This window comes from Brachycentrus maculatus, unplaced genomic scaffold (assembly GCF_059751285.1).
Source record: "Brachycentrus maculatus isolate JH-2025_06_01 unplaced genomic scaffold, ASM5975128v1 h1tg000010l, whole genome shotgun sequence".
Classification (NCBI taxonomy): Eukaryota; Metazoa; Arthropoda; class Insecta; order Trichoptera; family Brachycentridae; genus Brachycentrus; species Brachycentrus maculatus.
In genome coordinates, this window is record NW_028280764.1 from 821,252 (window position 1) to 932,955 (window position 111,704).

The 111,704-nt window shown below is 31.0% G+C and overlaps 8 protein-coding genes and 3 long non-coding RNA genes across 12 annotated transcripts in view; 5 read left to right on the plus strand and 6 right to left on the minus strand.

Annotated features, from left to right (window-relative positions):
• LOC148313523 (uncharacterized) overlaps window positions 1–9,044 on the minus strand; it is a 29,779-nt gene extending 20,735 nt beyond the window's left edge. Inside the window, exon 1 of one of the 2 annotated variants that reach the window (XM_088261886.1) lies at window positions 9,001–9,044. Coding sequence is in view for 1 of the 2 variants with exons in the window: in XM_088261878.1 (XP_088118004.1) it covers window positions 266–355 (90 nt within the window). In the remaining variant the exon portion in view is untranslated. Of the gene's footprint in view, window positions 1–265; window positions 399–9,000 lie in introns of those variants that run through there. The other variant, XM_088261878.1, reaches the window with a different exon arrangement.
• Window positions 9,045–38,691: 29,647 nt separating this feature from the next.
• On the minus strand, window positions 38,692–51,518 carry LOC148313524 (uncharacterized). The gene is made up of 9 exons (XM_088261003.1): window positions 47,656–51,518; window positions 44,841–44,857; window positions 43,410–43,695; window positions 42,809–42,968; window positions 41,755–41,932; window positions 41,096–41,262; window positions 40,714–41,009; window positions 40,321–40,621; window positions 38,692–38,908 (listed from the first exon to the last, which is right to left on the minus strand). The coding sequence occupies exons 1-9, from the start codon at window positions 51,197–51,199 to the stop codon at window positions 38,692–38,694; spliced, it is 5,166 nt and encodes a 1,721-aa protein (XP_088117129.1). The 5' UTR covers window positions 51,200–51,518.
• A 1,680-nt stretch (window positions 51,519–53,198) lies between these two features.
• Window positions 53,199–54,778, plus strand: LOC148313525 (uncharacterized). Its single transcript, XR_015837660.1, has 4 exons — window positions 53,199–53,286; window positions 53,384–53,455; window positions 53,854–53,895; window positions 54,645–54,778. It is a non-coding gene; the product is annotated as an uncharacterized LOC148313525 (long non-coding RNA).
• Window positions 54,779–57,412: 2,634 nt separating this feature from the next.
• Window positions 57,413–59,122, plus strand: LOC148313526 (uncharacterized). The gene is made up of 3 exons (XM_088261494.1): window positions 57,413–57,612; window positions 58,503–58,696; window positions 58,855–59,122. Exons 1-3 carry the CDS (start codon window positions 57,502–57,504, stop codon window positions 58,901–58,903), a joined length of 354 nt encoding a protein of 117 aa, XP_088117620.1. The 5' UTR covers window positions 57,413–57,501; the 3' UTR covers window positions 58,904–59,122.
• Window positions 59,123–64,372: 5,250 nt separating this feature from the next.
• On the minus strand, window positions 64,373–70,055 carry Tpr2 (Tetratricopeptide repeat protein 2). The gene is made up of 8 exons (XM_088261483.1): window positions 69,893–70,055; window positions 69,488–69,738; window positions 68,376–68,574; window positions 68,018–68,156; window positions 67,812–67,929; window positions 66,713–67,130; window positions 65,395–65,564; window positions 64,373–65,172 (listed from the first exon to the last, which is right to left on the minus strand). The coding sequence occupies exons 1-8, from the start codon at window positions 69,964–69,966 to the stop codon at window positions 65,063–65,065; spliced, it is 1,479 nt and encodes a 492-aa protein (XP_088117609.1). The 5' UTR covers window positions 69,967–70,055; the 3' UTR covers window positions 64,373–65,062.
• Window positions 70,056–71,726: 1,671 nt separating this feature from the next.
• ncm (pre-mRNA-splicing factor nucampholin) lies at window positions 71,727–76,170 on the plus strand. The gene is made up of 5 exons (XM_088261899.1): window positions 71,727–73,097; window positions 73,177–73,840; window positions 74,075–74,213; window positions 74,703–74,841; window positions 75,785–76,170. Exons 1-5 carry the CDS (start codon window positions 71,903–71,905, stop codon window positions 76,066–76,068), a joined length of 2,421 nt encoding a protein of 806 aa, XP_088118025.1. The 5' UTR covers window positions 71,727–71,902; the 3' UTR covers window positions 76,069–76,170.
• Window positions 76,171–81,284: 5,114 nt separating this feature from the next.
• On the minus strand, window positions 81,285–83,232 carry CycY (cyclin Y). Its single transcript, XM_088261503.1, has 2 exons — window positions 83,193–83,232; window positions 81,285–82,993 (listed from the first exon to the last, which is right to left on the minus strand). Exon 2 carries the CDS (start codon window positions 82,848–82,850, stop codon window positions 81,840–81,842), a length of 1,011 nt encoding a protein of 336 aa, XP_088117629.1. The 5' UTR covers window positions 82,851–82,993; window positions 83,193–83,232; the 3' UTR covers window positions 81,285–81,839.
• Window positions 83,233–83,608: 376 nt separating this feature from the next.
• LOC148313530 (uncharacterized) lies at window positions 83,609–86,618 on the minus strand. The gene is made up of 4 exons (XR_015837663.1): window positions 86,435–86,618; window positions 85,610–85,699; window positions 85,422–85,510; window positions 83,609–85,277 (listed from the first exon to the last, which is right to left on the minus strand). It is a non-coding gene; the product is annotated as an uncharacterized LOC148313530 (long non-coding RNA).
• LOC148313531 (uncharacterized) lies at window positions 86,614–87,418 on the minus strand. Its single transcript, XR_015837664.1, has 3 exons — window positions 87,140–87,418; window positions 86,981–87,061; window positions 86,614–86,706 (listed from the first exon to the last, which is right to left on the minus strand). It is a non-coding gene; the product is annotated as an uncharacterized LOC148313531 (long non-coding RNA).
• Window positions 87,419–87,733: 315 nt separating this feature from the next.
• RsfS312 (ribosomal silencing factor RsfS-like protein, 312) lies at window positions 87,734–89,499 on the plus strand. The gene is made up of 3 exons (XM_088261584.1): window positions 87,734–88,276; window positions 88,816–89,076; window positions 89,259–89,499. Exons 1-3 carry the CDS (start codon window positions 87,940–87,942, stop codon window positions 89,432–89,434), a joined length of 774 nt encoding a protein of 257 aa, XP_088117710.1. The 5' UTR covers window positions 87,734–87,939; the 3' UTR covers window positions 89,435–89,499.
• A 2,321-nt stretch (window positions 89,500–91,820) lies between these two features.
• Window positions 91,821–96,339, plus strand: LOC148313533 (uncharacterized). The gene is made up of 4 exons (XM_088261912.1): window positions 91,821–92,197; window positions 92,645–92,818; window positions 93,498–93,706; window positions 94,935–96,339. The coding sequence occupies exons 1-4, from the start codon at window positions 92,022–92,024 to the stop codon at window positions 96,215–96,217; spliced, it is 1,842 nt and encodes a 613-aa protein (XP_088118038.1). The 5' UTR covers window positions 91,821–92,021; the 3' UTR covers window positions 96,218–96,339.
• Window positions 96,340–111,704: the final 15,365 nt, after the last annotated feature.

A 111,704-nucleotide genomic window follows, 5' to 3' on the forward strand; every position in this document is an offset into this window, starting at 1 on the left:
GAGAATATCATTAATATTTATTTCCACCCCCCTGGGAATCGAACCCGGGACCTCCACCACGCTGACCATACCACAGAAGCGTAATTTCAGGAATAAGAAATATTAATAATAATACTATGTAAAATAATAGGTACATAAGTATGAAAAAAACCAAATGATGTTATTACCTATGCTATTTAGATTTTATTCCTCAAAGTCAAAGATTTTCACAAATTTTCTTTATTAATTTTTATTTACTAAGTATTTCCTTATAAGTCAAACTTACCTCGTTATAAAACACACCCTGACAATGATTATTGTATTTAAGTGTCGGATTATTATGTACAAATTTCGATAAGATTATAATAAAACACATCTAAAACTTTCACTTGTATTATTGTTAAAATACAATAATATTTCATTTAAGTTTACCTACTAAATAATAAAAAGCGCATTAAAGGCATTAGTATGATTTCTCTTTATAAACTTATTCGATCGAATGAATTAATTGACAGAATCGAAATACATCATTGGAAACATTAATTATCGAAAAAAAGTGTAGCAATTTAAAAAATAATATACATTCAATTTAAAACCGTCCGAGTATGAAGAATGTTAAATTAGTATCAGTGACGTTGTGATAGGCGACTGGCGACAGTTGATCATGTTATTCATAATAAAATTAAAATTATCATAATTTATTGCTTACATTTCTCGATGAAAGTAACTTCAAGAGCCAGAATCAATTGAAATATATTTTAATGAGCAATTAAAGATAATTTATTCGTTATGATTTTTTTTTACATGTACGATAGCTATAAAATATCCGATTGGATTTGAATTATATAGATCGAGTGACATTGACCATTGACACTCGCGGAAATCTGTATGGTATGTTGTATTCAAACGGCATTTAAAGCTTTAGTCTCCGTATCTATTGTGTAAAATCTGAATGTGTGTATACCTCCGAGTACCTGACTATGGATGTGACGTGTGCAATAGGTACTACACGATGGTAATGTACGCGTAGAATGTGCGGAGAAGAGTCGTACCTCCATATCCCATGTTCGCTTATTATTTGCGTTCTAATGGGTGTGGTGATATCACAAGAGGAGTGTCACTACAATAAACTATTCAAATTAGGTACTTTAAAAACTTCCGAGAGAAGCAGTTACATGTCAAATTTATGAATATATTTACCTAAATATAAAAATTATCGGGTTAGGACATCCGCCATTAAATGTCAGAACAAAATTATTCAGTTATTTGGCTCCGTAAATTAATGCATGTTTATTTAAATCATTCGCTGGTGAAAATTTTGCATTCAAATATCAGTGAAAAGAAAGTATAAATATGATATTTTCCCAGTAGTTATTTATAATAAAGAAATCGCCCGAATGGATTTCTAAAAAAATATAATGAAACGCGATACAAAAACTTTTTTCTGACAATTGCATCGGAGTCACAAAAAAAAAGTCAATAGCTCCTCATTTAAATATCGCTGACAATCGAAATTTGAGTAGCAAATTTATTTTTTAGAAAGTTGAGTGAGTGGAGGTAAAGATAATAATGACATATTATTTATTGATTTTGTTCGTTAGTACTAGATCTGGGCCCAGTCACCAGCCATTACTCTCACCCACACTCCTCACGAAGTGTCCCTCGGGCCACACAAGAGGACCCCACTAAGACGGTCACTTCTTTCATCTTTACTAGCAAACTTGACATCGCGTTATATGTAAGAGAGAAAGCAGGAATGCACTGACAAAATAATTACCATCATCTCAGATAATATTGGGGAGGGGAAAACGTCTACATAGTTATGTTTTGTTTAAATCTTGGAGATAGCTACGTGAAAATGATATTTCACTGTTATTTTAGCAGAAAGAGAGGTGAAACAAAATGACGTCAACCTTTTCGTGAGAATTTTCTTAGCGGGTTTGACTTTTGACCCCATGGGTTACCGTGTACCATGGGATAATATAATCGCATTATTTGTATGCTATCCAGAGGTATCTGTCATCTTCCGAATAAGGTATTGTTGTTGGTAGGTACACGCGTATACTTAAAGGCCTGTATTGTCAAACATCAAATGCATTTTATTTCCTGATAGATATTTTGTGTTTGATTTAATTCCAGAACCAGGTTCATCCAGAGTTGTTCTAGGAAAGTAAAAAAAATATTCAGTCAGAGCTGAATCTCGGATAATCTTAGAAGAAGACTTACAAAAATGGGTGCTGGTGACGGTAAAAAAAAATCTACTACGGAAAGAAATGCTTAAATATGGGATATATGTTAGTGTAAAATGGAATTTTTATAAAATAATTGAGTAAACATTCCAAAAATAACATACACATTCACAGATATACTTTTAAATAATAAAAACAAGGTATTTGCATTTTGTTTTAAAAAGTGTCGGGATAAAAAAATTTAAGTACATATATTTATGAGTATATAAATATAGATATCAACATATTTTAATTTACATTTCAACATTTTTTAATAAATAAGTTTTTTTAAGGAAGTCTAGGTACTGGGCTTGCAACCTGTCATTGGCCAGTTTAAGTGATCGCCTTAACACTTTTACATTCACAATGTTTCTTCAATATCATTAATGACTTTGATAACAACCGCTTGTAGCAGTAAATGTTATTTCTATTCGTGCGTAAAGATTTGATAAAAAACTGAAAATATTTTTAAATACTATTATTTTTCAAATTAATGTTACTTTGTATAACAATATTTTATATATTTAATGTTTGTACTCGTACCTCCTTAAAAATATAATTTATCAAAGCGGCTTAGTATTTATAAACCTCTAAATGTCGAATTTAAAATTAATATTGTTTTTACTGTTAATCTTTAAAGTCGATTAAAATATTAGGAATTTCACAAAAACGCTAGAAAGGTCAATGTTGATATTAATTGGTATGTAATTTATCACAATATAATATAATGAGTATTAAAAAGAAACAGTACGGTATTGGCATTACTGGCAATAAAAGGAGAGCAGTGCCAGTGACTGTATCCGCCAGTGGTAATACAAACCTCAATAGATCCGTTACATTTATGACAATGTGCGATGTTCGAGCCAATTATTACCATGAACTAACTGGTTATCCAACGCCTGCCAATCACCAGTAAGTTACCACCTGATCCCAATCCTGAGATTAACCGAATTAAAAATACAAAAAAGTAACCGAGTAGATTGTGATCGATCTAGATTGACTTCACGCAATCGCTCTTACCCAATATGCGATGAATAATCAGCGAACAGTTAAATATTTCTTATAACATAATTACTCTTTATGCTATTTTATAACATTTTTTATTTACAAGAAACAACTAAGTACCTACCATTATTATGAACACCCCTAAGAGTTTCCTGATATGAATATATGTTTCCTAATATGAATTATGTAAAACGATGCGATTTATTTTACTAGTCTACGACTACAAACTTATTTTATTTTTAAGCTTTTATATTTTTTCATCAACATATTGACTGCTCGATTGATGTCATTATCCAATCGATATTTCTACATATCGCTCACTCCTTTCAAGAACGTCATAAATCAAAAAACTTGATCTTTCAGGAGAACGTTTTTAAAGTTTAAAAATATAATACAATGTATTAAAAATAAATATCAAGCCACTTATTGAACTTTTTAATGTGCAACAGATCTTTTCAGGTAAAACCTGAAGGTTTTTGTCCATTTGAAAAATATTTAGCATATTTAAAAAAAATAATTAAATAATACCTTTTATTCAAAATGAATCATCAACACTTTCTGCCCTGTAGCTGGTAAATATTAAGTTTAAAATATGCCTCTTTTCCTGGATATAGTACATTTTTTGGGCAATCCGAAAACATGTGCAACTGAAAATTGACGATTTTGGATTTATGACGTTCTTGAAAGGAGTGAGCGATATGTGGTCTTGAAAATCAAACAGAATATAACAAACGCTAACAAGACGTGCATATTGTATGTAAGATTATTATGTATTATGGAGTTTTCAATTATAATCAAAGATTATATTATTTATCCACGTTAATATAGACATTTTACAGTATTATCTCTCGCCAATTTGCGGAACGCTTGACTAAAAGTATAAACACATCATTAAATAATTTGCGATTAATCTAGGGAATATCAACTCTTGGGTAGCAAAAATATAAATATTTTTTTTTTAAAGGAAACGAATCAGAATTTACGAAATTATGAATATTAAAATACGTAGCATCAAATTTTATACAAGTATTTATGGAAGTAAATTTTATAGAAGAAAATTTTATAAAATGGCATTCAATTAAACACGTTTTATCATGTAACATGGAATTTGTTGTTTTTTTTTTTAAATATATTCTTGAGTTCTTTACAACTAAAGCCACATTACTCATTTGATTATTACTTTTATATAAAACAAATAAGTGCAATTTAAAAATAAAAATGAAGAGTTACCTAGAATGAGTTTATTTAAAAATATATCAATTTAAAACAATTAAAAATTTTGAAAAAAAAAAACATTTGTGAGATCGTACAATGCTATCGTTAATTGTGTTGTGAGAATCACTTAATAACCCTTTCAAATCTTAGAATAACTATCGGAAAATTAATAAAAGCTATAATTATCTAATTATTATTAATTATATTTACATTGCAATCTTAGTTCCCACATTAACAAAGAAAGCATTATTTCTGTTTTGAATAAAATTCGTAACGAAATCGATTGAACTTTGAACTTTAAAATAAGCCGAATAATGGAAAGTGAAAACTTCTCTAAAACCTGGAAACCTGTCGGTACCAAAATTTTCTCTTTGAGTGATATAATTAATAGCCAATTTTCGTTTTTACTGGAGAAACCAGCCCAGAACAAGGAAAGTACAATAGATATCCATATGTAGTACAATAAAATATTTTCAATAAAAATCTTGATTCCTTGCCTATTTTTATTATTTTGTTGCACTGCACATTTTTTTCTTTATAATTTTGCATTATCATTTTAAATAAAAATATCGATGTTACTTTATTCAAAATAATAAATCTTCTAAAGTTATTTATCTACTAATTTGAAATTTTGAAATAACGTTGCTTGCAACAGGTAAAAACAAGTTTTTTTAAACAGTTTAATAATCGTAATGGCAGCGCCATCTGTTGAACGTAACAACAACATACGGAAAACTTAAACATTGCTTATGTATGGCAAACGGCGTGTTTGTTGACAGGTGTTAAAATATTCTGTACCCAGAAGCATTGTGAAATTAAACTTATTAGAAATGTGTTCTATCTCTTTTATTTATTTTCTATCTAACCAGACTGAGCCACAGCAACGCGTGGCTGGGTGTAGCATGTTAAAAATATATTTACTTTGTGTACAATGCGTGCCTAATAAAGTTTTAGCGCTTTGATCGTTTTCAAATTCAAGCATAAAAATCATTATTTCTCAATAAAGTTTTTTAACCAAACTCGGCCTCGCTTTGATCCGGGTTAATTCGCCGATTAAATAAATCTTTTCTTCTCTTCTCAATCAAGTCATACAGGATGCGATCTTACGTATACAAAAACATAAGTAATTGTTGCATGTATTTTAAGAGCGACTTTGAATTTGAACTCTCATTGCAAAAATACTCACTATACTAACTTAAACAATTTTACAATTGTCCGCCTCCGTAGTGTAATGGTCAGCATGCTCGCCTACCATTCTGGAGGTCCCGGGTTCGATTCCCAGGGGGGTTTAATAAATATTAGTGATTTTTTCACTCTAATATTTATTCAATATTACACTGGACTGGTACCTGAAGTGGAGGGCTGATCACCTTTCCTTCATGTGTAATCGATCGAGATAACAGTGCGTTTATATGAAGCAGTGCCCTAGCACCATTGGGGTGCGGTAAGGGATTTATTATTATTATTATCATTAAAATAATATTAATTTATGGTACTTCTTATACGGTTTCAAAATAAAACTGTTATTAATCCCTTGCACGTTATTACTATTTAAAAGACCGCCAGATAATACAATGGGTGCGTATTTACATGCCTATAGTGTAAAAATACCACAAAAAAACTATAATTTATTAGGTATTAAAAAGAAAATAAAATACCATAAACAGTAACAAATGTTCTTTTTTTTCAGATCTTAATCAGTTACGAGTTAGTTTAACGAGAAAACATATTCACTATTTTTTAAATTTATTATAGTACATTTTTTACTCGTATTCAAAGTATCCACGATATGAAAAGAGAGTCCGGTATATTTATATATGATTTTTAGATTATAAAATCAAAAGACATAATTTAATTAGATTGATTTACATTATAACGAACTTCTACCTAGTAATTTCACTAACTCATTTGAATATTTTAGTCAAACATGAATACTGGTTTTTAAAATTATGTTGATGATGTCCGGTAAGATGTTAATTTATTTTTTACAATAAATTAACTATACATAACGATTGTAGCAAATTTAAAGACTCAATAAAGCGTCTGTTTTTTTCACGTGAAATTAACATTTCTATATATATATCTATATATATATATATATATATATATATATATATATATATATATATATATATATATATATATATATATATATATATATATATATATATATATATATATATATATATATATATATATATATATATATTTCTATATATCGCGCATTTGAACCTGTTGAAAATGAAGTTATGTTTCTTGGCGACAGTAGTCGATTTTCTTGTCATTAAAAAATGCATAGATGTTTTTAAATCTCTGATTGTCGTTCCTTTTATTCAATGAGTTTTTAAATAAAGACAAAATATAAAACACGGTGATTTTATAATAACATGATTTTATTAAAGTCTTTGGCTTGTGCCTAGAAAATTGGAAATGACTATGGGCTAAATAGATAAGAATTTAGTAAGTAGCTTTATTACAAAAACTGACGAGTTTTTGATATTTTATTATAAAAAATCTTCGTGCATAATTCAATTGAGTATGATATAATATTGGATATATATTATTTGTATGTACAATTTCTAAACAGAAAGAATTGTACAAATAACTTCGTTTTTTTTAAATATGAATTTTAAATCGTTTGACTAATTTGGTTTGTCTATTTTTAAGAAGGAATATCTAATGTGAACATCATGTGATTTATTTTATCCACGCATCATTCAATTATGACAGTTTGTAAATAAAGAATAATTTTGTTAATGTTATAGCATTTTTTAATAAATCCAATAGACTTATTAATAAATAATGAGTCACTAAATATGCTTTTAAGTATGGATACTATCATTTTTTCTACCTACCTTACAGTATGTAAAAAGTTTTCAGAATTAAATAAATTATTAAAGTACATGGATTACGAAAAAAACGAAGATTTAAAAGTTAATTAAATTACGTATAACCATAGTAGAGAGCGAGTAGCATGTTTGGTTCGACACCAGAAGCTTTAAAAAGAAAATGTTGCGCCTACGGGAAAAACTGAATCAGACGCCCCGATGGCAATAGTGAATTATCTCATAAGGGCCATAAGTTCTACTTGGAAGCTAGAGGACATCATAAAATCAGATTTCGCGGCATCGCAATTTCCTGGGAACTATCATTTCTGGGTGACACAAAATTATAAAATGCGAATTTCCCTCAAACGAGTGAGAACATTAAAATATTATTACGGCCCGATAGAATTTGTGAAGAAAAAATCTGTCCCCCTGCCGTGGTAACCTTTTTTGCTCGTCATCCTCAATACGAGTTTCGACTCTTTTTTAAAGTTTTCAGAAATTTATGAAATAATGCTAGTAAGGTTTCATGATGTCAAAATTTCCTGGCGACATTTTTTTGATCGACAATACTGATTCAACGGTAATTTTGAGTTTTTCGGTGGAAGCCTGAACTTATTTAATGAATCGAAAAGCTTGTTCACTCGTTCTAGGACCTCACTACATATAAATTTGACCCTGCCCGGTAGTAATTGTATAAAGACGATTTTAACGCCTTGGATAAATGCCCTTTCCATCTCGTATTTGTAGGACATTGGCTACCATGTATGCATGTCCTGGGTTCGATTCCCGGGACTTTCATACGGGTATATAGTAAATATCCTCCGTACCACTTTCAAGGATTTAGAGAATAACATTTTTCAGAGCAACTTTAAATAGTATTACAAAATTTAATAAAATAATATACATGAAAAGTCGTTGCAACGTTTGTCTCTTCAAGTTTTCAGATCAAATATAGATAATACATATCCCAGCTCTATTCAAACTGGTTAGATATAAGTATAAGCTAATTTTGAAGTGTAGGTAGCGTATCATTCTTCAACATACCTCAATGGTTAAAATATTATTTCACAGTAATTTTTTACTTAACCTAAGGATCCCTTTACAAGAATAAACTTTAATGATCGATGTCACGTATTGTATTGAATGATGATATTTAGAAATATTGTTAACTCTTGAAATAAAAAATAATGAAAAGTATCAAACAATTCAAATATATAAGTTTTCCAGAAATAAATCAAATGGAGCATAATGTTAACATCGTACTGAAATGTTCTTATTTCTTAAATTTGAATGCTGTACGTATATAATAATAAGCTTTTTAGCAAAATGAGTAATTACAATATCTAAAAACTACTGAATTAAATCCAAACAATTAAAAATTGGGATCCTAGAAATAAGCTTAATATTCTATTATTTATTCGTCGTTTATGAGTAGATAAATTGAATTGATTACAACAAAGCACCGGCGTACTATGCGTGGTCCGATAACACCCAAAGAAGTTTTCCTCGGAAATAGCAAAACACTTCACGACACTTTCCACTTATCTACTCGTAAGGTGTCACGCACATATCGCTGGTGCTCTGTGCTAAATATTCAAACTGCGGACTCATTGTGGCCACACAAATCTCGAGGGACAGATGCAAATCGGTACGAGAACAAAAGCTCGCGCGATCCGCGGACGCAGGGCGGACGAGGAATTTGGGAGCCACCACCAATTATAAAGTAGGTGCGGATGTTGACGTACCTCGAGTAGTGATTGCGGTAGCGGTAACAGAGGAAGAGTGAACTGTTGTCGACAGTCCGCCGCGGTGTATATAGGCGCGGGGCCGGACCGTAACCTACTTTCGGCCCCTCCTCCGCCGGCCGTCTTCACTCCGAGCCGGTCTTCCACCGACCGGAGCCACCGTGGAGAAAGGTTCCCGGAACCTCTGCTCCTGCATCATCTCCTCCACCATCTCTACCCCCCTTTCTACCTCGCGCCGCGCTAGCATCCCGCCGATCAGCGTGGGTAAACAGTCCGATGCATCTCCGAACAGATCCACCATCTACCACTGGCACTGCAAGCACTCTCCGCGGTAGATAGTCTGATGATGACACTAGGAGCCGGTTCTCAATGTGGGAATAAACTATCGATTTTCGTTACCAAACACACGGAAGATAAATATTTGCACACTGTAGTAGGTACGTAATTACTTGTATATGCATATACCTATACGAATAAGATAAATTATCGAGAATACGAAACACACATTTCATTTTGAAAGATTCGGTCAGATTGCCTGCAAATCGGAATGTCGATTGATCATTGGTATCGAAAATATTGTCATAGTAAATCTCGATTTAACAAAATCAATATTCTTTGCGATTTTTCATTCAATATTTTTAATAAAATTTATGAAAATATAAAGTGTCAAAGCATAAAATCATAATGCCGACCGGTTTGAAAGCAAACAGCCTCTTGCTCAAGACTAATTAATAAAATTATTTTATCCCCAAATGCTACTCGACACAAAAAGAATAGTCACATGATATTCCAACTAATTCCAAACGCGTTAAACTACGTAGATAAATTTGATTTTGTTTCTACTCCGTAAAAAAAAACAAATACACAAAATTTTAGTTTCGGTAAAGTTAACTTCCTGATTATACGGATTGTCAACTGGTTTCAAAATCCCAAAGTTGTTAGAGATAAACGCCGTGAAGTTGGTATAAAATTACATAGTTAATCGTTTTTAATACCATCTCATTTGTAAAACGCTTACAGTGGAGAGATAACGCATTAACTACGTAGTGAAGATAATATTAACTTTTATAGGTATTTTCTTCAAAACCCGTCAATATTATAATTATAATATTGGTTGATGCAAAAGTTTTGACCGTTTTTTACATATATTTTTTATTTTATTTATTTTTTTGTATATTATTTATTTTATAAATTATATAATTTCCATCAGTTCTTATAACCTTCTCCCATCTTTCTATCAACTTTTTAACACCAGTAGTATAAAATTCCGTGGATTTTGATGCGAAAAATGAAGTAAGGGATGTTTTTACCTGCTCTATTGAATAATTTTTTTCATCATTTAAATTTTTTTGCAGTGATCGGAATAAATAAAAATCAGAAAGAGAAAGATCTGAAAAATACAGTGGATGGTTGATAACATCCCAATTTAACTCACTTAGCTTGTGTTGGTTCATCATAGCCACATGTAGTCGCGCGTTGTCGTGATGAAACACTGCCCCTTTTCTGTTTACCAATTCTGGTCTATCCTTTTGAAGGACCATGTTCAATTTGGATAATTGCTGACAATATCATTCTGTTGTACTTGTCTTATCGTGTTCCAAGAGTTCAAAATACACGATACCCTTATTATTCCACCAAACACAAAGTATAACTTTTTTTATGGATTTCGGCCTTCGAAGTTGTTAATCGGGCTTGTCCAGGTGTAGTCCAATGTCTTTTTCATGTCACGTTGTTGTACACGACCCATTTCACCAAACGATGCAAAAAAAGTTCATGTTTTTGTCTCGCACTCAAAGCAACGCGCGTTGAAACACGATCCAATAAATTGGCAGCCGACAATTGATGAGGTATCCAAACGTCGCACCGCGAAACCATTTCCACACGCTTCAAATGTCTTAATACGGTTGTTTGGTTGACTCCCATCATTGACACAATCTCCCTAATGGTTAGACGTGGATTGTTGTTAATTATGACTTTTAACTTGTCGTCATCAGACTTCAATGGCCGCCCTGTACGTGGTTTATCAATGAGTGAAAAATCTCAAGATCGGAATTTTGTAAACCATCTTCGTACTTGTCGAACTTTGATGACATCTGCTCCATACACTTCACAAATGTTTTTGGTTGCCACACTCGCGGTATTGTCTTTATGGAATTCATAAAGTAAACAATGACGTAAATGCACTTTATCGAACGACATTTTGAAAATATACAAGGGGTATTACTGTACTCCGGCTAGGCCAAAACTGAATAGTAAGTAGAGGGAAAGCATCCTCAATACAATGGAATCATAAAAAAAAGATACTATTCATAATTTATGAAAAAAAAATTTTTTTACCTAGGATCATAAAAAACGGTCATTACTTTTGCATCAACCCAATAGTTACAATAAAATATCCATTTAGTTATTTTAAGCAAAGCTATTTTATAAATTATAATTTATTTTCTCAGGTATTTAAAAATAAATTTAACCGTAATAAACAATCTACGAATCTAAAAACAATACCTGGGCATTATAGTAAATGACTCTGGAAAAGCTTATTTACAGTGTCCTAGTAGGTAGCTTAATATTATCATTAATTGATTCGGCAGTCACTTTGCGGTTAAATCTATCCTATAAAGTTTTACTTGGTAAATACCACTATTTCTTAAAATCTACTGTGACACGTGTTTCGATGCATTCCGCATAATACGGTGTTAGAAAATGACGCGGAATGTATCGAAATACGTGTCACAGTAGATTTTAAGAAATAGTAGTATTTACTAAGTAATACTTTAATTAAAATTTGATAGATTAATAGTAATTCGAAATAAAACCATTTATGTAAGTATTTTGCGAATTGAAAAAAAATTTTTTTTAGAGAAATATTTACATATATTTTTATATTATTTACAAAAATACTTCAAATTCATACTATTTCCGTGAGCCTAAGCGGCTAATTATAAGAAATAGGTATCAAATTGTGGTAGAGTGGGTTTTAATCGAGAAACTCGAGAGTCCCCAACACTAACCACGGGACCACAGCCCGACATGTACCTTCTACTGGTTTTTAAAGTACATTAAATATTCATTAACATAAAAAGCATTCTAATACCTGACATCAGAATCACTAATCTAGCATTTTCGTACGCGTAAAATATGAATAAAATATAACAAAAACCTGCATTGAACACTAAGCGAGAAGGCAGATTCTTAAAACACTATAAATGAAGCGGTTGGCTGATATGAACAATGGATAATGACGGTATTCAGACAAAAAGCATTAATTATGTGGAATAGGATATAGAAGATGAGCTTCTTGGCAGATATTATACTAGTAAAAAAAATCCGAACCGGATATTAACACACTAGTAGGTATCATGGATAGGTTGGATGATCAAATATTTTTTATACGAGGTTAAAGAAACGTTTTCCATAGTAACACAAGATCAACACCGTTGTGGTAGGAACATAATTACAAGTGTAAAATAAGACCACGATTTCGTGGTCGTGTGTTTCACGGATGAGATAAAGTACGTACATTATAGTTAAGTTTATTTTCTAGATCATCGGGACTGATTTCACGTGGTTGAATTACGACCATGAACTCACAAATGATTAATTTCATGAATCACTGTATTTTTTCTAAGAGCTCCGGTTTAATACAATTTATGGAGGCACTTATTCCATGTATGAGGTTAGATGATCGTAGATATGGTATCTAAACGCACAATCCTATATTTTTTTATACATAAAAGGTACATATACGTACATTGAATAATAAATTTAATTACAGGTCAGATGATGTACTATTATAATTTTTTTTTTTAATTAACGATTTTGTTACTCGCTACCTTAGGTTTTAATTATTTTATCTGAAATTAAAATTAAATTAAAATTTGATATTAGTAATGTTAGTAAATAACCACTCACCGACTACTTCTGTCTACCGGTTTCGAGACGTACCCGTCTCTTCGTCAGGACATACACTACAATTTAACAATCATGCGAACAACACTACACCACACCCACTTAGTACTATTCACATACACTATCACTACACATGCAAAACATGCAGAGCGAGTTGTTAGTCCCACCATGCTTTTGGGAAACTTCCATTGCATGTTTCCCAAAAGCATGGTGGGACTAACAACTCGCTCTGCATGTTTTGCATGTGTAGTGATAGTGTATGTGAATAGTACTAAGTGGGTGTGGTGTAGTGTTGTTCGCATGATTGTTAAATTGTATATGTCCTGACGAAGAGACGGGTATGTCTCGAAACCGGTAGACAGAAGTAGTCGGTGAGTGGTTATTTACTAACATTACTAATATCAATTAAAATGTTTGACCACAAAGTAAATGCTTTGAATATAAATAATATTAATTAAAAACATAAAAACTAGGGTAAAGGGCGTATTATTAATTAACGCCTTCCCTTCCAGTTGACACAACTGATTTTACATATAAATATTGTCTGATATTAGACGTATTGAAATTGTAACATCCCATTTTTATACCACGAAAATACTGCCGCTATTTTCAATGAAGATTAAGTCTGAATACTTCTATTAGACGAGTTAACATATGACAATATAAAAAAAAAAGTTTAAGATCAATTCACTTGAAGGGAATTGAGTCAAAATCGTCAATATTTTTGGACAATAAGTCGATACCCCATGGCCAACTAAATAAAAGCCTTTTTAAAGAAATACTGAGCATTAACAGGTTGTAAAAAATCTAAGTACAAAAACACTCAGAAAACAGGAAAATTTGGGATTAAGGAAATCGGAAGAAATGCATCACAAACACCAAGATCAAAAACAAATTATTTTAACATCATTTTGTAAATGGTGGGAATCGAACTCGCGGTATCAGTTTTGTAGTCGGTCCTGTTAATATTGCTAGTGTTCTTCAAAGTGAAAACTTAATTTGTATTGTCGCTTTATACAACTTTTAATTGAAATTAATGAAGTGGGTATTATTGACATCGGCTTTCTCCGCGATTAGAAGTAGGAAATTAATTATTTTTTCTCACCACCAGAATTGCACAAGCACGTTGTTATAATGGCTAGAAATAAAAACATTTCTTTACCCGTCACACCAGTGTACTCGAAGGAAAAAAATATAATAGAATGTGGCTTACAACTACACATGAGTTTGTGTTGAACCATAAATTGGTTTGGCATTATAAAGTAAAGATTAATCTCTATAGCAGTGACGATATCGTGATCAATCATTTAATCGCATCATTCCTACTAGAGTAAAATATAACAACGGATTTTATGATTTCATTTTGACGCATTTATTACTTTTCTTACATACAATAAATTGGCCATATAAAAATGCGATTGAAATTCACAAGAAAACAGTATTTTCCGAAGATGAATGAGTTGTATGAACCCCTTTTTTACAGCTATCTTTGTTATACATATTTTCTGTATTACTATTCTCAAATCATAAATTTTACGCTTTTTTTTCTTTCATTTAACTAATTTTTTTGGTTCAAATTTTTACATTTATTACTGATAACGTTTTGCCCCCTGACATTGTACATGATTTTTTTTCTTATTAAATTTAAAATATTTATTTTATACTATTCTTAACTGTTTTTTTTTCTCTTTTTAGTGTGTTAAATTTCTTGTTACTTTTTTCCCGGTCTTATCTTCTTTATTCTGACGGTATTTTGTATAAATTCAACTCTTTTTTCTGTTTTCTATTTTGTATATTGGTTTTATTTCTTACTTCAGTTTCTCTGTACTTTATGTTGTTCGTCGTGTTTTTAGTTTGTGAGTTTGTGCATAAGTATCTAAGTAGGTATATGTCTGATAAAACCTTTTCAAAATAAGTCATTTTATACAAGTCATTGGGAAACATAATATGAATACAATATATTTGTTTTATTTTTTAAGGAACGGAGAAACACACGAAGCTTTAAGTAAAGGAAAACGAAACTAATGAAAGAAAATCATAAAAAATGCAATATAGAAATTCAAAAACCCTGTTTATTGAAACTGCTTTTAATAATTTGATTAAATAAAATAAAGTTAGTTATGTTTAAATATTTTTACCCAGTGAATATTATAAATGTTTATATTCTATTTTAATATTAATAAATTTTGTGTTAATAAAATATATTTCTCAAAATAAATATTAATATTATTTATATTCCTAGACGCATATACCTTATACATACACCTTATATGTGAGAATTCTTTTTCGACATATAAAGTGTGCTTATATGATATGTTGTCCTCTAGTGGACATGCACGATATTTAGTGGGTATGATAATAAAAAGATTTAAAGTAAACTTTTATAGTTCATGATGCAAGAAGACCTTTACTGATGATAATCATATAAATGGTCATAAAAAATTCAATGTTACTCTATTTTATACTCAAGTCGTGGACATAATTGATTTTTGACATTTAAGATAAATTTTCTGAGCTTCTCGAACTTAATAAATAATCGATAATGTGTTAAGAGTTGTAAGTACAGAATAGCTGTAAGTGAATTGGATAATATTATAAACGTCAAATTGATATTATCGACATTTTTTAGGTACTTTTAAATTCTGTCATGTCAATCTCATCAATATATATATATATATATATATATATATATATATATATATATATATATATATATATATTTATATATTTATATATATATATATATATATATATATATATATATATATATATATATATATATATATATATATATATATATATATATAAATATATATATATATATATATATATATATATATATATATATATATATATATATACATATATATATATATATATATATATATATATATATATATATATATATATATATATATATATATATATATATATATATATATATATATATATATATTTATATATATATATATATATATATATACACCCCAGGACAAAAAAATTTACGAGTCCTCAAAAAAACTAAAATTGACACATAATGAATTATTCTTGATATTTAATTAGTTTTTTTTGTATTGTTTAACATATGTGATGACTACTCGTTACTTCAAGATTAAAATGAAAGATCTTACTCATGAATTGTACTTAGAAATTGCCATTATATACCAGGTATCAGATTATCCGAACCTTAGAGACCCATAACGGTTCATTTATGGTCGAGTGTTTGTGATGGAGTAATAAAAGACATGTAATTTTTTAATTCATATTTAAGAAGAAGGTTCTAATCGCTTTATTTTAAATTAAGGTATTTTACATTTAAACATATTTATAACATTTAAAAATATTTAATATTTAGTGAATTCACCATTATTGTTTATAACATGTAAAATTCTATTCTTTAACGAAGCGTAAAGCGAATCTTAAATTTCTGATGTTATTTCTTCTTCCTAAACTTGAATCAAGTTTTTTTTAATTCCTCAATGTTTTTTTATTTTTTTTTCCTAACTTTTTTTTTCATAATCGCCCATAAATTTTCTATCGGGTTCAAATCAGGACTATTCCCGGGCCACGTCAACGATTTTAAGCCAATTTTATCCTTGTATTCAATGATCTGTAAGAAAAACAATAAATTATTTATCAAGTGGTCTACAAAGTGCATTAAAAAATAAATATTTGTACTCACAGTGCGGGCTCTATGGCACGGTGCCAAATCGTCCTGAAAAATCGGGTCCGCGGTATACTGCGTAATGTCCTCGATTGTTGGAATAAGATGGTTTTTCAACACTTTTTTGTACTGGATGGCATTCATCGTACCCTGTATAAAATTTAGAGGTCCCAAACCGTACGCTGTCATGCACCCCCAAATCATGACGTAGGGTGAATGTTTAACGGTTCGAGTGACGCACGATGGATGGTATCTTTCCCCAAGTTTTCGTCGAACTATCTTTCTGCCGTCTGGACCAAAAAGGTTGAATTTTAATTCATCGGAGAAAATAACATTTTGCCAATCCTCCAAGGTCCAATTCTGGTGCTCCTTCGCCCAATCCAGTCTAGCCTTCTGCATTTTGTTCGTCAGTAATGGTTTCTTTGCGGAACTTCGTGCTTGGAAACCATGCTCCAACAGCCGCCTGGACACTGTTTTTACTAAAAATGTTGATTAGCTGGTAGACTGCACCTCTGCGTGTATTTTAAGTGCCGTTAAAAATCGATCGCGCATAACAATTTTTTTTATTAAGCGATCATCTCGGGCAGATGTCGCGCGCCCCCATCCGCTTCCTTTTTTTCGTTCTATGGATCCAGTTTCTTGGAATTTTTTTAAATAAAAACCTCACTGCACCTTCTGAATACCCAACTCGACGAGATATTTTACAATTAGATATGTTTTGTTGCGACAGTGTGATTATTTTGGATTTTATCGAAATCGACATTTGCTTTGCACTTTCCATGATTGTTGTGTTATGTTCCCTCAAACGCGGGTAAAACAATATTGTTGAGACATTTTAAAATGTAAATATTGTAGAAAGGTGACACAAAGTGTCTTTAATTTATTAAATAAAAGAAAGATGTATCGATAAAGGATTTCTTAGAAAAAGAGTTCAGTATAGTCAAGGCGTGCGGTAGCAAGTAAACTCGTAAATTTTTTTGTCCTGGGGTGTATATATATATATATATATATATATATATATATATATATATATATATATATATATATATATATATATATATATATAAAAATACAGTATTTAACCATAGCATGAAAATCAAACTTATATGAGTTATATACACGACAACGAATAATGTCAATAATTTTTGCACTGTCGACTTTTCTTTGGACGTCGAAATACAAACATATATTTTGACATGCCAACATATATGAAGAGGAAAATTGATATCTGGGCTTATGACTTTACCAGCCTATAACAGGGCTTATGACCTGTCATAAGCTAGTTAAGTGATCACTTTACACACGTGAAATATTTACCAATACTATCCATGGTGGAAAACCTGTAATACCCAGACAGCCATATTCTTCTTCACCTATGCTGAGATGTCAAAATATAAAAATAACTCCTGAGTGGCAAAAATCTTGATTTGAGAACAAGTATTTGGACACATTAAAAATGTTACAAACATACATAGCTCTCCTAGGTCTGTCTTGTTATAAACACGGTATATTCAATAATTAAAATCGTGGGTTATATTTTATAAGTATAAAACAGAACGAAAAAAAAACAGAATAATAAAAAAATGTAATCGCTGTAAAATGAAATAAATTATTGTAGTATCATCAGATACGTGACGGCCCAGTTTAATTTTCGGTGCGGGCCTTGACACGAGATGCGAAATATTCTACGGATTACAATCACGACTGGATTGACCTAATTAAACACATTTTCCTCTGTTGCAGCGGAGATCCGATGTTCACGATGCATTTATACGAGTATTACCAAAACCAACACTTCATTTTACAGATTTACTATTATTGTAGAAATACGTGCTACGGAATACTATTCACATAATATATGCGGTTTGTATGCAATACACAGAAAGGCGCCTGATTTGGGTGTATGGTTATATTTTTTACGAGTGATAATCGATATGCCTTTATATAAATAAATATCATTATTTTTAAAGTAACATACTATTTCAACATATAAATAATTGGCAAGAATAACATAAGTCTCAATGTTAATGACCTGCCCTCTGCGTGTCAATTTTTAAAGCGGGGTACCAAGAGAGATTTTTATATATTTCCAGCTTTTTAAAGTTGATGTCTAAAAATATGTAAAACGTGACTAGAAGACCTTATTTGTATGAATATAAATAGATGATAATTTTTTTTAAATCAAAATTGATGTTTTCTTGTTATGTTCGATTATCCGAGGTTTGGAAATTGATGGGTTTGTTATATGTCATATCGATACTATGTTTATATATGTATGTATCAGTGGCGTGCCTAGGGTTTACCAGTAAGGCAAGCCCATTATTTTTCACATTCGTGAAAACATGATGTACCTATAATTTCTTCACCTCATATCATTCCCAGTATAGTAAGCACCCTGAAAGTATTATAAATATAAACAATGTTTTGTAATCATTATAAAAATATGCATACATGTAACTTTTGTAAGGTATAGCCATCACCTTTCCATAAAGAAAATGTTCACTGTAACAAAATATCTTCCTCAGATATCAATCATCACCATATAATGGCATGCATAGTGTTTAATAATCATATAAGCGCGCGATAATTTAAAAATAGTCATACACTAATTATGTATTTTTAATCATTTGGTCTAGATTTAGTCATTTTTTATTTGAAGTTGTTAGGTAAGCCGGGCTTTTGGGCTTCTAGGGAAGTACCGCCACTGGTATGTATACATATATAAACATGTTTGATTTCGGGACATCAACGAGTGGACAAGAGAGAGAAAAAAACATCGTACTAGATTACCCATAAATATTGATTCATCTCATAAATAATGCGATATTTTCTATTGCATGAACTTTAAGTCGAAGGGTTGGAGATAAACTACCTGCATCGGCTTTTTTTTTAGTAAAAGCAGGTAGTAATTTCACGTTGTTAGTGCAAGTTCTGAAGAGTTTAACTACACTCGAACTCAGTTAAAAGAGCTATTTTTGCAAATTCATAATGGTAGTAACAAATTAGCATATTTGGCATGATGAGATATATAAAAATAGCCTAAATTACCTTTCCGAATCCGGCTCGAAAATTCGTACTTAAATTTTCGAAGCGTTGTATTAGACAAAACACCAAACACTTGATACACTAACCGCGTTGTGTGTTGATGTACCTTTAGAAAAAACAACATTAGTTATCATTATGAAATTATATGTTTCTCTATTCGTATAAAGAAAATGCTAAATATTTTAATGGTCAAGATACGTAGTTGACCGAAGTAATTTGTTCTTCTCATTAGAGAGCATTAGCTTTTTATCAGTTATTAAAACGGGACCTTGACATGAAAATATCAAACACTTAAAAGTAATTCATGCATGATCTATCTACTGATACTGAAGCTTTATTTAAAAATAGTAAATGTTAAAATTAGATTAATATAGCTAATACGAAAAATAATTAGAATTGAATTACTTTTCACATAGGTAATTATGTACAGTATAAATGGAGGTTCCTACCAACCTGTTTAATACAATACATATGGTACATACATTACGCACTTTAGTTATCTGTATGTTTACACTTAAGCTGAGTATTCTAAACATTGAATATTAAAAAAAAACTTTACATATTCGCTTCTTTTTTATTTACATCTCAAGTGTGTATAAGATACCAAAAAAATATATTCATATAAATGTCCCTAAGTGGAACGAATCCAAAATTTGGGATAAAAAGTTTGGACGCAAAAATATTGGGAATCCCAATTTTTTCAAAATATTGGGAAAACCAATTTTTTTATTGTAATAATAAATAACGCTAAAAGTTAAAATAAAAACACTAATAATTATATAATGTATTACTGTCCGCCTCCGTAGTGTAATGGTCAGCACGCTCGACTACCGTTCTGGAGGTCCCGGGTTCGATTCCCAAGGGAGGTAAAATAAATATAAGTGATTTTTTCACTGTCATATTTATTCAATATTATCCTGGACTAGTATCTGAAGCGGAGGGCTGATCACCTTTCCTTCATGTGTAAACGATCAAGATAACACTGCGTTTATATGACGCAGTGCCCTATGCACCATTGAGGTGCGGATAAGGGTTTTATTATTTATTATTAATAATTATAACTATAAAATTTTAAATATAAGTTTCCCTTTCGCCTAATATTATTTAATAATTTTAAATTTTTCAGTGTTTGAAAAACTATTGCATGCATACACGCGTGTAATATCAACCTAAATTTGATGAAAAATGTCTCGAATTGAAAATATGAAGATGATTACAAAAGGAAGGTCGAGTACAAAAACTGCAATCTTTTATGTATTATATTATTTAGTAATATAATGAGTGCTTGACCTGCGGGCATGCACTCATTATACCTTTTGCTGATCATCAAAATTAATTTCGATGACGGATTATTTCTTACGAGATTTTTTCACTGTTCAAATTACGTTATTGGAGGTACTTATTTAGAGGTATAAGTCAATGTTCATAGGTCCTTATACATACGTAAAACTATTTGTTTGCTTTGCTTGAAATTTACAAATCGTTCAGAGCACACATAAAAAAAATATTTTTTGGGTATATTTGACTGTTTTCGTTTTAATATTTCGAATAAAATAAAGATAGAGGAATACTGAATTCCTTATTTTTTCCAAGATTTAAAATTATTCATCACACCATTATCTGCACCCGATAGTGCATAGGGCACTGCATCAAATAAACGCAATTTTAACTTGATCTTTAACACATAAAGGAAAGGTGATCAGCTCTCCGCTTCAGGTAACAGTCCAGGGTAATATTCAATAAATATTAGAGTGAAAAATCACATATATTTATTTCACACCCCTCTCCCTGGGAATCGAACCCGGGACCTCCAGTAAGGTAGCCGAGCGTGCTGAACATTACACTACGGAGGTGGACAATAATGTAATAAAACAGGTGATATAGTGTCTAACTAATATTTGAAAAATTGTACAAATAGTTACATTATTCTGATATTCTTGATCTCACATACAGATCACGTACAGTTCATTTTATAACGATCATTAAATTAACATATCAAGCGTAAAATGTACGTGAAGTATTTACATGCGTTTACAATAATATACAATTAAATTTTAAGAAATCCAATGTTCAAATTAATATAACCTGCTCCAATTTCTTCACATTTCAATCTCTGTAATATCTTCCGAATTTTTATTAAAACAAAGGATTATATCGAAGTTAAAAGCGCGGTTCCAATAGATTACCACTGTCCGTTATGATCTAGTTACATACAGCCAATGTTTATTTTCCCAGAGAGGTAACGGACATAATCATATAAAAGTAAATAACAGATTAGTCAAATCAGTGGTCACCAATATACGGTTCGCGGGCCGAATCCTTTCCGGCAAAGATTTTCAACCGGGCCCACAAAAATTCCCGATCTATGCATAGAAGTAATTAAAACAGGATATTTTAATTTTATAGATTTTTGTTATTTTGTTGTGAATTTAAGGCAACTACATATATTTCAATTCATCAATTGGATTTGATAGTGGACCCAACGTAAAAAAATTGGGATTCGAAATAACCAGAGCTTTCGGGATTTTTGGAGAGTGAAAAAAAAGATATTCGTTTGATAATGCCCTAACACGGCTAAACCATTGTCACAATATAATTTTTTATGTGTTTTTGTTAATAAAATACAACTTAGTAGACTCAAAAATCTGTGTTTGATTTAAAATTATTACATAAAAAAAATTTTAAAAAAATAATTGAAATAACCAGAGCTTTCGGGATTTTCGGAGAGTGAAAAAAAGACATTCGTTTGATAATGCCCTAACAAGGCGAACAAATTGTCACAACATAATTTTTTGTGTTTTTGTTAATAAAATACAACTTAGTAGACTCAAAAAATCTGTGTTTGATTTAAAATTAATACATTAAAAAAAAAAAATTATATTTTAATATTTTAAAATAACTTAATGAATTAATAATCTAATCGGATATAAGAATAATCACAAGATCATTGAGATTTAAGAATAAGAATTAATTTTTCGTCCGGCCCCTAAGTGTTTAAAAAAAAAGGTGGTGACCACTGAGTTAAATACGCCACATAAACATGAACATGAAATAATATCTTATTGAAACTGTTTTCTGTTTTTCTGTTCAATCAAATTAATGTTTCTCTTATTCTTGTGGTCCCTATTCATACCAAGTGGTGCGTAGGGTACCGCATAGTATCGGCGCGGTATTAACTCGATTGTAGAATATATGAAGGCAGTGTTATTAGTATTACGCTCCATATTCTTGGATCTAGGAATGGACAATATTTGATGGGATATATGAGTTAAATGAAGGAGTTCGGGATGAAGGATGAAGGAATTTGGTTACTGCTACATGGAAAAGGCGGAGGAACAGGCATCATACGAGACGGATAGGAGAATAGTAGCACTTGGGCACTCGGGGTTGCATACCCGGACAAATAAAAGCTTGTGCAATCTAATAAAGGTGTTAGAGTCCCTATTGTTTCAATTTTAGAAATACATCATTATATTTTATCCCACATTTTGGTCGCTGTGGCAGCTGAATGGATCCCAAAGCACGTTATTGGCGTCTGCGACTATATCGATAGTCGATGCAACTAAAATATCACAAGGAATCCAATATTAGTTACTTAAAATTATAAATCGGTTCCAATTTCAACGCAGCTAGAAATAAACCTTTTAGGCTTTTGATAAGGTTAAATGATGAGTCTTATTTCATCACATCTTCTTAATAAGTTTTACATTTTTCTTCAAAAATCTATTATTCTCAACCATGATGACCAGTATCTCCATGACATCACCTGTTTTACTCGAGGTTTACCTGTTTGTCAAGTCTCATATTTCAACTCATTTAGATCTAAATATGGTTGTAATGATGTCGGCTACTTTTATTTGATTTCATCATTTGATATCCCAACTCTGAGATTGAGTCCTAGCATACCACGAACCATGACCAACCGCTACCAAGGCAGACTGTATTTCATTTGAAAGGATTACGAAGAATATGCACATCATGCACTGAGTGCATATATAACAAATATCGCAGTGAGTTTGAAGAGATACGTATAATTTCCTTGACATATTCAAAACGTTGCGTCTTCCATATTGCATTTTTTCACTACATCTATCACACAGGTGCATCGAAGCTGATGAAACATCTATTTATATTTATTGCAGAAGCTATGGCATTGTTCTTGTGACGCAGTTTTGACTTCTGCCAATTAATAGGTAAATTGAAATTTTATTTTTGTTGGTGTGGGAGTTATAAACCATGCTATAGTATTTTATCGCTTTCATCCCCCATTATTTTTTTCAATCTGCAGAAAAGCCACTAAATCACGGGCTCTCTTTCAACATAATTTGTAAAGAATTGCAGATAGCCAACCGAGATAATTTTACTACGAAAAGAAAATATATTAATCGTTTTTTGTACATCATTTCTCTTCGTTAGACTTAAAAATATGTACTTCACCTGGCAAAACTTGGTCGAAAGTAATGTCCGACCATTTACTTTTGTTGTTTTTTGCAATATTATAGTTTTAAAATACCTATAAATTGTTTTACTAACGTCATATTCATGGACTTTTAGTAAAAGCATTTTATATCAAAAGGTAAAAGGAATTCAATCAATTTATTACTTCAATTTAATTCATAAATTATACTTATAAATTGAAATTATTAATAATACTTGTAATTTTGTCTAGTTATTTTTAGCATCGTGCATTGTGATAAAACTCAATTTTTCTTATAGAAAATACTTAAATACTAAATCCAAGGTCATAAGCAAATTAACTATTTAAAATTTCATTTATATTTCAATTTACAAAAACATAGTTGATAAATATTTTCGTTGGATTAAAACGAAGCATGAAACATGTATTGATTATGTCACCATTATAATCCATATGTCTTGCTCATCGTAATTACTGAAAGCCCCATCATAGTAAAAACATATATCGGAAAAAAACATATCTATACATAATTGAACAAACAAAATAATCGTTGATTTTATAAAACAGGAAATAATAATACGGGAATAAAAAGTCCCTGAGTTTGACTCTTAAAGCCAGGATTACCAATTTATATATTTATATATATATATATATATATATATATATATATATATATATATATATATATATATATATATATATATATATATATATATATATATATATATATATATATATGTATATATATATATATATATATATATATATATAAATAAATAAATTGGTAATCCTGGCTTTAAGAGTCAAACTCAGGGACTTTTACTTTTATATATATATATATATATATATATATATATATATATATATATATATATATATATATATATATATATATATATATATATATATATATATATATATATATATATATATATATGTATATATATATATATATATATATTATATATATATATATATATATATATATATATATATATATATATATACATATATATATATATATATATATATATATATATATATATATATATATATATATATATATAAATATATATTATATATATATATATATATATATATATATATATATATATATATATATATATATATATAAATATATATTTATATATAAATATATAAATATATATATATATATATATATATATATATATATATATATATATATATATATATATATATATATATATATATATATATATATTTATATATATATATATATATATATATATATATATATATATATATATATATATATATATATTTATATATATACATATATACATATATATATATATATATATATATATATATATATATATATATATATATATTTATTTTATATATATATATATATATATATATATATATATATATATATATATATATATATATATATATATAAATATATATGTATATATATACATACATATTTATTCTATATGTTTTATTAACAACAAAGTTCTTATTATGTAAAACGTTATTATTATTATTATTAGTATTATTACCTAATTAGAATAGTAGTATTATTAATCTAGTACGTATTTTAAAATTAATCTTGAGCGTCTTCCAATAAAAGTTCAAACACTACAATCATGTCAAGGAAACGGTGTTGCCCACATAATATATAATACATTGTATATTTCTAACATAATTATAACTTATATTATTATTATGATGACTTTTTTGCTACTTTAGGCTGTGAGTAATATTTAAGAGCTAAGAGTGAAAGGAATTATTTTTATTTGGAATAACAAAAGTTATCATTAGGTTAAGAATAGAATACAGTTCGATTAGATGTAGATGGCAGAGTTTAGTGGCTGCTCAGTAGGTTCCATTGAACCATAAGAAATATAAAAGGAAAATCATTAATTTTGCGAAGTAACTAGGTATACTTCCTTTCAAATAATGACAATAAATTGGCAGTGTGAGTGATATGTATAATACACACGTTCAACCAATGTATTAGAGATTAGAAAATATGGTCACAGGCCCTGTAAATGTTTTTTATCTTCTCTCGAAAAGGTTTTCGTCTCTGTTGCTACATCAACAATATATTCTGATTATATCCCAGGGGGTTAAATACAGTATTTACAAACAATGGTTAAATACAAGAGTTGGAAATACTCAAAATATTCGTAGCTTAGTTTAGTGGACACTCGACATATCTGGCGTTCCGGATTTGATTCCTGCCAATTGCAAAATAATAAGTTAGTCTGGATTTTATGGTATATATTTCATGGTTTTCCTTCTCTGTCATTTCTCTGAGACAAATCACCCACTCCTAGAGGTGAATAACCGTCTCAAATTAAAAGATTTTACCCGTTCCCACATTTTCATTGGATAAATCAATATAAGGCATGTATTTCAATGTGGTGCAATTAAAAAACAATAGGTTCAACTCAAATTATTTCATTAATACACAAAAAAATATAATTCCATTGCAATTATGATGTCGCCCTTACTCGGTCATTTTATTTATTAAATATAAATATACAAATATATATATATATATATATATATATATATATATATATATATATATATATATATATATATATATATATATATATATATATATATATATATATATATATATATATATATATATATATATATATATATATATATATATATATATATATATATATATATATATATATATATATATTTATATAAATATATATATATATATGTATAAATATATATGTATATATATATATAATTAAATAAATATATTATATATATATATATATATATATATATATATATATATATATATATATATTATATATATATATATATATATATATATATATATATATATATATATATATATATATATATATATATATATATATATATGTATATATATATATATATATACACTCACACACATACATTCTAACTTAATAAATAGTTATAATTGATGAATATAAACATTTTCAATAAAAAAAAGTCGCATAGTTTGTAGTAAATAAAGGAAGTACAAGATAGTAGCTATGTATGTGTCTTAGTAACTGAATACTTGTATAGGAAGTAAGCATAGAGGGAAAGTGAAATGTACACGTGATAAAGTTTGTGATTCATCACTTATAAATAATCAAACATGTGAAATAAAAATACATTAATAAAAAAATAATTAGTAGCTACCATGTTGAACTAATTAATTAAAAGTAGTATACTTGCATTGTCACGGTTTTAATATTCCATGACCTCTGTCATAACATAGTAGATTTCTTCCATCGAACTTACGAGTAAAATGTATTTTTCTGCAGTTAATGATGTTGAGGCACAACATGGGAATAAAATATTCAAGTGTATTATCATTAAAATAACAACAACACATTTAAGTGCCAAAAGGAGAAACCTATTTACAGTTTTAATTATATTTTGTTTTGTTTTATGGTAAACAAAACCTTATTTTTATGTCAACAGAACTGAAACCCTATATCAGGTAGGTAAACATGTAAACCTCTTAGCTACAGGAGTAAAAAATTCGTTTAAAAAATGTTGTCATTTTTTCCCAATTAAAAAAATATCCCAATTTAAAAAAATGGTTTTTAGATTATTTTGTGTTGGTTTTTTTTACATTATATTAATTTATGTATATAAGTAACATTTATTAATCGTAATTTTTTATTAATTGCTTTTTTTTTAATATTTAGAGCACTATTTATATTAGCTCTTGTATTTTCCGTGCAAGATCCCACTATTCAAATTTGTACATAAGTATATGTTTCATGAGAATTGCATTGTCTTCATATAAAAAAACTATTCACTGTATGTAAGAAATCATCTTAAAAAAACATCATGTTACAAGAGATGCTGAAGCAGTTACTTCCTAATACAGAATAACACTTGGATTTGGATTGTCTCAAAAGCGTGGAATATATAAATGCATGTCATTTTAATTTTTACCATTTCGTTAAGTATCTACAACTCTAATAATAAGTACTACATAAAAAAATCACATACAAAATTAAATGTATCAAGTCACCCCCGATGCTGATTTAAATCCACATCACCGGAAATATGAACTTATGTAGGAGCTAAACTGAAAAATGTAATCTAGAAAACCATTAGTCTAAAATTTTGTTTACTTTGTTTAGACTTTGAAATCACTTTGTTAACTTTGATGTATTTTTTAAAAATAAATTTAAAAAACCCAAATAACAAAGATTTTTTTGTTATTGTTAAAAGTTCCCTATACTAATTCGGAACGATAACGATTCGTGGCTATTATAAATGCAGAATTCAATTCATTATTATATTTAAATAAATTAGAGATATAGAGATTTCGAAGAAAATAGTAGTGTAAGAAACATTTGAAGTAAAAATAACATTAAAGAAACAAAAATAAACCTTGTTGATAGAAATAAAATCCAAAATTTATAATAATAAAGTAAAAATAAAAAGCACAAGAGACATTTTATGTGACTATGTGGTACCAGGATTATTCTCATGATGAGTTAACATATTATTTTTTGACATCTCACAAAGATGAATAAGAATATGGAAGTCTGGGCATTTACGGGGCTGACGACCGTCATAGGCTGGTTTAAGTGATCACTTTACACATGTGTAATATTCACCAATTCTACCCAATATTGACAACCACACTACTCAAATTCTTGGAAGTTCTATATATGTGAACCAATTTCGAAACTTTGTTCTTGAATCACTGGAGACATATATTGGTGAGATGTCAAAAAATAATATGAAAAATAACTCCTATAATTTGAGATAATCCAGATTTGTGAACAAGTATTTAGACACACTCAAAATGTTGTAAATGAGTTAATATTATAATAATAAGGAAAAGATAAAGAAAAATAAACGGTAAAGAAGAATAAGAAACGAAAATAGGGACTGATCGTTTCGTCCGAAAAGAAAAGAGTATTTATATTTTTATCAAAATTTAAAATCTGAAAAATTAACAAAATAGATTTCTTTTGTAAAATCGTTTATTTCTTATTTGAATAAAAATTATCTGACAGCATTACCACTTGTCTATTTAGACATCCACTAGGAAATAAATACGGAGAAGAGAAATTTATGAAATTCATTTGATTTTACAACATCTCAAACACAAATCCGTTGTTTGTAGTCGGTGGGACGGGTTTGCCAAAATTATCGCCTCGGGGATATTTAAACAATACGTTGTCGTCTTATTGTTTAAAAACGTGTTATTTTTTTAAATATAAAAGTAGGTAATCTTAAAATATTATCACACTTACGGAAATTACACAGAATATATAGGCTTATAGTAAGTATCAGCTAAAAGATTTATAACTTAGAATTTCGATAAACGCCTTTAAACGTACAATGAGGTGTTTTTTTATCACGTAAGAATAATTTCAGAGTATTTCTTTATAAGTAATAAGTGTCAGTAAACATTATATCATCAAAACAGCAAAGTGGTCATTTTCTAACATTAACTGATAAAATTATTGAAATGACCTTTTTTCAATAGGTATTAACATTGTTTTTAATTTAAGTAATAATAGTGTGCAATTATATTTAGTCTACGGGCACTTTCCAGTTATGACCATTTCTTTTCAGGCTTTCAGTACTACATCGTTGTGTTTTATTTGTTTTAATTTAGAAACTCCGCCTTTTTTAAGTTATTTAATAATTAGCAGAAAATGTAATTAAATCAAATATCTAATTAATAAAGTAACAAAATATTTTTTACTTGAAATATATCCCGAACGAATTTTACTAATCATTTATTGTAAAATATGGTACACTTACTTTTACTTCAAATTAAATTATTAAATTACTTTATTATTTATTTAATTAATTTTATTCTGAACACAACACCGAAATAAATACAGACGAAATTAAAATGTTGAGTTGATAAAATCAGATTACATATTTAAAAATAAACATTCTCTCCATAAAGAAGTCGGATTGCACGGTCACGTAACGTAGTTTATAAAAAATGTATATCTAATGGTAAATAATACAAAGTAAAACGATTAATACACGTTTTCATGAAATGTTCGGTGCGATTATAACGTGACCTCACCAAGGAGATTACCTTGTTGATTCATGTGACTGTACACAAATCAAATGTACATAATTCTCATTCAAGGAACATCAAATCACAATCAACTAAGTCAAATAAAAAGCTCTTATTTCATTTAGACACATCCTGCACGGAACTAAGTAATATGCCAAGCAAACAATCGAGAGTCATAAATAATTATTATTTCACACTTCACTTATTCTACACACACTACAAGTACATAGGGTAGAGGTTCGTACCTTGGGCCGTTCTTTTTCAAAGTCTCATAAAATTATTAATTGACAAGGTACGTTATTTTTTTTATTGAACCAAATAGATCGGTTATTTATAATCATATTGTTAGAAGATATAATGTGCTTATCATGCATAGTATACATAGGAATGACATTTTACAAAACTTCTTCTCTTGGCCCAAGGTACGGTACGGTCCCGTACCTTGGTCAAATAAAGTAATCGTTCAGTAAAACTATTTATATAGTTTGTAATGTTTTATATTTCAATCGTTTTTTTTTTAATAATTAAAGGCCTACAACTTCTTTGACTTAAAAAACAATCAGCTTTCATTGATTTAATTACGATTTTGAGATTAGTAAACTCGTAAACTGATGGCTCCAATCACTGCGTATCAACTATATTCCATAGAAAATATATTGTTATTCTCCTTGGCATGCTTAAATCACAAAAAAAAACAAATGTATGAAAACATAATTAAAAATACATAATTTGGTTATGTCCCAAGGTACGGGACATAGAGTAAAACAATCAAATTGACAGTCACGTTTTTGAGGGTATATTATTCTTGAATAATAAGATTTTTTTATTAGCCAATATAATCAGCAAACAGATGCATGCAAATAAGTAACAACCAATTATTTACCTTAAATTTAAAAAAAATACCGGAGTGTTGCTTGAAAATTTTACTTTTGATGTACAAAAATCGTTTTTTAATTTTAACAAAAATATTAGTAGCCTCTCCGCGCCACAACTATAATGCAATGGATAAAGGACATTATTGCGTTCTGACATTAAAAAATATTTGCGAATATTTACGTAGATGGCCGACGGCAACCGATTGACTAAGGTACGGACCTGTCCAAGGTAGGGTCCTCTCCCCTACATCAAAACAAGAAATAGATACTTAAATATGTTAATTTATTTATTCAAAATTTTCAAATTCATCTCCGCATATTTCTGTATTACTTCAATATTAAATGTACACATTTTTAAGAAAAACTCGAAGACACTAATGATTATAATGATCTTAGACATTGAATATTATGTTTAGCTATTAATAATTGTAAGTACCTATTTATTCATCCAGGAGATTGATATTGCACTTTCAAATAAAAGAGAATAATGTCATACAAATAAATAAAATTATAAAATGTCCACTTACTTTCTTGGACATCGCATAACGAATTTAGAAAGTTGATAAATATTATTAATAAATTTAAATATTTATGAAGGTGCGAAAAATAACTGATTGTGTAAGATTTTAATTATAATATACATTAAACATTAATTTCTACTGCATTCTCTTTGTGCATTTTTTAACGAAATTCGATTATAATTTAGAGTAATTAATACATTACCAAGCATATTTTTCAATTGAATTTGACTCTTTTTGTTATGTTCGTCGGTTTGTAGTATCCAGGCGTAAAACAAAATGAGTTTATGTTAGCTTTACCAAATATCATATTTTAAAGTGTCGGGTTGTGGTCCCGTGGTTAGTGTCGCGGACTCTTGAGTCAGAGGTTTTTTGGTTCCAACCCACTCTACCACAATTTGATACCTATTTCTAATAATGAGACGCTTAGGATCACAGAAATAGTTTGAAATTTAAATATTTTTGTAAATAATAAAATAAAACATATATTTCACTTTAAAAAAATATCAATGTAGAAATATATTTGGCTTTTTCCTCAAGGGACTCAAATTACAAGGTTATGTGACAAATTTGTCACATGATCTTGTACGAGTGCGGGTATGCAGTACTGAGTACCTAGCAATAAAACATAATTTTTAAATCGTATACTTTAATTATAACGCCACTTACGTCAATCACAAATAATCAGTATTGACGTGTCGTCGAATCGTGATACATCAAATCATAAAATATCTTGGAAGACATTCATTTGTCACTCCATCTGAAATTTCGCTAGCGGCTTTAATCCGCCACTGGGGGTATGTAGAAACTTTAATAATAGGGTACACAGATAGGTACCTAGATATAACATTAATATAGTTGATGGATTTTTAATAAACTTGATTATTACGTACACGTACACTTACTTAAAAGTGCACATAGGTACTTATTTTTCTCACTTGCTAAAAAATGTTACTTCACAGTCAAATTAAGCCTTAAAAAAAGTATGGCATTGATAATATAATGATACTAACAAAATGCAGAATCAAACATCGAATGTTGTATTCAGCCGGTTTTCTATGGACGTATTATGTGTGCATTTGTATACTTTGTTCATTAGGACAGCGTGAAAATAAATATATGCGTTACTTTCGGTTGTACTTTGTACCAATGTCAGATGATCGGAAGAATACAATAATGTCCGTCCAGAGAAAAATCCTAGGTTGGCATTTCATGAATATTCATCGCGAAATCTGCCTCGAAATTGTTTTCTGAAGAACGGCATAGAAACAAACTCTCGTTTCGACATTGTGACATTACATATCTGCCTTTTTACGTATGCAAAATGATAATAATTGTCAAGTTCACCGTAGTATTGTTAATACCGGTTTATTTTGTATTCCGCGGGCTGTGCTTTCTCTCGCCGTGCTCGGTATAATAATACACTGGTGACAGAGGTAATTTTCATATTTTTATGGGCAGTTTAATTACGATAAAAATTGCGTAGCCCGCAAGAGAAAACATTTCACTAATCGATCGTGTTGAAACGCGACCTGAACTATTCGAACTTGAAGTTACATTAAATATTTTTTCCATTATGTTATAAAAAACAAGTTTCGAAAATCGATAGCAAGAACAGTGTCCAATTTTCTATCGATACTGTTAAAGATGGCCACCCATATTCCGATATGGCTAAAAATATGGTCGCAAATTTTTATTTGTAAATCGATAATTAAAAAAATTACACTGTTGGGGAGCAAATATATACTTGACAAGGAAATTACGAGGAATGTAAAATTTAAAAAAAAAAAATAATAATTATGAACACGTGGTTATTGAAAACTGTGATTTTTATTTTGAATTTATTATTTGGATCAAGGTAATCAATATAATCTATAAGTTTTCTAATTATCTTATGATTTTACAAATTGATAACCAAATGTTATTAAAAATTTAAGAACTAGTAAATTGCGTTTTCCGTGATCAAATATTTACTACGTATAAAGGACTTCCGGTATTTTTCTTCAGAAGAAACGAAAAAAAAATGTAAAACGAGTTAGCATGTAGCAAATTAACAAAACTTCTTGTTACCTGATAATTCTATTATTCTCTTATTGATTTCTGAAGAATTTCATGCAAGTTTGGACGAAGATCAACTTCCGGGATCAATGTCAAAATTTGACTTCAACTAACTTCATCTCTCGACCGTTCCTCTCACGTCTCTTCCAAGGTGAAATATTTACGTGTTCAAAAGTTACGTAGGTACTACTTCTACGATAATTTCATAAAAATGGAAGCTCTGTAAAACTGAGTCTAAGCAGGCCACACCAACTATTTTTTTCAGTGGATTTTACTAAAATATAAATTTGGTGATATTTTTTTTACAGTTTAGTAGTGTACAACTTGCACGAGTAGTGACACACAATGTTGAGTGCCCTAGCCATTCCCATTCTCTTTTTAGCTTACTATTTATTCTCCATTACCTTTCCTTTCCATTAATATCCTTTACTGCAAGCATTTTCACATTTGTTATTTGTATTCCATCAAACATATTCCTAACCTAGATCCAAAGAACTAGAGCGAAAGGTCTGATTTCCTCGTCTTCGTGTAACGAATTTTAAATATTTTTAAATCTAAAAACACCGAATTATTTTGACATAAAGTATATTAATATTTTAACACTAAAGTTCTTTCTTTAATGATAAATTATTTTAAGAAAAAAAAACATTCACTATATTTTGTTTTACTTTATCTAATAAACTAAAATAATAACAATAACAATTTTTATTAATGTTTTATTACAAAAATGCTGTTACATGCTGGTAATTATTTAAAACACAAATAAATAATTAAAAAGTAATAAAATGTGAAGAAAGATAGTTGTAATATCATTTTATAAAAAAATTCAAAGAGAATAAGTTCGCTTCATAAATTACATGTGTACTTAAAACCTGAGAGTATTATAAATTTCATTACAAAACCATTCACGATAAACACAATAATAATATAGAAGAAAAAACAATACAAACAAGTCATTTTTGTTTGTAACACAAAAAGTCAAATTAAATGCACTTAACAAACCAGGAATGGTAGTGAGACAAAATATAGGATATTGTTCTGAGGGAATTGAAAATGAATGAGGCCATTCACAAATGGTCCGAGAACAGATGCAGCGTCTAAAAGAGCACGGCTGTCCAAATTTAAAACACAGTAAGGGACATTTTTTTTGCAGTAGGTTTTTTTTGTATGTATGGACTAAGTAGACTCTACTTAGTCCAAAAATGCAAAAAAAACATACTCCAAAAAAAATGTCCTTTACTGTGTTTTAAATTTGGACAGCCGAGCAGTGGACTGTAGTAAAATAGCTAGGATCTCTGTAGTTTGTTAATGTAAGATTTTAGCACAGGCTTTTTAATACAGCTTGGGACGGACCGAAACATATGGAAATCTGCCCATTAAGGACTGCGCTAATAGTGACTATCAGTCTATCTATGTTGGAGATCAGTAAAAAAGTAGAGAAGGAACCAAGCCCTCACAACATATCGCTCACTCCTTACAACAACGTCATATATAAAAAATCGTCAATTTTCAGTTGTGCATGTTTTCGGAACGCCCAAAAAATGTACTATATCCCAGCAAAAATTTACCCGCTACAGGGCAGAAAGTGTTGTTTGTGCATTTTTAAGAAAAGGTATTGTTTAATTATTTTTTTTAATATAGTATGTTTCAAATGAAGAAAAAACATTCAGGTTTTACCAAAAAAGATCTGTTGCACAGTAAAAAGTTCAATAAATGGCTTGATATTTATTTTTAATACATTGTATTATATTTTTTAATTTTAAAAACGATCTCCTGAAAAATTAAGTTTTTTGATATATGACATTGTTGAAAGGAGTGAGCGATATATCCATATACTTTCTGGGTATATCCAAGTTTTTTCAAAAATATATTATCGATAATTAACACACTATGGATGCAAAAGGTATTTCTACCCGTTCGGTCGATTGATGCTTAAGGAAGGGTATTTTTACCTTCTACGCGGGCCTCATTACAAAATCAGAAAAGAAGGAATTACATATTTCTTTTTTTTTTAATACTATGTACCAATCTCTTTGTTTGTCCGCAGGCGTAAAAAACACCCGTCCTAAATGTGTTAAGGGGCATGACCAGGTTGGTTTTTCTACAAATTCTCTTTTTGTCATAGTAATTTATAAATATAAAAATGAGTGTTTTAAAAATAAAAACTATTTGAATAGCTTATATCAAAAGAGATATAGTGTCATATTTGAAATGCTGATGGAAGTGATTTTTATACTTTTTCGTTTGAGGTAGTTGGGATGTAAATTCTTTAATTCTAAATACCTTTATCCGTTGAAGCAATAAAGGTTAGCTAGATTTTTATTGTCACAATCACCTAGCAGCAATCATCTCAACAACAAAAAAATATTAAACTCTATAATATGAAGATGCTGAAGTGATTTCGAAGTTTGAAATCACAATGAATTGCTTTTCCACTAACAAACAGCGACTTGAAAAACTCACATATTTCAATATGAGGAGTTTTACAGCAATCTATGTGTCTCAAAATGATGTGTGGGTCTTTAGAAATGTGCAATACTATTTTGAAGAGATATCCAGCTGATTTGCTACAAAAAATGAATAAGAAATTATTAGAGGAATTTGATCATCAGTCTGCTAGTTATCTTGTTATTTTTATGTATGTTATTTAAAACATAATAATCAATTCATTCAAAACCTATGTAATACATTGATATGTGAACAAAATTTAACTAGTAATAATTTAAAAAAAAACTATTCGTAACATTACTAAAAAAAAAACAATGGTACAAAAATAAAGGTGAATATTTCATATATGTACCATTATTTTAGATTTTAACAATTAAAATTACATAAAAAATAAGGCACACAAAAAAGGCTTTTTATAAAATGTGATTAAAATTATTTGGTTTCAGCTTACAATTACATATATATTTGTGAATACATGTAGTCTTTCTCCGCGGGTGGCATGTATTTGTAAGGTGATTTGCTAAATGAGGTTTATCAAGTATACATGCAGTTAAGTTTTCTCTCTTATATCTTGACTGTTTCATATAATTCTTGGTTGAAAATTGCTTAAACACATCTTATGAATTCCCTCGCAAACATTGATAAAATAGTTTTGAAAAATCAAATTTCTGATTGATGGACATTGATGAAAAAATCACATTTTTGCCGCAATATGGGGCATGGGAAATTCGGTGTTGTGGAATAATTTTTTTTATTAAAAAATAAAATATTATTTCATAATTCGTAACTATTATAATGTTATGTTTAGGTTAGTATAATTTTTAATATAAGTGGCCGCCTCAATGGTGTATCGATTAGCATGTTTGGCTACTGTGCTGGAGGTCTCGGGTTCGATTCCCAGGGAGGGATGAAAATAAATATTCGTAATTTTACACTCGAATATTTATTTAAACTGATGCAGACTAAGCCGTTTGTTATTTTAAATGATGTTATATTATTTACTTATCAGAAAATAAATAAAGCTTTTTGCAATCCATAAGAATACTTGAGATGTAGATTGAAATATTTAATTAATGGGATGGCAGTGAGGGACATTAAAAATTTAAATAAAAAAGTATTTATGATTCCTTGAAAACAGCCCAAACTGTTGTTACTGGTGTTGGCGCACATTATTTAAATTTAAGACGCGGAGAAAATGTAAATATTAAAAGAACGCAAGAAGACATTCTTTTCAATTACATATATAAAGACAAAGCAATCAATTGAGTGCTTTGTTAATTAACAAGTTTCAAAATAATAAGTTACTAACTACAGCTAGACTTGATAGTAAAATGTTTACTGTTAAAAAAAATCTATACAAACTCAGTCTTAACAAAAAGAGGTCAATCACATACATACCGTAGTTTTATTGTGTGATGTGTAACAAAATATGTAAGGTCAAAGTAATATAACATTATATTGTTGCTGTCTACTTCTGCAAGAACAGTGTGATGATTAATTAGTTAAGTAAAAATAGAAAATGAAACACATTGATAAATTAATACTTAATTTACCAGTGAAATGTCAATTTGTAAAAAGTGTTCCAGTTACAATACGTTATTAAAAATATGTTTCTAATCACCTGTTAACCGGGTGGGATATATAACGTCTTAGAAATATATGTTGGACCCTGGAATGGGCAGGACCTATATTTTCGAACAACAAAGGTAATTAGTCATCCATACATGTCTCGACATCAATTTAAGACTCGGGAGGGAATCAGCACCATTTGGCTATTGAGCACTCTCGAGTGGACGTGTTCTGAGTGAGCGGTGACAGGTACTTATATTTTCGTATTATTTATTGTTTACTTATATTTCCAACCTTTTTATTCTAGAATACATTTTTTTAAAGTATCCATCAAAATGTTTCCATTTTTTTGTTGGTGTTCTTTTCTATTAGTTTGTAATGTTGTATTTTCCTTTGTAATTTATATATAAAAAACAAAAAATAGATATTTTAGCCTTTTCATTTATTTTAAGTATAAATAAAATATGTGAAATTACATCCACCGGCGGGACGTACAACACGTCCTAGTGAAAGGGTTCGCGCCCGTTGTATGTTGCATAGTTAAAAAGAGAACTCCCCAGTTAACAGGTTAAAAACTAACAATAAACAGATGTCATTTACAAGCTGATGTTATTTATAACACTCTATAAATAACATCAGCTTGCTTATATAAAACGCCTGTACTCATCTCCTGTATGCTACTAGCATTAAGTTAAAGTCATATTCTCTGGAAATGAAATACGTCTGAAACCACTAGCAAACGCAGACTTTTTAATTTTAATGAGGGAAGGATTCAGCCTAATATACTTTTAGTATTGGACTTTTCGTTACTAGGTCAAATATTAACAGTATGACCAAATAACGGTTTTAAACATGCCATTTCAAAAATATTTCATTTACTTAAATGAAAAACAATAAACACACATTAAAATATGACAGTGAATAAATTAAAAGTCTTAAACCTAAGATTTTGTTCCTGAAATAAGAACACTGTTTACTGTCTAGACAGACAAAACTAACAAGATGTTTTTAAAACTTAACTAATCTTAATATTGTCAACAGCAAAAAATTCATAATCAAAAGAAATACAAACAAAACACAAAATGGGCAACAATTGCTTAAAATTTTGTGAAGTCAAATATTTAGGACAGACATGATACGTCATTAATAATTTCAGAAATGAGTTGTTTGTCACTCAGGGCATTGCCGACTTCAGACTCATCCCATTGCAAAACCACTTTGTGAGTTCTTGGTTCCTTTTTACCGTTCAGGCGGATGATCCCCCGAGTCTCCACGAGCCCACAAAGTCCCACAAACTCAGTGCTGTCAACAGCGGCGATATTCCGTTTCACGCACACTCTGAAAGTTAAACGGTATTGTTGAAATATGTGACAAATGTTGCATTTTCCACCTTTATTAATGGAATAAAATGGATAGAACGTATAAACATTATGAATGTATTCATGTCGGATGACTAGCATTATAGAATAAAAAAAACAGAGCAAACAGACATGAGTGCTGGGTCCACAAAAAAACAAGGAAGGAAAAAACACTTCTATTTTGAATAAAATAAACAGCTCAAATTATCAAGATATATGTATTACATATATTAACAAGCTATTTTAATACAAAGAGAACACGGAAGTCTCAGGCCTTACAACCTGGCATTGACTGGCTTAAATGATCACTTTTTACACTGTATGAAGTTCGCACGTAATATATATACATATATACATATGTCCCTTGGGAGGTAAAATACAGTGCAATCAAATCATTTACAAAATATTGTTAAAGGTTATGTTTACAATGTTTTTGTTATTTGAGTTTGAATACTGGCATTAACTACTCGAGTGCTACCGCTATGGCGCCAAGAAAATAAAGTCTTCATACTTAATATTTTTAATATATTGGTTTTTTACTTTTCAATACAATCAAAGCAGAATCATATATGTAAGTATGTATAGTTATAAAGTAATAAATTTTGGAATTTGATCGAGTTGGCCGTATGCACATAGCAAAAACTTTCGGGTGGAAAAATTCTAAAACACGTTTAAATAATTTATTTATACTAAATACAATGTATAAACAATTTTATTTACAACTAAGGTAATTTAGTTTTTAGCAGGGATTAATTACCCTTACATTATATTTGCACTTGAATTTCATTACTTAAAAATAATTTAGTAATTTCCGTAAACCATTCATAGCAATTTCCATCCGTTGCAAGATAATTGTTAGTCTGATAATAATATGAAAATAAAGCAAAAAAGCAATATTTTTAAACAGTGTAAAAAGAATGCACAGAAACAGACATTTGATGAAAGAAATTTCGATATTTCAAACATGTTGGAAAACTCTCGTTTTAAACACTGCTTAGCACACATTTTAGATGTGCCAACCTGGTTTTAGTACATTTAAAAACCACCAAATCTCTATGGTAACAGTAACAAAATGCTATTGCATAATTTATGGATACATAATGCATTCATTCAAACCCTTATCCGCACCCCAATGGTGCATAGGGTACTGCATAATATAAACACAGTGGTATGCTGATCGTAAATACATGAAGGAAAGGTGATCAGCCCTCTGTTTTAGGTACCAGTCCAGGGTAATATTGAAAAAATATTAGAGTGAAAAAATCACTTTTATTTATTTGACCCTCCTGGGAATCGAACCCGTGACATCCAGAACGGTAGCCAAGAATGCTGACCATTACACTACGGAGGCGGACGAAAATACAAAATACATAATGCATACAAAATATTTACCTTTTGTAGACATCATACAGCTTTCCCACAGTGATGTCTTTATTTTTTCCCTTACAAAGCATGAGGAGAAGTGAGCAAATTAACAACTTCTGTTGCAAAGGAAAGCTTTCATCCACTTCATCCTCCAACTTCTGCGAAGCTCCGTAAACGTCGTTTAGAACAGCCATGACTTGCTTCAGCTCCACTGTAGTGCCTGAGCTGGATCTTTGGTTGGATAAGGTTTTGGGAGTAGCGAGTTCGACCACTCTCCTTCCAATGTCAAGCGCTCTCCTTATGTCACCGCATATGGCAGCCACTTTACCTAAAAATATAATCAGAGCATATTAGCATGTACTTGATAATATTTCAAGTGTAAAAACAATGCATTATTGTCTCCGAATATCAAGAACTGACCTGCTAGCATCTGAATAGCTACGGGAGAGAAGAAATCAAACGCCACCTCCTCCTTAAGTCTCTCGGAGAATATTTCTACAATCTGCTGCTTTGTGTATGGTGCAAAATGCATCAGCTCTGGTTTTAGTTCACACCTGGTCTGGAGTCTCGGGAGGATTCGATCAGTCAAGTCCAGAGCATTCGCTATTCCAATCAGGACTATATTAGACTTAGGAATGGATGGCCACTCGAATATGGTGTATAAGACAGACTGCTTCTTGCTGCAGAGCTGATCTATCTCATCCAATACGAGAAGGCTGAAAACAAACATTTATCATTAACTGTCCATTCGTTCAACGGTAATAGCAGAATGATATTGTTTTATCCGAGAGCTAATACTTACATCATGCTATGTTTAGAAGCCAGATGCTTGTCGATTGCTTTCAAATAACTTTTCTCTGTATTCCCGTTAGTTTTTAATTTAAGCTCTTGACAGATTCTTCCAAAAACGCTTCCAGCAGAACGCATTGTAGTACAATTTACATATGCGGATCTATATCCATTTTTGAACTGAAATAAAATATACTGTCTTAAGAACAATCTTACAAACACATTAAAATTATTAATATTTTTATATGAAAACACTCTTCAGATTACCGATACTTTGGGGATCTTGATTATAGAATAATGCAAGTGGACATACAGATCAATTTTAAGATAACAAAAAAAAAATATGTAGTTTTATTACTAAATGCTACAGTAAAATTTTGGTTTGCTAAAAAAACATGGACGCCTCTGTCCGCCTCCGTAGTGTAATGGTCAGCACGCTCGGCTACCGTTCTGGAGGTCCCGGGTTCGATTCCCAAGGGGGGTAAAAATAAATATGAGTGATTTTTTCACTGTAATATTTATTCAATATTACCATGGACTGGTACCTGAAGCGGAGGGCTGATCACCTTTCCTTCATAAGTAAAACGATCATGATAACACTGCGTTTATAAGACACAGTGCCCTATGCACCATTGGGGTGCGGATAAGGGTTTTATTATAAAAAAAACATACCTGAGGACGTTGCAGAATATTAGATAAGCAAGCTGTTTTTCCCGTTCCCGGAGGCCCAGAAACATATAATGTTCCAGATTTTTTATTTTCCAAATGATCACTAAGGAAATTTTCTAATCTTTCTAGTTCATCTTTTCTTCCCGGTAGATTTGTAGGGGATAAAGTGTGGAGTGCAACTCTAGAATATAATCAGCATGTATTTTGAAATCATTAATGGACACAACAAATAAACTTAAAAATGTAAATTTAACATTTTTGACATCTCAACATAGATGACGAAGAATATGGAATTTAATTAATTGATTCGGCATTCACTTTGTGCTAAAACCTATCCATTTCTAATTAAAGTTTTACTTGGTAAATACCACTATTTCTTAAAATCCGTACACATACGGTGTTTGAAAATGATGCAGAGTGCATCGAAATACGTGTCACAGCTGATTTTAAGAGATAGTGGAATTTAAAAAGTAAAACTTTAATTAAAAAAAGAATATGGAAGTCTGGGTTATGACAATATGAATATAGAATTCTGGGTTGAGTCTGGGTTACAGGGCTTATGACCTGCAATTGTTCCAGATATTTTTAGATAACTTCCCAGTATGTACAAACATCCGGTTAGGATATTGCGTACATCCAAGTGAAAGGGTCTTCGCTAAATAAAAGCTTTCTCAATCCTCCTTACATAGCTCTAGTGAACTCGCATATACAGCGACATGAAATTAATGATACACATATGTAGGAGTTCCAAAAATTTGAATAGTGTATTTGTCATGGGTAGAATAGTGAATGTTGCATGTGTGTGAAGTGATCACATAACCAGCCTATGACAGGTCAAAAGCCCTGTAAACACCATATTCTTCTTCATCTATGTTGAGATGTCAAAAATGTAAAAATAACTTCTAAGTGTAGAAACCCAGATTTGTGAACAAGTATTTGGACACATTAAAATTTTTGTGAATTAACAAGGTTATGTTTTGTTTCAAACGATAAATATTGCACAATTTAGAAATAAAAAATCTTTGTTAAAAGTAATTTAATAATGCGTAAGACTTACCGTGCATTATGACTATTATTATTTCCATTATCGTGTGCAATGCCAGTTAACTTATCATTTTCCCCTATCAAGTGGCACTTCTCAGGACTACGGAGAGTTACTTGTATTTTCTTCATATTCGTTTGTCGTACCATTCTAGAGATCTTTGTTGGTGAACATTCTGAAACATATCAGAATTGTGTTTTTTTTGTTATCCTTAAAAAAACAGTAGTACACAAAATATTTTTGCCTGTCAATGTGAATTGTGGAATCAAGGTAAATATATCATGTTTTATAACTCCGGACATATTTTACAATTGGTTTTACTACAGCATTAATATATTTATTTCATTAGATAATTAAATTTGGTATTTCATATTGTCCGCCTCTATTGTATAATGGACAGCACGCTCGGCTATTGTTCTGGAGGTCCTGGGTTCGATTCCCAGGAGAGGTCAAATTTGCACTGCAATATTTATTCAATATTACCCTGGACTGGTACCCGAAGCGGAGGGCTGATCAAGATAACACTGCGTTTATATGACGCAGTGCCCTATGCACCATTGGGGTGAGGATAAGGGTTTTATTATTATTTTACCTAACATAATAACCATGGATATACCTTCAGATTCACTCGAGTCATATTCATCAGATTGTTTTGCAGATGTACGCGCTCGTTTCTTCCTTGTTGGACACTCTCGTAAATTACTTATATCAATATTCTCATCTTCGCTATTTAGCTCAACAAGCTTTTTAACTTTCGGAGAATACACTGGGACTATGTGTTCTCTCTTCTGAGGAATGTCAGTTTGTTTATTGTCTACATCTTCAGTTTTGGATGAATAGAATTTTAGAGTGGCCTTCTTTCTCACACGGAAAGGTAGAGTAGGTTGTAGAGTTGCCATTACCTAAAACAAAACGTAACTTTTACGCTCAAAATAATTGCAGTGGCTGATGCTCTCCATAGCTAGGAAAAAAGAAGATACCTTTAATCTCTCCAATAAAGGACATATCTCGGGCCATAATAGTTTTCAAGAAGTAAAAACGATTTGGTTTTTATTGACAGTATGTGTATCGTTCATGATGAAATATTTAATTGTCAATACATGGGCAATTACCAACATTCTTATATAATTACACAAATTTAATAATAAAAGTTAAATAAATATTACTTTAAACCCAAAGAATATTATTTTATGTTTCTTAAATGGTATAAAATTATTCAAATTTTTTATTGTTAAAATAATGAAATTCAAACTCTGCTTAATGAATTTCAATTTTTTTTTTATCTTAGTTGTGGAATTGCGAAACCTTTATAAGATTTGTAATTATCATGTAAATTTTGTTTTATTAACTTTGTCTTCACGGTATGGGATTTGTGGTCTAATGGCATTTTTTAACAATTTCAAACATACTTATCAGTACTAAATAGAAAAAAAGAGTGGAGATCAATAAGAAAGTGTATTATTAAATCAAGGTATATTGTGAGATTTAAAATGTCAATAAACTGATATCAATTAAAACAAAATCATAAATGAGCCATGATAAAGGTAGTGGTTCTGATTTAAGTCAATGCAGTAAATAATACTCTATGCGCTTAATTTAAATCCAGCGAGATATTTTTTTCGTCACTAATTTTGTTTAATTTATTTTTGGTAAATAATTTGTTGTTTATAAACTTAGCTGAAAATTCCAAAGTACTGTTGAAGGTACGGGTTTCGTACAAAAAAGGTCATTTGTCATGAGAAGAATAGGCAATTAACTAACATACAAATATGTAACTGAATGGTTTTATACTTTTTCATAATCATTTTATCTATAATCGGAATCTTACCTTGTAAATTCCATTTTTGAACTACTATGTAAAAGAGTAAATACTTTAATTTTTTTTACTAAACAGATAAGTCTAAAAATCACAGGACAACCGGAATGATTCTTATTAAATCTGTGAAGAAATACATTTATATTACTGCCAAAAACAGTCAGTTACGACATCATTACGAGTCTCGATCGATCAGGTTAGACTTGTGATGTATGGTCTCTGTTATGTTACCGGAGAGCTTGTGTTTCCTGTTGGAATAATAAATTACTAGGAGCAGGCATCGACACCAGTAAATTCTTTTTTCACTAGTTTTAACCACTTCATACTCGCGTGCTCACTGGTGAGCGTGAATTAGCTTTCACGTTAGATCGGCGCGCTCACCTGTGAGCGCATTTACTTGGTTTTATGTCCACCCTCCATCACATTTAATATCTTCATAATAAAAACCTTGTTTCAAAATAACGAGTACATAATTAAAATGCAATAAAAAAAATAGATTCGTTTGGACCAATTTGTATTTTTTAAAACCGAGTGTGAAGTGGTTAATGGTATTAGTATGAACTTTCCAAAATGTGTAATATTTGTAATTTATTTGCCAATAGGAAGTGTTAGTGAATTTTGCAAATTAAATAGATGCATGATTATATTATTGCCTTTTATAAATGCAGAGGATGTAAAAAATGTCCCTATTATTAAAGCAGTGATAGCCAACCTGGTTCTACCACCGACTAGTGAGAGTTCAAACTTTCACGGTGGACAATTTATTGAAACCTTTTCTTACCTCATGTCTTGTAGAATCAGGCGTCAGAGCCATAAAACACATTATAACTAAACAGAAATCAACTGATTATTTCCAAAGGAGACCCTCGTTTTCTTCTTACAAAAATTGAATAAATATTTAGCTTTGCAGCATCAACCTTGAGGATTAATTGTGTGAAATTTTAATAGACTTTTATGTATACAACCCAAGACACGCAGAGTACCGCACCACAATGACGCAACGCAATTGTTGATTGTGGTGATTATACCCTCTATAAATTTTTGGATCTTATATCGACATCCAGATACTGATTTAATTTTTTAAAGAGTTGTGTTATGTATTTATAGAAGTATGTATATATTTGTGCCTTATATATAACATACTACGCATTGTGTGTGTGTGTATATATATATATATATATATATATATATATATATATATATATATATATATATATATATATATATATATATACATATATATACATATATATATATATATATATATATATATATATATATATATATATATATATATATATATATATATATATGTATATGTATATGTATATATATATATATATATAAATATATATATATATATATATATATATATATATATATATATATATATATATTTATATATATATATGTATATATATATATATATATATATATATATATATATATATATATATATATATATGTATATATATATATATATATATATGTATATATATATATATATATATATATATATATATATATATATATATATATATATATATATATGTGTATATATATGTATATATATGTATATATATATATATATATATATATATATATATATATATATATATATATATATATATATATATATATATATATATATATATATATATATATATATATATATATATATATATATATTATATATATATGTATATAAATTGAAATTTATAAATTGCTCAGGGAGAATGTTTTAAATAAAAAATACAAATAATTAAAATTATTTATATATTTGTATATAAATTTTACACAACTTACATTAGAACTTCATAAAATTAGAACATACCTATGCATAAAAATATATATAAAATATTTTATACTCGGAAAGTAATTTTAATGAAACACACGTCAATAAATAAAAACAAAGCTGTTTTCATAAAACCAATAATTTATTATGTTTTAAAAGATGATAAAATAAAAGAGAAATTGTAAAAACACAATGTTTATTCAAAATCAAGTCCTATTTACATTTTTTAACCATTAAAAAATTCTAATCAGATCACCCAATCAATATTCAACAGGGAGTTAAGTCTTTGTTAACAATTTTAACAAAAGACTTTTTATACCCAGAAAATTCATATAAAAAACTGCCCCTCACTGAAAACCAAACAGTATACCATTTAAAAACACCAATATACTAGACATCACTATGTTTAGAATGTTAAAGACTTATAGAACTATGATTAAAGATCCAGCATCTTTTGACAGCAAATGACGTCGTTGATTAATCTACTCTTGATCTTTGATATAAAAAAATATATTTAGAATTAAGTACAGTCGAACTCGGTTATTACGATCAAGGATATAGCGAAATCTCAGATATAACTAGGAAACATTCGTTGACATTTTAGTTTAGAGATTTTCTCCATATTCACGGTTATACCTGCTACTTTTCGGCTATAACAAGCAAAAATATAGTCAAAAAATAATTAAAACTGTTAAGTGTTGTTTTTGTATTTTGAAGAAAAGGTATTGTTTAATTATTTCTTGAAATATACTAAATATTTTTCAAATGGAGAAAAAACCGTCAGGTTTAACCTAAAAAGATGTGTTGCACAATAAAAAGTTCAATAAGTGGCTTGATATTCATTTTTAATACATTGTGTTATATTTTTAACCTTTAAAAACGTTCTCCTGAAAAATCAAGTTTTTTTATTTATGACGTTCTTGAAAGGAGTGAGCGATGTGTGTAAAATATGACATGGGTTAATTTTCGTATTTTTGTTTAAATTTCGACATATTCTATTATGCAACCATTCCAGATACTTCACGTCTTCATGTAATAGGTATGATTATAAAAAAATACCTATTCTCGGATATAACGAGTAATGGTTATAATGAGCAAATTCAGTCAGTCCCGTCTTCCTCATTATAACCGAGTTCGACTGTAGTTTATGAAATCAAATCGCAGGAGAAAAAATTAAAATACTCTTACAAGAATAAAAAAAGTTTAAAACTAAGTTAGGAGAGAAATGGATATTATATTCTCATTATTTACTATTATCCTTCGCATTATGATTATTAGAAAAAGACATCTGAGGATTATGAACCATATTTTGCATAATATTTTCAAAGTGCGCTCTCGCCACGGGGTTATTAAACCACTGTGCTGCAGCCCCCGGCGGCAGAAGGCCGAGCTGCGTCTGCAGCTCCAGCTGCTGGCGGAGGTACGCCTGCTGAGCCAGAATCTGCTCCGAGCGGGACACCTCGCTGCTCTTCACACTCCGGGCAGGCGGAGCCGCCTTACTCGGACCGGGAGCTTTCGGTAATTTCAACACTTTCGGGGGTTCTTTGGGAAGTGGAGGTTCCTTGCTGGTATGATTTGTGCTGGATATTTGAGAACTAGATATCAAGTTTGACTGACTGGAAGCGTCAACCACTCTGGGAGAAAGTAAGCGTTTATCTTCGGGAGACTGACTCTTGGGTGAAGGGCACGCTATCACCAGCTTGGGAGAAGAGCTAGGAGAGCGAGTCAGCGAGCGTTGCGAGCCAGAGGTCAAAGGGAGGTTCGGCTGCGAGCTCAACGACTTGCCTCCGTGGATTGGGCTACCATTATTTGATACTCTGGGTGTGGTGGACTTGGGTTGGAAATATTCTGGTAAATGTTTGGGACTACTAGTTGTGGAATTCTGCGAGGGAGAAGTAGTCTTCAAATGCTTTGTATGAGGAGGAGGCACGGGAATTCTAATAGGAGAAGCGGTGCCGGAATTCATTTTAAAAGATTCTTGAGAAAAAACTTGAGACGGAGACGTCATTCTCTGAGTGTAAGACTGTCTTTTGGCTAAATTGTTTATGGATTGCATAGTTTCTAAAGCCTTGGCCGGCTGTAAACCTAATTGACTATGAACAGTATGAGGAGTGGATAAATCCAGAGCGCTGTCAGATTTTGCGATCTTCGGCTGTAGTGGTGTGGGATTCGGCTTGCGAATAGGTTGCGCCATGGGAACCGGTTTATATTTAGCCGCGGGCGCATTCGCAGGTTTCGTAACATTAGCTGCGGGAGTAGTTGCGGGTTCAGGTACAGATGCGGGTAATTCTTCAGCGGCCACCTTGACAGCGCCTGCCGGATTTGTTTTTGGAAAATCCAATCTCGTTTTTATGTATTTTGGTTTTTCGGACTGCTGCTGCAAGGATTGCAAAAATGTCTGTTGAAATGTTTGAGGCTTTGTTATCGGAACAGTTTTCGACTGTTTAGAGTCAGATATAGGCTTTAAATTGGGAACAGGTCCCTTTCCACCGCTCGCGGGAGTTTCCGAAGGTTTAGTGCTAGATGCAGTCTTATTGTTTTTTTCATCGATCGCTTTATTTGGAACATCCGTATCGGGTAACTTCAAAATTTCAATAGAGTTATGCACTTCCGAATAAGCAGACTTTTGTTGAAAATTGGTTTGTACCTGACTGGATGTCGCGGGAATAGAATTTCCTTGAGATTGGTTTTTAGGTTCGTTTTCAATAGGCATCTCAGGATTTGTCTTTTGTTCTTTTTGATCTGTCAAGGTAATGGACAATGAAGAAGGAATATTTATATTACATGAATAAAACAACGATTTCAGAGGATCACCTTGTGATTTAGGTACTTTAGTATTTGGCATTTTTACAGGCACTTTGGGGGCTACTGTAACGGGGTTTTTCAAATCTTTCTTTACTTCTGGCGGCTTCGGAATACCATCCGGCTTATTTGGTATTCTTGGAGGGATATTTACTTTAGTATTTGGTAAGAGACTCATTGCGGAAATATTTTCGGTCGTATTAGGAGTGGGTCGTTGCTTACCATCAGTCGTTTTAATGTTTTGAGTTGGTTCAGTTTTGACTGGATCGGGATGGAAAAGGTTTGCGGATTTTAGGGGCAGGGCTGGCGGGTGACACTGCGGAAGGTTATCATCGGATAGTTTTCGTTTGACAGGACTCGATTTAGCGTTCCCTGGGAGAGATTTCTTAGAATTCAAATTGAATCCGCTAGAGGTAATTGCGGCAGTCTTTACCGCGGGCTTAGAAAACTTTACCTCCGATTTGGGAGCACCAGAAACAGAAGTAGTGGGAAGGACTGGTGAAGCATTACTTTTGGAAATAACAGGAGGGGCGGGTTTAGCTGCGGGAGATGACGCTAATTTTGGTGGAGCCAGCGCGGGAACAGGAGTCGGAGCTGAAGATAAAGTTGGGGGTAACTTCACAGGCAGAACAGGTAAATTGTTAGATAATGACACTTTCGCCACAGTATGATCATTTGGTTTCTTTTCGGGAGTCAGTTTAATTTTTTTCCCTTCGGTTATTTGATCAGAGGCTGAAGATTTCCGTTTTCCGGGACTTTTTTCAGAATCTGTTTTTATATTAACCGGTAATTTATCATTTGTACTTTTTTTGGGAGATAGAGATTTACTTCCCGTATTTACTTTTAGTTCGGGAGTGTCGATTTCCTTGGACGGGGAACTCGAACACTTTCCGGAACCGGCGTCACATTTGGCAGTAAGTTCGAAGGAATTGAGAAACTGAGATTTCTCCACATCTACGGAAGACGAGGACTGAGAGGAAGTCCTCTCTCCATCTTGAGAGTCGGCATCGTCCGTTGTTTTGGTTTCCCGACTGCTATTCCCTCGGGAATCCTTTAGATGGGGAAACTCGGCCTGCGCCTTATCGTCTGGCACCGGGCTGAAAGTGCCAGAAGAGGCATCGGAAGCCTCGGTGAGCTGCGACGGAGCGGGGCTCGCAGGAGATGCCTCATCCTTCGATCCGAGGCCACCGGGTCGCTTCAAACCAAAAAACCCGAATCGATCCCTTATTGCGCCAAAGTCAGATATCTGATAGAAAAATCTCATGGGCTCGTTTCTTTTCCAATTGTAAATATACGCGATATCCATGAGCGTGTAGTAATCCGGGAGAGGTACTCTCTTGTAGAGAATGTCCACGAAGAAGTTACTGACGTCCACGTCGTACTTCATGCTGAGGAACTTCTTGAGATGAGATATGTTGACCACGGCGGGGCACTGCAAGTACCGGCGCGTGGGGGCGCCCGCCTCGTTGGGAGTAGACTCTCCGCCGCTCTCCGAGGAGCGACTGGAGGCGCTCTCGCGGTCCGTGCAGTCCATGTACTCCAGAGAGAAGGAGATGACATCTTCGGGACTGAAGATGATCCTCTCGGTGTCCTCCCCGCGCTGCTCCGGAGTGGCACTGGCCGCCTGTCCGGGCCGCGACGCGTAGAATGCTTGCCGCCGCTGCATTTCCCTTTGGAACAGGCCGGGAACTAGTTTGTACACGATATCTTGGAGGGCTTTATCAGGCTTGATGTTTGGTTTCGCCGAATTTATCATCATTTCGCAGATGGGACAGTAACTTTTGACTTGAAGGTGTTTCACGATACAACTGCGACAAAACGAATGTAAACACTCGACGATCGTAGTAGCGTCTATATAATAACCGCGGCACAGAACACACATGAGTTGAGAGTTGACCTCCTCCAGTAGAGTCCTCGGCGGCGCTGCCGCCCCGCCGGTCTTTTCATCCATTGCGATAACCTTACTATCTGATGTCTTACGCGTGGTGACCATTATGGCAAAAAACACTCGCGAGAATTTAATCGGTAATATCGATTAAACTTCTTAAATCCAAAAAAAAATGCACCGACAATTCGTAACAGTCAAACGTCCTGGGCGACATCTTTGCGCGATTTAGGATCATCAAAAATAACCCCTGTGCGATCACGTAATTGAAAATTTCATAGGAATTGTATATCACAAGCGATGCTGGTCACGATTTTTTATTGGATTTCTTAATAATAATAATAAAATATTACAATTTTAACAAATAATCGATAGAAATCGCCGCAGTGAAAGTGTACACAAAGACGCGGAACCTAAAGGTTGGTCAAACTGGAACGGCTGCTTTGACATTTAACCAAATAGAAGTACGTTATGAAATTAACTTGCTTTTCTTTAAGCAATCATACACATTAAAAAACTACGCCTAATAAATAAGGGAAAACAAATAATAGCTTGACTCGGTTGACTTACCGTATATCCGTGATTTATAAAAATATAACATTAAATGGAGACCGCGGGACACAGAGAAATTGGCGCGAATATGGATTTAGTTATGTTGGTTTACCTGTAGGTGTAAATCGCTAATACCAAAATGTTTACAACTCTAATCAGCTGTTATCAAAAATCTAAAGCATATAAGTACTTACCTAGATTATCTGAATCTACATACTTTTCATACATACCGTTTACAATTCTTTGTGAAATGTTTATATATATCTAAATAAAAGTATAATAAGTGAAGTATTTAAAATATAACCTGGACGACAAATGGGAAGAGTGACAATTACAGAGGTTTTAGAAAGTAATATATCCTGATGCACAGCGACCTCTATAGTAATAGAAGAGAAGAAAGAAGTGAAGAGAAGATGACATAGACCCCGAAAGATCCCTGTAAAGTAAATAAAAGAAAAGACAAATGTTTTTTCCTGACAGAACAAAGCTGACTTTGAACAGAAAAACGTACTGAACAGTCAAAAGCTTTACACTTGACTTTAATATATATGTATATATATATATATATATATATATATATATATATATATATATATATATATATATACATATATATATATATATATATATATATATATATATATATATATATATATATATATATATATACGCACATAAGCGCCCTTGAGCTACTGTATAAAGAAAATGGCGCTTTGTGAATTGTTCAAATTATTATTTTTATTTGACATATCACTCACTCCTTTCAAGAACGTCATAAATCTTTATATAAATAAAATTTTCAGGAGAACATTTTTAATGTTTAAAAATATAACGCAATACATTAAAAATAAATATCAAGCTACTTATTGAACTTTTTAGTGTGCAACAGATTTTTTTAGGTAAAACCTGAATGTTTTTTCTCCATTTGAAAAATATTTAGTAAATTTAAAGAAAATAATTCAACCATACCTTTTCCTCAAAATGCAAAACAACACTTTCTACCCTCTAGCGGGTAAATATTAAGGTAAATATGCCGCTTTTGCTGGGATATAGTACATTTTCTGGGCATTTCGAAAACATGCACAACTGAAAATTGTCGATTATAGATTTATGATTGTCTCTACTTTTTGAGAGTAAAATCATTTCGTTCGATAGTATTTATGCTTACTATTAATATTTTTATTTACTTTATTTTCACAGTTGTAAGAAAATATATATTTGTATTCAATGAATTGCGACATATCTACTACACTACTACTACCATCACGCCGTTTCCTCGCAGGTGTGGGCAGAAAGGGTAGAACGCCGTATCTACTACTTACCATAAAATTTCCCTTTGTAATGTTTAAATTACTATCCCCCTTTACTTTTTTAGCAGGCTGCGTTCACATTCGTTCGATCGATTAAGTAGGTTATAATAATGATTTAAAAAGCATATATTAAATTCGATTCGTTTCTGTGGCAATACCAACCATACTTTATATAGGTTTCCGTTTCCTGTTCCCTTTCTCATCTATTCGAGTCGTCAAATTCTGGAAACCTTGTCGGTTTCTCTGCCATTTCTATTCACGCCATCGGCTCGTGTGAAGGTTTCTTTTTGCTCCGGGTTTTTTCCTCGAGGTTAAAGAAACATGAGGGCTAAGGTATTTATCATCGTTCGGATTCCTGTTAGCGTTAATCATCTTTTATAAATGCGTGACCCGCAGTATTTTTATTTTTGTGTTTTTCTGTTATTTTCAGTGGCGTAAGAAGCGTATGCGGAGGTTGAAGCGTAAACGCAGGAAGATGCGTGCGAGGTCCAAATAAATTTAGGTAAATATCTCGTATTATATTGTGTTACAGTTCGTTTTTCTTAAAGCGTGTAACGCTTTGGCCCAAAGAATTTGCCGCCACGTGTTTTTTGTGTTTTTTTTTAAGACGCCATACCGAAATAGAAATGTCAGCAATCACCATGTCACTTTCTTTTATTATAATATATTATTCTCATTAGTGGAATGTCAAAATGTTTTTGAAGGTTTCTCTGTGAAGAGATTAACTTATCTCTACAATTCAGTCCTTGAAGTGCTTAGCCGGCACATTTCGAATATGCTACCACATGTTCTTTTTTTTTAAATTATTTGATTCTAGCAAATGGAGATGTGTACTTGGTGATAATTTCTTTTATTTGCGATTTGTCAATTACGTTGGTAATCATTGTATGTTTTTTCCAGGTTTATTCCCCGTCTTGCTGTACCTGTGACTAAGTCTATAAGGTTAGTGATACGTATTAATTTTTTCCTCCCTGAATAAAGCCTATTTTTTCTAACATTTGAGAAGGATGAAGCTTTGTTTTGGGTATATTAATTGGATTCTCCACACCAAAACGTTGCAGATCAACTATTGGTACTAAGCGTCCAGACATTTATCTGCAAAGTATTTCTTTTGTAAGATTTCCTTTTAAATCATTGTATATCTGATCTTCAAAGTTACTTACATTAATTGAAAATCGATATTTTCAACTATTCAATGGGGTGAGGCGAAAACAGAAAAAAATAATTTTGTTTCAAATGCTGAAATTGACACGTTTTTTTATCTCCTTTGATAAAATGTTATTTAATTGAAAGCTTTGTATGAATTTGTATGCTTATTTTTAGTATTATTATTGGTGCGATATTTTTTTCTTATTTTACAATATATTGAGATCTAGTTGATGCACACTTTCTGAGTTGGGTCCGGGCTAAATCAGTTGGTTGTTATTTATTTAATATTAAGGTGGAAAGGCACTTATTTTTCTAACAATCTTACTATATTAGGCTGTTGATTGAATTACAAGTGAATTTTGATTTTTAAAAAAAGAATGTCAGTAACTAATGTTTAATTTGATATTCTCGAGTGCAAATAACATTTTAGAATATACTAAATGTGCCCGTCTGTCTACTGGTTCTAAAATTCATTCAAGATAGACAAAAAATATTTGTTAGTGAGTATTCCGTGTGCTCAATTTATTTTCTCCTTTTTCCAGGTGCAGTCGTGATAACATCTTGCAGTTACTTCTGTGAAAGCTCTAAACAACCGCCTGGAGCAGCTTCTGACATTTCTCGAAGATTGTCAAAAAAAAAACCAATAAAAATTTTCCAAAAAAAAACTTCTTTTCTTACTTTCCGACCCATGGTAATTTGCCTCACGATTTGTTCATTCCTAAGCTTAGGTTACACGATTATTGGATTAGCATTTAAAAAAAAAATACATTATACTTTCACAAAATTTGCATGCGTACCTGTATATCAAAGGTTAAAATGATCACATTTTATCAATTATGGTTGGAAAATGTTAAAAATATTGTTAAACATTTTAATGCTGTAATTTGCTCGTGCAGACTGACTAGAAGTTAATCGTAGTGGGGTACATTATTTGCTCAAGTGTTTGCGATAGAGAATAATCTTTAGGCTGTAAAACCGGGTTCATCTGTGACGGGCATCTCGAGAACATTTCTGGAGCCTGTTTTTGAGTCTCGGGTGAGATTTTCTCTTACAATATTCAATTAGCCTGACATGCTTTTCTGAATATGTTTTCTCATGTTTGTTTACTCATTACATTTAAATATTCATAGTCAAAATATTTGACAACTGCTTTGCTGAGTGCAATGCTCATTATTTTTTCTATTCATATTCTCCACTAAGGCACAGTATATTGTTGATGACGTTATCTTAGTGATATGGTCCAGGGTGATAAGGTGAAAATCGTTAATATGTACGTATTTTAACCCCCCTGAGATAAATGATATATTTTAACCTGGGACATCAGCACTAGCCAAACTAACAATTACGCCATCGAGGTACCCCCTTGAGAAATGAACCTAGGACCTCCAGCACCGTAGCTAACCGCGCTAACCATTACACTAAGGAGGTGGGGCAGACATGTATTATAAAAATATATATCTTTAAATTGCAAATAATTAGAATTATACAAAAAATATGAAACTACACTCCATGCAGAATGAATAACAATAAATTTGGACACTTTATATAATGCCATTTTTGTAAAATACTACCTCAAGGGTGTTTCACTATGAAATGCGATTGTATAACAGTTAATTGGTCGCACGAATTACCCCTTGGTAACTTAATATTATGTCAATGTATATTAACATATGGCAGACTTCAAAAGGAACTGGGAGTGCGATTAGGACTCGCGGGGTCCGCATTTAACAGTATGAAGGCTGTTTGGAGATCGGATTTATACTCGGTGAAGATCAAATGCCGCCCATACAATACCTGCATTGCTCCTGTTCTCTTATACAGCTGTGAAACATGCACCTTACAAGGGCCCAGAGCAGCCGTGTACTAAGCTTTGAGAATAGGTATCTGCGTAGAATTTTAGGCGTGTGGTGGTTTGACTTTGTGAGGAATGAAGAGATAAGGCATATGACGCAGCAAATCTTGGTCACAACTGTGGTCAAGAAAAGGCGATTCAGTTGGCTTGGCTATGTACTCCGCATGCCTCCTGTGAGCCTTAATCAAGCTTGCCTCTTTTACAACGCATCAGGTTCGCGCCGCCCAGGACGACCACTGCTGACAATTCGTCGGCAGTTCTCGTCAGAACTTCGGGACGCGGATCTGACTTGGAAGGATGCAAGGGAGCTGGTAGCCGACAGAAAAGCATGGAGACAGTTTGTGGACTCCATATGCTCCACCTAGAGAGCGGATATGGTTTAATAATATCAAGATAAGCTCGATGGAACGGCCAGGAAACAGAAAGGAACTATTATTACCGTTACGCTGTTTCACCACAGGGGTAGGCAGAGACGATGTAACACCACACTTTTCTATCCCTACATACACTCCTCGCTTCCTTCACCTCTATACATCGCTCACTCCTTTCAACAATGTCAAATATCAAAAATCGTCAATTTTTAGCTGTGCATGTTTTCGGAATGCTCCGAAAATGTACTATATCCTAGCAAAAGCGGCACATTTTTAACTTGATATTTACCCGCCACTGGGCAGAAAGTGTTGTTTTTGCATTTTGAAGAAAAGGTATTATTTTTTTTTTAAATATACTGAATATTATTCAAATGGAGAAAAAATATTCAGGTTTTACCTAATAAGATCTGTTGCACAGTAAAAAGTTCAATAAAAAAAAAAAAGTTCAATGCCTTGATATTTATTTTGAATCAATTTTATTATATTTTTTAACTTTAAAAACGATCTCCTGAAAAATCAAGCTTTTTGATATATGACCTTGTTAAAAGGAGTGAGCGACATGCCCTCCAATTACGCAGACTTTTGACACCACTAGATTTTAGGTTCTGATCTGCCAAGTCTATTTCGGCCATCCTCGTTCTGTTTTCCCGTTCACATTTGCCACATATACTTTCTTAGTATCTCGTTATCCATTCGCCCCATATGTCCATACCACCTTAAAGAACTCTTCTTAATCTTTTCGATTATTCCTAGTTCAGCCTTAGTCCTTTCTTCGTAGCCTTACATTCTTATTAAATATTAATACTATGATAGTTAATATACGTACTATATTGTTCAGTCCAAACTGACACACCTGTGTATATAATTATTATTATAGGGATTTAAGAAAATACTTCTGAGGTTTATGTGCGCAAATCAGATAACTGTTTGGTTCCCAAGAATTTTGGGAAAAGATATATCTGGGATCAACATAATGTATGTTCCCGCCCTTCTGAACTAGGCGTTTACTAAAGTTCTTAAATAGTTTTTCAAAGCTTAGATGGTACTTACTCATGCTTAGAGAGATAATATTGGAATTAGGAACATATTCATTTTTGTTATATTATGGTAGTTCCTTTCAAGGTTTTTTTAGATGCGTTAATTATATAAGATTGACTTGTTTCAAGACTTTTACAAATGGGCAAATTGAAATGGGAACGGACAACACCTATACGTAACGCTAGTTACTATGGATATATAGTTTCTTCAGATTATTATAAGTACCAACAGGCACCATGGCAGTTTATGGTAAGTGATTCATCTTGTGACTATACATATACATATATATTCAAACCCTTATCCGCACCCCAATGGTGCATAGGGCACTCCACTTTATCCGCACCCCAATGGTTCATAGATCACTGCATCATATAAACACTATACATATATATATTTTGTCCGCCTCTGTAGTGTAATGGTCAGCACGCTCGGCTACCGTTCTGGAGGTCCCGGGTTCGATTTCCAGGGGGGGTCAAATAAATATTAGTGATTTTTTCACTGTAATATTTATTCAATATTACCCTGGACTGGTACCTGAAGCGGAGGGCTGATCACCTTTCCTTCATGTGTTAACGATCAAGATAACACTGTGTTTATATGAAGCAGTGCCCTATGCACCATTGGGGTGCGGATAAGGGGTTTAAAAAAAAATAAAAAAAAAAAAAAAAAAATATATATATATATATATATATATATACATATATATATATATATATATATATATATATATATATATATATATATATATATTTATATATATATATATATATATATATATATATATATATATATATATATATATATATATATATATATATATATGTGTGTGTTTATATATATAACACACTCTACAATGTTCCAAAACAGAACTTATGTAAGATAATTTTTTATTTATTTATTCAGTAAATCAGTTAAGTAATTGATTTACAAGATAATGATAATAATAAAGAAATTAAGGAGTACCAAGGGTTAATCCTTAATATCTTTCTCATCTCATTACAGCTATTAATAAAAATACTATAAATTATTTTGAGATTTTATGTACCGATTTATTAGCTAATGAAAAACTTAAAATATCATTTTACGAGTATTGTACATGTATTTACATTGTATTGATTATACTTTAATTAAATATTTAGGAAGGAAGAGCTAATATGTATTTACTACTTGCATTTGAATACCAGCGCATGTGGATTAAAGAAAGAGATTTATGGCAGCAGAAAATGCGTCCACCAGAGACCAATAAAGTAGATTTGGTAAAAAAGTATGTCTTGTCATTTAAATCCAAACCTAAACCACAGAAAGAAGAGAAAAAAGAATTTAAAATGAAGAAGTGAGTGTGTATGATACAAGTGTTAATTAATATTTATACTTTTTTGTGGAAAAAAAACTATTAAATACTTATATTGCACTTTATATTTTATAAGTTATGTTATAATGTTTTTCTTTTTAATACTTCAATATTAACAGATAAATTACACATTTTTGCAGATTCCAAAACATCCCAAGTAGAACGGTTTCCAAAAAGAAGAAAGATTAAGAAAAAAATCAATATTCAGGAAATGTACTAATACGAAATAAATTGTACACCTTGAAATGTATTGCTAAATGGCAAGTTTATTCTGGTTTTATAATATCTTAAATAAAGCAAAATCTTTCAATAGTCATTATTTGCAACAACATTATATAATCAACTTAAAAAATAAATTATAACTGTCGAAACTTTTAGTATATTATGTACAATACAAACATCAAAATGGAGGCTTCTTTTCATTTCACCTCTATATAACAAATTGAATTAAATTTAACCAGGACTTTCTTCCAAAAATAAGCAAAAATGCATATGTCCAGGTTCTAGTGTTTGAAGATATTTTTGTATACATGTCTTAATTACATTTTTACACATTGGCTACGGTGAAGTTTGTTAGATAAATGTAATTTAATACAGGCGATTTTTGATTTGCAAGAATGATGACAGAAGTGTTTATATATTTTTTAATTTATGATGTTGAAGGTAACCGAAATGCACAAATATGTGTATACCACCGCAACATAAGGTTTCTGAAATGCACAAATATGTATACACTGTAACCAATGTGTTATGTAAAAAAATGTTCATAGTAAAATAAGTAAGATTTCGTTTTTTTTTTATATTGAGAAAAAAAAAACTGCTTAAAAATATATGTGGGAACACTATTTCTATAGTTTTATAAGAAAATAATGCAAATTAGAAATTTATGATTTGGGAACTTTTTCATACTTATTTGTTTTAATACCTCTCTGAACCTATTTTGGCTCAGTTCAGGTTGTTTACTATGACAAATTGTATTACAAAAAATGTAAAACACCATTTTTTGCCAAAATGAATATGACAGCATTTTGAATTAAAATAAGACATTAATGGTGTTAAATAAATTGATTTCATAGCAAATATTTCAAAGATAAAAATAAATGAATAAAAATGTTCATGAAGTAGGTAGGTAGACGATATTTATTTATTCATTTAATTAAGAGAAAACAGTTAATGGAATATTAAAATATGGTTGTTATCAAGCTGGCCTATATCTAATGGAGCATATTAATTATACACACATGTGTTAAAGATGGGTTGCTATGTTTTGTATGACAGATAATCAGTATGGGTATTGCCAATTACAAGAAGTTAAGTTATTATATTTTGTCACTAGATGACAGTGCAGTGATACAATACAAATAATTAAATTTTCTGTACTGACGATAACCCAAATGATCAGATTCGCCAAAATCATAAATTATTATTGTGTATGGAAAACCCATAGGACTTTTTTTAATGGCTATGATAATTACACAATAATTCCATCCCCACTAAGTAATAAATCTAGCTTTCCTAAAGAAAGTTATCCAGTATTTAGATACTAACTGAAAATGTGTCAAAATTTTTACCCAATTAATAAACCTCTATATTTCCTTCTTATATTCTAATGAAATAATTCTTCTTTTGTTACAATAACATTCTTTCTCTAATCATTTTTGCTCATCGGGGACTTCTTAAGTGTAGAACATACATATTTAAGACGGTTTACATACATAGTAATCATTGTTATAGGAATAATAATGTAATATCTTGAGGCACATTGGTTTTTGTAGTTGGAGTCTAAAGCATGCAAAAACTGAATGCCAATAAATAGCATTAACTGTAAGAAATATATCATATCATTACTAACACCATTATAGTTGACCTAACAAACAGATATTTGCATTGTCCATCCAGGGATATAGATCTAAAATGCATGTAACATTACAGTACTGGAAGTACTTAATACTCCACATACAAGTGATGCACCTGTGTATGTAGGTAAGCAGTATGTTCATGTCATCTCTGATGGTGTTAGAAATATGACTTTTTCCTTTTTGATATTACAAAATTAATTATGAGACTGTAAGTAAACAACTTATTTTTATTCTAAAATGAAACAATAAACATTACCAACAATATCTGAGCTCGATAACATATATGTAGTAGATCAACACGGTCATACTAGCCAAAATTGATGACTTTTTATGTAAATCTCCTTGAACATGAGTACGATTTTCAAATTAGATAAATAAAATAAAAAACATTAGATTTTTAACAATTTAAATCAAGTACGTGAGGATATTAATATTCGTAAGACATAAGGATATACTAAATGCATTTCAGATAAATAATTATTTGTCTTTTGGGTATATCATTGTACCACAATCGTAAAACAATTTATTTATATTATGAGGATTAAAGTACTGAAAATGATAAGTAAAACAATTGGAATGTAATATTATTTTCGAAAATCCTGATATTTGGTAAATTGTGCAAACATTAGAGATCACAGACACTCCCTCAAAATATTTAAGCGCAAATTGAAGCCTTCCTCTCTTTAAAGTGTGTATCTTCATCAAAATTCAGTAACGTAGTTGCTAACTTACATATGCACTTCTAAAATACAATTGAAATACACTTTTACAGGATTGTGTGTAGCAAGTGCCAATGACATTGTCAATAAAAGATATAAACAATCTTCAAGTGTTATATACTCATTTAAAAATGAAAAGCAACATATTTAACAGGTAATTAAGAAAATCTAACAAATAAAACTGTCAAGAATATAAACCGGCAAAATACACTAAATAGTTGTATTCATGTGGTTTTAAAAGTAAATTCAACTTTGAGTTTAGTAGCGGGTAATTTATTCAGACTAAAAGCTTTAAATAACAGGGATTTTAGAGTTAACGTTTTTTGCCAGTATGTATACCCACGATATATTTAGATGAAAATAAATATTAGATTTTAATTTAATTTTTTTATAATTTAGTATTTCAGAAAACCAAATAAAAAGTTACTAATTTCAGTTGCATTTTTTGTAGGCAGGAGAAAATTATCTCTATTCGGATTTATATTTTAGAATTACATATAATAAAAACCTTACTGGTAGATAAAAATACAAAATTATCAGAAAACATATAACTGATTAGCACAACTGATCTATCAATATGTAAAGTGAGAATGCATTATACGGAGTGCTACAAACATGAAAATACATTATATAATCACTCTTAATACTATGCACATAATATTATGTATTCGACATTCTTCTTTCTCAGTTTGATAGTATGTCAAGTGTCAATTTTTTTGCTTTGTTGTTCAAATGTCAGTAAGTGAACAGAGTAAATTTAAAAAAAAGTAAGCAATATATTCTCTGCATATTAAGCAAAGCATTATTAAATTTAATCAAATTATTCCTCTTGGCTTTGCATGTCAGCTTCAACTGCATCAAAGAATGACAATGTAAACAATGATGAGATTATGATTTTTAATGAATCTTTCACAATGACTAAAAAATAAGTATTATTCTGTAACACATATATTTTAATCAAACATAGTGTGAGATACGAATATTATTTTACGTACATATTACAAATTAATTATATTTCAAAACAAATACCATAAAATATGTTGAGCTACATTGATTACTTTCATTTATTGAATCGGCAGTCACTTTGTGGAAAAATCTATCCATTTTTAATCAATGTTTTACTTAGTAAATACCACTATTTCTATAAATAGGGTATTTACTAAGTAAAACATTAATTACATTAACCCTATCCACTCCAAGCCTGTATTGATTTTTACTCCACCAGCTCCACGCTAAAATTGTTTTTTATTTGTAAATAAAACTTTTTTACTTGTCTTAATTTTTTATTGTATGAGTTATTACATGGAACTACATTATAATTCTTAATTCTAATTTTTATAATTCCTTTTGGTATGGTATTTTTCAAAATAAATCCCGGGATGACTATTTCGCTTAATTTTTTTAAACATTATGGGACCGATGATTTTTTCACTAATACAGAATCAAGCTTTAGAAAATAAATATCACAAATAATCCATTCAGTGAGTCTGCACGAAAACAAATACGATAATTCACAGTTGGAGATAAGATGTTGACGACAGCATGGTGCGATAACAACTACTGTTCTTTATTAACACTGACACCTGCGCCTCTACCTGCGGTCAGGCACGGCCCAAAACATAGTCTATCCCTCCATCATACTAGGTACTAAAGTGTCTTAGTGCGATTCTAGAACATATCTTTCAATCGTGATTAAAAAAAATATACACATAATTAAAATGTGACTTTGTTTTAAAATCACTATAAATATTTTATTATAATTTAATTATAATGTCTACCGGTTTCGAAGCTAACTGCTTCTTTATCAAGACTGGTTAATACTAAAACACTATCTACTTAACAAAATTAAAAATATTTTGACGGTTACGCAAAGGAGCTTGGGTAGATCTCAAGTGGCTTTATTTTTTTGTGTTGATTAGCAGTCACAGTCGAGAGGGATCAGGGATGTTGAGTGATTGGAAACATATTTAATAACTTAATTTTTCTAAAAGTCCGTTGTTGAATTTCGTTAAGTTAAGATAGTGTTTTAGTATTAATCAGTCTTGATAAAGAAGCAGTTAGCTTTGAAACCGATAGACATTATGATTAAGTTATAATAAAATATTTAAAGTGATTTTAAAACAAAGTTACATTTTAAGTATAAAAATGAAAATCACAAAGGTAGTGCTTCAAATATAAATTATAAAAAAAAACTTAAGTAAAAAAAAGCCTACTGTTTTAAAATTATCCACAAAAAGACACATTAGACTATGTCAAGTGACACTCGACATTAGAGTGGTAAGGGTTAAAGGAAAAATGACCATATGCATATACATATTGTGAAATTATATAAAACATCTATAATACTGTCTGATACTACGAGGTAAAACTTTAAAAAAAGAAAAACAACCCACTTTAATGAAAAATAAATGTTTTTATGAAGTATAGTTCTTGGTAGTTGAAAATTATATGACAGCAGAGTTGAAATAAACTATTAAAAATATGGTAATATACATTGTGTCTATCACAGGCAAATTTTTATGTACATCGTATAAACAATACAGGGACATACACTGTCATAACATCACATTTGAATATAAATATTTTACTAAAAGTGATCCGGGTATTTGTCTATGATAGTACACTTAAAATAATACATACACACATCCAAAAAAATACATTTCACTTGGGTTCAAAGTTATTTAACATAACCGTGTCAAGGTATTTCCCCCCAAAATTTTGCAATAATGTGAGTAATTATTTGATTTTCGCATACAAAATCAGGTTTGGTATAAAAAAGCTATATCTTTTGAACTAAAAAAGGTTGCATATGAATGAAAATGTGCTAGTTTTTTTATAATCCTCGTGTCTCTTCAATATAAAATTTTAAGAATAAGCAGGTAGGTATATCCTTCGAGGTGTAACAATAAGCGATATTCGACAGGTACATTTATACAGCCTGTGTTTCAATGTTTCCCGCATCTACTGCTAATTTGTATAAACCGAGTTTTGTCCGCTCCCGATTTTAAATTGTAATTTTAATAAAACATGTTTAAACGGCTCCTGACAAGAATGTGTTAATATCCCATTACAAAAAACAAGTTTCCTCTTGTATTTAGAAACAATAAAATAATGACGAGGGTCTTAATATGATCTTAGTGAAAGTAATATAAATGATAATTTAACAGAGCTATTTAACTTAAACCGTAAATAAACACAATGGCTTTTGGAATTCCAACCAACGCCACATGCATACTAGAAGTAGTTTTAAAAATATCAGAATTTAAATAATTTATAATTTGTAATAAACAGTAATTATATGGATCAGGCCTTTTTTTTATTTCAGAAGCTGATCTGTTAATTAATATACATATCAGTTTTTTTAGAAAAGTTGCAAATTTATCTGTATTTCAACAATTTTAATTGCCAGAAAACAAACACTAATTAAAAACATAAAAGGGTTAGTGTCTATAAACACATTTTTAATATAAACATGAATCTATATATAAAACCTCTTCCAACGGCACATAATTAACTGTGGCAAGTACATTTCCACAACATTCTTGAATCTGGCTTTTAAGTTTTATAAAAACTGTCACTTTCAATAAACATAGTAATTATTACTGTTTCTCTCACAATAATCGTACATAATATACAACATTTAAAAGGTTCTTATATAAAAAATTCCATTTTGGCTAAATTATTATTCTTGCCAAAAACTGAAACTATATACTAAAAATTGTTAAAACCATCAATTAAATCAGGATTGTGTATCCACTGAGACTAAAGCTTTAGCCAAACTGGAAACTGACTCCGCCCGGGAATCCTGAAGAACTTCCAAAATTGAAGGGAGTGCCCCCGCCACCAAAGAAGGACTGGAACATCATGTTTGGATCCATTTCTGAAAAACAACAAGTCGCTTATATTTTTCAGCTAAACTTATATTATTCAGCCTTATATTACATATTCAGTCACCAAGATGTGGGTTTGCATTTTAACCTTGAAGTAGGTGTGATATTTTGTTTCCAACCTATTTTTTTTAGCAATCAGTTGAGGTTATCTATCCTAGCAAGCGTCATATAAACAATAATGAAACAGATTGAAAAATCAGTATATGTCATACCCTGTTCTCCGTGTTCAAAATCATGTCCACAATCATAGGGATTTTTTTTCTTGGGATCACTAAGAACTCCATAAGCTTCTCCCAGCTCCTTGAAGCGCCGTTCTTGTTCTAGGCGTTCTGATTCTGAAGCACCGACATGACGATCCGGATGTAATACGAGAGCTCGTTTCCTGCAATAATTAATTTATAGCCACTTTAGGTACTCATATGTGTTGGAGGGGCATAATATTGTTTAGTAATATACTATTTAAATTCATCATGGTTTTCAACCCCTGCATTGTTGTATATATATAACATAGAATTTTGTCTAGCCACCCATGTCTGATGATGTCGGTAACGACAAAACCCAGTCACTAATCAAATAAAATAAATGTGGAAAAAATTATGAAGTTGGTATTTTATTATAACAAATTAATGTATCATTTCAGTAATGTGTCAAATATCATTCTATGAATGGTAGCGCTGCATCGACCTACAGCGTATTCAAAGCACTAACTAAAAATACATTATTCAACAAACAAAAAATGTAAGTAAAATTTTCATGCGATAGGGAAAATAAATATGTCTACTTAGTGGAATAGAATATTGAATATTGTAATAGGGAAGGAAATGTTTAATTAAAAGAATTAAAAACAAATGTACACATTCTGTTAGTTATATTTTAATGACAAGATATCGCTCACTCCTTTCAAGAACGTCATAAATCAAAAATTGTCAATTTTGAGTTGTGCATGTTTTCGTAATGCCCAGAAAATGTACTATATCCCAGCAAAAGAGGCATATTTTTAACTTAATATTTACCCGCTACAGGGCAGAAAGTGTTATTTTTGCATTTTGAAGAAAAGGTATTGTTTAATTATTTTTTTAAATATACAAAATATTTTTCAAATGGAGAAAAAATATTCAGGTTTTACCTAAAAAGATCTTTTACACAGTAAAAAGTTTAATAATTGGCTCGATATTTATTTTTAATGCATTGTATTTTATGTTTGAACTTTAAAAACGTTCTCCTGAAAAATCAAGTTTTTTGATTTATGACGTTCTTGAAAGGAGTGAGCGATATGTATAATTCGATTTTGCAAGAAGTTAGTCATCTGAGGAATTTAAAAAAGACAATACATTATTTTTCCAAATTCTTACCTCGATTAAAAACTCAGACGTGTTGTGTATCAAAAATTATCATTAGTTTTATACAAGCAATAATCAAATAAATAAGAGTTTATACAAGCAATAATAAAAAAAAACTTAGTTTTATAAAAGTAATAATCAACTAGAGAATAATTTTCAGAGTACATATAAAGTTGGTTGGTTATATTACCTGTACGCTTTTTTAATTTCATCTTCTGATGCAGTCTTTTCAACACCTAGAATCTTATAGTAATCTTTGCGTTTAGATTTCTTTAAAGCAATTTTTGCATCGTGAAGAAGTCTTTTATTAGTCGGGCTTTTGTCCATTTTCAAAGCTTTTTCATAATCCCTCACGGCTTCTTCGTAATCCTCCAGATCTGTGTGACATTTGGCTCGTCTCAGCAAAGCTTTAAGGTAAGTTTCATCGAGGTTTAAGGCATCGGAACAGTGTTGGACTGCTTCCTTGATTTTGCCAAGCTTGGAGCAAACGGTCGCCTTGTTGAAGAATAGTTTGGCATTGACAACTTTGTTGTGTGTATCGATGGCCAAGGCTTCGCTGTAAAGGTCATACGCATCCTGCCACTTGCCCATCTTGAAAGCTTCATTACCTAAAATCAATTTTATTTCAAACAAATTAACCAAGGAAAAGAGAGTATATATACATGTATATATACATACATATATATATATATATATATATATATATATATATATATATATATATATATATATATATATATATATATATATATGTGTGTGTGTGTATTAGAGATGTTATATAAACAAAATGATAAGATAGCGATGCGGATGGAAGTGTGATGGAAGAAGTGGAGGACAACTACACAAAATGTTTTAAGGACAAGGAGAGAGGATTGTCACAATCCTTAGCATTGTGAACAACGACGCAAAATAAGAAAGAGTGGAGAATAAGTATATATTTACATTATTTAGGAAAATATTTTTCGTTTGAAGTACATGCACTATTTTTCGTTTGAAGTACATTTTATAATTAAGAACAATATTCAATTAACTTGACATTGGCAAATGCAATGTATTTCATGTGCAACGCCACTCTATATTAAAAAAAAGTACATGCACAGAAATTAAAATAAATCTGATGATTTATGACCTCGGTGTAATTAATATAATTGCTCCGTATTTATTTTCTCGAATAAAAATCAATTTGACTTCAAATATGGATAATTTGTTTTGTTATATATTAAGCTATGTTCGACTCAGTGAAACACAAATATTTTTACAGAAAATGTAAAATAAAAAGAAAATATTACCTTCTTCTTTTTTTTGTCTGAGGAGTTTCGCTTTTTTGTAAAATTCCATAGCTTTACGGTGATCTGGAGCCAGTTTCAGTACATGTTGGAAATGTTTTAAGGCTTGTTCCACATTATCCTAAATTACACAAATATTGATCAATTATTGAATACTTTATTGACGCTATAGTAGTTTTAACAGAAATAAATTCAAAATAATAAATTACCTGATAGTAGAGACACATTCCACGAACAAACAGCGCATCAGCATTAGAGTTATCCATTCGCCAAATATCATTGGCTATCTCCTGGGATTCTTGGCATCGTCCGAGTAACGCCAAGCATTCCGATTTAAGAATTTTTATTCTAAACAAAACAAAGATTATTCAGCTATAAATAAATGACAATTTCCGTAGCGATCGCAGCTCTCGTGATCACTGCTGTAATATAAAAAAATAATAACATATTTCCAGTTAGTCTTACCAGTATAACATATGCTGTACATATTTGGTATGTAAAATGCATAAATAAAGTGGTTAATTGGATATCTGGCTTGCAAAATCAATATTGGAAGTATTATTGTACCTGTAACTTGCGGGACAGTATTCTAGGCACCGATCCATCAGGAATACCACTCGCCGGAAGTCTTTTTTATCGTAAGAAACCTGCCCTTCTTCTTGAAGGCGCTTCACCTCCTGAAGGGCGGACACTTCTGTAGCCACACTCTCCATTCCCCCCAACTCCCCAACACGAGCAATGGCCTGCTCCACTCCCACCAGATCACCTGAAAATTATTATATAAATGTTTAATTTACCATTTAAAACATATTAATCTGCTGGAGTAAGATAATGGAGTAGAACAAATTAATTAAATGTAGATGAATACTTAATAAAAAATAAACGTTAGAAGTGGCAAATAAATATATAAACCTTGTCATTTGTTTTAAAGGATATTATGCCATTGTTTGTATTGTAAGTACTTCTAATCGATGTTTCAGACTCTATTGCAGGGAGATATATTTATATGACATTGTAAAAAAAATGGTTTCATTATTATTTGAATAGTGTGCAATACTATGTGCATAAAGTAACACAATAAGCTATAATATTCTTGATAAGATGTTACACTAGAGATTGGAAGACAAGGTTACAAAAACAATCAAATTTATAACCACAGCATAACATATTATGTATTTTATCACCACAATAACAATGTAGTATTTTCTTTGTCGAGTATTGGTCAAAGATCATATATTAATTGCCAAAAATGTTTCTTCCATGTACCAAATGTACCCAATTCCATGTACCAAAACTTTCAAGTATAAGTAACATACCACAAAGTTAACAATGCAAAATAAATATTTAAAATACAAAATATAAGTATAATTGTTACTTACTAATTGTAGTATTTTACACAGAATACCAAAAAAAAATTACAAAAACATTTCTTGTTTTAAAAACCATTTGTTTCCTACTTAATTTATAAAATACTTCAATTGTTATATATTTATCCTCTGCACTTAAAAATAGTGAATAATAGCAAAAAGTAATATATTATTACATCGAACATTGAATTTATACAAATAACTTTATTTTTTAAATTCAATAAATCCTTAACATACCATCAGTATTTGAAATGTCAAGGTAAATTCATACTTGCATATGCAGATTGTATTGTAAAAGAATAGTAAACAAACCTAAGGCGAGACAACACTTGGCAATGCGGACATAACCCTTGATAAACCCACTGTCCAGAACAACAGCTCGCTTAGCATCTTCCAGTCCATCTCTATATTGTCCAAGCATTACATAGCAAGCTGATCTATTCCCATAATACGAAGCTTTGTCTGGGCACAGATTTATAGCTGCAGTATATTGTACAAGTGCAGCTTTGTAGTTTTTAACTATGTACAATTGGTTACCATGTTCTTTCTTGTCCTCAGCCTCCCTAAAAGAATACAAACGATGAATATTTCGTGGGTTTAAACCCGATTTATTGAATAATACCGATATTATTATAGTCTAAATCAGTCATGGGCCGTTGTCATTGTTTTATGATATAATAATGTCAATTTGATACAATACGTGGATGTCACAACAACCTTTCAATATCTTTCGGAGCAACATCTTCTATTGTAGGATCTAAATCGAAGACCACAGGTTCACTATCAGCCATTTTCGTGTTGGAGGAGCGACGGAAAATTTTAATAAAAATCCTCTTCCACCCAAACTCGACCAAAGATTATTGAACTCAACTCGATGTTCACGTCGAAAAGCACAGAAACGATGAGAAATGGGCGAGTGAAAATATTGTTTCTGGAATTTACTACTACTTACAAGTAATTAGTGATGGCCACCAAATAACCTTCCAAATGCGAATTAGTACCGTCATTTGGGGTGAATGGAGACGGCCCGTGGAATCTCTACTCACTCTAAATGACGTAAGTACGCATTTTTTAAAACTAGCCATAATTTTTTTTGTTGCTCTTTTTACTATTTCACAGGCATGAAGAGCTCTAAATAAATCTCTTTTGAACGCGTGAATTACAATATGCATATTTAAAAAAATCTTATCCAAGTAATTGTTAGGGGTGGGGGTGATGGTACACACATCGATAATTTGGAGACTAATTAGTCTTGAAGAGGAGGATCTAGATCACATATTCTTTGGGTGCCCGTTAAATGATGGCTACCCGTGCTTGCTTTCAGACATTTAACATTCCAATTCCCACTAACATCTTAACCTTATTAACCTCCCCTGACAAACTTGTACATAAAATAATTTGTAAATATTTTTAAATGAATTGTATAAATTTGTTAAGGTGTATGATAAATGTAAAATAACTCACTAAACAAACTAACATTACTACTAAAACTAACCCCACTAACAGGAATACTAACTCTTGAAAGTCAAATGTAAAAAGGGTAAATGAAAAATAGCTCGACACTGGCTAGGGCTCAACAATTAAGGAGGGTAAAAAGCCATCAAAAGGAATAAAAAGAAGAAAAAAATTAATCCCTGACTTTAGATTCATCCATAATTTCCGGTGACAGCGAAGTTCTATCTCTGTAAAAATATAAAGTTAAGTGTGTTTCTAGAAAGTAGTGCGATGCCACAGTATAAATACAAACAAAAACAATAACGAAACTTACTGCACACTCAAAAATAAGATTTAGCTAGCATCTGGATAAAAAATAAACTGGATGGCCCCTCATACTCGTATGTATTTACGAATATGTTAACACGTGTATAGAAAATATTCCACTATGTCTTGAAATATTTTGTAGCTTCACATTTTCTTCTCCTCTTTAATGTCTTTTTAAAATTAAAGAACTATTATCAAGAGTTGATTCGCCTTGTTTAGAGATATCCTGAAGAACCAAGGTTTTTTTTCTGATAATGAAGGAGTAAATGAAAATATATCTTGTTTGATTTGGGTAAAACTTTCTTAATATTCCTGCCAAGCGTAAAATAATATTTTCTTAATAATTATAGGGAGGTTATCGATATATTGATAACTCGCTCACATATATTGGATGCTCTATAAGGACTGGGATTTTTTTTCATTCCCAGATTATAGAGAATGTATGTTTACCTAGCCGGGAGGTCGCAAAAAATGCATTGCTAGTTTGAAAATAAAAACATACAACTGTAAATTTAATAATTTATTTACTTTGTAGCGTTAGATTTGGTTAGATATATACAATCGATATAGTTAGAAAATCTCTCCATATGGTTCTGTGGTCTGAGCAGGTCTGAGTTTCATTTAGGTACCCGTACAAATTAGTTAGTCTTTGGTCTCATTTGTTGATTTTAGTAATGTGTGACATCTATATAAATTAGTTTGTCTTTGGTGACATTTGTGGTTTGCAATAAAAAATATAAAATATAAAATAGTTAGTCTGTGGTGGTTTGCAATTATATAAATTAGTTAGTCTGTGTTTGCAATTTACGTCGCTAGTCGAGGCAAAATGTCAGAATTTTCTAAAATCAAAATATAGGGTAGCGCGCGTTTATTCTAAAATTTTAATAATATTTTCATTTCAATTAAGAATTTAACAATTCGAAGTATATTTATATATATATATTATATTAATACATCTAATTTAAAATGTCGAGAAGTAAATCGCCCGTTAACGGAAAGCGTGATAGTCGACGTGAACATCCACAAAAAAGGGATCGTTCTTCACCGAAAACTGTGAAAGATAGCGTTGTGAAATCGAATCGAAAAAGGTCTAAATATGCACGACGATCTCGTAGCAAAAGCCCGAACTTTGAAAGACTACCTTATGATTCCAAACGTAGTCGTTATACCGACGATAAGTACTCCGTCCCTAGAGAGGAACATAGAAAAACTTACAAACGATATTGGGACGATCAAAAAGTCGACAAAAGTAATAAAAGTGAAAACGCTGACCTCGAGTATGAAGTTGGGTCTAGGTATTATGATCACCCCGAGAAATCCTCAAGGGCAGAAAAAAAGGAAATTAAAAACAGTGTCCCTGTGCGTCCTAAAAAGGAAAACGATGTTTTAACATCCAAGACAGGTGGAGCCTACATTCCTCCCGCTAGGCTACGGATGATGCAAGCCGAAATTACTGATAAAAGTTCAGCTGCTTATCAAAGAATATCTTGGGAAGCTTTAAAAAAATCAATCCATGGCTATATAAATAAAATTAATACTGGGAATATAGCAATTATCATCAAAGAATTGTTAAGAGAAAATATAGTGCGAGGGAGAGGGTTGCTTTGTCGTTCCATTATCCAAGCGCAAGCAGCATCGCCCACCTTCACCCATGTCTACGCCGCTCTGGTGTCTGCCATCAACTCCCGCTTCCCTAATATTGGGGAACTGCTCCTGAAACGTCTTGTTATGCAGTTCAAGAGAGGATTTAAGAGAAATGATAAATCCATATGTATTTCTGCTGCCACTTTTATAGCTCATTTAGTGAATCAAAAAGTAGCGCATGAAATCTTAGCTTTAGAAATATTGACTTTGTTGGTCGAGAGTCCTACAGATGATTCTGTAGAAGTGGCCATAGCTTTCTTAAAGGAGTGCGGACAAAAGTTGACCGAAGTATCGACCAAAGGGATAAATGCCATTTTCGAAATGTTACGAAACATTCTACACGAAGGTCAGTTGGATAAGCGCGTCCAATATATGATAGAAGTTATGTTCCAAGTCCGAAAAGACGGTTTCAAAGATCATGCGGCTGTATTAGAAGAATTGGAGTTGGTCCCCGAAGAAGATCAATTTACACATCTTATAATGCTCGACGAAGTGACAGACACGCAAGATATATTAAGTAAGTTCTATTTTTGCTTTGACTGTATTCACTTAATATTAGACTAAATATTCATCATATCGCATTAACCTTTTTTCAGATGTTTTTAAATTTGACCCGAGTTATGAAGCGAATGAAGGAAAATACAAAGAGCTATCTAAAGAAATTCTCGGAAGCGACGCAGAATCAAATTCTGATGATGAATCTGAGAACGGAAGTGAATCGGGTTCAGAAGTGGAAGAAGAAAATCAAGAAAATACACAAAAAGATGGAGTCATTATAGATAACACAGAGACTAATTTGATTGCCCTGCGTAGGACTATTTACTTGACTATTCATTCCAGTTTGGATTTCGAAGAGTGCGCTCATAAACTCATGAAAATGCAACTCAAACCGGGACAGGAGATGGAACTTTGTCACATGTTCTTGGACTGTTGCGCTGAACAAAGAACCTATGAAAAGTTCTATGGATTACTAGCGCAGAGGTTCTGTCAAATCAACCGGATCTACGTCAATCCGTTTGAACAGATCTTCAAGGATTCCTATGGCACTGCCCACAGACTGGATACAAATCGTTTAAGGAACATAAGCAAATTCTTTGCTCACCTTTTATTTACGGATGCAATAAGCTGGGATGCTCTCGATTGTGTGAAACTAAATGAAGAGGACACAACTAGCTCCAGTAGAATATTCATTAAAATATTATTCCAAGAGCTGGCCGAATACATGGGTCTAGGCAAACTAAATGAACGATTAAAAGATCCGTAAGTGTTTGCACTAAATCACCTTCTTTATATAAATTGTCCTACAAAATTGCATATTATGTAAAGATATATTAATTTCAAATATATCACTGTAATTCAGAGTATTAACCGTTGAAATATGTAAATAATATAAATAAGTAACTACAATGAATAGTTGCAAAACATTTATAAGGGTTACAACAGTAACTCGGTCAAGAAGAGTTAGATATTACATGTTGCCTTTATTTATTTCAGAACGCTCCAGGAACCGTTTTCGGGGATATTTCCAAGAGACAACCCTAAAAATACTCGTTTTGCTATAAACTTTTTCACCTCAATAGGGTTGGGAGGACTAACAGATGAACTTCGTGAACATTTGAAGCAAACTCCCAAGGTAAGTTATCTGTAATATACATATAATAATTTTGTATTTATTTATTTAACTTATTTTACAACGTCTGTATGAAACACTAGGAAACCATTGACTTTTACTGAATTCCATTAAAAATGGGAAAAAAAGTATTATTTTGTATATCATTGCTACAATATTACTATTATTCGAAGCAGTGGTTATTTGTAAATATGAATTATGTAATTTGTGAATTAGATAACAATCAAATTATTCTTTAATTTTATAATGATGAAAGCAATATGAAATAAATATAATGTGCCGTTATTTAAAATAGTGCACAAATGCGTTATTTTGCAGTAATTTGCATGGTTTAAAAATTTGCATTAAATATATTTTTTAAATTAATTTATTAATTAACGAGTATGTATCAATTTTAAAAAAAATCTAGAAATCATCCAAGCACACACATGTAGTACACACAAATATAGTATTAATTGCCCTTTTTTATGTAACACAATAATTACTTTGCAGACTGAAGCTTTACTACAGCAAATGAATATAGCAACAAATGAAAAGTCTAGTTCAGGCTCTGGTTCCAGTTCCAGTAGTAGTGATGATTCCAGTTCTTCGTCAAGTGATTCATCATCTTCAAGTGAATCATCATCTTCTGGTAAAAACTGGGTTATGATTTTTAAATAAAATGTGTAATTAAATATTTGCATTCCTTAGATTACTGGTGTTGTAATTATTTTGAAAGGTACGGAACCACTAACCACTAACGGAACCTGTTGTAATTATTTTGTAATTAAATATTTGCATTCCTTAGATCACTGGTGTTGTATTATATAACTGGTGTTGTAAATAAAACAAGGTTTTTGTTGGATTGAATTCTACATTTATATATGTATATCTTAATACGTGACGCGTTTCGTCTTCTTAGGACATTATCAAACACAATAATGTCCTAAGAATGTGTTTGATAATGTCCCAAGAAAACGAAACTCGTCACGTATTAAGATATACATAAATAAATGTAGAATTCAATCCAACAAAAACCTTGTGTTATTTTGGATATATAACCCAACAATTCAATATGGAATTCTACCAACTGTCTGCAGTTACAATAAATAAGTTGTAATTATTTTTATTTCCGATCCTCCATTTTGGATAAAATTATATTGTGTTCAAATATATTCCACTACTAAATCCACAATTCAAGGGTAGGACTGATCACCCTACGGGCGTTTGTCCACTACACGGAATTTTACTGTCCGGCACGTCAGTTAGCATTTTAAAACGATGATTGGCTTGGATTGGCTTGTGCTTTTGTCCATCTTTCTTCGGATTGGAGCTCTTGATCGGTGCGTGAACACGTTGCGCGTAAATTAGATCACGCTGAATTATCGTAGTCGCTTTCATTTTTCAAAACCGGACTGCCGGACGGTAAAATTCCGGGTAGTGGACAATCGCCCTACCAATTGAGTTAAATTACATCATAATAATGCAGTGCCCTATGCACCACTTAAGTGCGAATTTAGCCGTAAATAAAATTTAAAATGAAATAAAAATAGAAAATAAATGGTCATTATAGATTATTTCTTTTTTTATTCCAGATGATGATACAGATGGATCTTCAGAAAGTGAACCAGATCGAAAGAAAAAAACAACAGAAAAGAAAAAAAAATCAACACCACCTAAAATTAAAAAGAAAGTGGATAATGATAAAGACAAACACTCATCGAGGACATCTGAGAATCGAAACAGACATAACCGTAAATCAAGTGGTGATAGGAGCAGTAGATATGAAGATAGAAGTAAAGGACATGGAAGTCAGCAAAGGAAGAAGGAGGACATTAAAGAAGGAAGAGAAAGTGATCACAGGAGGAAGAGGAAGTGATTATTGTATCTAGTGGAGTCAACTCATCAATCATTCATTCATTCAAATAAATTTCCATTAATTTTGTATTTTAAGATGTCAAATAAACTTGTGTCTTTTGAAGTATTATTTTTTCCTTAAACTTAACAGGTTGATAGTAAATCCTTTTAGATGTTTATGTACATATGTAATCATACTATATTATGTGATAGCTGAATAAAATATTTTCTTAGATGAAAATTACTTTTGTAATATGTTGCAGAATAATTAGATACATTTTGTCAAATAAATACCAGGACTGAGTAATTTAAAAGGCTCATGTAAATGATTTTTAAATTTTTTTTTTTTAACAAATACCCTACAATGACACAAAGTTTGAGTGCAATTTGTCATTATTTGCTGGCATTGGTTGTACTCGGGTACATGTTGGGATTTTTAACTATGGAAAAAAAAAAACTGAATCCAGAATTTGTCTAAAATTTTGTGTTTCAAATGAAATTTCTAGTCTAGTTTTCGAGTTGAGACATGTTGAAAATATTGCAAAAAGCCTACGGTGACTACTAATTGACAACAAGACCATTTGAATAGTACAAAGTGTTCAAAGAGGGTCGTGAAGTGTTTAGAACTGCCCTGTCCTGGACGTCCTTCAACGTTGAATACTGAAAACAAACGTCGACCAAGTGAAGAAATTAGTGTTTGAAAATCGTTATTAATCATACCACACATACGAGCGTACGTGATACGCGCCTTTTTTCCACACCATTGTGCTTACCCTGTGCCAAAAATATTTAATGCGAGACAGAGGGAACACGCTAATGAAAAAGTACATCAATTCCGTCCTAAAAGCACCTATTATGGCAATAAAATCAGGTATGAATACAATAAACATTGTTTTCATAATTCTGTAGAAAAAAAAGATGACTTTTTTCTACAGAATTAACTCGGAAAATAAGCGAGAGTAAGGTGGTTAAAGCTTGAGAGACCTTTCATGTGAACTTAACATTTCTTTCAAATTGGTTTGAACGATATTGGTGGATGTTTTGGGCATGAGACATGTCACAGTGCAGATTGTTCCAAAGGCGCTGACTTTTTTCAAACGCAGCAACTGCCCCCTTCAGACTCAGTGGATTGACAACTTTTTTCATAATTATATATTATTTTATCATTATCATTTCCATATCATAATCCATTCTGTATAAGCGCCCTTGAGGTAGTATTTTACGAAAATGGCGCTATATAAATCATCCAAAATTATTATTATTATTATTATTAACTCAATTGGCTAAGGACATGCTGAAACGAGTCAGAATGGTCCCCACATCATAGAGCGTATTGTAATTGGTGACAAGACATGTGTTTATGAGTATAACATGCAAACTAGCCAATGGTCACCGGCATAGAACTCCTTTTGACTCAATTGAAGATGTAAAACCAAATTCGCAGAAAGAACTCAAGCTGATTCTGTAGTATGCATACAAAAAGTGCACTGATTACTGGATTGTTCGCAGAAAAAAATATATCGATTCAGAAGAAGTCTATTCTAAGGAAGATTCAATAAATTTGGAAGAATAATCGATTAGCTATTTTTTTTTTTGACTCAGTTCCTATATTTATTTGACAGAATTTAATTTTCAATGTAGGTTTGAATAAACATCTTTAAATAGAGAATTTTTCAGAATGTGAATTTAAAGCTTTATCATGACATGGGGATTTTTTTTCACTATAAAATGTACGATATTTTGTTATATTTTACCCTCAATACATATTTACTGCTTTGTCTTTTTGATAGTACATATTGGTATTAATTATTATGTATGTTTAATTCTATCCCCGTGTTGGGACATTCAAACCAGATGGTGCAATTGACGTATTTTGTTAATATTATTTTGAACACCTATTTCTACTATGTTTCATGAGAATCATTGATTTTTTTCATCACAACAAATTTGATTTGATTAGAAAGCTTTGAAGATTGCATAATATATAAATACTTAAAAACAAACATTTCTACTATGTGTCTCTAATTCTTGAAACAAGCGCAACTTACTATCACAATTTGCAGTACGAGCAAGTTGTATTGTATATCTTTTGTCTGGCTACGGCAGCTAACAGGATCAAAATGGCTTAATTTTATTATGTTACTACGAAAAATATTATTCTTCCTGATTATTTCTGCACATTTCAATATTATGAATAAAAAATTGTTACTATGTTATCATTCAGTTCAGAGAAAAATAGGTTTGTATATTTGGTACCGTGCTGGCACAAACTGTGTGCCAAATGCGTAGTAGGCATTATCAAAGGCGTCACAGGCTGTGTGGTTAGCTGCAGGTAAAGAGTTTAAATTATTGTTTCACTTTTTGTTCTTGCCAAACTTTCGTAGATTCAAGTGAGACGGAGACTCCGGCAAGTGTTTCAAAGGAACAGGAGAATGTACGTTCATGAATTTACGAATTTGTATATTTCCATCTGTTTTTAATGAGTTGTATATGTATTCTTTAGAAAAGTTAGTCCTAAAGTGGGTGTGTCACCCTCTTGAGTATGCTGGAGAGTTCTAGGAAGGTGCTTATATCTGGTGGTCAGAGAAGGCAGCTGAAGAAAAAGTGGGTACAGAAATATTGTCTAGGATCCAAAATCTGCAATTTTTTTCCAAACCAAGACATATGGTAAGTAAAGCATTACGTCAATGTGTGATTATCGTGTTTGTAAACATTGTGAAGACGATCATATTGTGTGGCTCCTCTAGTCTTACCTAATTAGCCTATCTGTTCAATATAAAACCCTATTTTCGCTAGTTTAACTGGAAATTAAACCTGATATTACGGTAATATAATAATAATTTGGATAATTTCTATAGCACCATTTTTGTAAAATACTACCCCTAGGGCGCTTATAAAGACATGGGTAATAATAATAATAGGATCATGATGATAATGATATACAAAAAATAAATAGATCTAAATGTCAATCGGTCTCGGGACGTCGAGTGGGCGTCTGGAGTCTGGAGCGGGGAAAAGATGAGTACACAAATTGTAACGCCTTCCTCTTGATCCTCATGAGCTGGAGAATGGCCAAGGTGTTGGCAGGACACCTCCCTGAGCGATGGTCGTCACGCTGGAGGTCAGCTTGTAGAGCTCCTCGGCATTGTAGATGGCCAACTTCTAACTTTCAGACTAGCACAGTTCAAACGGGACTTCACTTTTATCTTCTTTTGCCGCCCTTCCATGATCTGACATGATGGTTTTGTCTCTGAGGTTTTCTGCATTCGCTTTCATATGAATGGGAGCTGGCGTAATTGAGGTAGTTAAGGTTGTAATATAATTTCATAAAATTTAACTGTTTAAGCACATGTTCTAGGATCGTTATTGTATATTTTTATTGCAGTCATTTATCCCCGAGACGCTAGGGGTTTCGGATGAATACATATTGTAAATTGTAACGTACCTTTAAGGGATGCGGTTATGACTATACTATATATAATGTTGTAAATTTAATTGTACATGTCAAATTTTTTTTTATTGTACCATGGCTTTTAGATATCCGTGCAAGTTTAGCAATCTGTGTGAAAATGCATATTTTTTAACATGAGTTTAATTATTGAAGTATTAACAATGTTTTAAACTTCATCTTGTCTTTCTGCATTAAATTAATTTTTGAGACAATTTCTGACTCCTAGTGGTTCTATTTTAGTATGGTATATAATTATGAATTTTTAGTAAGTAATAATTTCTATTACTTTGACTTTTTACCCCTTAGGAACATTCCAAATAAATTCAAACAGTTGGATTTTTGCTATATAGTTTTTTTAGAACATTTCTCTTGGCTATAATGCTATAAAACGTTGCAAAGTTAGTCAATTATCTATCAAAATCCAAAAACTACTTACTGATGCCAAAGTTAAGTTTACATATTAAGCATTCCAAAATAATGATGGTTTTAAACACCTTTGACTTAAAAACAAGGTTCAAATTATTAAATAACATTCAAAACAGTATTTTTACAAACAATATATATAGTTTTTATGTGAATTTCTCAAATTACTTTACTGGAGAATTTTTATTATGTACCTGATATCCTCAAGTATTATTTATTGTTGGTCTTAGATCCTGATTGATGACTTAATTAAAAAAATTATAAATAAAATCCCAAGCCTAAAACAAATTTGTACAAAGTTCTTAACACTTACATACTACTATGTACTACTTTATGCAAAGCACTCATTTTTCGAAGATTACGAATGAACATTCTCAATTCTTATCTTTTGTCTAGTGCATTACCATATTAGACACAGTTCTTAAACTCGAGTTTGTGTATTGTTCACATATAAGTAGTACTCTAACATTTGATTAGAACCACATCTTAAGAGTTTAAACAACCTTTACAAACATGCTGATATGTTAAGTCAATATCGAAATATTCAGGCTAGTTTTGAAGTTCCTAACACTTACTATGTGTTTTATAGGAATGTTACTTATATTGTGTTGAAATACATTGTTTTGATTCCTGCTACCTCATTAGAATAATAATAAATGATAATTTCTCTTTCATTTTATACTCCAAGGTAAAATTATAAGCGTTCTACATGCTAATCACCAGTGCTAACTAATTATCACTGTAACAACATATAATTGGCTATTACACCATACTTCTTTTATAGAATTGAACCTAAGACAATGTGAGTCAAATCTATTAAATAAAACTTGAGATGAAAAATAACTATAGATACAGGTACACAAGCATCAATTCAGAGTGTGAAAGTCCAAATGTGGTGATTGGTATTTTATACACGAGAATAAACAGTTTAATTTTTTTATTACTACAGCATTTTATTAACTTTTTTTTACTCACATTTCTTGGTGGGACTTCATTTTATATAAACGACTAAATAGGTTTTTCTCCTTTTATTTTGACTAATGACCGATATTCGTCATTATCAATATCATCAGACTGGTGGGAGGCAAGACAAAATTTTATGTCATATACAAAACAAGTCTGTTTTTATGTAAATATTATTTTAATACATTGCTTAAATTTATTTAAGTTGAATTTGTTTCCTCAGAGAAATTTATATAAAATCATTGTTCAAAATTCACGCCTTGTTTTATATGACATAAGTTTTTGCTACCTTTCAGACGATGTCAGTAATGATGAAACTCAGTTCATGGTCAAATAAAATATAAGTAGAAGTATTTTGTTCTTACTCAGTATTTTGTTTATGTACATGTGTATATGTTTTTTTTTTAATTTTTAGTAAAAAAAATCACTTTTGCTCAAAGTTCTCTTAGGGGTTATATACAATTTCCACTGACATCGTAAGTTGTCCAAAAATATTGCTTTAAGTGCAAAAATTTTGTAGAATAGCCAAACAAGGAGAATTTTCAGCGATTTTATGTATCCAACTATTCCCTCGTTCAGTAAAAATAATAATTAACTTTTCAAAAATGTTTACTTAAATGTATTATCCCCTGCTTAGTACATTTTCCTGTGAGCAAAAGTATATATTTTTAATATAATTTTTTTTTCAGAAAAAATAAATATGGGAAAAAACATTACAAAATCTCAACCCAAGTACATAAAATCATAATTTATTCATCATATCACATATATTATTCATTTATAAAATTAAAAGGCAGTTAGTATATCTCGTTTAAAAAATATTATAGAAAAGCTTAGGAGATAAAGTACAAACTGTTTTATGCTCTATAAATATTAGCTAAAATTTAAGTTGACACTACAAAAACTTTGGTTAAATGTTCTTGTTTTAAACAAGTCATTTCGTGAGAATAGTGACTTCAAGAAAGTATGGCAACACTTCTTCTCGGTCCTCCGGGTTGGCTAACATTGTCCATACTCGACCACTTTTTGACACCGTTCTTCAGAAGCTCCGCATTGATCTTGTCTTCCATCACTCGAGACATAGCTTCTAACTTCTGCGCGCGGTCCTTGCTCAGAGGCTCGCTCGGGAACGACAAGTCATTCGCTTCCGCTAAAGTACGAAGGTCAAAATAGTACTTAACATATACACTAGAAGGAACGTTGATATTAAACTGCAACATTTCTAGAAATTGCCTTTCCAATTCATTCATATCCTCTACAGTAATATCTTTCAAGATTTGGCAATAATCCACATTCCAAACTGCCTGATCGTCCCACACCTTGCTCGCTAAAAGTATGGCCCCCAGGACAATTCTCTTCCAGTTGGAGGGAGCGATGTCCAATTCGGCGCAGATCAGTAGCCTCTCCAGGTACACCAGCGTGATGATAGCGCACTCGGCGGTCAACTGAGCGGCATTGAACAGTGTCCTGACGAACTTGTAAATCTGCCTGTGCTCGGGATTGTACTTCTCGTAATCGTCACTTACTCCGCCCCGGGTGAGAGGATGGAGTTTTTCATCGAAAATATCCAATTGTCTTTGTGATGTTCTGTTCTTAATATGATAATATATAGCTAAAGCTACACACTTCACTGTATTTTTAAGATTAGGTTGAGATACTGTACTGTCATCCAGGTAAATGGTGGAACATGAACTACTTTTCTTTAATTTTGTATCTGCTATCTGATGCTGACTTCTCTTTCTGGTGATACCATTCTCCAGCGACGCCTTCGACCTTTCCATAAATATGGTCCCGGTCATAGGATCTTGTGACGGGTCAGCATCTCCATCATCTGCCTCTCTTTCGCTAATGTGCTGGAGGTTAGTAACACTCACTTCTCCTTCTGGGAGATGCTCTTCTGGTGTGGCTATATCCTTCCTTATAGGCAGTGGGCTACTATAAGAACAGCAACTGCTCTGGTTCCCCATTATAAAATTTGCCTGCTTAAGAAGCAATATCTAATATACACTTAACGTCAAGTTACTGGTGCACATTGTACAAGAGTGAAAATCTTATAAGGCGCTTAAGCCTTACTTTCGTCTCAGGAACAATTCATCATGAAAGGCGGTTTCTGAAACAATACAAAACAACAAAAAAACAATTACATGCCAACCCAACCCATTTCTGTATTGTAAGATTTTTACATTCTGTTTATTTATTATTTTGACTGGTATTAGGGAACTTCAGGGTAAAAACAGGACAAATATTAACATTTAATAAATAACATCTCATATATAAGCTTATATTATAATTATTTTTAATAGAAATACCTCCACAATGCCGCCGTCAAATCTTTGGAGCCACATCCCCGAACCCAAAGATTATATACTAGTAAAGATTGATATCTTTGTCAAATTAGTATGGTAAATGATTATACGTGTTGAAAAAAATCAAGAAAATTAAATATTCTCACTATTCACACTAAAAAATAACCTACGCAGAAAAATCAGCTGATCGATGCACTCGACAGCCTTATAGAGAAAAAAAGGAAGAAGAAGCTCAAATGTCAAAATCAAAATAACCTAAAAATGCCATCGACATGAAACTCTGTAAAATGCGTTTCGTCATTTTCCCGCCTTTTCAGGAAAATGGCAAAATACGCATTTTACAGAGTTTTATGTTGATGACATATTTAGGCTATATTGATTTTGACATTATTCAATGAAATTGAAAAATGAAAAAATCATTTAGCTGGTAAAAAGGTTTATTATATCCATACTTTGACTGAACCGGAAGGTGAACCAATTACATACTCGAGTTGTTAGAACTCTTAGTTCTCTTAAACCTATAACCTTCTGGATCAAATCAAAGAAAATTACAATATTACAGGAATATATAAAATTATTATTGTACTTAAAATTACACACACAAAGGGCACTTGTCCACTACCCAGAATTTTACCCTCCGGCAGTCAGGTTTTGAAAAGTGAAAGCGACTACGACAGTGTAGCGTGATCGAATTTACGCGCAACGTGTTCACGCATCTATCAAGAGCTCCGATCCGAAGAAAGATGGAGTAAAGCACAAGCCAATCCAAGCCAATCGTCGTTTAAAAATGCTAACTGACGTGCCGGACGGTAAAATGCCGTGTAGTGGACAAACGCCCTAAGGGCACTTGTGCACTACACGGAATTTTACTGTTTGGCAGTCCGGTTATTGCAAATAAAAATTATTTCAACGGTTTAGCTTTAGTGATCGAGTTCATGCTAACCATGATCGTGCACCGATCGAGCGCACCGATCCGGAGAAAGACGGACAAGTGCACAAGCCAATCATCTGTTTTTTCATGCTAACCTGACTGCCGGACAGTAAAATTCAGTGTAGTGCTCAAATGCTCAAACTAGGTCCCAAAAAGCCTTCTTGTTTACAACTAATGTGCATTACTTTAAACGAAAGTGCTTAAGGCATTACCAAATATTGTATTTATGTTTCATATCAATAAAGAAATATTGTTAAATACATATATCGAATTGTAAAGTCACCAGGAATACTGAAGAGTTTTCTTGGACCTATATATTATAGAAATGTACTTTTAGATATAAATAAATAAGATCGGCCTCATTTGAACAATTTTAGAATAACACAGTGGTACCCTGATCACACAATAGCTATAGGCTTAAGGCCAAATAAAATAAATTTCTTTGTAGTTAGAACAATACCCTTCAGATCTGCATGTTTAGCACCACTTTCAAAAAAAGAAAATTATTGAGGTTGCTTGTAAGGTGTGTAAAGCCCTTTTATCCTAATAGTTAATGTGTGATCGAAAAACATTGCAATTCGATAAATCCATTTCGTAAATTGAAATTTACATGAGGACTCATTTCATAAAATATAACAATTATGTACAAGTTTTTACTGATCTATCATTATTATGATATATCATAATAATAATATATAATTTTATATTCTTTTGTTTTTAAATTGGTAAATAATATGTCATTAATGCCGGGTTTCAGCCTAATTAAGTATAGTTATTTTTCAATGGTTACTGGAGAAGGCAAAGCAGAGTTTAGCCAGTAACCTGTAGCCCTTAGGTCCTTCTGTATATAAAGCGATAGCAAGAGCTTTATCTTTTCAGGTATATCATCTACCTTTTATGGCGATGCGATTGTTTGATCTGACATTAAATAAATCTATAAGGAATCAGATTTAACAACGAAAGGTATTATACTAATACTTTCCCCTCTTAATATCTACGAGCAGCAATGTGCCATTGTTCAAATGTTGTCGATTTCTTTTGAACATATCGAAGTTGCTTCTTCGTCTTCATCGCCCATGTTCAGCTTTTGATTCCTTGGAGTCAGATTAGAAACTCTCGATTCTCCAATAAAATTGACAAAACGGGTGGCTGTACTCCTAAAATAAATTATATTGCATCAAATGTAAAGTAGTAAAATATTTTAACATAGAATTCCACAGAAACGTGTATAATATTAAAAGGTGTGTATGAGAACGAATGAATAAGAAATTTGATAATTACATTAATGGGAAGATACATACCACATGGTTCAGTAGCTAATAAAAAGGGTCTGCTAGCTGCTGATTCCATTGGATAGCTCTGCTAGTACTCGGTAACACGGAATAAAGAGCTGAAAAATTTAACTTAATTAATACCAAGACATAATATATTGATTTTAAAATATTATTGAAGTAAAATAAATGATTTCACAAAAGAAAAAGATACATACACCGGGGTTCAAGAGTAAACAAAGAGGCTCTGCTAGCTGCTCATAATAATTAGAGAGCTCCGCTAGCACTAGATAACTCGGAACGGAGAGCTGTAAGAATATAATTAAATTAATATTGGGTATGTAATAGAGCCACAAGAATCTATATACATGTATATGAGAAATAAAACCTCGATAAAATGGACTAATTGGAGAGAATGGGTTAGAAAATAGGTTTAAAATAAACATTTTTTTCTTGTTCAAAATATGAACACTGTATTTAGATATAAATAAACAATGCAAAACTAAAAAAAAAATATTGTCTTCGAACACTCGTCGTGAAGTGATGTTGCTGTTTGATATCGATACGCTTTCAGTAATCCAGCTTTGAAATGTTTTGTTTGCACTCTTTCAAAAAACAACAATTTTTTTCAATCAACCCTCTAAATTTACGAAAATGCATACAATATAGTAGAACTTCGTTATCTGACGAGTAGTTGATAAATGTTATTAGATCATCGAGATGCGATCTTAACACTGAAAACTTAATTTTTTGCAGTGTTGTTTCTTCTTTGCTATCTTCGCTTTTATCCTCTCTTCTAAGGTTCCCTTTTTCTGCTATTTCACTTTCAATCATGATACAAGGAGAAGTACTTCTTGATGACTGCAACTACCCATTGTAAAACATCCTCCTCACCACTTCGGCATTGTTATGTATTGTCCTATAGAAATCAGGATATTCAAACCCTTCTAAATCTGTCATTGTATATATATATTGCGTGTAACATAGTACAAAAAATAGCTAATAAAATAAGCATAATAAACATCAACAGATAATTAACTTACGTCGTATTTCGTTGCTAAAGAATACTCGTTTAGCAGAGGCAGGTTGAGGAAAGATCCAATTAGTGATAAATTTAAATCTAGTGCACTGATATTAAATAACATCCCTTTGTTCGTTCGTTCACAGGGAAAATGTATATCTCAAACATCAATTCTTGATTTGGATTCTCGAAACAAATTCGATTCTCGAAACAAATTCGATTCTCGAAACTCAAAAACAAAAACCAAGATTCGTTTTGTTATATAATGCCTGATTGAAATCTTATCCATACACCCTGAAATAAAAAAGAAATTTGTAAAAACCATTACAATTAAAATATAATAACATAAATATGTAATATTTTGAATAATTTTAAAATTAACCGGAGAAAACAAGTGCGTAGTAAAATGGCCGTCTAAATTCGGTTGAATTCAAGATTAAATATACGAAGTTCTGAGTTACATACAAACTATAAATAATAATTAAAAAAAACATTAGTTTAACGTTACACAACATAATGAAAGTGATAATGCAGAAATGATAAACATCAGCAAATAATTTAAACTTACGTTTCTTGCACAATATATGTTTGGCAGTGAAACATTGATTCCTTTTGGATTGATATAGAATGCCTAGTTGAAATCTTACACCTGAAACAAAACAGAGATGATATAAACTAATAATATTTGTATAAACCATTTTATTTCAAATGATTCCAAAAAAAATACCCGTGATAATGGAATGGTCCGCAAGCCAACGGGAAAACGGCCATCTTGGTGAAGTTTTGTTTACCTACCGAAATCATATGTTTTGATGGTTGGGGAGGGGGTAAACCACAGTTGAAATGATAGAAGGTATTTTTAAACTCGTATTGTTCTGCGCATGACGTCATAATTTAGCCCATTCAGATCCTCGGATACGTCATTCGGTAAATAGCTACTGCGCAAGGTCTATCGAAAAATTTATTTTTTTCCCCTTCATACCCTTCTTACCGCAGGAATCAAAGATGGCCGCGAGATATCACAGGCTGCCCGAACCCGAAGATAAAACCAAAAAACTATTTATATTTATCCGCTTGCACACGATTGGACCCGATCTCGTCGTTTCGGTTTCTAGTGCGAACCAAAGACACACTTCTTAGGGCGAAAACATATGATTCGAATCCGATTACGAATTCTAATCGGAATCGTCTTTTTTGTCTTTATGGATAATTTTTAGACCACTATTTTCGTAAAATACTACCTCAGGGGCGCTTATAAATATTTGGATAATAATACAGTGATGATGATAGTGATATATAAAATAATAAAAATAAAAATGTCATGTTTTAATATTATGGCAACATTCACGAGTCAAATGTCAGTTTAAGTAGATTTTATCTATGGTATTTATCGACACAAAATGCCTCTAACCTAGAATTTGAAAATTAAGTGAATAGTAAAAAATAACTTCGTTATTCTTCAAAAAGGATTTAATAGCTATTCAGAGTTATATAAGTACCTTTTGTTGAAAAAAATATCAAATCGTCATGTTAACCCCATTTTCAAAATCTTTGTGTTGTCATGTAATAAAATATGTTAATTGTTTAAATATCTCTCGCGTTAATATTGTTCATGTTAATATGTTACATAGTAGTAATATATCATATTACCCAAGAAAGATACCAATTGCTAAAGCACCCGATACAAGCACAAGCAATGCTCCCGATACAAAAACGAACAATGCTCCCTCGGCAGTTGGAGGAAAGTACAAAGTGTTTGAAGATGCTGATTCTACTATAATTAGAAACACTAGTGAGGAAATCGCAGCTCCCTACCTTGAAGTAATTGATGACTATGACGAATTTCAGGGCCTTGATACTAACAGTAAGTTTGAAACTATACTAGCTTTAAAGATAGCTTTTTGGGTTCAGTGAAGCTTGGTTACAATGTCATTGGAACAAATATTGAACCTATAATTGACATTATATGTAACACTAAAATTACCGTAATATGTGCAAAAATATATATTTACCTAGATATATAGATATTCAGCTTGTATCTCTCAGATATATTTAACAAAATATTAAAAATACAACAAAGCCAAAGAATTCTGCGACTCAAATTAAAAAAGGCGTTCAGAATTTAAAATAATAAAAAAATGCATTACATTTTATTTGTTACTACAGTTGAGATGTTTTAAATTTACGCTTTATAATTCAACTAATATTGTATCCGGGTATGTATTTTATTCCAATGAATGCATGATATTATAAAAGAGTGATATTATATATTGTCACTATTCCTGAAGCTACTTTATGTTACTTTATGTTTTGCTTTACTTACATAAACAGTTGGCTGTTTAATTATATTAAAGCTTTCAATTTATTTGATAATTACGATTTATATGTTTTTTTCCTTTCTAGGAGGAATAACAGGCGTGTATGATATACATCAGTTGGTTGATATACTTCAGAGAGAAAAAGCGAGAGACATTTTTGTTGTTTCCGTTCCTGCCAAACATAAATACGTTGACTATATTTGCATAATAACAGGACGTAATGTTAAACATATGATAGCGATGGCTGAATTTACTTTAAAATTATTTAAACGAAAACGAAACAAAAATGATAAAATTCCCGTACTTGAAGGCAAGAATTCTAACGATTGGATAGCAATAGATTTAGGTTAGTAAAATTAAGAAGGGAATTTGGAAGTCTTGATCATTTGTTAGCATTTTTATCCAGTTATGTCTGAATTTTCTTTGTAATTTGAAAATTCCAAATTAATATTTTGAATTTGGAAAATGATTTCACATGATTTTATCATTACAATTGATAAATGAATGCAATATTTGTTTTTTTTTCAGGTAACATTATACTTCATGTATTTTCTGAAGATGCAAGAGAATATTATGATTTAGAGACGTTATGGAGTGTTGGCTCTGAATTTGACCCTAAATGCCTTAAAACGGAAACTCATTTATCAAAAATACTGCAAAGAAATGATATATTTTTACATGATTTGAAACCAGCGAAGGATTAAACCAACTTTTTACCAATTATTTACATGACTTATAGTGGATATAATAAAAAAAGATTTGTTTTTTATTTTTCTTTTATTAATTATTTATTTGTTCTCAAATTTATTCCTGGTAATTCATATATTGCATATTTATAATGTAACGTTATTTTTAAAATGTTTAATCAACCACTTAAAAATTACATGTGTTCCTTTGATGATCCCATATACAATTGTACTGAAGGTAAATATGAAGTAATATAAACTTAAGTAAAATATATCATTTTGCTTTTTTTTAAATAAATTTATTTTTGAACATGTTTTGAAAAAATTTAATTTTTAACCTAAATGTCATATTTCTGGGCAAAAAAGGCATCTTGATGTGTACAAAATGTCGATGTTGTAAAAAAGCATAATTATTTAATTGTATCTTCAGTTCTAAAACTCAAGTAAAAATGTAAGAATATATGTGTACTTATGTAAAAAATCACATTAAGATTCTTCTGTAAAATTACATTTTGCTGTTTACAATAGTATTCGTAGGACAGGCCAATATAGTTTTTTTTCCATTTCGATATATGTATCTTTTTTCAGCCCTAAGGAAGGTATTATACAATACAAAAAATATATATTTTCAAATAAAAATGAAAAGTGACATGTTTGTCTTACAAATAGAATCTTTCCATTATTCATTTTTTATGCATCAATAATTATTTATTTTAAGATTTCTAAATATTTCAACATTGAGGCATAGACAAAGAAGCATATTGATATGGAACTCTGGGTATGATATTTATGGCGCTTTCTATTTTTTAGTCAGATTCAGATTTACGAAAGTCTACTGAGGCTTGCAGGGTCAGATCCTCTTGTACCATTATTTGCTTCCTAATTTTTTTCCAAGGTTGTCCGTTTCTCCCTCTTCTTTAACACCTGCCGGAAATAACTGGTGGAGGATGTCGTTGTAGAGATCGTTGATCCTGTTGGCCTCAGCTGAGTTTGGATAGTAAGTGTTGGTAAGCTCCTGAACCTCTCCCCATTCGACTAGGATGTCCTTGATGAAAGCACTTGAGATTGGATGATTTGATTGCTCCTCCTCATTATCAGACAGAGAAAGAGAGTTATTAGACTAACATTCGTTATGTGAGGTATCACTGTACTTAAATTTCAAAAAGTTGTATACCTGTATGTTGCAAGGGAACACAAAATGTTTTTTAAGAGAAAAACCTCATAGATGATCTATGGTTCAAATTAGTAAATTGGCAGAATTCTTCATTCATGATTACTTATTTGTATTAATTTATTTACGAATAAATGTATTGTAAATCAAATATTTCTACTAGCTTATCATTTTGATGCAGAATCATAAAATTAAATATATATAAATATATTTTTTTCGCAAATTAATAGCGCCTGCGCCTAATATTTGCAATCCCCAAACTTATATGCGCTCGGTTTACGTTGGCGTCGATTTGCAAATTACGAACGTAAGTTAAGAAAATCGCAAAATAAAAATCGACAGTATAATACATACATGGTTATACTACACTGATTTCACAACTTTACTTAAGTTACTTGATTTACGAGTATATAATCTGTATATCCTTATTTATAAAATATATTTCTCTCTAAAGTTAGTAGGACTAAGTTCATCCGACACGGTGCCCTATGCAGTGCGGATTGGGGTCACAGTATTATTATAATCAATTGGGAGGCGAATGAGGTGCCTATAAAAAGGATACAGAAATTACACATTACACAAAACATTTTGCAATAATTCTTTTAAAGATAAATATTTGAATTATTACCAATCAAAGAATGTATTTAAATAATAGTGAACACTAGAATAAACGTTTTGTATTAGGTGAGTGTAACGTTTAATCTACGTAAATAGTCCCTTTTAAAATTATATATATATATATATATATATATATATATATATATATATATATATATATATATATATATATATATATATATATATATATATATATATATATATATATATATATATATATATATATATATATATACATATATATATATATATATATATATATATATATATATATATATATATATATATATATATATATATATATATATATATATATATATATATATATATATATATATATATATATATATATATATATATATATATATATATATATATATATATATATATATATATATATATATATATATATATATATATATATATATATATATATATATATATATATACATATATAAATTAGAAAAGAATGTCTTTTGTGTAAAAAATATACACAAACTCGTCACGATAATAGTGATTATCATGATATAACAAATTTTCTCCGGGAATATTCTTATCTTATCTCTTATGAGTACTCTGCCAATCGATTGTAGTGTTAGTCACTGAAAACGCCTATTTAAAATGTTTCTATTATTACTAAGGAGTGTCAAAATGATACGTTTATACTTGTAAATAATTTCGTGATTCAAAACAACAAAACAATTACATGCACAACGAGTAGTTACAGTGATAAGTGTTAAAAATGTGAGGAAAAATCATAAAAACCATACTAGTGACACAGTGGATTATTGTAAATAAAATGTTAAAGTAACCAATATGAGCAAATCGATAGATGCAGTTCCCACTTTAACTTTAGGCTATCCGTTACCTGTTCCCTATAGAATACTTGTTTACTTTTTCTCACCTTCAGTTCTATTACTCGCACTTTATTTAACTTTAATTGCGGCTGATATAAGTTTAGTGTGTCAGCATTTCATGAGCGAGAATCCCAGGTAATATTAATAAGATCTTACAAAAATATATAATCCATAACTTATACACAGCAAAATGTACAAATTATAGTGGAATAACAGATGATGAATGCAGTAGTTTTAGAAAAATTATTACTCTAAAATGCATAAACGAATTGGTGTTTTGACAGTTCCATAGGATTGTAGGCAGTTCTGTCGAAAACAGTTTCAGGAAACCCTGATTCAAATGTTAAATTTTCAAAATACTGTTAAATAATTTTATTTATTTCATGTTTTAATAGGCCAGTGACTGAAATCACAATATTTCGTATTTTTCTTTAACTCATAGATATTTTATAATTAAATAATGCCTAACCCTTATAGGTATAAATAAATCTGTCCTGCCATCAACCATAAACACAACATAAACAAGATGTAGATTTTATCGCGAACGCTTCTAAACTACTAAGATATTAAATTGATTCTTAGATGGGGAACCGTAACATTACTCCTGATGTGGTGGCCTGCAGTGACGAGCTTCATCTTCACAGTGTCGTCTCCCTCGTCGTGGCCTTCTGAAGAGCCCCTCGCCAGAGCAAACATCCGTTTCCTCGGAGTCCAGCTCTGGAACTTCCTTGGATTCCCCTTTGCTGTTATCTACAGGTTCATATTTATAAGGAATTTAAAATAGCCATAATATAATTTACAGTTATAGTAAAAGTAATAAACCACAATAAGCGGGTAATTGGGCAATTGTGATTATGGCACAAAACAAGGAATACATTCGAAACTCTACCACAGTGGTAAGACTATCTAAATTTACTAATAAACCAAGTGATCGCAAACATAAACAATTTGTTATCATTTGTAGTCGAATAGCTATTTGGATAATATTTGTTATTGAATTATATTAATTCATTGGTATTATATAATTTTCAATATATCGTATTCTTAAATAGGTCAATCTAATGCAAATATTATAGAAATATGCAGTACTATCTTGTTGTGATATATGATTTTTTTTCATTGATAGACATACGTATCATTAGATTTTTCCAGAAAGAAAATTTCGAAAACAGTGGTATGTACGTAACAGCATTTTCCTGGAAATACAAGCTTGAATTATGCAGTAAGCATCGTATACAAAATGTGAAATTTATGATAAACATCGTTTGTGTTAAAAAGGAAAATGTTTCTTGAAAAAACAATCTATTGTGATTATTATGAAATGGACTAATTTGTGTTTTATAATATATCAGCACTTCACCCATATACATATATTTTTATGTTATGCTATATATAAAATGGGAAAAAATGTGAATCGACATTGAATATTTTTCAGATACATCTACCGCATTTTTTGGTCGTTGGAAGCATTCTTCGGTAGCCTACAGGGTGAGGATGAGCGCGTGGAAGAGGCCTTGGGCCTACTCTTGGCTCCCAGCCCCTTAGAATTGTACTTTTTCCTACAGGCCTATTTGCATTGCGCTCCTCAAATATTGCTGCAGTTCTACATTCTGTTGCGCGAGGAGAAACTGCAATCAGAAACTGGTAAGGAAATATCACTCACAACCATACATTACCAAACGTTCGGTCCGGTTTAGAACTCATATTGCCAGACGGAACGGATTAAACCGTTATATTGCGAAACTGTCCCCTTTTGATCGGGCCAACAGTTTAATTGACTCTTATCGTGACAATAAAAAAATTAATAAAGTATTTAATCAATGAGGAAAAAATAATTCGAAGAAAAAAAGAAACGCTATTATGATTACGAGTATGCTCAAAATCAGATTTAGTTTATATTCGTAGTGATATACATAGGTATCCACAATATCATTTTCTTTTTTATCTTTATGAATAAAAAATATCCTGATGTGTCTATTGAAGACATTTTATCTCTCAAAATGACCATTCATTTGATACATGACTCGAAATGGGAGGTCGTTGCGCATTTCTAGGAAATTTTAATCGAATGGGAATCACAGAACTGATTTCACTCACTACTGTGTCACTATTTTGCAGACTGCATACTGAGCCAGGAAGCGAATTAAAGAGAATTTATTTGTTTTTATTACTATTTTTCATTATTAATTTTGACATTTTAATCAAAATATACTTAATAATCATATAAAAGGTTTAAGAAAATTAAGATCAGTGAATTTATTTACAGTGTAATTCAAGTAATTGTGTATTGTGAACGAAAGTAATTTTTATTCCTAAACTATGTGGATTATTCGCATTTTTCTATTGACTTTAATTTGTAATTAGTCATAAAAATGTTGCTTACAGTACAATTTTGACGAAAAAACATTAAAAAAATTGTATTCCTTTTTTATATTTGCAAAACTCAAATTCTACAATTTATGCCATCAATGTTTGAAAATAGAAAAACAGTTGGATATTTCTGTTTATTTCTAAATATGGTATTATATTACTTATGCAATAATTACATGTCAATATCATATACTGTAATATACTATTTAATCACGTACTTCAGGAACTTATTGGAACCAGTACAGGCATGCAACTATTCCTCTTCCATTTCCTTTCCCATATTGGAGCAATATCTTTCATTCTGAACTCACTTTTGACATATTATGTATCCCATTAAATATATATTCTAAGAATATGCGACTAACAGTGCAAGACTGATTACGTTGCCTACTTATGGTAAAAAATCAAGTTAATACCGCATCGATCCGATGTACCCTAAACCCATCTGGGCCTAATAAGGGTCAAACAAAGAAGAAATAATAATTTTACCTTTTGATTCCAGCTTCTCTGCAACTGCTGAGTGTCGCAGCATCCTTAATGAGAATGTCTGTAACCACGACCACTTACCAAAGGTTTGAAAGACGGAAGGTTCTCGGCGATCGCTATCCTTGGCTGGAACAAAATAAAATATTGGCTTCCCAATACACAATGACGCCGCAAACACATATTAGTAAAGCTCCTAGGGAGCTTATTTCGAACTTTGTAGGTCTACCGTTAGATTCACCAAGCGTTGTAAATTCCGAAATAGAAAGAGAAGTTTCTAGATATCGCGAAGACAGTGAAGAAGACGATGTGTTCATACCTTCTGAAACTGACCGTGCTGCATTGTACACGACAGATATTGCTGCTATAGATGAAAGTATGTTTTCCGAAATACCGAACGTGTCTAAAATTAATAAAAACCCATCCGATCGTAAGGAATCGGAATTCGATAATGACGTCTTATTAGAGCACCTATTAGTCGAAAATAATGTACCGGAAATAATTCCAGCCAAAGAAGAAAATAAACGTTTGAGAGTTTCCATCATTGAGAGTCCTGAAGTTGAATTGAGAAGACAGGAAAACAGAGACTCCAGAGCTTACAATATTGTGGACATGTCCAAACACACAACTCCACCCGAGACGCCAGCTCCGAGACCAGGGTCGTTAGGAGTCATGAGAAGTAGGATAATGAGCAATGCAGAATACATTATGGATTTGATCCCAAAGCGAACGTACAAAGCAACTGATGATTTTGATGTCCCGGTGAGAGTGAGGAGATTGGCCATTAAGGGTATAGAACAAGAAGACGGCGTATCTAAATTCATAGCGTTCATTTCGTGGTTACTTTTCTTGACGTCGAGAATGATGACTTTAGCAGTATTTTCTTATTTTTACCTCGATGCTTGTTTTTACTTTAGTATCGCTCATTATTTAGCGATACTTTTGTTATTATTATGCAACTCTTGGTCTGAAGAATTACATAGAAAAATATTTTACTTCTTTTTAAGTTACATATACGTATTCTGCATTATCGAGTTTAAAATGAAGTACAGAAAAGTAAGGTTGTGGTACGGGTTGTACTTTATAGGAGTTACATTGGAGAATTTTGTGTTGACGGCGATTTGGTTTTGGTCGGGACTGTGGGAGGGTTGGTGGTATAATTTCATGGCATCGCTGATTGCGTTAAGTACAGTATTATCTTATGGGTGCTTTTTATTATACTTCTTAATTTTAAAACCGAAATCATTGACTGCCTATCCCATAATATCGACTCAAAGTGTATTTCCTGCTACGATAACGTAGTGAAATCGTACTAATATGTTATAAAATATTTTATAACATTTATATTTTTTTTAAATATGTACATATAAAACCGTTGTACTTTAACTTTATTTTAAGCAACATTAAGAATACAAATATTTACAAAAAATCTTAATGGGTTTTATTTTTAACATTTAAACTATGCATTTTTTCTCTGTATTTTAGTGTTTTTTTTGTAATTGTGGCACACATAGGTACAAACACATAAACACACACATTTTAGTTCGGTAAGTCAGCACATTTAAGCTTTATGAACGGATAAGTGAAATTTTACTGTATTCTTATTAATTGTAGATTTTTTCAGTTGATTCTTTTATGAGATGTTTATTGAAAAGCCATTGGAATAATAAAGAACATTATTTTTAGTGTTTATGGCTAAGTATGTAATAGTATTTATTATACGTACCTATGTTGTAGGTACAAATGATTATTTATGTAAGTAAGTGCCAACTGGTGCGCACGTTTTTCTACTACTTTGTTAGTTTGGGCAGTTTTTAATAATAAAAGGCAGAATAGATTTGAGGGGAATTTCCGAAAATAAACGGCAACGGAATCAAACGGCTGCAAACACCTGTTCTTTCTGAACTCAACTTTAAACAACTCATTGGTCGAAGTCTAAGAAACTCAAACTTGTTTACACTGCGCCGCCTGTAGTTGTTAATCATTTAATTTTCAAATATAAAGAATTTTTCTGCTTTATGGTAGTTTTACTATTGTATTTTTTTATAACTCTATGCTCGCGCTTCGGTGATGATTTTTCTTCTTATTATTGTTAATAATTCTTAATGGTAGGTACCTACAAAATGTAATCCATTATATATTATAATAATAAACAGAGAGGAATACTTTTTTGGCAAGGAATATGAAAGTCTGGGCATATACGGAGCTTACGACCTATTATCGGTAGGTTTACGCGATCACTTTATACACTGTGTACATTCATACATTCTACCCATGATTGAACATACATAATATACTTTAGTTTTTGAAGTCAAATGAATTCCTTAATCATAGTTAGAATGGTAAATGTTATACAGTGATAATGTGACCACTTTTGCCAGCATTGGCCTGTAATTGCCAAGACTTCCTCCTCCAAAAATGCAGGCATTATTTAAAATATAACATTTTTTCCTGTTATATCTGCGCTTTCGATATTTTGCCTGGAATGTTTCGATATGAATCATATCAAACATCAGAGCCACACGTGTAGGAAAAATCATTATTTTCTGTATGATTGTGTTTCTAAAAATGTATTTTTTTGTTATATTTCGAAACATTTTTTTAAACCACGTTAAACCTTTGAGAGAGTTTGGACTTTTGATTCAGAAACACTGATCTATACTGAACCCTTAACCAAAGCGTGTGATAACGAATTACCGTTTTTAGTTGATAATACAATATAAAGATGTACGTCGAAAAATAAAAATAAAAGTGTATTTGTTAGTGTGTTAAATCTTATGATATGAACCAAGGACATAATTTAAAGTGATATGCAAAATAATAGGTCGGGCAGTTGTAAGTTTCCCTCGTAATAAATTATAGAATAGACTTGTATATTGTAAAGCTGCGCCCAATTTAATCAACGTTTCTGAAGAAAAAACATGTTATTAGATTCTGTTTGAAAATTGGCCGCTCAACGATATTATGCACCGAAGGGATCCGAAGTTGGCTGTAAATATTATTACTAAGTAATGCCGCTTGAGGAGTAGGATTGATACAAATTTAATCGGCCATTAAAATTGCAATTATTTTCCAAGTCTACCGAGCCTATACAGCCTAGTTACTGATTTCAACAAATTAATATTGATGAGGCGTTGCATGAAGAAATATAGTTCCAACTTGGTTTAACACAGAATCGAATCAGTTGATATTCTATAATTAAGAAATTCCACGAAAATATTTAATATTTTCTTTTGCGCGATAAAAAAACATATATATTTGATTCTTAAAGTGGACCGGAATATTTCTTTAATTTTATTTATTTTTCTTTAACTTTTTAAGACGCAGGATTAAAATTAGAATTTTATTTTATGTACAAAACAGCTTTTTTTTCGATGCATAAGCTTATAAAATAGTTTTTAATATCTCAAAAATTCCTTAGTATTTAAAAGTGTGAAATGATTTTATAGAGTAGACTAACACTGATGTTAGCTAATTGCAAATAATAACATAATGTACTACCTTCTTATTTACAGGAATGATGAATAAGAATATTCCTTTTTCTGTACCATTTGATATCACTGGCATTTAAAATGTTTAAATATGGAAAAAACACAATTTTGCATTTTTGACACATCCGTCAATGTTCAACGATTATCCATATTTTTAAAACGAATAACATTTTTTGGGTGGCATGTTTTATATTTGGCCAAAAAGAACAAAAAATATTTTAGCACATTTACGATTTACTATAATGACGAAACTAAATATGGTATTTTATCATGATAAGCATTTTAAAAATGTCAAGTATGATCATGTGGCGTCATTAAAAGTAATTAAACTAAATGTTAGAGGGAAAACAACATTTGAAAATAGGTATTTTCGAAAATGTAAACTACTTAATTGCGATGATACGAATATGTGAATACAAAATATGTACTATGTAATATAGATCAAGTTGGAGAGATCATGTGGGAAGAGTAAGTTCGGATTCACAGCAGCATAAGAGGCAACAGACCCCCAAAAAGACCACCTAAACGATGGAAAGACAGCTGGTCTTCCACCTCCCAGGAGCGGACTCCGAGAATAACAGGACACAGTCTTAGCTAAAGAAGAAGAAGAAGAAAATATGTACCACATTTTTTGTTGTAGATAATTAGGAGTGACAAAATGTGAAGTTGTCTGTGGGTAACCTTGTTTACCAGAATTAGAGCCTCGGGTCGCGGCCTCCAGACGGCCCTGGGGCGCTAGTCACGCTTGCCTGTGCCCTGACGGTGCCCTGACCGTACCCTGACCGTGCCCCCGCCGACTCTGGCATCTGAATGCCCAGTCTTGTTGACTGACCAACTGATATTTATGCAACCAATATTACAAAAGCTGCCTCCAATTGTGGTTGGAATTTTAAAAGAATTTATTTATTTATTTTTTGTTATTTTTAATATGGTTAGAAAAGTTTTTTTTAATAATTTTAGTTGATTTTCTAGACATTTCTACTTCTACAATCTTAAAATAAATACCAAAGTTCTTTCCAACAATAAATAAATTGATATGTATGATTTTTTCAATTTATGTGACATTTTGAAAAAATATTGGTGAAACCATTATTTTAGAGGCTCGTTTAGAGGTAATGGAAGATTTGGAAGGAAGATATGTGAAATACAACACGAACCCACGAAATTTGTTTAGTAGTCCAGGGTTAATTTGAATGCACAACTGTTCCTGTAAAACAATGATTTAAAAATATCACAGACAGAAACATCAAGTCGAATCTGAACGGATGCTACTTTACAGGACATTTCCTATAGTGAACAAGAATCACACCAACGGGATTTTGGTAAGTGAGTTCTATATTTCTAACCCTTGTTCGCAACCAATAGTGCATAGGATACTGCATCGTATCGACGGAGGTTATCATGATCGGTAATAACATGAAGTCAAAATCAGTTATGCGCTTCAGGTACCAGTCCAGGGTGAAATTAATATTAGAGCGAATATTTTAATATTTACTGGTATTTGCAACCTCCTGGGAACTGAACTCGGGACTCGAGGTGTACAAAAGAGTTTTGTTAGGAAACATATTTTTTTGTGAAAAGTTTTAAAGTCAATTGTTAATAGTAAATGAATGTGAATTAATTTAAAAATCAAGTGATGTAATTCATAGAGACTTATGTTAGTTCCTTTGTGTAAGATAAACTCAGGGAATATGAAAGAGTACACCTTTAATGATACTAACACCGTAATGAATTGAAGGAATCAACAACATAATTGTAAAACGAAAGTTTCGTTATACGATTGTATAACGAAATTAAATTTTTCATGAATGTCCTAATTGAATAGATTTGAAATATGTTTTTACAATATTTATATATTTGCTTTATATGCATTCATAATTAGGTATGGATAATTTTTAAAATGTATTTTGATACCATTCTGTAATTCCCACTGTCAGTTCTTGGAGTATCGTCTTCAAGGGAGAACAATGGCTCTCTGTTTCGAACAAAGTAAATGAATGTATCAAAAATTCATCTTATTTACCACATGCGCGCAGCGGTCAATTCACATTATACCTAGGTGGATAATATATACACTATTATAGTATCGCGAATATTATGTATTTATGTATATAATTATACAGAAAACCCCGTCATTCGTTTACTCTACGAGCTAAACGCGCTATTGGAATTGGTTCAACTCGGACGCCAAATTCAAAACCTTAAGTGCTTTTTGTGAAAAACAAGAAATTATCGTTATCGCTTCGACGAAAAAAGTTTTTGGATAAAAATCTACATAAATTTTAATTTTAAAACCCAGCAAAGCAAAGAAAATCTAAATTATCTTGGTTTGTTGTGACATTTTATGTTTGAATTTAGAAATTATATTTACAATTCACATTATATTCGATAGTCTGTTCAGTAAGATATTACACAATAAAGGTACCTAGTAATTAAAAGTCTTCATAATGATGACCTTTTTTATGATAAATCGATTCGGCAGTCGAACAACTCGCTATTCGATCAGCATCCTGAACACGAATATCGGACTTCTACTGTAAAGTGTTATAGTGCAGTAATTTGACCTGACCTCGGTGATAAAAAATTGCGATGCCATCTGTTAACCGAATTATAAATATCTAAAATGGTTTTCCTTTCCGACTAGGACGATACAGTTCTTCTCGAATTTGTTATGAAGAGTTATGATAACACGTACAAAATATTTGATGAGAGCGTGATGTGAATTCTATACAATATAGTAATTGAATATGGTTTAAAAATTTTTTTAAATTAAATTTTTATGAACTTTGACTGTAAACAGGTGCAAGATAGCGATTCAACTACGTCGTTACTTTTACGAATATTCATTTAGTGATTTATATTACGTTATCAAATGTTATTTAAGTAAATAAATCATTTAAAAATAATAATTAATGTCAATGTTTTTGCTGCAAAATTACAGGGAAAATTGTAAGACTCATCTATTTAAAATATTATTCATAGTTTAAAAAATATTGTTTATAAACCTCATATCACTAGAGTTGACTTGTAAAAAATGTTAATTATTCAGCGTTCTTGGATGTACCTACCCAAATGTTGACCAGTTGATATCAAAACTTTGTTTTGCTGATAGGCGATATATTAATTTTATATTTAATCAGTCTATATGTATATTTGTGATAATTTTCATATCTCCCATTTTTTTACTTTATAAAAAATCTCCAGAATTAGACTTGATTTATTTTTCGAAATACCCTTAACAGGTTCTTAGCCTATTTTTAACAATCTCAATATCCTCGAAGAATCAACACAGTGTCTTATTTTAATCAAATATTTTTCTAATGACTTAAACTCAAAAAGAGAATCTTTTAAAATGATCAAACATAGCCATTACATTTACGAAAGATCAAAGAAGAAATGATCAAATATGACCGTTAAATTATGATTATTTAATTACATGGATAAGTCATATCATTATGTGCTCCTTATACCTACACATAAACAAGTGCTGTCCAGAAGAAGATTATCCCACGTCTAAAGAAAAGTGCAGTCATTGTTCTTCTAGATAAAAAAATACGTAAAAACAACAATAAACAAACTAATAGTTAGGATCTAAAGTAACTCGTAATTTATTTTATAAACTAAATAAATGACTTTAAAAAAACTTAAAAACAAGTGTTTAGAAAAACGAAGCATGCCCCAAATCGATTGGTTTATGTATTAAAATAAAAAAATTATGTATTGTGTACCTAAGAAATAATATATGGAAATACGCAAATTTCATAAAAAAATACGCATTAAAAACTATTTTCGTTTGCTGGTCGCGGTTTAGGCTTAATTGATCATTAGAACACGTTGGAAGAAATCAAAACCAATTTTAACTTACCAGCTGTCCATTTGTGCTACTCAACCACCGTGAAATATAATACTTGTTTGTTATTAATAAACTCGGAGATTTTGACATCTGATTTCTTTCAGGCGACTTGCCTTTAGCCATCTTAAGTGGTTTCAGTAGAATAAACAAAAGCGCGTTAAGAGCGAACTTTTGAGCGAGCAACTTGCTACTGGGAACACTTTAGCAAGTACAAGATTTATACTCAGCTGATTTGAAAAGGTCTCTCTGTAATTTGTAATTTATTTCAACTTTCCTCTTGATTTGTTTGTTTGTTTTGTTTTACAAAATCTACACTTTATATTTGGGATATCGTACGATACATACATAAATGAAATATTGTGTAATCCCGTGTTATCGGATGTTTCGCCAGCAGCCGTTAAGGGTGAGATAAGGGTCTCAAACTTAGAAATTCATTACGCGACCGGCTGCGCGAGATGCCAGACGTGTTGCCTGCGCACATTTTTAAAAATATTTTTCATAATTTTTTAAACTCTTACCTTTCAATAACTCTTTTTTTTTACAAAACTGTATATTTATTTTGAAGAAAAACTTTATTTGAGTATAAAAACGGCGTTTTTAGCAAAAAAAAACAATATTGTTAAATGTTACTTGTTGAAAGAAAATAAAGTTGGGATTTATCGTATATTGGGCATTTATACATAATATTCAATTCAAGTGATTCATACATATTAATAGTTTCAATTTAACAAAAACTAGTCCAAGTAATGGTGTGAGGCCCCGAGTGACCTACTCATTGCTGCTGCTCTCCTAATTCTACTTACTATTTCCTTAATTTATTTTTCTTATTTAGTAAAAATGTTCTATTAAGTATATTACACCCCTAGATTCAATACTATTCTCGTATAAAATTGAAGATGTAAATCGAAAATAATAATTAATATCAACTTGTTGATAACAAAACGACGTATGTAGTTCCTTATAGGCACAAACCATGTATCGTTTTGACATTTCACGATAGATTATTTTACTAGACATTTACTGAGCCTATGCATAAAAAAGTTTAAAATTATTTTGAAGAACGCAACTTTCTAACGATCACAGTATTTAAGCGGAACACTACCTCTGCAATTTCGGATAAAAGTATTAAATTTCCCCATGTCGCGCCTCACTATTGTCCTGTCTAAACATTCTGCCGGTTCACTAGTGAAAACAAAACAAAACCCTTAACATGCAAATTTTACAGACACAGCTCAGGGTTCTCTGGAAATCGTACAAAAGAAATAAAGAGTTTTTTTGTTACGAAAATCCAGATTGTATAAATAATCAAAATAGGATAAAATAAAATAGTATTGCATTCCATTTAACTAGCCCAAACTAGAAGCAATCACTCTTAATAAAAAAGGCGTTAATATCGAACAATCAATACATGAACTCCATTCCATATTCTATGAAACAATAAATTCTCATGGCCCAACCTTCACACATTACAACTTGGTTTACTAAAGACGTATCCAACTTGGTTTACTAAATACCTAATACAATTAATCAGTCGAAAGAAATTGCTACATTAAACACTCAAAGAAAGCTTAACAGCTACTGAACTACGTACGTATGTACCTATATCAATATATGTGTATTACTTAATATAAACGCACTGAGTTAAGTTGAGGCGGACAGAAAATGTATTAAAAAGTGTAATGGTGAGCACGCTCGGCTACCGCATTGGAGGTCCCGGGTTCGATTCCCAGGGGGGAGGTCAGATAAATATAAGTGATTTTTCACTCTAATATTTATTCAATATTGACTGATATCTGAAGCGGAGGGCTAATCACCTTCCTTCGTGTGTTAACGATCAAGATAAAACTGCGTATATATCATGCAGTGCCCTATGCGGATACGGAGATAAGGGTTGTATGTATACTATATGTATATTTGTGTGTGTTTCTTTGCTTTTTCAGTTTTTTAAGTTCCGTTTTGCGAGCATTTCTCTTACGCATTTTCCTCACGTGTTGGAGTTGAACGAATTAACTTTTATTATCTCTGCAGCCGGTACTGTAATGGAAGGAACGATGTTCTTACTATGGACATTCATAAATACTTCAGGCCGCTTGGGCATTTTAGCATATTATTGTAATCCGAACTGAGAACCCATAAGCATATGTGCGTATAACTGAGAATATAAGAGCTTAAGCCTTTTAAATAATATACATAAGAGGTCAAATGTGCATATATACGTAATATGAATAAAGTAAAATAAGTGAAGAAATAATGTCCAGGGTTTAAATGTCCACTTTACCATACTTGGTCCCATACCATATTGCATAAATAGTACATTTCTATATCATATATGGGCTGCCATGGTGCGATCAGGTATACACAGGGCTTTTTCTTAAACAAAAAAGTCCCAGAACTCACTTCAAGTCGAGCTTTTTGCTTAAAAATATAAATTCAAATATCGTTTAAAGCAAAACTTCCTGTCATTTTGACGAATTATATAAATATAGATTGTAATCATGTAAGCGCAAACATTGTTTCATCTCATTGATTTTGAAAATGAACAATATAAAATATCCGTGGAACAAGGTGCCGGAAAACCGTTACATTGCGTTTATTGAAAAATAAACCCGGGTTTATATGTACGTATGGGTAGGTGGGCTCCACGTTGTTTTTCGTAGATATATGGAAAGTACTTCGTTTGTTACTTTTACCCTCAGTTGTATTGTTTACCATTTAGAATAAACAATGTATGTTTTTTCAGCGTACAAAAGATTAGTACCATTTTATAGTTGGTAAATAATGTTGTATAATTTTATAACGATAACCCTTACTGACACTGCCATCGAACGCCACCTACTGATAAACATTGATAACAGTATAGAGCAGAAGCTGGAGGAAAGCCGGTTTACAGAATTCCGATCCTAGTCATCAATAATATTAGTGTTACCAGGTTAGAAAATTGTCCCATTGCAAAATGAAAAAGTTTAAAAAATTTATGAAAGTTGCAATAAGAAAACCTATAAAATCAAATAATAGAAAAAGTCATACAATTAAACATTCATTCGTACCCTTATCCGCACACCAATGGTGCATAGGGCACTGCATCATATAAACGCAGTGTCATCTTGATCGTTAACACACGAAGGAAAGGTGATCAGCCCTCCGCTTCAGGCACCAGTCCAGGTTAATATTGAATAAATATTGGAGTGAAAAAATCACTTATATTTATTAGGCCCCCCTCTGGGAATCGAACCCGGGACCTCCAGAACGGTAGCCGAGCGCGCTGACCATTACACTACAGAGGCGGACAGTTAAACAACATGGAATAAATTAAAAACATTGTTCATTTAATATTTAAATTTATTTGTAGTTTATTTTTTATGTTATCTTTTTCAATTTTTTACTGTGGAAACGTCGGGAAATAACATGTTTTAGTTGATTTCTGTCATGAGAATAACGTGGCGTACACGACATACTGCGAGTACGTCAACGTTGTACATTATTGGTAATATGATTTTTTTTCGATTGGTCGACCCCATGAATCGAATCCCAACCAGCAGACTGAAGTGGCACAATCTGTTTGCATTAAAATAAATAATAAAATAAAATATTTTTTCAAACGGCTATTCCATAAGTAAAGACGTAATATTTCATATTATGTTATTATATTATTATGATGTTATTTTATTGATCGAAAAAAAAATTCTGATCCTGTACCTGTGATCAGGTAATTGAATGTTTATTATATAATACCTATATATGTATCATATTTATGTATGTATATATATATATATATATATATATATATATATATATATACATATATATATATATATATATATATATATATATATATATATATATATATATATATATATATATATATATAAACAAATGTATATTTATACTTTTTTATTTGTCAAACTAAGTATTATCACATTCTAGGTAAAGTATTATATTACGATTAATCATATTTGTTTTAGTGAAGTAAATTTAAACGTCAGGTAAAATCGTATTTAGTCTATTCGTTTGGTACTGGGCTGAAATTATTCTAAAGATAGATAGATAGTTTTAGATAAAAGCTCACTTAGAAAATTTTACCCCTTCCATTGTTTTCAAATTTCTATTATGAAACGGTGTTCAATAACTCTAACCGTGAACAGAAGGGGAGTCGCAAAATTTATTTGAAAAACGGTAATAATTTATGTACGTGTATATATGTGGGGGTGAATTTCTCCCCAAAGGTGCCAGTAGGGAAATGAGTTTACGCAACCAGCATACACATTCTCGTAAAAATACAGTAATACCTCGGATAACATATTCAGATCCTTTCACAACATGATTGGGAGTATGTGTTATTCGTAGACAGAATCGTGTTTTCACGCGATATTTCCATCCAAAGTAATTACATTTTGTGAGTCGGGTTTTGGTCCCGTGTTTACTGTCGCCGACTTCATGAAAGTAAAAGTCTGATTTAGAGACTCTAGGTTGGACCTCAACTTTACCACAACTTGATTCCTAATTTCAAACAACAAGCCTCTTTTGCTTACATAGCGTTGAATTGAAATATTGTGTTTGTATATATCATAAGAACATAAATATTAGTTTACTTAGAAAAAAGAGAAGCGTAAAACCAAGTTCGCATAACGCTATTAGAAATGTACATTCGAAATTATGTGAGTTTTTTTCAACGAATTATTCGTATTTATACTTCTGCTGTTTTCAGTTATTAGTTTGTCAACTAGGTGTTCGAAAAATAGGCAAAAATGTGGAAATAGCCGAAATGTCATAATTTTTTTTTTAAATCTTTGATAGTTACGTGCGCACTAAAAAAAGATTACAACGTAGGGTAATTTGTTAGGCGGATTTTCACCCGTAGTAAAAACTTTTACAAAATATTCGTCAGCAGGGTCATTTGTTAGCCGAAATATAACTGTATTTGTTTTCATCACCAAATAACCATGAATCACCAGATAACATTGAATTACTAATTCTTCCATGTACGCCAAATTCTTACAAAAAGTAAGAAGTAATTTTTCAAGATGTGAAAGTGTATTGAAATTTTGTTTACACATTTTTATACGTTTCTCGGGACCAATATTTCAAATTAAATAGCGGGCTATATAGAAATACGTGGTGAGTTACATGCGGTCTGCGGGTCGTAACTTGCCAAGGGCTGATTTACTGTATCTGCATCTCTGAAAAATACAAGAAGAAAAAGTAGCAAAACAAATTATCCCATTACTGTCATGAATCGAAAATTTATCCAAAGTAGTTGAGTTTTTTTGATTTTGTTAATTTAATATAATTTCCATGTGCAAAATTTAATTAAAAAGTCGCTTTATTATTCGTTAAGCTTCCAATTTTATTTGTATTCATTTTCAATATTTATTTACATATTTATTCATTAATTCAAAAAACCCTTTAGGTCACTAAATCATATAAACGCAGTGTTATCTTGATCGTTAATACATGAAGGAAAGGTAATCAGTCCTCCGCTTCAGGTACCAGTCCAGGTTAGTATTAAATAAATATTAGAGTGAAAAAATCACTTATATTTATTTGAACCCCCCTTGGGAATCAAATCTGGGACCTCCAGTACGATAACCGAGCATGCTAACTATGGAGGCTGATAATTATTATTAATTTTAAAATATAAAATATATATATATATATATATATATATATATATATATATATATATATATATATATATATATATATATATATAATATATATATATATATATATATATATATATATATATATATATATATATATATATATATATATATATATATATATATATATATCGCTCACTCCTTTTAAGAACGTCGTGAATAAATAAAAACTTCTCCTGAGAGAACGTTTTTAAAGTTTTAAAATGTAATACAATGTATAAAAAATAAATATCAAGCCACTTATTGAACTTTTTTCTCCATTTAAAAAATATTTAGTAAATTTAAAAATATAATTAAACAATACCTTTTCTTCAAAATGCAAAAACAACACATACTGCCCTGTAGCGGGTAAATATTAAGTTAAAAATATGCCGCTTTTGCCGGGATATAGTACATTTTCTGAGCATTCTGAAAACATACAGAACTGAAAATTGACGATTTTTGATTTATGACGTTCTTGAAAGGAGTGAGCGATATGTGAATACTCTTGACTAATAAAATATTAGAACGCTATTCACATAAATGTATCTTTTAATTTTTGGAAATATTTTTTTGATACTCGAATATTAAGTGCGAAAAGGGCATAGATAACCAGGGGAGATTTTTTATAATACTCAGATGTCGAAAGTTACCCAAAATTGAGAGAACCCTAAAGCAAAACATGTAAATACATATTTTATTGAAAGAGAGCTATTCATATTCCTTCCCCCTAACTATTAAGGAACATTCTGGCAATTTACGAAAGGCTTGAAGTAAGACGGGGGGATGCGTCGACGGAAAATTTTAGTAAGGAAATTTGTTACGTATATAATCGATCAAAAAACTTAATTTGTAAATTTATGCAAGGCATACGACCTTGAACCAAGCTATATGAACCAACAAACTAACCCAAAACAGATAGTGTTCAAGGTTTCTACCTAATGCAGGTGTTTCAAATTAGTTCTAAAATTAATTATTTAGTATGCGTATGAGAAATTCCAGTATAAACAAAAGAGTAATTGAAAAATACTACACTGATGATAAAAAAAAATAAGGCACATGGAGTGTAATCACGTAAGCAGTTGAGGGGGATAGGTATAGGTAGAGGGATTTATGTTACTAATGTAATTATATTGTAAGGTACTCCAAAAAGGTCCGCGATTCAATAAAATTCGAAAAGTCCAAGGTTTTCATTTACAATTTGATTTTTAAAAAAAATATGCGCAAAATAGACTCGAAATTTTTATCACGTTCGCGCTATTTGTTATACTGGAATTTTTTTCTCATCGCTTCACATTTCTGTTCGATTTGGTGGCTGTGCGATCGCATAATATATCAATGTATTTTCGTTAAGAGTTTGAGATTGATGACTAATAATTTGTTTAAAAGTATCCGAAAAATACTACGTTACGTCTTTGGCAATTTTAAGGGTTCGTTATCGATATGTATAGTATATAGTGTGTTAAAGCAATTAATATATTCATAATAATGTATAATACATATGTACATTTCAAATGTTATCAACCTGTACGGTGTGTACCATACATACCAGTGGCGGATCGTACGCAAAACGCTATTGCAAAGTGTTTACTACATTATTTAATGAACTACATATTTGCTACATATTTATGAAAATATATGAACATATGAACTACATATGAACTACATATTTATGAAAAAATGAAACACTATCGTTTCAACCTTTGAAATCTGATAATTATAAGGATTTGTCGCTCAAGATAGGAAGCTATTATACAATTTTCTGTGTAACAGGGGCGTGTGGTGATTGTCTTATAAAGGATTGCTTTTAATTATGAAAAAACGGTTAAATAAACGGCAGTGTTCAGGCTAGTATTTACTAATGAACCAAGTGGAAATTTTTATAATTGTTACATTTTATGACAGAAAAATAATAAAATATTAATGGGAATTGATCCTACGTATTACTTATTTATTTAAAACAAGAAAAATCTTTTACACGATAAAATATGTACATTTATGGCAAGGTATATATGTACATATATATTTTAAGTAACTGCTAGCTAATGTATAGCTTAATTTTTTGAAAAATTACGGCTCGCCTCTGATAGATTTGCACCATGTCTTGTTTATCGAGTAAAGTATCTGTTTTTACCGGACCGTAAATAAAACATCTTATATTTGAGACGGCTATACAATATAATATTGTACATGTGTATTTGTAATGTAGATGTGTTATTTTCCGTGGCAAAAAAATTGACAAATTGAGTTACGATATAACCCATCTCATAGATGAGTTATATCATAACCAGTTTTTGCTGTCTTTTTATGCCATTCAAGATACCGAAAGATTAAGTTAGTTGGAAATACTTAATATTAAATTCATTTAAAAAAATAACTTGATAGGAACTTGGTGTATGAACGGTTATAAATCATGGTACGAAATGTAAATGCCACTCCTTTCTCACATATCTAGTTAGTAATCTGTAAAGCAATGCGTTGTAGTACCTATGATGTTAATGTGTCATTACAATATACAAGAATGTACCTCTTAACATACTAACACCAACAGGACCGAATTTTATTTGGAAGGAAAAAAAACCTAAATATTACAAAGAAATAATATGTTTGAATAAATTTTATTGTCAATTTATAACGGTGTAATATTTTCTATTTCACTTACGGGATTGGTGTTAAAAAATATTGATTAACAGTGACATTGATTTGAGGAATATATAAAATGTGGTTCCCACGCCGCAAGATCTTATATTTTAATAAATTCTTTTAAAACATAGCAGAACAGAATTTCGAAATTAATGTTTGTTTTTCGAAATCCTGTAAATTTTACAATTGAATTCCAATTCGAGAAAGCGATGTCAAATTTAAAACTTCGTTAGAAGTAATATTGTATATAGTATTTGATGTGAGGCATTAGATGTAATACAAAAAAAATAATATGCATATATTAAAAATAATATGTATTTAAAAAAAAACTGATACAAATCCTTGGAAAATTATTCACTGGTATTATTTATATAGAATTAAAGTCTAGTGAATATTTAAAATGTATATATGGGACTGCTTTTTGGGGTTTCTCGATTTTGGAATTTTAAGCCAAATTCGCCCCTGAACAAGCATACTGACTTCTTAGAAAATCCGGCCAGTATTTTACATAATACTTGCATACTCGTATTTATAATACTACATAACCGATGGGCAACAGCCAAATTTCAAGTTCTCCGATTTCAGAACCTAGCAAAGGTTTTTTTTGGGAATTTTTTTATAAGATTTAAAATATGAAAAAGCTGAGAAACATTTGTTAATATTTGTTATATTTCTAGATAAACGTTGACTGTAGGATTTTTTGGTATATATCAAGATACACGTTGACTGTGGGATTTTTTTTTATATTAAAAAAAGAAAAATTATTCATCGATAGTTTTCCACGTATTTTAAAGATTTTTTAAATTTATTTTTTCAACGGGTAAGCACCTCCATATTGACGCAGTTGATACATTTACTAACCATGGAAGAATTTTCGACTAGGAATCAAACCTCAACATCAAAATCAAAAGGTTTTTAAAATTGTAAAACTTGATGTGTTGTAAGATTAATAACTCCGCCTTCATGTATTCGATATAGGTATAAATCACGACTCAAACACCCTCCTGGAACGAATTATATACGACAGTGATAATTTACATAAAATGTATGAAATCGGATATAGGGAACCTCCTAAAAGGTACATTAATTTTATTGGAAGTATTATGAATATAATTGATACCAACTTTTTCGTAAAGTAATAACTTATGTACGTTACTTGCATT

Coding starts and splice junctions, on each gene's coding strand:
- LOC148313524 (XM_088261003.1), bottom strand. CDS start 51,199: ATGGTCACCACGCGTAAGACATCAGATAGTAAGGTTATCGCAATGGAT. Junction 41,010..41,095: donor GCTTCTAAACATAGCATGAT/GTAAGTATTAGC, acceptor GTTTGTTTTCAG/CCTTCTCGTATTGGATGAGA. Junction 40,622..40,713: donor AGCTATTCAGATGCTAGCAG/GTCAGTTCTTGA, acceptor TTATATTTTTAG/GTAAAGTGGCTGCCATATGC.
- LOC148313526 (XM_088261494.1), top strand. CDS start 57,502: ATGGGCAAATTGAAATGGGAACGGACAACACCTATACGTAACGCTAGT. Junction 57,613..58,502: donor AGGCACCATGGCAGTTTATG/GTAAGTGATTCA, acceptor TTAAATATTTAG/GAAGGAAGAGCTAATATGTA. Junction 58,697..58,854: donor AAAGAATTTAAAATGAAGAA/GTGAGTGTGTAT, acceptor ACATTTTTGCAG/ATTCCAAAACATCCCAAGTA.
- Tpr2 (XM_088261483.1), bottom strand. CDS start 69,966: ATGGCTGATAGTGAACCTGTGGTCTTCGATTTAGATCCTACAATAGAA. Junction 69,739..69,892: donor GCTCCGAAAGATATTGAAAG/GTTGTTGTGACA, acceptor GTATTCTTTTAG/GGAGGCTGAGGACAAGAAAG. Junction 67,930..68,017: donor GAATGTGTCTCTACTATCAG/GTAATTTATTAT, acceptor TGTGTAATTTAG/GATAATGTGGAACAAGCCTT.
- ncm (XM_088261899.1), top strand. CDS start 71,903: ATGTCGAGAAGTAAATCGCCCGTTAACGGAAAGCGTGATAGTCGACGT. Junction 73,841..74,074: donor AATGAACGATTAAAAGATCC/GTAAGTGTTTGC, acceptor TATTTATTTCAG/AACGCTCCAGGAACCGTTTT. Junction 74,842..75,784: donor AAGTGAATCATCATCTTCTG/GTAAAAACTGGG, acceptor TTTTTATTCCAG/ATGATGATACAGATGGATCT.
- CycY (XM_088261503.1), bottom strand. CDS start 82,850: ATGGGGAACCAGAGCAGTTGCTGTTCTTATAGTAGCCCACTGCCTATA.
- RsfS312 (XM_088261584.1), top strand. CDS start 87,940: ATGTTAACCCCATTTTCAAAATCTTTGTGTTGTCATGTAATAAAATAT. Junction 88,277..88,815: donor TCAGGGCCTTGATACTAACA/GTAAGTTTGAAA, acceptor TTTCCTTTCTAG/GAGGAATAACAGGCGTGTAT. Junction 89,077..89,258: donor TTGGATAGCAATAGATTTAG/GTTAGTAAAATT, acceptor TTTTTTTTTCAG/GTAACATTATACTTCATGTA.
- LOC148313533 (XM_088261912.1), top strand. CDS start 92,022: ATGAGCAAATCGATAGATGCAGTTCCCACTTTAACTTTAGGCTATCCG. Junction 92,819..93,497: donor CCCTTTGCTGTTATCTACAG/GTTCATATTTAT, acceptor AATATTTTTCAG/ATACATCTACCGCATTTTTT. Junction 93,707..94,934: donor GAAACTGCAATCAGAAACTG/GTAAGGAAATAT, acceptor TTTTGATTCCAG/CTTCTCTGCAACTGCTGAGT.